This window comes from Scardinius erythrophthalmus (assembly GCF_964197995.2).
Source record: "Scardinius erythrophthalmus genome assembly, chromosome: 11".
Taxonomy (NCBI): domain Eukaryota; kingdom Metazoa; phylum Chordata; class Actinopteri; order Cypriniformes; family Leuciscidae; genus Scardinius; species Scardinius erythrophthalmus.
The window spans coordinates 13,785,487-13,929,665 of NC_138231.1; the positions used below are offsets into that span (position 1 = coordinate 13,785,487).

At 38.4% G+C, this 144,179-nt stretch overlaps 3 protein-coding genes across 9 annotated transcripts; 1 reads left to right on the plus strand and 2 right to left on the minus strand.

Moving 5' to 3' along the window:
* Positions 1-22,003: 22,003 nt before the first annotated feature.
* On the minus strand, positions 22,004-28,966 carry ppil6 (peptidylprolyl isomerase (cyclophilin)-like 6; the record flags this gene model as incomplete). The annotated part of the gene is made up of 8 exons (XM_081378372.1): positions 27,920-28,966; positions 27,714-27,809; positions 27,431-27,619; positions 27,210-27,272; positions 26,963-27,110; positions 24,921-24,980; positions 22,249-22,384; positions 22,004-22,115 (listed from the first exon to the last, which is right to left on the minus strand). The coding sequence occupies exons 1-8, from the start codon at positions 27,995-27,997 to the stop codon at positions 22,004-22,006; spliced, it is 882 nt and encodes a 293-aa protein (XP_081234498.1). The 5' UTR covers positions 27,998-28,966.
* Positions 28,967-34,350: 5,384 nt separating this feature from the next.
* Positions 34,351-51,710, minus strand: ak9 (adenylate kinase 9; the record flags this gene model as incomplete). The annotated part of the gene is made up of 34 exons (XM_081378960.1): positions 34,351-35,279; positions 35,381-35,495; positions 35,605-35,707; positions 36,278-36,376; positions 36,572-36,741; positions 36,822-37,018; positions 37,151-37,368; positions 38,133-38,279; positions 38,368-38,569; positions 38,897-39,110; positions 39,229-39,447; positions 39,605-39,820; positions 39,920-40,012; positions 40,154-40,373; positions 42,994-43,115; positions 43,194-43,499; positions 43,805-44,008; positions 44,810-44,937; positions 45,050-45,244; positions 45,381-45,428; positions 45,580-45,659; positions 46,015-46,132; positions 46,304-46,454; positions 46,535-46,665; positions 48,152-48,683; positions 48,765-48,866; positions 49,217-49,291; positions 49,371-49,493; positions 50,448-50,615; positions 50,822-50,934; positions 51,039-51,135; positions 51,234-51,286; positions 51,373-51,436; positions 51,591-51,710. 34 exons carry the CDS (start codon positions 51,708-51,710, stop codon positions 35,056-35,058), a joined length of 5,367 nt encoding a protein of 1,788 aa, XP_081235086.1. The 3' UTR covers positions 34,351-35,055.
* A 7,392-nt stretch (positions 51,711-59,102) lies between these two features.
* Positions 59,103-116,781, plus strand: rock2b (rho-associated, coiled-coil containing protein kinase 2b). Of its 7 annotated transcripts, none has more exons than XM_081378740.1 (34): positions 59,103-59,466; positions 63,782-63,863; positions 66,823-66,923; positions 67,398-67,535; positions 68,509-68,769; positions 70,890-71,034; positions 71,134-71,272; positions 72,720-72,811; positions 74,499-74,661; positions 75,642-75,726; positions 76,067-76,155; positions 76,642-76,690; positions 76,797-76,932; positions 77,342-77,433; positions 78,243-78,489; positions 79,603-79,709; positions 82,991-83,150; positions 83,551-83,711; positions 98,222-98,406; positions 99,065-99,134; positions 99,254-99,357; positions 99,626-99,812; positions 99,934-100,027; positions 100,132-100,226; positions 100,377-100,559; positions 100,676-100,847; positions 105,806-106,006; positions 109,457-109,524; positions 109,608-109,696; positions 112,427-112,505; positions 112,600-112,864; positions 113,538-113,814; positions 115,554-115,649; positions 116,049-116,186. In XM_081378740.1, the coding sequence occupies exons 1-33, from the start codon at positions 59,326-59,328 to the stop codon at positions 115,630-115,632; spliced, it is 4,536 nt and encodes a 1,511-aa protein (XP_081234866.1). In that variant the 5' UTR covers positions 59,103-59,325; the 3' UTR covers positions 115,633-115,649; positions 116,049-116,186. The 7 variants fall into 7 exon arrangements, with proteins under 7 accessions (XP_081234866.1, XP_081234869.1, XP_081234864.1 ...); XM_081378738.1 differs by having other exon boundaries at positions 59,201-59,466; positions 115,554-115,635; positions 116,049-116,183; XM_081378739.1 differs by having other exon boundaries at positions 59,201-59,466; positions 115,554-115,673; positions 116,049-116,066.
* Positions 116,782-144,179: the final 27,398 nt, after the last annotated feature.

The following is a 144,179-nucleotide window of genomic DNA, read 5'->3' on the forward strand; positions in this document are numbered from 1 at the left end:
ATTTCCTATGGTAAACTGCCTGTATTGGCTGTAAATGGTCTTTTCCATCTCTGATCATATAATTTTCATATCATAATGTTCAAAACTAGTGCAATACAATTCTCTGGACTCACTAGATCAATAATTGTCAGAAAAAGTTGAACTACTTCATTTGGATAGCTATAATAGGTTCACTTCAAAATCTGGCCTTTACCAAGTGTCCCCGAAAGCCTATATCTCTTTAATCAATGCTCAGACCTTCTTAAAAACAAGTCAGAACGTGTGAAATATCACCCTGAACAAGCATGAAAATTTTCAGACAGATCGGACAAAATTTGCCTCTATAACAGTTAAAAAGGTGAAAATGATATGAATTAATGGCATGTTAAGCCAATAAGTGGTATTTTACTGCCCCCTGCTGTTTAAAATAGTCATTTTCTCATATTGGTATTGGTATCAGCCATGGTAAATCATGATAAATGATGGTGTGTGTGTGTGTGTGTGTGTGTGTGTATGTGTGTGTGTGTGTGTGTGTGTGTGTGTGTGTGTGTGTGTGTGGTACAAATATAACAAAGGTTTTATTTTCCAACATGAAAACAAACATAACAGAGTGCTAGTGCACAAACAATAACCGACAATGATAATGGATGAGAGGGGAACTTAAATACACAGATCAAGACAAGGACAACAGGTGACGGTTATGATGATGAGGAGCAGGTGATGATGAGGAGGGTGATGAGGAGCAGGTGCAGGTGATGACGACAGATGGTGAATGTGATGAAGACAGAAGGTGAATGTGATGAAGGTGAATGTGACACCAATATCACTGAAACATTTGTGTGTGTGTGTGTGTGTGTGTAGCATTATTGTGTGTAGCATATGTAGCAAGTATGCATTATTGAGTTAACATGGAAACACTGGTTTGCTTTAGTGCAGAAAACTGGTCAAAATCATGAGGTTTAAAGTGAAAGTGAGCCAATAAGTGGTCTTCTACTGCCCTCTGCTGGCCATTCTACTTATTAATTAAATTTTTCCACATGTGCTTGCATTTATACTTGAATACACACTAAAAATCACTTATATAGCAATAACTATTATAACATAATCATATTTTGTCAGTGTTAATCACTTTATTTGCACTGACACTTCAAATAATTGCTAGTAATGTGGTAAATCATGGTAAATCATGGTTAACTATGCTGTGTGTGTGTGTGTGTGTGTGTGTGTGTGTGTGTGTGTGTGTGTGTGTGTGTGTGTGTGTGTGTGTGTGTGTGTGTAAGCATGCATTGAGTTAACATGGATAAACTGGTTTGCTTTAGTGCAGAAAACTGGTTTAAAGTGAAAGTGAGCCAATAAGTGGTCTTCTACTGCCCTCTGCTGGCCATTCTACTTATTAATGAAATATTTCAACATGTGCTTGCATTCATACTTGAATACACACTAAAAAAATCACTTATATAGCAATAACTATTATAACACAATCATATTTTGTCAGTGTTAACCACTTTATTTGCACTGACACTTCAAAAAATTGCTAGTAATGTGATAAATCAGGCTAGAAACATGGTAAATCAAAGTAAATAATCCTAGATTGTCGTTTATCTCTTGGTAAATAATACTAGAACGTGGTATATCATGGTAAATCATGGTTAACTATGCTGTGTGTGTATGTGTGTGTGTGTGTGTGTGTGTGTGTGTGTGTGTGTGTGTGTGTGTGTGTGTGTGTGTGTGTGTGTGTGTGTGTGTTTGTGTGTGTGTGTGTGTGTGTGTGTGTGTGTGTGTGTAAGCATGCATTGAGTTAACATGGAAAAACTGGTTTGCTTTAGTGCAGAAAACTGGTTTAAAGTGAAAGTGAGCCAATAAGTGGTCTTCTACTGCCCTCTGCTGGCCATTCTACTTAATAATGAAATTTTTTACATGTGCTTTTGCATTCATACTTGGACACACACTAAAAATCACGTATATAACTAACTATTATAACACAATAATATTTTGTCAGTGTTCATCACCTCATTTGCACTGACACTTCACATATTTGCTAGTAATGTGGTTAATCATGCTAGAAACATTGTAAATCATAGTAAATAATACTGAAATGAGGTGTATCAAGGTAAATCATGCTAGAATCCTAATAAATCATTCTGGAACATGGTATATGATAGTAAATCATGCTAGAATCATATTAAATAATTCTAGAATGTGGCAAATCGTTGTGGGAGGAGCCTATTTTACTCAAATGGCTATAACTCAAGAAGTAAATGAGATATCTTCACCAAACTCAGTACACATGTGTATGGGTTCAATTTGAGGTCACAGTAAACAATTCTATGGAGATCGGAGCATAGGTGGCGCTATAACTGTTAAAAAGCTTTAAAACCATATATATCCCATGGCAAATTGCCTGTATTGGCTGTAAATGGTCTTTTCCATCTATTATGTCAGTGGTTACATGCTTGCTAAATAAATCTTAATAACTTTTGATGCTTTTGTGCTTAAATGCCTTAAGGTGAGACACTACAGGTGAATAGGGTAAAATTTTTAAATAATAGATATCACCATGAAACTTCCTCAGTTGATTACTTACACAAGTATATAAAAAAAATGTATTACAAGTTTTAGAAATTTTTATGTTTAATTATGCAAATTAGGCATTCTCTCATTAAATATGCACAATTTTGCATATATTTTCGGTAGATAGATCTGAACATATGATAAAGCCAGGTGCAAAATTCTTTTTTCATTTTGTTTACACACAAGATGAAAATAAAAACTCAGAGGGATTTCAGGATATATGCTTTCATTACCTAGGGAATCAAAATATACTGTCCATAGCCATAAAAAATAGATTTTCGCCATATTTTTTTGATTAAAATGTTACATAAATCAGGCCAGGAATGATTTATTAACAAATCCCTCTGAAAATATCTTCAGAATACTCTTAAGTGTATAAGTGGAAAGTTTGGTGTACATAAGTGCTACATAGGCTGAGATGTTTCTACTGGAGAATGACAAAAAACTCATTTTGAGAAAACGGCAGTTAAAGATTTAAACAGCTCTAAATGAGAAATCGGCGTTAGCTTTAAATCCCCCTTTGGACATTCACGATTGGTTACTGATAGAAAGGAAATGCCCATATTTGGGTTACATAGCGTTGTGCAGGAGACTCAGAGCTTCACAGCGATACCGGTCATGACAGACTTCAGTAAACAGACGGAGCTCGGCGTGTCGCGTTGTAACGCTTACTTCCTGGTAAATTCGGGAGAAACTTACTGCCGCAAGTAAACAAAATGTAATAAAATAAACATCTTAATGTATATTTTCAACATTTTCTTTATAGCAGCTTGAAAGAACACATATTGAAGGAGTAAACTAGCCCAAAATCTCAAAACTGACCACTGCATGAAAATCGATGTTTTTGCCTGCCGTGTCTCGCCTTAAAGGCCTTAACTGCTTGAACCCCGATAAATGCTGCTTGCAGCTTTAATTAGGGGTTCAAGCACGAAGTGCTGAAACCCTATTGTAATTGTGCTGATTTTTATTATTATTATTATTATTATTATTCTGCCGTAAAACGCATCGTGCAGCCCAAACCGTAAGGGCTAGAGCTTTGAAACTTTGCCATATGGTAGTACAAAAATCGAGGAGAGGTTATCAAATTATGACCCCGATTGGCCCATAGGTGGCGCTATAGCAACCAAAAGCGCGAAACTGCTCATAACTCCTAGACCGTAAGTCATAGACTCAAGTGTCTTATATCATTGGAAAGCTGGACGCCTGACGAACAAAACGTATATCTCCGATTTTATTTCCGCCATGATAGATTTTCCGCCATTTTGAATTTTGTCGAAAATCTACTTTTGCGAACTAGTCCCTGGTTTTTTGCCCGATCGGAACCAAACCAGTGCAGAATTGTTCTCTGGAGTCTGAATATCAATAATTATCAAAAAAAAGTTGAAATTTCGATTCACGGTCGCTAGGGGGTGCAAAATTAACGTTGTGGGAGGAGCCTATTTTACTAAAATGGCTATAACTCCAGAAGTAAAAGAGGTATTTTAACCAAACCTGGTACACATGTGTAAGACGTCAATATGAGGTCACGGTAAAAAAATCGCGGCGATTGGTCACATGGTGGCGCTATAACATGAAAAAAACATAAAACAGGCTATAACCACCTGACCGTTAGTCCGATTGACTTGAAAATTGGTATGCAGTGTCTTGGTCCAAGGTGCCATGTATGTCTATGAGGACATTGGTGTATCTCAAAAAACATGGCCGCCATCGGCCAATGAAGTTTGAGCACCTATTAGACAAGGTTAACGGAGGCCTATCGGAACGAAACTCGGTGGGCATGTTCGACTCATGGCCCTAGAGGTCTGTAAGAATTTTAAAAGAAATCGGCCACTAGTTGGCGCTAACGAGTTTTATGGCTCTGTAATCACGTGGTGTTACACTTATTGTCACAAAATGCATACCATTTGATAGATCTCCTCTTGTTGAACAACTTTGCCTCAAGAACCATTGCTGTCAATCAAACCGTTCATTAAATATTCGTAATTATGTTAAAAACCTACTTTTGCGAACTAGTCCTAGGTTTTTCGCCCGATCAGAACCAAACGAGTCTAGGACAATTCTATGGACTCTCAAGATCAATAATTATCAAAAAAAAGTTGAACTTTTGCATTTTTCGCATGGGTATATTGGGTCATAAAGAAAATGGGCGTGGCAAAATGCACTCAAAAGCCTATAAATCCTAAACGAAAACTCAGAACTTCACGAAAATTGGTGAGCTTATGTGCCATAACATCATTAACAAGCATGCAAAATTTCATGGAGATCGGACTATAGATGGTGCTATAACTGTTAAAAAGCTTTAAAAAACACATATTTCCTATGGTAAATTGCCTGTATTGGCTGTAAATGGACTTTTCCATCTATTATTTCAGTGGTTAAAAGCTTTCTAAATAAATCTTAATGTCTTAAATGCTTATGTGCCTAAAGGCCTTAAATGCTTGAACCCCGATAAATGCTGCTTGCAGCTTTAATTAGGGGTTCAAGCACGAAGTGCTGAAACCCTATTGTAATTGTACTGATTTTTATTAGGGGTTCAAGCACGAAGTGCTGAAACCCTATTGTAATTGTACTGATTTTTATTATTAGGGGTTCAAGCACGAAGTGCTGAAACCCTATTGTAATTGTGCTGATTTTTATTATTATTATTATTATTATTATTCTGCCGTAAAACGCATCGTGCAGCCCAAACCGTAAGGGCTAGAGCTTTGAAACTTTGCCATATGGTAGTACAAAAATCGAGGAGAGGTTATCAAATTATGACCCCGATTGGCCCATAGGTGGCGCTATAGCAACCAAAAGCGCAAAACTTCTCATAACTCCTAGACCGTAAGTCATAGACTCAAGTGTCTTATATCATTGGAAAGCTGGACGCCTGACGAACAAAACGTATATCTCCGATTTTATTTCCGCCATGATAGATTTTCCGCCATTTTGAATTTTGTCAAAAATCTACTTTTGCGAACTAGTCCCTGGTTTTTTGCCCGATCGGAACCAAACCAGTGCAGAATTGTTCTCTGGAGTCTGAATATCAATAATTATCAAAAAAAAGTTGAAATTTCGATTCACGGTCGCTAGGGGGTGCAAAATTAACGTTGTGGGAGGAGCCTATTTTACTAAAATGGCTATAACTCCAGAAGTAAAAGAGGTATTTTCACCAAACTTGGTACACATGTGTAAGAGGTCAATCTGAGGTCACGGTAAAAAAATCGCGGAGATTGGCCACATGGTGGCGCTATAACATGAAAAAAACATAAAACAGGCTATAACCACCTGACCGTTAGTCCGATTGACTTGAAAATTGGTATGCAGTGTCTTGGTCCAAGGTGCCATGTATGTCTATGAGGACATTGGCGTATCTCAAAAAACATGGCCGCCATCGGCCAATGAAGTTTTAGCACCGATTAGACAAGGTTAACGGAGGCCGATCGGAACGAAACTCGATGGGCATGTTCGTCTTATGGCCCTAGAGGTCTGTAAGAATTTTGAAACAAATCGGCCACTAGTTGGCGCTAACGAGTTTTATGGCTCTGTAATCACGTGGTGTTACACTCATCCACACAATATGCATATCATTTGATAGATCTGCTCATGCTGAACAACTTTGCCTCAAGAACCATTGCTGTCAATCAAACCGTTCATTAAATATTCACGAATATGTCTAAAACCTACTTTTGCGAACTAGTCCTAGGTTTTTCACCCGATCGGAACCAGACCAGTCTAGGACAATTCTCTGGACTCTCTAGATCAATAATTATCAAAAAAAAGTTGAACTTTTGCATTTGGATGGCTGTAATAGGGTCATTTATAAAATGGGCGTGGCAAAATACAGTCAAAAGCCTATAAATCATAAATGAAAATGCAGAACTTCACAAAAATTGGTCAGCGTATGTGACATAACATCTTTAACAAGCATGCAAAATTTTATGGAGATCGGACGATAGGTGGCGCTGTAACTGTTAAAAAGCTTTAAAACCATATATTTCCTATGGTAAACTGCCTGTATTGGCTGTAAATGGTCTTTTCCATCTCTGATCATATAATTTTCATATCATAATGTTCAAAACTAGTGCAATACAATTATTTGGACTCACTAGATCAATAATTGTCAGAAAAAGTTGAACTACTTCATTTGGATAGCTATAATAGGTTCACTTCATAATGTAGCCTTTACCAAGTGTCCCCGAAAGCCTATATCTCTTTAATGAATTACTCAGACCTTCTTAAAAACAAGTCAGAACATGTGAAATATCACTCTAAACATGCATGAAAATTTTCAGACAGATCGGACAAAATTTGCCTCTATAACAGTTAAAAAGGTGAATATAATGGCATGTTAAGCCAATAAGTGGTATTTTACTGCCCCCTGCTGTTTAAAATAGGAATTTTGTCATATTGTTCTATAATTTATATTTAGACTTTATAAAATCCCTATTTTAACATTTACAATTACATTTAGTCAAAATCTATCTGTTAAAGTATTAGTACTGACAGTTTGATCACATCATATAGTTCAAATGTCTGTATCTACAACATAATGTGTGTGTGTAGTCTTAGGTTTCTGAATAAATTCTGAATCGTCTGATTAATAGCTTACAAAGACTTTGTGAAATGTTTATTGACCATTCAAATATATTTTCATAATGACATATCCCAATAGCATTGAAAAAACAACAACAACAACATTTGTCTTTGTGTGTGTGTGTGTGTGTGTGTGTGTGTGTGTGTGTGTGTGTGTGTGTGTAAGCATGCATTAAGTTAAAATGGTAAAACTGGTTTGCTTTTGTCACAGTTGTGTTCTGTCTGAGTATTGTTGTCTCTGATCACATGTCTTCCTTTGTTCTGTTTTCCCGCCACTCCTTGGTTTCCACGGTAACTGTCATTTAGTGCATCTGTCACACCTGTTTCCTCGTTAGTCTTGTCAGCTGTGTCTTGTTTCCCTGATCAGTTCTCCCATGTATTTAAGCCCTGAGTGTTGCCTTGTTCTTTGTCAGTTCTATGCTGTAATTAGAGTGTGTTGCTGCCTGTTCCGATATCCTGAGTTTAATTCCTATTAAACCTGCATCTTGTATGTTCATCCTTGTCTCCGCGTGCCTTCCTGCAACCATTCCGTGTTTAGCTTTAGTGGAGAAAACTGGTGAAAATAATGAAATTTAAAGTGAAACTGAGCCAATAAGTGGTCTTCTAGTGCCCTCTGCTGGCCATTCTACTTATTAATGAAGTCTTTTCACAGGTGATTTTGCGTCACTCTAGACACTTATAAAATCACTTATATAACAATAACTATTATAACAAAATCATATTTTGTCAGTGTTTATCACTTCATTTGCACTGACACTTCACGTGTTGTAAATCATGGTAAATCACGCTAGAAACATGGTAAATCATAGTAAATAAATCTAAAATGTGGTGTATCAAGGTAAATCATGCTAGAATCCTGATAAATCATTCTAGAACGTGGTATATTATGGTAAATCATGCTAGAACAGGGTAAATAATGGTAAACCATGGTAAATCATGCTAGAATGTGGTATATCATGGTAAATCATGCTAGAACATGGTAAATCAAGGTAAACTAAGATAAATTCATGGTAAACTATGCTAGAACAGGGTAAATCATGGTAAACCATGGTAAATCATGGTAAACCATGGTAAATCATGATAAACTATGGTAAATCATGCTACAGTGTGGTATATCATGGTAAATCATGCTAGAATATGGTAAATCAAGGTAAACTAAGATAAATTCATGGTCAACTATGCTAGAACAGGGTAAATCATGGTAAATCATGGTAAATCATGCTAAAACATGGTATTTTCCATCTATGATGTCAGTGGTTACCTGCTTGCTAAATAAAACTTGATGTCTTTTGATGTTTTTGTGCTTAAAGGCCTTAAAGGCCTTAACTGCTTGAACCCCGATAAATGCTGCTTGCAGCTTTAATTATTATTATTATTATTATTCTGCCGTAAAACGCATCGTGCAGCCCAAACCGTAAGGGCTAGAGCTTTGAAACTTTGCCAGATGGTAGTACAAAAATCGAGGAGAGGTTATCAAATTATGACCTCGATTGGCCCATAGGTGGCGCTATAACAACCAAAAGCGCGAAAGTGGTCATAACTCCTGGACCGTATGTCGTAGACACAAGTGTCTTATATCATTGGAAAGCTGGTCGTCTGACAAACAAAACGTATATCTCCGATTTCATTTCCGTCATGATAGATTTTCCGCCATTTTGAATTTTGTCGAAAACCTACTTTTGCGAACTAGTCCCTGGTTTTTTGCTCGATCGGAACCAAACCAGTGCAGAATTGTTCTCTGGAGACTGAAGATCAATAATTATCGAAAAAAAGTTGAAATTTCGATTCAGGGTCGCTAGGGGGCGCAAAATTAACGTTGTGGGCGGAGCCTATTTTACTAAAATGGCTATAACTCCAGAAGTAAATGAGGTATTTTCAACAAACTTGGTACACATATGTAAGAGGTCAATCTGAGGACACGGTAAAAAAATCGCGGCGATTGGCCACATGGTGGCGCTATAACATGAAAAAAACATAAAACAGGCTATAACCACCTGACCGTTAGTCCGATTGACTTGAAAATTGGTATGCAGTGTCTTGGTCCAAGGTGCCATGTATGTCTATGAGGACATTGGTGTATCTCAAAAAACATGGCCGCCATTGGCCAATGAAGTTGAGCACCTATTAGACAAGGTTAACGGAGGCCGATCGGAACGAAACTCGGTGGGCATGTTCGACTCATGGCCCTAGAGGTCTGTAAGAATTTTGAAAGAAATCGGCCACTAGTTGGCGCTAACGAGTTTTATGGCTCTGTAATCACGTGGTGTTAGATATATTGTCACAAAATGCATATCATTTAATAGATCTGCTCATGCTGAACAACTTTGCCTCTAGAACCATTGCTGTCAATCAAACCGTTCATTAAATATTCATGAATATGTTAAAAACCTACTTTTGCGAACTAGTCCCTGGTTTTTTGCCCGATCGGAACCAGACCAGTCTAGGACAATTCTATGGACTCTCTAGATCAATAATTATCAAAAAAAAGTTGAACTTTTGTATTTGTATGGCTGTAATAGGGTCATTTATAAAATGGGTGTGGCAAAATACACTCAAAAGCCTATAAATCCTAAATGAAAACTCAGAACTTCACAAAAATTGGTGAGCATATGTGTCATAACATCACAAACAAGCTTGCAAAATTTTATGGAGATTGGACAATAGTTGGCGCTATAACTGTTAAAAAGCTTTAAAACCATATATTTCCTATGGTAAACTGCCTGTATTGGCTGTAAATGGTCTTTTCCATGTCTGATCATATAATTTTCATATCATAATGTTCAAAACTAGTGCAATACAATTCTCTGGACTCACTAGATCAATAATTGTCAGAAAAAGTTGAACTACTTCATTTGGATAGCTATAATAGGTTCACTTCAAAATCTGGCCTTTACCAAGTGTCCCCGAAAGCCTATATCTCTTTAATCAATGCTCAGACCTTCTTAAAAACAAGTCAGAACGTGTGAAATATCACCCTGAACAAGCATGAAAATTTTCAGACAGATCGGACAAAATTTGCCTCTATAACAGTTAAAAAGGTGAAAATGATATGATTTAATGGCATGTTAAGCCAATAAGTGGTATTTTACTGCCCCCTGCTGTTTAAAATAGTCATTTTCTCATATTGGTATTGGTATCAGCCATGGTAAATCATGATAAATGATGGTGTGTGTGTGTGTGTGTGTGTGTGTGTGTGTGTGTGTGTGTGTGTGTGTGTGTGTGTGTGTGGTACAAATATAACAAAGGTTTTATTTTCCAACATGAAAACAAACATAACAGAGTGCTAGTGCACAAACAATAACCGACAATGATAATGGATGAGAGGGGAACTTAAATACACAGATCAAGACAAGGACAACAGGTGACGGTTATGATGATGAGGAGCAGGTGATGATGAGGAGGGTGATGAGGAGCAGGTGCAGGTGATGACGACAGATGGTGAATGTGATGAAGACAGAAGGTGAATGTGATGAAGGTGAATGTGACACCAATATCACTGAAACATTTGTGTGTGTGTGTGTGTGTGTGTGTGTGTGTGTGTGTGTGTGTGTGTGTGTGTGTGTGTGTGTGTAGCATTATTGTGTGTAGCATATGTAGCAATTATGCATTATTGAGTTAACATGGAAACACTGGTTTGCTTTAGTGCAGAAAACTGGTCAAAATCATGAGGTTTAAAGTGAAAGTGAGCCAATAAGTGGTCTTCTACTGCCCTCTGCTGGCCATTCTACTTATTAATTAAATTTTTCCACATGTGCTTGCATTTATACTTGAATACACACTAAAAATCACTTATATAGCAATAACTATTATAACACAATCATATTTTGTCAGTGTTAATCACTTTATTTGCACTGACACTTCAAATAATTGCTAGTAATGTGGTAAATCATGGTAAATCATGGTTAACTATGCTCTGTGTGTGTGTGTGTGTGTGTGTGTGTGTGTGTGTGTGTGTGTGTGTGTGTGTGTGTGTGTGTGTGTGTGTGTGTGTGTGTGTGTGTGTAAGCATGCATTGAGTTAACATAGATAAACTGGTTTGCTTTAGTGCAGAAAACTGGTTTAAAGTGAAAGTGAGCCAATAAGTGGTCTTCTACTGCCCTCTGCTGGCCATTCTACTTATTAATGAAATATTTCAACATGTGCTTGCATTCATACTTGAATACACACAAAAAAAATCACTTATATAGCAATAACTATTATAACACAATCATATTTTGTCAGTGTTAATCACTTTATTTGCACTGACACTTCAAATAATTGCTAGTAATGTGATAAATCAGGCTAGAAACATGGTAAATCAAAGTAAATAATACTAGATTGTCGTTTATCTCCTGGTAAATAATACTAGAACGTGGTATATCATGGTAAATCACGGTTAACTATGCTGTGTGTGTATGTGTGTGTGTGTGTGTGTGTGTTTGTGTGTGTGTGTGTGTGTGTGTGTGTGTGTTTGTGTGTGTGTGTGTGTGTGTGTGTGTGTGTGTGTGTGTGTGTGTGTGTGTGTAAGCATGCATTGAGTTAACATGGAAAAACTGGTTTGCTTTAGTGCAGAAAACTGGTTTAAAGTGAAAGTGAGCCAATAAGTGGTCTTCTACTGCCCTCTGCTGGCCATTCTACTTAATAATGAAATATTTTACATGTGCTTTTGCATTCATACTTGGACACACACTAAAAATCACGTATATAACTAACTATTATAACACAATAATATATTGTCAGTGTTCATCACCTCATTTGCACTGACACTTCACATATTTGCTAGTAATGTGGTTAATCATGCTAGAAACATTGTAAATCATAGTAAATAATACTGAAATGAGGTGTATCAAGGTAAATCATGCTAGAATCCTAATAAATCATTCTGGAACATGGTATATGATAGTAAATCATGCTAGAATCATATTAAATAATTCTAGAATGTGGCAAATCGTTGTGGGAGGAGCCTATTTTACTCAAATGGCTATAACTCAAGAAGTAAATGAGATATCTTCACCAAACTCAGTACACATGTGTATGGGTTCAATTTGAGGTCACAGTAAACAATTCTATGGAGATCGGAGCATAGGTGGCGCTATAACTGTTAAAAAGCTTTAAAACCATATATATCCCATGGCAAATTGCCTGTATTGGCTGTAAATGGTCTTTTCCATCTATTATGTCAGTGGTTACATGCTTGCTAAATAAATCTTAATAACTTTTGATGCTTTTGTGCTTAAATGCCTTAAAGGCCTTAACTGCTTGAACCCCGATAAATGCTGCTTGCAGCTTTAATTATTATTATTATTATTATTATTCTGCCGTAAAACGCATCGTGCAGCCCAAACCGTAAGGGCTAGAGCATTGAAACTTTGCCAGATGGTAGTACAAAAATCGAGGAGAGGTTCAGAGATTATGACCCCGATTGGCCCATAGGTGGCGCTATAGCAACCAAAAGCGCGAAACTGCTCATAACTCCTAGACCGTATGTCGCAGACTCAAGTGTCTTATATCATTGGAAAGCTGGACGCCTGACGAACAAAACGTATATCTCCGATTTCATTTCCGTCATGATAGATTTTCCGCCATTTTGAATTTTGTCGAAAATCTACTTTTGCGAACTAGTCCCTGGTTTTTTGCCCGATCGGAGCCAAACCAGTGCAGAAATGTTCTCTGGAGTCTGAAGATCAATAATTATCGAAAAAATGTTGAAATTTCGATTCATGGACGCTAGGGGGCGCAAAATAATCGTTGTGGGAGGAGCCTATTTTACTAAAATGGCTATAACTTAAAAAGTAAATAAGATAGCTTCACCAAACTCGGTACACATGTGTATGGGTTCATTCTGGGGTCACAGTAAAAAAATCGCGACGATTGAACACTAGGTGGCGCTATAACATGAAAAAAACATGAAAAGGGCTATAACCACCTGACCATTAGTCCGATTGACTTGAAAATTGGTATGCAGTGTCTTGGTCCAAGGTGCCATGTATGTCTATGAGGACATTGGCGTATCTCAAAAAACATGGCCGCCATTGGCCAATGAAGTTGAGCACCTATTAGACAAGGTTAACGGAGGCCGATCGGAACGAAACTCGATGGGCATGTTCGACTCATGGCCCTAGAGGTCTGTAAGAATTTTGAAAGAAATCGGCCACTAGTTGGCGCTAACGAGTTTTTTGGCTCTGTAATCACGTGGTGTTACACTTATCGTCACAAAAAGCATATCATTTGATATATCTGCTCATGCTGAACAACTTTGCCTCAAGAACCATTTCTGTCAATCAAACAGTTAATTAAATATTCATGAATATGTTAAAAACCTACTTTTGCGAACTAGTCCCTGGTTTTTCGCCCGATCGGAACCAAACCAGTCTAGGACAATTCTCTGGACTCTCTAGATCAATAATTATCAAAAAAAGTTGAACTTTTGCATTTGGATGGCTGTAATAGGGTCATTTATAAAATGGGCGGGGCAAAATAAATAAAAAAGCCTATAAATCATAAATAAAAACTCAGAACTTCACAAAAATTGGTGAACATATGTGAAATAACATCATTAACAAGCATGCCAAATTTTATGGAGATCGGACCAAAGGTGGCGCTATAACTGTTAAAAGCTTTAAAACCATATATTTCCTATGGTAAATGGTCTTTTTCATCTATTATGTCAGTAGTTACATGCTTGCTAAATAAATCTTAATAACTTTTGATGCTTTTATGCTTAAAGGCCTTAAAGGCCTTAATTGCTTGAACCCCGATAAACGCTGCTTGCAGCTTTAATTATTATTATTATTCTGCCGTAAAACGCATCGTGCAGCCCAAACCGTAAGGGCTAGAGCTTTGAAACTTTGCCATATGGTAGTACAAAAATCGAGGAGAGGTTATCAAATTATGACCCCGATTGGCCCATAGGTGGCGCTATAGCAACCAAAAGCGCGAAACTGCTCATAACTCCTAGACCGTAAGTCATAGACTCAAGTGTCTTATATCATTGGAAAGCTGGACGCCTTACGAACAAAACGTATATCTCCGATTTTATTTCCGCCATGATAGATTTTCCGCCATTTTGAATTTTGTCGAAAATCTACTTTTGCGAACTAGTCCCTGGTTTTTTGCCCGATCGGAACCAAACCAGTGCAGAATTGTTCTCTGGAGTCTGAATATCAATAATTATCAAAAAAAAGTTGAAATTTCGATTCCTGGTCGCTAGGGGGTGCAAAATTAACGTTGTGGGAGGAGCCTATTTTACTAAAATGGCTATAACTCCAGAAGTAAAAGAGGTATTTTAACCAAACCTGGTACACATGTGTAAGACGTCAATATGAGGTCACGGTAAAAAAAACGCGGCGATTGGTCACATGGTGGCGCTATAACATGAAAAAAACATAAAACAGGCTATAACCACCTGACCGTTAGTCCGATTGACTTGAAAATTGGTATGCAGTGTCTTGGTCCAAGGTGCCATGTATGTCTATGAGGACATTGGTGTATCTCAAAAAACATGGCCGCCATCGGCCAATGAAGTTTGAGCACCTATTAGACAAGGTTAACGGAGGCCTATCGGAACGAAACTCGGTGGGCATGTTCGACTCATGGCCCTAGAGGTCTGTAAGAATTTTAAAAGAAATCGGCCACTAGTTGGCGCTAACGAGTTTTATGGCTCTGTAATCACGTGGTGTTACACTTATTGTCACAAAATGCATACCATTTGATAGATCTCCTCTTGTTGAACAACTTTGCCTCAAGAACCATTGCTGTCAATCAAACCGTTCATTAAATATTCGTAATTATGTTAAAAACCTACTTTTGCGAACTAGTCCTAGGTTTTTCGCCCGATCAGAACCAAACGAGTCTAGGACAATTCTATGGACTCTCAAGATCAATAATTATCAAAAAAAAGTTGAACTTTTGCATTTTTCGCATGGGTATATTGGGTCATAAAGAAAATGGGCGTGGCAAAATGCACTCAAAAGCCTATAAATCCTAAACAAAAACTCAGAACTTCACGAAAATTGGTGAGCTTATGTGCCATAACATCATTAACAAGCATGCAAAATTTCATGGAGATCGGACTATAGATGGTGCTATAACTGTTAAAAAGCTTTAAAAAACACATATTTCCTATGGTAAATTGCCTGTATTGGCTGTAAATGGACTTTTCCATCTATTATTTCAGTGGTTAAAAGCTTTCTAAATAAATCTTAATGTCTTAAATGCTTATGTGCCTAAAGGCCTTAAATGCTTGAACCCCGATAAATGCTGCTTGCAGCTTTAATTATTATTATTCTTCTCCGCTAAAACGCATCGTGCAGCCCAAACCGTAAGTGCTGGAGACTTGAAACTTTGTCAGATGGTAGTACAAAAATCGAGGAAAGGTTCAGAGAGTATGACCCCGATTGGCCTATAGGTGGCGCTATAGCAACCAAAAGCGCGAAACTGCTCATAACTCCTAGACCGTATGTCGTAGACTCAAGTGTCTTATATCATTGGAAAGCTGGACGCCTGACGAACAAAACGTATATCTCCGATTTCATTTCCGTCATGATAGATTTTCCGCCATTTTGAATTTTGTCAAAAATCTACTTTTGCGAACTAGTCCGTGGTTTTTCGTCCGATCGGAACCAAACCAGTGCAGAAATGTTCTCTGGAGTCTGAAGATCAATAATTATCGAAATAACGTCGATATTTCGATTCAAAGTCGCTAGGGGGCTCAAAATGAACGTTGTGGGAGGAGCCTATTTTACTAAAATGGCTATAACTCAAAAAGTAAATGAGATAGCTTCACCAAACTGGGTACACATATGTAGGATTTCAATCTGGGGTCACAGTAACAAAATAGCGACGATTGAACACTAGGTGGCGCTATAACATGAAAAAAACATGAAAAGGGCTATAACCACCTGACCGTTAGTCTGATTGACTTGAAAATTGGTATGCAGTGTCTTGGTCCAAGGTGCCATGTATGTCTATGAGGACATTGACCTTTCTCAAAAAACATGGCCGCCATTGGCCAATGAAGTCGAGCACCTATTAGACAAGGTTAACGGAGGCCGATCGGAACGAAACTCGATGGGCATGTTCGACTCATGGCCCTAGAGGTCTGTAAAAATTTTGAAAGAAATCGGCCACTAGTTGGCGCTAACAAGTTTTATGGCTCTGTAATCACATGGTGTTACACTTATTGTCACAAAATGCATATCATTTGATAGATCTGCTCATGCTGAACAACTTTGCCTCTATAACCATTGCTGTCAATCAAACCGTTCATTAAATATTCGCAAACATGTTAAAAACCTACTTTTGCGAACTAGTCCTAGGTTTTTCGCCCGATCTGAACCAGACCAGTCTAGGACAATTCTCTGGACTCTCTAGATCAATAATTATCAAAAAAAGTTGAACTTTTGCATTTGAGTGGCTGTAATAGGGTCATTTATAAAATGGGCGTTGCAAAATACACTCAAAAGCCTATAAATCCTAAATGAAAACTCAGAACTTCACAAAAATTGGTGAGCATATGTGACATATCATCATTAACAAGCATGCAAAATTTTTTGGAGATCGGACCAAATGTGGCGCTATAACAGTTAAAAGGCTTTAAAACCATATGTTTCCTATGGTAAACTGCCTGTATTGGCTGTAAATGGTCTGATCTGTAAAATGGTCTGTAAATCTCTGATCATATAATTTTCATATCATAATGTTCAAAACTAGTGCAATACAATTCTCTGTACTCACTAGATCAATAATTGTCAGAAAAAGTTGAACTACTTCATTTGGTTAGCTATAATAGGTTCACTTCAAAATGTGGCCTTTACCAAGTGTCCCCGAAAGCCTATATCTCTTTAATAAAAACAAGTCAGAACTTAAGAAGTTCTGCTCTTAAGAAGCATGAAAAATTTCAGACAGATCGGACAAAATTTGCCTCTATAACAGTTAAAAAGGTAAAAATGATATAACATGGCATATTAAGTCAATAAGTGGTATTGTACTGCCCCCTGCTGTCATTTCATCATACTACTCCCTAATATTGTTATATAATTCATATTTAGACTTTATAAAATCATTATTTTAACATTTACAATCACATTTTGTCAAAACTCATCTATTGAAGTATTACTATTGACAATTCTGTCAAATTAAGGAATGGAATCCTGAAACGAAAGTAAAAACGGAGGCCGCCATTTAGGCCACGCCCCCCCAGTACAAATTCACTCATAACTCGAAAACGGAAAGACGCTGCACGCTCAAATTTTGATGGTAAGGACCTCTCTTGATCGAAACGTATCGTCGCGGGCCTCGGGCCTTCCAGAGATAAAAGCCCTGAAATATATGCCTTTGAACGATCAGAACTCCCGGTCCCAATCGCCCAAAAACACCGCGATGGTCTCATTCAACAAGACTCCTCAAGCACTATCTATGCTCTGAGTTTCAGAATTTTTCGCCTTTTGGTTCCGGAGATATAAGTGATAAACCAAATTCCCATTCATTCATTCATTAATTCAATCAATCACTTCAACTGTTGCACCACTAGAAACACACCACTGTTGTCCACTGGAGGGAGCAGCAGGATTACACATGATCTTTTTATTCGCTTTCAGTATTGGGAAACAAACAAATGCTTTAAAAAGCAATCTTTTTTATTATGATGTTTTTTATTTTATTATGATATTTGTATATATTTTATTTTTAAATTTTTTATTATGATTATTATGAAGTTTTATATTATTAGATAAAGAAATGCCTATAGACAATTAAATATTATTATTATTATTATTATTACGGACTGGTAATACAGATCACAAAGAAATATGTGAAATGGTTAGACCATTAAAATATATTTTCACAATATCACATCCTAAAAACATGGAAAACATATTTATCTTTGTGTGTGTGTGTGTGTGTGTGTGTGTGTGTGTGTGTGTGTGTGTGTGTGTGTGGATGTGTGTGTGGATGTGTTTGTGTTTGTGTGTGTCTGTGTGTGTAAGCATGCTTAATGGAAAGAACATGGAGAAACTGCTTTGTTTTACTGGTGGATAAAAAAGTCTTTCAAATGAAAGTGAGTCAATTAGTGGTCTTCTACTGCCCTCTGCAGGACATTCTACTTAATAAAATATTTTCACCTGTGCTTTTGCATTAATTTTTGTAAAAAGTATATAATTACTTGCATGAAAATCACCTATTATAACACAATCATGTTTTGTCAAAGTTTATCACTTCATTTGTACTGAGCTCTCAGTTTGAACAATTCTGCCCCTCAATCTGAAAATGGTGTTATACAGAGGAGATTTGCAATTATCATTTTGTTACCTATCTTTTATTTTAAATATCTACATCTACAACAAAATGTGTGTGCATGTGTGTGTTCAAGCATGGTTAGTGTATTAAGTATTATTGTTTAAGTATTATTGTTTTCATTTACATATTAACCACCAGATGAAGACCACTCATTGGTTCATTCTGCTCACTAAAATATTATTTTTCATTTTTTTTCCATTTGAAATATTGTTTAAACTTAATAAAATCATTAAAATAACATTTCAAATCATATTTTGTCTGTTTATAAATCCCACAGACTCACATTGGCTGCAATACTAATGTTTTTGTAAGACACAGACCTGATAGTCTAATCTGTGTGTATTGTGCATATATTATTGATATTATTACTATTGCAAATCATGTTATTGTAACTCATATCTTAATAGAATATTATTTGTAATTTTAATTCTTTATTTCTTAATTGATTTTTTTTATGATTACTACAGATATTATCACCAAAGATATCAACTACACCTTCACTTTTAGTATTGATACGCTGCACACACAGCACAATCACACACTCACTAATGCATTCAAATAAATGTAATCTTAATGTGCTACTTTATTTGTACATGATTAGAGTGAACAGAAATCTAAGACTATTTTTCTTCTTTTGTTAAAGCCATTTCAGACTACAAGTAAGCATTATATTACTAATCATCTATTTTAAAGGTGCCATACAATTGAAAACTGTATTTATCTTGGCATAGTTGAATGATAAGAGTTCTGGACATGGAACTGACATACCGTGAGCCTCAAACACCATTGTTTCCTCCTTCATGTGTAAATCTCCTGTTTGCAAAAGACCGCTGAAAAATGAGTGAATCCCAGCATAACACTGACTGTGACGTTGGAGTCAGGATCATTAATATTTATACCCCCCAAATTTGCATATACCAGCCCATGTTCTAGGCCAGGCAGTGTTAACGTGGACCTGCACAGCTGAATCATCAGAAGATCTGCAGGTATTGTGAAGAAGCAAGCAAGGACAATAGTGAAAATGGCAGATCATGGATATAAATGTTATGTTCGAGGCTGTGCTGCAGATTTGAGAACTTTTCATTCCCTTCCCACAAAACTGTCAACAGGCATGGTTGATGTTTACAACAGGATACCTCACCATTTTAATTCAAAGCTGTTAGTTTGCTCTGCCCATTTTACCACAGACAGTTTTTCTAACCTGGGAGTGGGACAATATCAAGCAGGTTTCGCTCATTGTTTGATACTGAAGAAGGGGGCAGTTCCAACTAATGTTATATTTCCATTACAACCCCTACCGCAAGCAGAAAGTAACATTAGTGATTTTATCCACTACTTGACTGTTGAAGACATTTCTGTTTCAGAGATATCAGAGAACAATTTAAAATATATCAATGCATTCTACAGCACCTTTAAAATAATTATTTAAAATGGAGATCAGGCCATATAATCACAAAAACAGGAAAAGGGCTATAACCACCTGACCATTAGTTCGATTGACTTTAAAATTGGCATGCAGTGTCTTGGTCCAAGGTGCCATGTATGTCTATGCCGCCATCGGTTTTTAGCCCGATCGGAAATATACCAGTGCAGTACAATTTTCTGGAAGCTCTAGATCAATAATTATATAAAAAACTTAAACTTTACCCATTGGGTAGCCATAACAGGATCATTTAGAAAATGGTTATGGCAAAAAACACTCAAAAGCCTGTAAATCCTTAACAAAAACTCAGACAACTCACTAAACTGCCTTATGTGCTTAAAGACCCTAAATGCTTGAACCCCGCTAAATGCTGCTTGCAGCTTTAATTCTTTTTGTGTTTTAATTATTTGGTTTGGTCTGGCTAAATTTTTATTCTCAGTCAGTCAGACATGTTTTGGTTTGTGTAGTCAGCTCTAAGACCAATTGGCCAAAGATGTTTCTTTCTGGCATCAGCTCTTGGTAGTTCAGGGCTTTGTAAGCGGGCAGGTAACACTTTATAATAACGTTCAGTTGTAAGTAATTTATAAGTGATTAGTTAATGATGAACTAATCATTTACAAAACATTCATAAATGAGTAGCAAGTGACATACTAACATTTTATGTATGTTTTGTAAATTGTGTTACAAGTCATTTACAATTGATTAGTTAATGATTAACTAATCATTTAAAAAACATGACTAATCATTCATAAATGATTAATTAGTGATATGTTCATTATATGTTTTGTAGATTCAGTTATAAGTCATTTACAATTGATTAGTTAATGATTAACTAATAATTTACTAAACATGACTGTGTTTCATAAATGTTTAATAAATGATGTTACATTTTTTTTGTATGTTTTGCTCACATCAGGTGCACAGTGGTTAAAGACTCCATGTGTTTCAGAGAAGCTGTCTATACCCTCACCAGTCAGCACTTACACTGCAGTACACACTACAGTGTTCAACACCTGTTATAGATGTGTAAACGCATGAATAAATCATTTACAACACTTTCTGCATCCCTTAATCTAATTACTTAATCCCTAATTACTAAAACCCTAATTACTTATAACTGAATCTACAAAACATACATACAATAATTAACATATCACTTATTAATCATTTATGAACGCTTAGTCATGTTTCGAAAATAATTAGTTAATCATTAACTAATCACATGTAAATGACTTGTAACGGAATTTACAAAACATACATAAAATGTTAGTATATCACTTGCTACTCATTTATGAATGTTCTGTAAATGACTAGTTCATCATTAACTAACCACTTATAAATGACTTACAATTGAGTTTTTGCACTGTACTCATTGCAGGTTTTTGCATTGTTCGGTCTGAAGAGTCTCTATTGGGTGTTTGTCCCATTTAATAAACTCTTGGTTTGTGAGTGGACCCCAGACGTCAAACATGTAGAGCGCCATGGGGTCTATTACTGATTTTAATATTTTTAGCCAGATTCTGATTGGGATTTCAATTTGGATAGTTCTCTTAATATCATAAAAAGCTCTCTGTGCCTTATCTCTGAGGTCGTTGACAGCTTTTTTAAAATTTCCTGTGTTGCTAATATTTATGCCACGGTAAGTGTAGTTCTGCGTGTGTTCGAGGAGCATGTTGTCTAATTTAAAGCTATGATGTTGGTCTTGGTGGTTGGATCTTTTTCGGAATATATCATTATTTTAGTCTTTTTGGGTTTAACTGACAGGGACTCTCTCTCTCTCTCTCAAGTAAATAAATCTGTTTTACAGCAATGCACACTCAACGTGGTTGTTTCTCAGCAGCACTTCAACAGACTCTTTTGCCAAGCTCACGATAATGTGCACGTCACTGCAGATCACTGCTTTTTGGAACAACTGCGGTTAGTTGCCATGGGCAAAGGAAGAAAAGCACCATAGAAATAAGTCAAACTGAATATTTAAATCATATAAAGAGAGGTTTTTAATTTTAGGTCAGTTTATTTGTTGAATGTTTATGCTGAAATATTGGCAATATGGCAAAAATATTGGGTCGACCATTAAAAAACACATGGTGCACACCTGTCCACATACATCACAAATGGTTATTAAAAATGCTTCTCCTTTTGTATTGCTTTCTTGATCTATAGGCCACATGTGAAAACTCAGGGCTCAAATATTCCACATGCTGCTATTTTGCAGTCCTGTTTGGGCCGTTCGTTGTAGGTGGGCACTGCCTCTATTCTCTTTAGAACCGCAGTGCCTTCAATGAGTTGCCTGGGAGAGAGGGAAAAAGTTGTGATGGAGACTTTGGATTTTGTAAGAGTGTTAAGTAGCAAAGGTAACTGAGTATGATGTCTGCATTAATAATGCAAAGCCAAATATCAAGACAATTTATTAGGGTCATTACCCAAAAGCCACATATTTGTAGTCCATCCAGGACGCTGGCTGTAGTGTGATGTAGAACTGAGAGCCGTTGCTATGAGCACCTTGGTTAGCCATTCCCAGGATGCCACGCTTGTTGTGGGATATGACAAAACTCTCATCTAGAGGAGAGAACAGCCTAGTGCTTTTTATATGCATGAATCAATATGTTATGGAAGGCATTTTCTGCCAAATTTAAATAAATAAATTAAATGATTAAAATGAAAATTAAAACCAGATTAACAATTTCATTACAGAAAACAGTACGCAAAAAATGTGACAAAATTGAGAATGAAATTAAATGATTTCATTTTCACAACATCCCTGTCAAATTGAAAAATAAAATGCAATTGGTGATTTCACATTTCATTTCCACTACAGTCTCGAGGCAAGACTGCCAATATTAAAATGAAAAGCCAAACGTGAAAAAGGAACTACAAATACAGTTTTTACAATGCTCTTTGGTAACGCTCACGCAATAATAGTGACACAATTCAAATACAAATGTAAATTTTCGTTTTCATTTTAATTCCTCTTTTATCTCACAGTTTTCATTTTCGTTTTCATTTTCAAAGACAACCTGCATGCAAATAATATGTTAATGAGTGGGTGTGGCTTATTCTAGTAACGGCGCTGAGACACCCTTCTACAGCGTAGAGGCATCGGCGTAGGTCCGACGCAGAAGTATGAAACAGGCTTAAGTCATCGTCCCGTGTGCATGAGTTGAATGTGTGAAACGAAATTATTTAAATGTGATTATATTGTAATCGAGACGACGAGATATGGCGAAATCTGTTAGTGAGCTTTTGCGGGAAGCTGCCGCAGCATTAGAACATGGAAACAACCAGCCTGACCATGTTAGTTATAGTGTTAGACTCAGACTAGACCATAATCGACGATGAGGTTCATTCATGTATTAGGCTGTTTTAGAAATTCAACTATTTGGGTGTACAGAAGTCTTAGTAACACAATTTCTACAACAATTATAGCCAGACATTAATACCCAATGGCTTTAACCGAGAACCTCGGCCAATGTTTCATACGCGTCGCGCCTAACAACGCCCTTCAGCCGTGACTTATTCAGATACAGTATCAGGACAGCCTGTATCTGTCCGCTGTTTAACTGTTACGTGTCTTTTGGTTATTTTAAGTTTGTGTACAAAAAGAATCACAATGCTGGTTTTCATTTCCAGTAACAACTTCTGGATGAGATCGAGAAAACGAGTGTAGACCACCTGCATTTACAGTAGGCTAGATATAGCATTTTCCTTCAGGTCAATCCTGTATTCATAATAAAAAATCTGTTTGAATGTCCTGTGTGATATCTTGTACTTTTAACAGTTAATAGGGGTTGTCCGTGCCTGTAGTCATGTCAGTTGTGTGCGTCTTTCTTCTCCGTGATCACAAGTTTGTGTCATTTCAAAAGTCTTCTCTGACTGACTCACTCATTAAGACAGTCTTTGTCTCCATCTAATGGAGAACTGATGTAATTTCTTCTGTTGCTTTATGGTCAGGGACTATTTTTTTCTTCTCCAGCGGATGGAATTGGCTTTTAGTGATTCATTTTACTTCATGAAAGTTGCATAGATACATATGTTTCGGGATTAATATTTGTATTGCGTGGTAACCGTTTTATAAAAACAATAAGGTACTCTAGTGCTGCTAGGTACTCTAGCTAGTGCTGTATCATCTGAATAAGTCACGGCTGAAGGGCGTTGTTAGGCGCGACGCGTATGAAACATTGGCCGAGGTTCTCGGTTAAAGCCATTGGGTATTAATGTCTGGCTATAATTGTTGTAGAAATTGTTACTAAGACTTCTGTACACCCAAATAGTTGAATTTCCAAAACAGCCTAATACATGAACCTCATCGTCGATTATGGTCTAGTCTGAGTCTGTCTAACACTATAACTAACATGGTCAGGCTGGTTGTTTCCATGTTCTAATGCTGCGGCAGCTTCCCGCAAAAGCTCACTAACAGATTTCGCCATATCTCGTCGTCTCGATTACAATATAATCACTTTTAAATAATTTTGTTTCACACATTTAACTCATGCACACGGGACGATGACTTAGCTTTACAGAAGGCGTGTCTCAGCGCCGTTACTAGAATAAGCCACACCCACTCATTAACATATAATTTGCATGCAGGTTGTCTTTGAAAATGAAAACGAAAATGAAAACTGTGAGATAAGAGGAATTAAAATGAAAACGAAAATTTACATTTGTATTTGAATTGTGTCACTATTATTGCGTGAGCGTTACCAAAGAGCATTGTAAAAACTGTATTTGTAGTTTCTTTTTCACGTTTGGCTTTTCATTTTAATATTGGCAGTCTTGCCTTGAGACTGTAGTGGAAATGAAATGTGAAATCACCAATTGCATTTTATTTTTCAATTTGACAGGGATAATGCTGTGAAAATGAAATCATTTAATTTCATTCTCAATTTTGTCACATTTTTTGCGTACTGTTTTCTGTAATGAAATTGTTAATCTGGTTTTAATTTTCATTTTAATCATTTAATTTATTTATTTAAATGTGGCAGAAAATGCCTTCCATAATATGTAGCCTAAATCATACATTTAAGCAAGTATTGTGTTAAAGTATGAATAACACACACAATTTGTGTGCCACATAAATTTGTTAATAAGCATATACCCTCAAATGTTGGACCATATATAGAGTCTCCCCCAGTGCCTTTCCTTTCAGGTGAAATATCTGTAATTAAAAACATAAACATTTTTATACAGTCATACCCCCCCCCCCCCCGGAATAAAAAAAAACTATTAAATGGCATTTTCTGGAGAGGTTTGTGCAAAGAAATTGAGAAATTGAGTCTTACATGATATGTGAAAAACTGCAAGGTTAAGAGCATATTTGCATTGTTGTAGTATCAACAGGTATTAGGACATTTAGCATTTACATTACTGTTAATCAGAAGTGGTGGAATGTAACGAAGTACAAATACTTTGTTTCTGTAGGCCTACTTTACTTAAGTAGAATCAATAGTGCATACTTTTGACTTTTACTTTGTTACATTTTGCAGCAATTATTATACTTTCTACTCCACTACATTTCTACAACGTTTCGTTACATTTTCTGATCAGTTTTTCCCCTGCCAAAACAGGGCTTGAAAAAAATGTCCTGTTTTCGGTGCTGATGCGGTGGTGACGTGTTCATGTAAGGGTGGCGCTGCCAATAAAGCACCTAAAAGCTGTCACAAAGAACCGGCAAAAGTAATTATTATGAATATGTAAAATATAGCAAGGACACATTTTAATTGTTTATTAATAAACAAGTGTTTTCTGTGTCAGTGCCCTGCATAGATGAAGTTGACGATGATATCCTCGCAATCTTCGCAGTAGTGAACTCGCCAGAGAGAAATGCACATTTCATACGGATTACACAAGCAGCGGTCTGTTTTCTTTCGTTTTGAATTGTTCTGTTTAAAAAAAGACCTTCCAAGCTTTCTATAGATATATTTATCAGGTCTGTCAGGCAAGTAGGCTCCCTTATACGCTGAGTTTCGGTTCATTTATGAGACGAGAGTCCAGTTCACTCGCCGGCGCGTCCGTGCCGTGATTATCTATTGTTTATATACTATTTACTTCTTATTTATTAAATCCAGGCAATTGGTTGATGAAACATTGATTAAAATTAAGATACAATTAATACAAAACGAAATTCATTTTAAAGAAAGGCTTTGTGCTTTCTGTTTGAGGTCTCAGTGAAAGTTTTAAACAGTCTTTTAGTGCCGCTTTCAGAGCGGTCACGTCCGTAACATTGTTTTTTCCTCATAAATGCTAACATGAAAAATAAAATAAAATGAATATGTTATGTTCTGTGGAGAGCCAACCCTTCTTCATCCGGTGGGTAGTATTACTTTGGTTTGCAGTGTAATTCACAGAATTACAAAAAGATATTTTGCCACCTAAAAGTTAAAGATTTTTTGTGTCACGTCCACGGAATGTGTAGCCTATTTCCCTCATATTACATATAAAACGCTTGATTACACATTGTATTACCTTGTTATGATAGTGACCCATACAATGTGCCAAACATTTTTTCCTTACCTTGTCATTCAAGGCCAGGGCACTTTTTGTACAACCAACGTTGTGCTGAACTTGACAAAATTGATCTGTTGCTGCAGCGGCGGCCAGCAGCTCGTTTTTTTTTTTTTCAAGGCAGTAGATCGAAGGTTATGGAACTTTTGCGCGCTTCCACATCCCACGCAACTACGGATCTCCCAGGAACATTCATTATTGCTGCGTACATTTATCCATGTCGGAGTTCTGAGTAGTAGCCTAGATGCGCATGGCATGCGCGAGTGGTGCGCGATCATGGTCGACTGACAACGAGATTAAGCAGCCGAACAAGAATACGTCCATGTCCCGATTGTTCTCATCTCAGCTCCGCCGAGACAAAATAGACATGCCATTTCAAAATTTTTAATTTATAATCAGAAATATGTTTTCAAAAGCATCACTTTCATAAAATTTTATGTGACATAGTTTCCAGTAGGCAACTGACCCCCGGAGAGCCCCGGCCCAATTTAACCACTGGTCATAACTGTATTAGCTACTGGTATTGTGTGTGTACATAAATGTATAACTGTATAAAATGGATGTATAATTCAATTTTTCACATTTATGAAATGTATTAAATTATCATGAATGTGTAAACGCTTTACTGCTTCTTACCTCCACCCTGCAGCCAGCCATTTGGCACAACTCTGTGGAAAATTGAGGCCTTGTAGCTCAACTCAAGGTTACTCTTGGACAAACCTGCCTCTCCAGTGCACAGGGCCTTGAAGTTCCTGCACGTCTTTGGACACACGTCTGAGAACAGCTGGCAGGTTACATTTTAAACTTTCAGAGTAGAGAAGAATGGTACGGAAATACATTTTCACTGTAACTTACCTCATCAAGAAGCAGAAGATTTCCTTACCTCAAACAACAGCCTGCCAAATACCTCTCCACCGCTTTCAATATCCATATAAACAAAAATGTGCTGTGAGAAAGAGAGAGCAGATGTTGCACACCTTGGAGGTATTATGAGAAATGTTAAATGGTTGTAGTCGCATACAAATGAAGTATGTTTATTTATGTATTTCTCTGGGTTTGTATTATTAGTTATGTCTCGCTCCGTTGTTTGTCGTGTTTATTTACAGCTGTGCTTCGCAGATAGCTGGTGTAATACTCCTCAGCCAGGGCCATATAAAGCGCCTGTGGTCGATGAAAAGAAAACTTCCACTCTTTCTCTGCCCAGGTGGACAGTTTCCTCTCATCACCGAGCAACTGACCGTTTGCAAAGGACATTAGACATCCAGTGTACTGCCAAACCTCTCCTCTCAGCTCCTTGAGAAGAAAACGTACGTAGGCTATTTGATTTGTTCCGCAGATATACTGTAGTGTTGAAAAGAAGCGAGCAGTAAAATAACAAGTGCCATACCTTCTTTTTGTTAGCTAAATAGTCATGCCAGTCACATTCAAGAAGCGGGCGAATTGTTGGATCATCAAATGACTCCGGGAATTTATTTTTCAAACCCTGTAAATGCAGCAGACGTTATAGCTTTTGTGAACAGGTGTGCAGTCAGCATCTTTATTAGTTAGCCACGCCAAAATGCAAAGTGGTCAAGCATCTTAAAAAAACTTTACCTCCGCAATGCTTTTGGCTCTTTGAAAATTGTGTTTGCTTAACAGACCGACGATCTCTAAATGTACAGGGGATGCCATGTTGTGTAAAGTTACGAGTCTCGTTGCCAGGGTAACCCATAGATATAAGCATAGACATAATATACATAGACGCCCTATTGGCCGCTGGATCGTACGTCAACGGCGCCGCCATACTGCGGAGGGCAACTTTCCCATACCTCTCATAACGAGAATTGAGAAAAATGCCTATTTCTTGTGCTGCTTGGGGCTTTACAAATCGCCACACAATTGAAAACAGGTCTCAGGGAATTACCTTTCTCAAGCAAAACTGAAAATTTGTTTCTGGTTGCATTTCATTTACTATTTTTATTATCAGAGGAGAAAGGCCACGAAATTTAAAAATACTACTGTTATTGTGTCACGAAATGTAGTTTTAAGAGTTTTTCAGTCGACAATGTAGTTGTTTAAAGCTCAAATCTGTGGTTTATTTATAAAGATAGCGCCTTTTTAAAAATGTTATCTGACGGTTTCGGAGTTGTGAGATCCAGCGATCCCCGCGGGCGTTCAGCGCTCATGTACCCCGCCGAGAACAGCCTTGCCTCGGCTATAGTGCATGTCGTACACCGCTTCTGAGTTCTGACGTTCGTCGCTGTCAGTCTAGTGAGAATAATTCGTCTTGTGTTTATCTAACGGGCGATCTTTGGTTTCATTAATCTATAATTTGTTCCTTGGCAGATTGTTTTGGCTGAGGGCAAAGTGAAGTTTCATAACTTAATATATTTAGGCTATTATAACAGTGTAGCCTGCTGTATGTTTGACTGGATCGTTTACTTTATTTCTTGATTTGTATAGCTTCTTATACCTTTTAAAAACTGAAATTTAACAAAAAGAGACAGGGTTGCGTCATTTTATTTTATATAGCCTATGTAATAATATTTTAAAATGTATAAATTTACATTATTTATTATTGTTATTATAATAATATACCACTTACAATTATCAATCTATTATAGTTATGCTGTCAAATTATTTTACTATTCATAGTAACTATTTAACCTATTATTTTTTATTGTCTATATTCTGTAATTGATATTTCATATTCTACTGCTATTATTATAGTATACATAAACTATATGCTATTATCAATATATTATTATTATTATTATATTAGTACTTATGATATTATATAATTATACTTTTCATTACTATTTTATTTACTGTATACTGTTTGTTTATTTTATTGACTAAACTATTTACTATTAGCCTACCTCTCACTTTATCTTATATTTACTATTTGCATTGCACTGTAGTTGTACCATATCATATTACCATAAATGATCCATCAGTTATCTTTGTTATTGCTAAAATCGGGTCAATGACAGAATATGCTTTTCCCACAATAAGAAAACTTTATTTAATTTAATGTGAAAATTAAATTATATCTCAGTATGGGGGTGTTCACAATTCTTATCCAAGAATGAAAAGCTAAATACATGACAAGCCAGAGCTTTCGCCATTCCTTATTAAAAAAATATATATATATATAAGTCTATCTATCGAGAGTTTAACTAACTACAGATGGAACTTTTTTTGTACACCACATACAAACCACCGAAATCGGTTGATAAATGTAATTTTTTTTGGTTTTTATACAGAAAAACCGCAGCTCAGCAGTTTACTTGCATTTGATTACAGCGCAGTCTTGCCCTCCACAAAATGGCGGACGCGTTGACGTATCGCAGCAACGTTCCAAAGCGGCCAATAGGGCGTCTATGTATATTATGTCTATGGATATAAGGGTAACCGATGCGAGTGGCGCACAACGATGACGAACCGTTCCGTATATCTCGTTTTATTTATTCATACATTTTATTTTTCTTAAAGTTTATATATCGCTATATATTTATCTATATTTATATTGCGCTGGGACCTAACGTTATGCTTTAGCTTCAATTTTGATTAAATTATTCTCTAATCGTTTGCATATTATGTCGTGGATATAGCCCTCGAATGCATACTGCAGTCTTGCTCTCTCATATTTTCACCTGTTCGCCAAAAATGACTAATTATCTCCTTAGGAATGTCTGAAACCAGTGCATGTAATACATGGATTTCTCGGCGACGTCATCACTGCTTGCGCACGCTTTTTTTATTTTACGCTGTTTTATCTGCTCATTTAAATTATACATGTTGCAAGTAATTCCAAATCTAGGCAAATGGAAGAGTGGGACAGAAGGAGGAAGTTGTATGTTATATTCTTTCTATTCATAATTTGACTAACTGCACATAGCACGTAGTTGTATGCATCAAGGGATTTGTACGCTCTAATCATTTTTCTTGTATACACACTTGCTTGAATAAGATAATAAGGGATCTCCCAGTCACGTGACCTCTAGCCGCGTGTCAGCCATTTTGACGGAATACTTCAGCGCACCTACATACATGAGAATGCGGATTATCACATGTTTTATGACTGCGAATTGATTAAAATAATATAATAGTATATAATGGTCACTGTATTAATTATCTTGAGCCTGCTGTAATGTTCCTATAAATATATTTTCTTTCCAACTGTGCATTCTGAATAATAAATAGGCTAAATATATTTATCCACTAAGCTGCAGCAGTCATATGCTCGTCAGTTTTTTTCTTCTTCTCTTTCTGACATTTCTTACCTGTTGGGTTTACATTTTTTAATTAAATTGACTATAAAGATTGCTTGTGTGTGCTGGTGTTTATTCCAGTCTTTTAAAATAGTTGAATGAATGCTCGCGATCGTGCCTAGTAACGATGTTAAATAGGCTAACGTTAGGCTATTTAATCAATAACGTTAATGTACACAGGATAGAGGAGAATGACAGTCAACTACTTTGAATATTATAGCATTTTGGGCATAAACATGTAAATAATGAAAAGATTGACATTGAAAATGACACAGAATGATTAAAATTTAAATTTTTTATTAAAATAAATAAATGTTCGTGGTTCACACTGATGTTATTCATTTGTTCTCACGCACTTCAGCGACGAACATTGACCATTATCTATTATTAGCACAGCGGCCGTCAGCTAACTCTTCACGTCATATGTCATCACAAAAAGAAATATACAAGAGGAAGATAAAGGAATTAGTAATCATAGATCCTTATGAAGCACCACAAGTTCTTTTTACAGACATTAAATGTGCAGAAAAACTTCCTGACATTGAGTTCGGTGACATTTACAGCTAAGTTACCTTATTCACTTCCCATCACGCTACACCGGAGCTTCATTAAAAGCATACACAAGCTTAGCAGGCTATCGGTATCACAGCATCGCTCGGGCATGATAGAAAAATAGGTGAATACAGAGCCATATTAGACATTCTCTGGTGAATATTTCACGACGACCTGTATTATGACCAGCGGTTTAGGATTTTCTATACCGTCAAAATGGCTGCTCCAAATGGCGTGACGTCACGCGGGACATCCATAGACAGTATATAAACTGGACACAGCGACCCCATAGGTTTCAACGGAGAGAAGTTGAAGCACATAAGGAGCAGTCATTTCCTGATTGCCAAGCGTACTGCGCAGACTCAAACTGAGCTTGACGACGGGGATGTGACGTGAGCAGCCCGCCTGACAGTTGTAAGTTTTCTAGCAGCTGTGCCAGACGAAATCGGAACCATTCCCTTCCGAATCTTGCAGAGACGGAGAGTGTGAGAAGGAGCTGTCCATGAGCTAGGAGCAGGAGCAACGTCATGACTCTCTATGGGCTTCTCCTTTGACTTTATCGGACTTTATGCCTCCGCGTCCCCCAAATTGCCCGCGAGCTTCTCTTCCTGTCTCTACGGTAATTTCCAGAGAGTCGCATGGTTTTGACGCAATCGTTAGCCTACTTTTACAAAAACTGCTTCTACGGGGCCATAACGTAAGATACAAGGTAATGGAGCCTTTTATACATTGTCGTGTTTCTTTAGAAATAAATAATGGACAAATGGAGTCTTTAAACGCCTCAGATGTAAAGTTATTCGCTGTCAAAGTGACGCCAAAATGAATGGAAGTCAATGGGATGCTAACAGCAGGTGAAGGCTTGTTAGCCAATGGCGGCTCCCGGGGGTACCTTCAAACTAATACGAAACGCTTACCCACTGGGGACATCCCAGGAGTCACGTGCCGACTTGGGTTGATTTGGGCGGGGTCTGAGCCTGTCGGCCATGATGGAAGGAGACGCTATCGGTTGCCAGGGGCAACGCCTTCAGAACTACACAGAAGCGCGACTAAACATTCCAGAGCTCTTTCATTTTTGCGCATTTATTAGGCTATTATTATTAGGCTATTTATTATTTCAGCGGGACACAGACTGATCTACGAATACGAAAAAGAAAAGGAAGAAAGTAAAGCAATGCAAAAAGATAAAGCGAAAGAAAAGGGACCTTACAGGAACAAGCTCACACCAAGCGCAAAACAGCGGTATTTAGAGAAGATAACATATAATTCGTCTTGTGTTGACCTAACGGGCGATCTTTGGTCTTGTGAATCTTGTTCCCTGGCCAAACTGAGGGCTAAGTGAAATTTCATAACTTTATATTTAGGCTATTTAACTTTACCGTTGTTGTAATATTAGACTAGAGCGCTGACTTTGTATGTTTAACTGAATCGTTTGCTTTATTTCTTATTGTATAGCTTCTTGTACTTTTTACTTATAGGCTACTTACTTTTATAATGGCTATTATTGATAAAACTGAAATTCAACAAAAAGAGACAGGGTTTAGTTTTTTTTTTTTTTTTTTTTTTTTATTACAGTGATGATCAGAGTACAAATGCACATTATATATTGCCTGAACCATATTAATAAGTTTAATATTTTTAAAATTTAAACGGAAAGAACAATTTAAATATAACAATTTAAAAAAAAAAAGTTTTGTTATAAATATGCTAACGTTACATGTAGTGAATATAATAAATATGCGTTGCCTGAACCACATTTGTGTAATGTTTAAGATTTCTTTAAATGAAAACGAAAAGAGGCAGTGTAGTGTTTTATAACATATTTCGTTTTATTGTTGCCTAAAATGTACATACAGAGTGAGATAACCGGAGTAGCAGAGCGAGCTGAGTGACGCGCGTCCTCGGGAGTCATTCTCCTGAGCTGCACTTGACATTGAAGTCCGAACTTTGCGTACTTGCTATTGAGAAATGCCTAATGTCGGCGCTTGGCTTCTTGTGACAAACACTGGAGCAGTTTTTACTTCCAGGCATGGTAAAACAGTGCGGAATTGCGAAAACCTCCTCTACTACCGAGTTAACAGCACACGTAAACAATGATGTTTTGCCGCTGGAATCCTGCCAACATGGCGGATCGAGGGGAGGGGCTCTATACCGTGACGACAACTCCTCACTCTCAATACAATTGCTGGCCACTTCTTGTCATCCACAATCCAAAGATCGCCATGAATTGCGTAGGGATCCGGCAAGATCTCACCATTGCTGAGAGTAAGTTTTATTTATTCTTTTTGCCGCGTAGTTTTTCACCTATATTTAACAGCGCTTCGTCAGAAGTACAAATACAACAGCCGTTTTTTAAATACTATCCAATGGTTGAAAGGAAAGGAGTAAACACGGTCACTAGTAGGTTGTGACGGCTGTCAATCAAAATGTGGAGCGGTGTATTCGTTCCATGTGTTTCCTGTCAGAAAACAAATAGATAATTTGGCACATTTAAATTTAACAGAATTTATCAACTTGTTGCCTGCTGTGGTTGTTTTAATTCACATCCTTTCTACAAAATATGAACGTTTTTGGTTTATTCTTAATATATAAGACTGTCAATGATCTAATTTCATGTTTTATATTTTATTTGTTCATTGTTTATTTTGTTGGGTTTTAGTTGGAGTTGGTCAGAACTGTTTAAAAAAATAAAATAATAATAATAATAAATTAAATAATCGTCCCACATTTGGTTTGTTTGATGGTGGTCACCCTAATTACATTACTAACTTAAGGCCCGTTCACACCAAGCACGATAACTATAAAGATAACTATATATGCGTCCACACCAACGAACGATAACGGTCTTTTTATTCTAAGCACGCGCGCGCGCCCCATTTTAAATGCGCGAGACCTTTAAATTAGAATGGATTCTGATTGACTGTCAGTGTTTTATCGTTTGACAGCTGAAAAAAAATCGTTCTGAAAGTGATCCCAACGATATCGTTCCTCATATCTTTATCGTTATAGTTGTGGTGTGAACTCTGTTATTCTTTAATATGGAGAACGATTTTTAGAATTATATCTTTATCGTTATCTTTATAGTTATCGTCCTTGGTGTGAACGGGCCTTTAGTCTAACATGATAATTCATACATACATCACAGTATGTCCGGATTTTGATTCGTAAACAGTTGGACGTTTTACATAATGTTATATTAATATGAAACACAAACAAACAGATCCAATTCTGAAATTGCAGTTTATTATTGAGTCAACAAGAAATTACAAACAATGCGAAATCTACGTTAATTACAATGTTCTTTTACAGAACTCGGCATAACAGCTAGCGGTTTTCTGCCTCCTGGATGCGCGCGCATCCGGTATTGTTTGTATACAAGAAACCCGTGTATAGACGTGCCAGGCGCAAAAGCTTGACAGGCGTAGCAACAGTAACTAAGGAGGGCGGGGCTTAGCAAAGGGTCAATTGGAATATGTCTGTAAAAAAACACACCAAGGCCTGCAGAGGTTTCACAAACGGGGCTTAGATTAAACCAGGATTAGGCCTTAGCTCAATTAGGACATTTAAGTAGCTTTTATAAACGTACCCTAGTAAAAAAACATTACTGGTGTTCATATTGAGGCAAAACAATGGCACAGACATTTTAAGATGTGTCAGTACAAGTTGCTTTCGGTTAAAAATAGCTAAAACATGCATTTTAGTTTGGGACTAGGTTTAAGCCTGTTCTGTGAAACCAAGGGTATATGTTGAAAACAAATACACTTAACAAAATAGATTAAAACATATTTATTAGACTCATTCATTTAATTGTCAGTTGAACAGAACACATTAACAAAGTGCTTGCAAAATGTATTCATGCAAATGTCAACCAACACTGATCAAATACTGTGATGTGCTGACTCAAGTTTTTTATTATTTGAAGTAGTTTCAACTGCCCCCGAGCTGTATCAGACCTGAGGCTGTTTTGGTGGACTTCTCAAGGGCTAGAAACCTGTCCAGCTTCTGTGCAAAATCTGGGGGCAGGTTGTGAGGGGATCTGTATGTCTTCATGTCGGTACCCAGGTATGAGATGAGCTCACAGCCTTCTTCAAACTTTTGAAGTTTGTTTTTGTACTTCTGTCGAATATAGTCTGGATTCCTGGTGTTGAATGCTGTGAGGGTGGAGGGGTAGAAAGTTATTAAAATATATTATCTAGACCATTTTCATCCCCAGCTATTCATAAGTAAGCCAAAATAAGAAAATCAAGGCCACCTTTCAGATGAAAGGCCAGGTACAATAAAGCAGATCTCTTCACACTGAGAAAGGGGAACTTTGGCTTGAGTTGACCAACAGCAGTCATGGCTTTGATTATGGGTACTGCCACACTCTACAAAAATACATACATAAAAAATATACAATTACAATAATTACAATCTGACCATTTTGCAGCAGATTAACAGACTGAAGTGAGTGTCTGTGTTTCAGTGTTTTCTTACTTGTTCCAAATAGCCCATGATCGGTAAAGAGGTTAGTAAGACCGGATCTTCCAATGGAGGTAGTTTATGTGGAAGTTTCTGGTCCCAGTAAATCTCAGGTGACCTGGGGACAGTTCTTTGTTGCTGTATTACAAATAGCCTGTTGCTATGGCTATTATTAATATGATCATTAGTTAAGATAATATATAAATGGCAGTTATGTTAATTAATTATTAATGTATATGGCTGAATTATTTGATCAAAAATACAGTATGAACAAGTAATATTTTGATATTTTTTTAATATGTAATTTATTCCTTTGATGGCAAAGCTGAATTTTCAGCAGCATTACTCATTACTCGCATGATCCCCATGATTATCACATTATCCTTCAGAAATTGTTCTTTCTAACATGTTGATTCAGAGCTTAAGAAGCATTTCTTATTATTATCAATGCTGAAAACAGTTGCTGTTTTATATTTTTGTGGAAACTATGATACATTTTTTCAGATACTTTGATAATAGAAAGAACACAAGAACAGCATTTATTTGAAATAGAATATTTCTGAAACAATGTAAAAGTCTATACTGTCACTTTTGATCAATTTAATGCATCCTTGCTGTATTAACAAATTTATTTCTTTAAACAAAAAAAAATCCTACTACTACCAAATTAAACCAAATTACTACTCACTGGAGAAATTGCTCTTGTTTCTTCTCACTCTCAAATATATAGATCCTATTTCGATACTCAACAGCATACTCCATATTCCCACGCACCAAGGCCTCATACCTACAGATGAAGAGAAAAACATGGTAGAACTGCACTGTGAATCATTTACATTTACTTAAGGCCTAATGCTTTTAAATGACAATGTGTCTTTTACTTTAAATAGAGTGTGTGTGAAAAGGTAGCTTATTAATGATGAAGTATGTAGTAAAAATTAGAAAGTACTATAAAAGTATTATAGAGTTCTCTTGGCTGTACCTCTGTTGACCATCTAGATAAGTGACGGGGCAGAACCCCTTCATCTCCACTTTTTGAGGGAACCTGCTCTTCACCTGGCCTGCATTGAGCTTATGAGGCAGGAGTGGAGGAGGGGGTAATGGGTAAGGGCAACATGGAACCACAAACTGCTCCGGGGAATCTAAAAATCTCTTTTAAGAAGCATATAAAGAGAGGTAGTGAGTTCGCAAAACTTTCTGTAAACATGTTTCTGGATCATCTGACACTTTACCTCTAGAGACTCCTTGCTGGCCATTTTGTAGAAGTGGCCCCTGAACTCTGCAGCCAATTCAAGTGAGGTGTTATGTGAACAGTCCACCAGATGGCGATGGAGAGCTAAGCTAACTGGGCAGTACTGGCCAAACTCGCCCAGCCGAGACTGCAGCTCTCTTGGGGTAATGCACAATCTGTTTATACAGGCTGCCTTGCCTGCGGGGATGGCAGAAAGCTGTCACAAAACTACATATATTGATGCTTTAATGCAAATGTAATGCTTAATACATGGATGGATATTACTAGTGCTTCTTGTTTGACAAATGTGCATCATTTGCATGCTCTCACCTTTGTGAATTCTTTCCAGGTAAGCATGGATGTGTCTTATGCTTATGCGAACTTCATCTAAAACTCGCTCCCATACCCACCACTTGCTCTTGTGAGCATCAATGGGAGTCCAGTTGTGATACTGCTGGTGGAAGTGTTGCCTAAGAGCTTCAGCTTCCTGTCTGAAGCAAGAGTTTCGAATGTTTAGGACCTGGGGGCTGTCATTCATTGGGTAAGGCCTGTTGGACAGAGTTGCCATAATCTTACAAATTGTGGTTATTTGCATCTATATACATATTATGCCAGACCATATTACCACAACATTTGTAACACTGTCAACGTTAAAATAAAATAAAAAATCTACTTGATACAAGCAACATTTAGCTTTATGCTTTAATATTGAACTTTATTCTCATAACATTGCGTCTTATAATTTTTTTCTGACTTTATTCTCGTAAAAGGTCTATTATGACATTTTTCTCAAAACCATATGACTTTATTGTCCTAATGTTATGACTAGTCTTAAATCTAAAAAAAGTATATATATACTGTATATTTTAAGGCATTAAAATGGTGAAGTTTTTGGCAGTGATGTTGATTTATGTTTAGGTCAGTGTTATTTTTATAAAACTATTTCAATCGTTTTCCTCAACTGAAAGCTGAAATAAAACAAAATATAAATATTAGATGAAACTTAATAAAAAAAACAAAAAACTTGGAACTGTTGCCTTGGCAACTAACTAATAAAACATTCATTTGTATCACATTTATTTGTATAGCGCTTTTCTCGATAGATATTGTTTCAAAGCAGCTTTACAGAAAATACATGCCTACATTACAATTTACGAATTTAGAGTGATCTGTTATCAGAGGTGACTGTGTCCAAGCAATGAAAAAGCAATTAGCATACAAGCTAATTCAAAATATTAATAAATACAATAATAGTATAATACAAAAAAAAAACAAAACACAGAAGGTGTGTGAGTATTTGTGCTGGTCTGACCTGTTGTTTTTTTCCCTGTCTCTCAGGCCTCTCCTCAGCACTTCAGCCATGTCCAATTGCAGTTCAATCACTAGCATAGGAATAATGCTGCAGGATTGCAGTAATTCAGCCTGATGTTTGGTCACAGGGAAGCCATCCAACACAAACCTGAGGATCAAACACATGTACTGTATAACTGTTATTTTTTCTTGCAGAAGTACATTTCTTTGATTGGAAAAAATGTGGTCCTCCTCACCCACGAGTGCTGCAGACCAGGCTCATTACTGCCACCTCCAGGCACTGGATGGCTAGTTCATCAGGAACGGTCAGGCCCTGGTTCAAATGTGTCTGCACCTGATAAGCCAATTCAGTTTTGGACTGGCTGTTGAGCACCATACGTATTGCATCCCCAATTGAGAGTCGAGCGAGACCGTACTCGCGTGCAAACACTCGGGCCACTGAGTGCACACACAGTTAAAAGCTACTTATTATGAAATCTATAAAAACACTTGCTTTTAAGTTAAGGTCTGATTTCACAAACAGGGCTTAGATTAAGCCAGGATTAGGCCTTAGTTAAATTAGGTCATTTAAATAGCTTTTAAATTTTAAAAAGCTTATTTTTTTTTTACTGGTGTTCATATTGAGACCAAACAATAGCACTGACATAGCCTATTTTAAACATGCATTTTAGTCTGGGACTAGGCTTAAGCCTCTTCTGTGAAATCGGGCATCAGTATTTTTATGAGCATCTATAATGACGTGTATTTTATTTCCAGAAATCTGACCTGTGGTTTTGCCTACTTTTGGTGGGCCAATGATAACCAGTTTGATTGGAAGGGAAGGGTTGGGCTTTGGTTGACGGATATATTTGATTGGGTTGAGGATGAAGGTGTTGCGTGTCTCCCTGGAGGCAAAGAAGTAGATGAACTGATGTAGGATGACAGGGAATGTGGTGTTGAAAGGGCCTTGTGGAGGCTGGATCAAATCTCCTTCTGTGTACTACAGAACACAACGGCAAACAGACCTTTTTGTTTTATACTCTGTTAAGGCTTTTTTTTTTTGGCTTATATTATTCAATTCATTTTCAATAATGTTGTACAGGTATATCTGCTTTTACCTTAATAGGATCCCAGCACCCGAAGGCACTGGGATATTTAAAGGAACAGTACAGGAGTCTTCTGGCGAGACTGTAGCTGGTTGGCTGACACATCTGAAAGAGTGAGTTTCTGTTTACCATCAGAGGTTTGATTCCCTGTAGGAGCTGATACCTCACAATCCGAGGCAAAATGCCTGCGTTTATAACCAGACAGGGGATTTGGTTGTCTGTTAGAAAGTCCTATGAAAAAAACAATGTATTATCTGCAGAATTTCTAGAATTGAACAAGAGTTATAATGTTAAATTAAATTATAATGTTAAACAAGAGTTACATTTCCGTAGGACTTAAATTGCATTATACATTTGTTTATAATATAAGCTTTCAGCTTCTCCTTACTGTCATACTGGTGAGGTTGTTTTCATCCCTCTCAAACCTCTGACTGATCTCCGTCTCCAGCCTCTCTTCTGCAGTAGTTTCTGTTTCTTCATCCTCTGCCTCCTCCTCCTCCTCCTCCACAGGAGGAAACTCCTCCAGCAGTATGGCCTCCATTTCCTCCCATTCCTGCTCTTCTTTGTCGGTCGCCTCTGCTTCTTCTTGCACCTCTTCGTCATCCTCAACCTCATCCTCATCCTTCTGATGAAGCAACAGAATGTCCAGTCAGAATCTGTCAGTCACTCACCAATGCAAGACACAATGACATCGATCAATGACCTGTTCTTTGAGGGGCTTCAGAGTGAGTGGGCTTGGTTTTTTGGTTTCATGTTCAGCCATAAGCTCAGCTCTTCTCTGGGTGATGGCCCGCTCCTGCAGTTTGACACAGACCAATGCATATTTACTCCAAAAACCTTGTTTCACCTGCTTTACGGTAAATGCCAGGTGTTTATTTTGCTTATTTGGATTTTTATATCCTTTTATCAGAGCTGAAATTTTCACTTAAACACTCACCCTGAGTTCACTCCGCAGCTTAACGACCAGCCGCTTTTGTTCTTGCCTGCGCTTTTGTCTCTCTCTCCAACGCGTGAGCCGCGAAGGCAGGAGACGCCGCACCACCTCAGACACCTCTACCGACATCACTGCCACCACATCTGGAAACAAGTGACGCTCCACCATGAAGGACACCTCCTCTTGGCTTTGGGGAAATCCCTCCAAAATAAACCCTGTGGATCTGAGAGAAAAGTTAAGGAATATTTTGCAAAAAAAGAAAAAGAAAAGACAATTGTGTCTTTCATACACTATATATTCACCCTCCTACATTCAAACACATATGCTTATTTTTCCCTTGGAAAATAGCATGCAAGTCATATGGACTACTTGGCTTTTATATTAGAGATTGACTATTTCTGCCTTTTTATGACCGATACAATACAGATCTGGTAATAAAAAAATAATTCAGAATCAATTTTTAACTGTTTTATTATTTGTATATTTTTGACACAATAATACATGATACCAATAAAAACATGCATTATGATTATTTTACTACTACTAATAATTATTTATAATAATAAATTATTATATTACTATTATTTTTATTTGTGCCATTATATTTATGCAAAGTTTTGTAATCTAAATGGTCTCAAATAAGTGTTATTGTTAAAAGTATAAAAAATAAAAAAATATAAATATTAGATAAAAAAAACAAGTAATAAAAACTCAGTGAGTGTTTTAGCGCAATTTTCTCACGTCATGGGATCACAACACTAAGAGATAGTAAATCTTTTCCTGGATTTTTTTTGTGCGTTCCCGAAATTAGACCTTCCTTAACATAATGCCGAAAACCCGAAGTCTCTAGGTGGTCTGGTTGAGGAGTAGATAGAAGTGCAAGATTGGTGCGCACAGACAGAACAGAAATCATGAGTTAACAATCGCAATTTTGTCCGGTGGAAAATTGCGCTAAAAACTAAGACAACAAACTGAAATTAAAGCTGCAAGCAGCGATGAAAAGGGCCCTCGCACCCCTGCCACCGCAACCCGGTAACTTTAGGAAAGGCCTTAAGATTACACTCACCAAATTTGAAGAGGATCAGATCAAAACTGTAGGAAGAGTTCGTTAAAGTACAACGTCTGGAAATGGCAAAAACTGCACAAAATCTGAGAGGAAGTTCAAAATAGCTGACTTCCTGTTGTGTTTAGGGCTACGCTCCAAGAGACTTTTTTGTAGGTATTGGGTCATTAGATGTATGTACCAAATTTCATACCTGTATGTGAAACGTAGAGCCGGGGCAAAATGTAGCGGCAACAATTAAGCCATTTTGCCCCACCCAATTTTGAAAACCATATCACACGTAAATTTTCACCACTTCTGAAGCGTGTGCAAAGTTTCATGATTTTTCGAGCATGTTTTGTATTTGCCACACTTCCTGCTACCAGCAGGTGGCGCTATTGCTATAACCAAATATGAGCATGGTCATGTGTTCAGTACAGGACTCTTATCAAACATGTGAAGTTTGGGACAGATTGGACATCGTATGCCTGAGTTACTGCAGGCTGTCTGTGGTTGCCTAGCAACATCGGAACTGCAAGCAATATTGACCGAGAACTTATCTGATCATGCATATATCACCAAAAGGCCGAAATTGTGTGTACATTTGTCAGGCCGCCGAGGGCACACCCTTTGACGAAAACTCAAGATCTTCACAATTTAACGTCGCAAAGGTCTTAAGATTACACTCACCAAATTTGAACAGGATCAGATCAAAATTGTAGGAGGAGTTCGTTAAAGTACAACATCAGGAAATGGCAAAAACTGCCCAAAATCTGAGAGGAAGTTCAAAATAGCTGACTTCCTGTTGTGTTTAGGGCTATGCTCCAAGAGACTTTTTTGTAGGTATTGGGTCTTTACATGTATGTACCAAATTTCATAACTGTACGTGAAACGTAGAGCCGGGGCAAAATGTGGGGGCAATAATTTACAGAATTTTCCCCACCCAATTTTGAAAACCATATCACACGTAAATTTTCACCACTTCTGAAGCGTGTGCAAAGTTTCATGAGTTTTCGAGCATGTTTAGGCCCTCTAAAAAGCGATTCACTTTGGAGAAGAAGAAGAAGCGGAAGAAGAATAATAATAAACGGAGCAAAAACAATAGGGTCCTCTCACCATCGGTGCTCGGGCCCTAATAATAATAAACGGAGCAGAAACAATTGGGTCCTCTCACCATCGGTGCTCGGGCCCTAATAATAATAAACGGAGCAGAAACAATTGGGTCCTCTCACCATCGGTGCTCGGGCCCTAATAAGTACTAAAATTACTAAAACAAAACTGTTATAAAATAAATTTAAGCTATATAAAAAGTATTTACAAAAAGAAATAAAAATGACAAAAGCACATAAAATTACGAAAATTATTATATAAAAATGAAATTGAATTCAAAATATTAATAAATACTATAATAGTAAATAAATAATATTAAAATAACTCAAATTAATTTTTATCTGTTTTTGGCTGTGTAATTAAGCTACACTTTAAAAAGTTATTTAAAAAGTATATAGATATTAAATAATGATATCAGTTTAAAAGTGTGAGTATCACCCAAACTGATAATGAGTTCATTATCATTATCTAGCTGTCAAACCTTAACTGCCATTGTATGAAAGAGGTTTTCTTCTCTCTTTTTTTGTGCAGGTTTGGAATGATGTGAGGGTGAATAAATAATGACCAAATTTACATTTTGAGGTGGAATATTTGATGATTTAAAGTTTCAGCTATATCTGCAAGTGTTGTTGTTGTTGTTTTTTTGGATTGTTTTATGAGGTAGCATGTGTGTGAATTAGTTTATTTTTACTTGTAGGGTTCCTGGTCCCACCACTGTAATAAAACCATTTCCAGTATCTCCAGAGGGAGAGGATCACCATCCTGGAGGTATGCCTTTATGGCCTCCTCATCATCAGTCAATGCTGGTTCTTCCTACAAACACACCAATGCATTCAATTCAAACAAAATTCAAGCAAAAATTCAAACGTCTTGCCTTTACAGTCCCCTTACATTTGTGTCAGGATTATCAGATGCAGTATACTCATGACTGGTCTTGTCGTCCTGGTCTGGAGGGGATTCAGTGCTCTGACCCTGGGCCTGAGCCTCTAGCAGGCCCTGCAGCTCCTCTGGAGGTTCCTCAGGGGGTTCAGAATCATCTGCATATGACACATGTTTCTGGGTCTTCCGTAGGATCAGCTCCTGTAGCTGCTCTCGGAACTGGATGTTGAAAACTCCCAGCTGCTCTGCAAGCCACTTCCCATGGGTGGTCTTTCCAGAGCCCCTCACTCCAAGCATGAAGACACGCAGCGCAGGTGGCTGGTTGCATACAAGCAGAGCTTTGTGTTATATGTACATAGTTTGCCACATAGTGTACATATTTGTCATTTTCTATTTGTTTTCACAGATGCAGAAGATGTTTTGTTGTCACTTTCCAACGTGTGTTTTTATAATTTATCCTGATATATAAATATATGTGATGAATTTATCCTGTAAAAATATATATGACACCTGAGTAAGGTCTGTTGACTGAATCACTATAATGACTGTGTATTAAAGGTTTATATTTAAAACACAATAAAAAGTTTTTAATTACATTTTTTTTTTTTTATCATAAAAAATACCTTTAATGGTTGTGTGTTAGATATGTAGAGTTCAGGGTTCTGCAGGAACTTTTCTTGTGCCTCCGTGCTGGAGAAATAATAGACTTTGTCTCTGTACTTGGCAGCATATTCGTCCAGACAAGGTTGTAGCGTACCCCTCTCCTTCAGCACCACTGGACAAAAATGCTTGGTGTCTCCCAGCTGCCTCTTAAAGCTGACTTCCTCCTGAGACCATCATAAACAAAAGAGTGGTATGATATTCTAAGAATCAGTAACAGGTTGTTCACACAGAGTAAGTGTTCTTACATTGATCTGCTCTATTTTTTTTTTATAAGTCAGGGTTTCCCAAATTGGGGTTTAGATAATATTTAATTAAATTACAAACTGTACAAACTGAATTCCGTGATGAGCCATGCTGGTAGAATCCGTGTTGTGACATCGCCACTCAGGATTGGCTGGCTATTTACATCTCATACAGTTTGGAAATTGTATGAGTTACCAAAGCAATGACTAATGCATTTGTATTACATTCCAAAGAGCTTTGCCATCAGCCTCACGGTTGAAAATGAAACCACATCCATACCGGCTGGGCCGGATCGGCACGGAATGGGAATGGTTAAGCAACGAGAAAGGTTTGGCCCAACGGTGGAGAAGCAGCTAAAGACATTTCGGAAGTAAATATGCTCTGTATAGATGTCTCTGACTGCTGCAATTTGTCTTACAACATGAGTTTCATGTTTGAGACACCTGTTTTCAATTTTATTCCATTCTATTCAGCAATTCTGCACCTAGTTGTTTTTGAATGCTGTGTGAACAGCTCCTAATGCTGTAATCAACATGAAATGATATTCACAAACCATTTTACTGCTGCAATATGTATATTTCTAAGTGCAACAGGATATTCAATGATAAAAATTGTTTTGATACATTTACAATAAGACTAGAAATGTGTATTAAGAAAGTAAATGGGTTCAGTTTTGATTTCATGCTTCATTCGTGTTCAGTGCTGGATTATTGATGTGTAACCTCTGATTCTTGTTCCTCCTCTTCATCAACATCATCTTGTTTCCCAACCTGTGCCAGCGCATTCATAGCCTCTTCCTCCTCCTTCAGGTCTGCACTAGATATCCTCCAAGCTGTGTACTTAAATGGCTCTAAGGGAGAAATTTAGAGAGGGAAAGACAGAACAAAAAGGATATAGTGAATGAGAGGGTGTGACCGCTAATTTAGAGAGCATGAAACAGACAGACAGTCTACTCCACGTACTCTCCATATGGTAAATCATCTCTTGGAGGATGTCCTGAGGTGTTTTGTTGGTAATGTCCAGTATTACATAGCTGCAGGTGATGGTATGCTCCATGCTTTCCCAATCTGCCACAAACTGCTTCAGCTGAACACTAAAGGCATCCATCTCTGGGCCATCAGGATAACCATTTTCCCACACCGTTGGAAGTACCACCTCTGTACACCCAGACATATGCAGATATACAAAAATATATAACTTGCAGAAGAAGTCATGAAACCATTACTGACACTCAAGTAAAGGGAAAATAAGAGTTGAAGGAAAAATATTCAGATATATAATAAGACTACAAACCTTCATCATTTAAACTTTTGACTTCATCATCAGACTTATCAGAACTCTCTGTAAATACATATAAATTATTTATCAAAACATATTTTAACACATAGAATTCATACCTTTAAGACCTAAGACCACTGGCTATACTGTAAGGTTGAGCAGAGTTCAACATTATGTTAATACACAGCAATGCAATGATGTGAAAGAGTACTACCTGACTCCTCAATCAATGTCTCAAGTTTTGGTTGGGTGTCAATAGGCTGTGAATCTTTCTTTGAGACTTCAGTAGGTTTCCTACAGCAACAAAAAACAAAACAAAAAAATAATCGAATCACACCTCCATTTTGAAATACGTAAACCACCACTTTCCAACATGAAACCATGAAAATCAACAATGTGTTTGATTTTTCTCCACAGGTTTTAGAGATCTTTTTAGATGCAAGATCCAAACATCTGACATTTGGGAGTCTCAATTCTCAATTTCATGTACACTAACGTTCAATAGTTTAGGGTCAGTAAGATTCAAAGTATGCTGATAATATAATTTTTTAATTAAAAGCAAAATAGAAGCATTTTCTCTAGAGGTTTCAAACTTTGAATTCCCACTTTATATTTTCTGAAACTGGGCCCTTATATTAGCTGCACTTACAGTGTCTCATGATTGTCTTGTGTCTTATGCAGTTTCCTATCTTTCTTTAGGCGAGCCAGCACAGCTCGATCCACCTCTTCTTTATTCTGTTCATACATCCTGGTTAGTACAGTCCTTCCTTCAATAAACAACAACAAGTGACCAGTGACCATCACAATCAATTGGACTTCATGGCCTAAACAAGTATAGGCTGTATCATTTGATGTCAAAATCAGGACTAAAAAATTACTCTTTACTCTTTAAAAGTTTGGTTATTTAGTATACATGCCAATACATGTCTTTTTCTCACCCTCTCCACCATTGTCTTGCAGACAGAATAGGACTTCAGGTGTTATAGCACCATGTAGTTCCTCAATGGTGATCAGCTGTGATCTACTGCTGGGAATGTTGTCCAGTATCCATCCTCTTTTATATTCAGCATCCACATCTTCAGCCTCAATCTGACAACCCACAGGCACTCTTAAAACACAAATAATGTTGTTCTATGTATGAGAGCTGAGGGTGGCAGCACAGCAGTTACCTCTCTGATGTGCTTCTCCAGGGCCTCCAAATAAAGCTCCCGTGAAGCTGTGACTGGAGACTCTGCTGCTTCCTTCATAGCTTCCTCCACAAGAGCTTGAACATCTGGATGATCTTCTGTCACCGCTATTGCTGTAAAATGACACATTACACATTCAGTGTTATTTTAGTATTATTTATATACTATTAAAGTATTTATTCATATTTTGGATTGGCTTTTGTTTTTATATTTTCAGTTTTCATTTCAATAGTTTGGCTATTATTGCTTTTGTTATTTTTATTATTTTTTGATTTTTTTTTTATATATTTCTATTTAGCTTTATTTTTTATTTCCGTTTGAATAATTTGTACTTCAGCTTAAACGTAATTTATTTCTGTTAGTTGCAATGGCAACTTTTTTGCGTAGACTGTCAATGGAGGGACAGAAATCTCTCAGATTTCAGTAAAAATATCTTTTTGTGACCCTGCACCACAAAACCAGTCACATGGGTCAATTTTTTTAAATTGAGATTTGAAGCTGAATAAATAAGATTCCCATTGATGTATGGTTTGTTATGATAGGACAATATTTGGCCGAGATACAACTATTTGAACATCTGGAATCTGAGGGTGCTAAAAAATAGAAACATTGAGAAAATAGCCTTTAAAGTTGTCAATTTTTTTTCACGATTGTGCTGCATTCACTCACAAAAATAAATGTTTTATATATTTACGGTAGGAAATTTACAAAATATCTTCATGGAACATGATCTTTACTTAATATCCTAATGATTTTTGGCATAAAAGAAAAATCTATCATTTTGACCCATACAATGTATTGCTGACAGAGCCCCTAAAGGGACATGGTGGTGGAAAAAAATATAAGATGGGAGAAAAAATAAAAAGTCTATGCTTTTGCGTTCTCTTGCAAATGTTTTGCATTCTTCTGAGAAACTTTGCAAATGCTTACAAAACGTTTTGCGAAATTCAAAAGTTTTTGCGAGGGAACCAGACTGTCAAATTAGGAAGGAACGCAAAGTTTCCTGGATGAACGCAAAATTGTTGCGAGAGAACGCAAAAGCATTGACAACTAAATTTCCTCCATCTCATGATATCTCTTTTAATTCCTTTTATAACTGTTTTAATTTTCCTTGCTTTTATTTTGTGAGTATTTTAATTCCTTTTTGTTTAAAGCACTTTGAATTACCATATTGTATTTAATGTGCTGTATAAATATACTTGCCTACTTTTTTTTCTCTTCACCATATCCCTCCATACCTTTAACACTCTCTGTAACCACTGAATTACTATTTAACTTTGTACCATTTTCATTTATTTCATGTGTGTATATAAAATGATGTGAACGATAACAGTTAACGAAAAATGTTAAAGCACAGAACATACATTGTTATCAGTGAAACTGAGGGGGGTTTAAAGTCCATGTTTGTGGATTGACCTCACCTGAGTAAGTTTCATCAGACTCTCCCTCATTGGTTGTCACATTACCTACAAAAATTGAGAAAAAACATCTCAAAGGTGTCCCAGAATGCTTTAAAAGTTAATTCTATCATGCCATGGAGCTTACTGTTTGGTAGGTTTACCAAGTTGGCATCCTCATAACCTTTCAAACCTGATGCATCTGTAGCCTCATGCTGCATCTTGGCTCTGACCTTCTCCAGGCCTGCGAGGGTGGCGTCGTGACGGGCTTTGTCCAACATGTCTTGTGTGAACATACTCCGTGTACGCTCCATCAGTGCCTCAACATCTACAACTACAGCCCCACAATACTCTGCTAGCAGTGCACAAATTGTGCTCTTTCCTGTGCATCGTGGGCCGATCACGGACACCCTGCAAGGCAAATGCGGCATGGGTGGCAGCAGGTAGCAACGAGGGTTCGCCGTGAACTTCTGCAGAGCATTTTGAGATGAAAGGATGTAGATCTTATCCATGAAGCTGATGGGGAGAAAAGAGAGAAAATGTGGCCCCTCACATTTAAGTATTTTAATGTATAATAAATTTGTTTTCACTAACCCAACAGTGAACTCTGGTATGCCCTTGACCATCCTGCCCTCTTTGAGTGCCACCGGGCAGTTCAAGGACCATCGACTCCTTCGCCAATGAAAGCCTGGTGCGACATTCCTACAGGAAGACAGAGTCCGAAACAGCTCCTCCTACAAAAACAGGCATGGTGAAGAGGCATGTAAAATGTAGGCTAGGTCACTTTATAGAGGTGTGTGTTTGCAGTATCTGACCATGTCCATCTGATCAGCAAGCTCTGGGTCCTCTGTCGGCATCAAACGCACAGGCACAGCTGGACACCTCACAGCCATGGACTCCAAACGAGACATTACTGACTGTGCACAGGCAATTGGAAAGTTCAGTATTATTACATTATACAGGTATATCATGTCACTATAACGATCTGTTTATTATAAGCAGCAATTATTTCGTAGCTGTGGCTTTAGATGTTCAAGGTCTTTAAAGAAGGATGAATTCTGATTGGCTGTCAATGTTTTTATCATTCATCAGCTGGAAAAAAATTATTCCAACGATATTGTTGCCCTGTATTATTATTGTTATAGTGGTGGTGTGAACTACATTATTCTAATAGAATTATAGCAGTTATTAAAACCTAATAATTATCATAATAGTTATCCCTGTTGTGAGCTTGTGAACAGTGAACAGCTTGTTGGAGGGCACCCACCTCAAAGAGCTCCTCTGGATCCTTGTTTCCATCCAGCTCAAATAAATATGGGGGATTATGGTCTGCCATGTAATCCTACACATCAAGCATAAGCATAACTGCTCTTTGTTTCAATTATAGTGTGTATTCAGGTGTGTGCAATAGGTGCCATTACCTCTAGAGGCCTGAGGATGGTGTCCTTATAGCGCATGATCCTGCTCTTGGCATTCTCTGGGTAATTCTCGATCACTCTTACTAGTTGTGTGATCATGTCTTTCTGTAGCTCTATCTCTTCCATCTTAAACACATTTTTTTAAATTGCATTTAGCCGTTTGTGCACAGGCTTTCAAAACTGGTCAATTCTGAATGCATCCATGAAATATGAAGTAGTAACTTTTGAAACAACTTACTATAAATATAATTTAAACAGTGCTTTGATAAAGTGTCTTGGAAATAAATAACGGAAATAATATACTGAACTCAATTTCCACTTTTGTTATTCCTGTCACTTTTGGCAGTGGTTCTCAATCAGGGGGCTGTAGCAAATTTACAAAAACAAATAGGGCCGCCCGATAACTTAAAATTATAAATAAAATAATATTTAAATCTATTTAATGATTTATGATTATGTAATAAAATAATCTAACTTCATAAATGCTAAATTTTTGTAAATGTATTCAAAAACTGCAATGATATTTCTTTTTTTAATTTCCTTTATTTCCTGTTGTTTTTATTGCAGAACATAGGGTTCTTGAAACTTCTGGAATCACAACATTAATTGTGGTTGGTTATTTTAATGAATATACCAGTTTTTGTTAATAAACAATCTGAAATACTGGAAGAAATATTTTAGCCTATATGAGGGGTCTTCGAGTTAAACAGATTGAGAACCGCTGGTCTAAAGGTGCATCCCAGTTTACATACTTATGCACTATTCTATGCCATTTTTAGCATTTAAATAGTGCGAGTAGTGTGCTTACCCTGAAAATTCCAAAAAGAAAAAGTGCATTTTAAATACTTGGAAGCACCTAATTAACCAAAAAAAGAAAAGAAAGAAAAAAACATGGAATGTTGGACACTTCAAGCACTGCTGTGCATGACTTCATGCACTTCATCCACAACTGTCACATCTTTCCTTATGCAGACTCCATCAGACTCCGAAGTTGAATGACAAAATAACCATATAAAATCCATACACTATGGTAAGTGCATAGTGTACAGTACGTCATTTAGGACACTGCTTAAGTATTACCTCTTCCTCCAGACCGTCTGTTTCTTCCTCTTCCTCATCTTCTATGCTGCTGCTTTTTATGACTGATTCTTTCTTCACAGGGTCCCACTTCTCCTTCTGGAACACACGGCCTGTCTCCGGATGTTGACGCTCACCTGATAGCTTGTGGATCAGGTCTCTGTCTGCACACTGCACTCATACATTCAATGTCAATCACTTCACATTTATGTGTTTATACAGAAGTGAATATAACCGCACAATATCAGCATTGCAAAAACATGGCAAAACAGCACAACAAAAACAATATAATTAAATTGTATGGCTGCTAATGTATGAAATATAGTGTTTATCTTAAAATTCTGAGTAATATAGATAGTATTAAGATTATGAAAAACCTTGATGTTGATGATGAAGTCTGGTGGCATTCCGAGGCTTTTAATCAGCTCTATTTGCTCCTGTATCTTTAGGTAATCCTCTGAAATTGATGGCAAACAGGCCAGGACATAACCTGCTCAACCATCATTCAAACAAGTCATTACAAATATATATCTTAACAGATTTTAAAACAATTATTTATTAAATTATGTTATTTTAGTTGTTTCATATCCTTACCGTAGTGTTCTACATCAGGTGACTTTAGCCGGTCAACAATTACCTGGATCATCATCTCTTCTGGAACAGCTTTCCCTTCAGCCAGAATCTTAAAGAGCTGAAACACATTGTTTTTTGACACCGCTAGAATTGTTTGCAGGGACTCAATTATTTCTAGTGTGATCAAATAAATAAATAAACAATAGTGATACACACCTGTATACCTTGTTCAGTCTCATTATTGATGTGGCTGTTGAGAAGATCTGTATCTAAAAGGGTGAAGAAATACAAATATTCAGAAAGTCCATTTGTAGCAATGGCATGGATGCATTAAATGAGGCACTTGATCATTTACCATCAATGAGGATACAATTCCAAGTCTTGGCTAATTTTCTGGCTAGAGTAGATTTGCCAACACCCTGAAAAAATAAAAATAAAAAAAAAAATCACACAATGTAACACAAAATATTTAAATTAAATACTGTTATCATATGTTTAAACACTGTTATTTCTTTTGACTGAGAAATATTTACTTTCATGACTGAGAAATAATTATGCATGTTGGAAACTCACTGGTTTTCCAATGATGATAAAACATGTTGGCTTAGAGAGTAGAATCTCTCTCTCTGCTTCATCATCGATAAGTTTATCCACTAACGGGTAGTTAGACGCATTCGAGACAGTGGATGACATGGTATGTTACTGTAAAGCAGAAATACAGAAGTATAATTTTGCTTCAGTTTGGTCAAACTATCGACTTCACTATCAAATCATCATTAATTATCATCCGACATTTAGATTTTATGTTTTGAGCATCAATCAAAAAATTTCAATAAACATTCGTGCTTCTGTAATCCTATATGCTTCGATATGTTAAATAATCATCATATTCTATTTGTTCAATGATTTTACTCACTTTATAATAGTGACTGTAGCTCCTTCTCTGCCCGCACTTCATGTGTTGAACGGTGTCATGACAACCAGCCCAAAACAAAACAAAACAAAACAAAACAAAACAAAACAAAACAGAGAAACTAGATTTCATTTGACGAGCTTTTTATTTAAGTGGACGTGGGCTTACCAAAAACTGTACAATTTCTCCAGAAATTATATGATGACTGATACGTGTTTTAACAATAAATTTGCTAGTAGCGTTTTCATATTTGCTTAACCCTCTGGGCTTCTTAGCTTCCTCCCGCCCGAAAACGGGCGAAGCCTTAAAATCTTACTTTACTTTTTCCCAGGATAACCAATCAAATATATTTTTGTTCTATAATGTTTTCTGATTATTATTTAGAATTTTTGGAATTTCTTATGATATTTTGCATTAATTATATAATTTTTATGAGCTATTTTTTCCATTAGAATTAATATATTATTTTTTATTATTTTTTATTTTTCAATAAATGCAACATTTCACATCAAAATAGAGTGCAGGCCTTAAAAAAAAAAATTCAACTGAGAAGAGCGCCATCTAGTGGCTTAAAAATGTATTAATTTGTGTCATGTCCTATAACCGCCTATAGGCGGCCTATAGCTTTTTTATTTATTTATTTGATTTATTCCCATTCGGAAAGAAAAAAAAATATTACTAAGCAACCACTGAATGGAACAACACAAAATATATATCATTTTAAAGCTTAGGATCTCAGCTTTTTAATGCATCTAATTACATTTATTAACTCCTAACGAGTGCTGAGTAATCCCTCTAAAACCGAGTGTACCGCCAGCAGGCGCCACCTAGCTGCGAAAATATTCTTTACCATATTTTTAAAAAATCTTGCCTTGATTAACACAAAGTTGATGTCATTTGAAAGCTTAGAGTCTGAACTTTACAGTGAATGTATTCACTTTGAAAAACTCTTAAGTATTGCTGAGTTATTTGCTGATAAATAGAATTTCTTTTTTTCATAATCTATAAAATAATGTACTGCAGTGTGTCAAAAACATCATACAGCTCATGAAACATTCTCAGATAATTGAAAATGGCACTTCATTTTTTACAGCATATTATTACAATTAAAATTAGCCCAAAATTAACATAATCTATTGCTTTTATGACAAGATATTCTTCATGAAGAAAAAATTGCCCATGAGGGGGTGTCAAAGACTGTACAAAAAGGCTATCTCTTTTCCAAATGCTGTAACTTTTGATTCCTTTGTCCAAAAATTATTATTTTTTTATCCAGATGCAGCTAACATGTAGGGGGACTTCACTAAAAAAGAATTTTCCTCCTACCTTATTTCCTTCCTGAGTTATTCCATGACAAATAAGAAAGATATGCAAAATCATAATAAAAATTATATATATATATTGTCTTTTATCCGCTGTTTCTTGGCAGGACAATGTCCAAATGTAATGTAATTTATATTTTCAAAAAATTTAAAAAGAGTTCTTTCAAACGATACCTACCTTTTGACTCTCCTTGCTATAGTTTTGGAGTTATTATGATTATATCATTTTTATATAGTTTGGGGCAAAATTTGCTGTTTCAGTCTTACCAGTTCATTTCTCTCTGTGTGTGTGTGTGTGTGTGTTTGTGTGTGTAGGTGTGTGTGTGTGGGGGGGAGGGTGTCTTATTTGCACTCTTGATGTTCTAGAGTGTCACCAGTGCTCGAATTGAGTCAAGTCTCATGGGCGGGGGGTTGGTTAGTCTCGCAATATACACTTTATACAAAATATACAATATATTTGATCATAATATGCATAAATATATACTATTTATTAAAAACGCTTGATAAATAATTCATATATATTATTTTTCATATATATATATATATATATATATATATATATATATATGTATATTCCGTGCTGAATAAAAGTATTAATTCCTTTCCCAACATTTCTTTTTTATAAATTCTTACTAACCGCAAGCTTTTGAATGGTAGTGTATAATGCTACAAAAGTTTATATTTCAGATAAACTTTCTATTCATCAAACTAAAAAAAAAAAAAAAAAAAATACTGTAAATAACTGTTTTCAACATTGATATTAATCACAAATGTTTGTTGAGCATCAAATCATCATATTAGAAGGATTTCTGAAGGATCGTGTGATGAACACTGGAGTAACGATGGTGAAAATTTTGCTTTGATCACAGAAATAAATTATATGTTCTTGTATTATTATTTTACATTGTAATAATATTTCATAATATTACTGTTTTAACTGTATTTTGGATCAAATCAATGCAGGCTTGGTGAACAGAAGAGACTCTTGAACTTTTGAACAGTAGTGTACATCCAACAGAATGATTCTAGCTTTATTTACCAATGTAGTATTTACCCTAAAAACAACTGATTGATGATTGATGTGACACTGTGATAATGTTTGTTCCAAAAGACTTGATTAAATGCATGAAACTTGTTTATTATAAATTGTGACAAAACAGGCTTTCAGCCTGTGTGTTGGTAGGGACTATTTCAGCACATACGATTTTTACATAGTTACGTCCAGAAGGTGGCGGCAAAGCACTGTCATGAGTGAGTGAGTCAGCAGACTATTCAACCATTGCAGTGAAAAAGGCTGCTTTATTCATAAACAAACAATACTATGGCAATCAAAATAAATCATTGCTATTTCAAGAGTGAATCCCGCATAAATGCGTATGTAATTCCCAAAACTTTGCAGTGTTTACGCAGCCATTGGTCCTAGCAGCATGAAAAACAAGTTACAGTAACTTATATACAAAGAAATACAAATTCTGAATGGATATTAGAAAGCATAGAAAGCGCACAACGAGCGCTCCCTTTATAATTACTAAAAAGCTGTTATCCATCTTCATCGAGATCTCTAGCACTCCTGTAGAACCAGGACTATTAATTATGAAAAAATGTAATGTTTCCAATTTATAAAAGCCCCAACATGGAGTGGATAGATATAAAGTAGAAAGATATAGCGAGAGACTATTACCTCAAAAAAGTCAGTAAGAAGCTTTCTCTTCCCGACTGCGAGTGGAGGTTTATTTTTCTCCATTTTTTAAAAGCTAAAATTAGCTTCACCGGAGCGGCGCCAAACAAACAGTCCTGTCAGTCGACGATGTCATGCGCGCGCACAGCGCTCTTTAGGCGGGGCGTTTACATTTTAAAGAGACATGACAACTAGCCTATAAACAAACTTAATCAATTCACGAAATTTACCGTATTCATTGCATGCATTTATTTTGATTTGCCATTATTATTTTTACTAAAATAAAAATATCCGAGGGACCCCCCTAATTCTATTTTTTACTTCTTATGGGGGGTCCCTAATACCTTATGGGGGGTCCTGGATCCCCCCAGCCCCCCCTCAATTCGAGCACTGAGTGTCACCCCTTCATTGCTGTACACTTTTTTTCAGCACAGTGGCTGATCTGTAGCTTGTACCACCAAAAGTTTCTCTGAGTTTTCCTATTTTTTCGGATTTCCCATTCATTTCCTATGTCGCCCGTTTTCGGGCGGGAGGAAGCTAAGTGTGACTTTTTTTTTTACGACCCTTTAACATATCAGAATCATCTCCTTGATTTTTTTGTGTGTTCATATAGGTAATAAAACAAAAGTCACCAAGTTTCACCCCCATCCGATGAAGCAAAAAAAAAAATTAAACAATTCGAAACGTTCAAGTTTTCAGAGGGTTAAATATGAACTCATTCAATATGACCACCAGATGCCAGTGTCGAGCGTTCGCGGCTTCCCCGCACCCGCACCCCCACCCGCACCCGCACCCGCACCCCCACCCGCACCCGCACCCGCAATTACCAAAACTATAGCCTACTACAATGTCAGTCTATACACTTTCTTTAACCCTTTGATGCGCACACTATGGATACCCCTTCTAATGCACAACATGGGTCTAAAAAGACCCGTATTCATTTCCTATGTTATTTCATGCATGGCTTGGCTTTTTTTTTTTTTTTTCACCTTTTGAAATCACTTTATTTGAGCATTTACTATTTCATGATCTATTAATTTCATGATTTATGAATATAATTTTTTTTTTTTTATGATCACAAATTCATATTTTAATATATTTTTATAAGTTTTGTGTTAAAACATCAAGTTTACACACATGGGTCTAAAATGACTCATCTATGCAAGCGTTATAAAACAAAAGAATAAAGAAAACTTTTTGTCAAAATAACCAATGTCACAGTTGTTTAGATCCACACATTTACTGTAACACTTGAAATATGTTTATTGGCCACTTTGTCACACATAACACGCATATATGCCTAACCGATAACACTGAAATTGAACTGTAGTGTAGTGCAACTGTAGGAGGATCTCCTCAACCACCACCAATGTGCAGTATCCACCTGGATGATGCGACAGCAGCCATAGTGCACCAGAACGCCACCACACACCGGCTTATGTGACCGATAGCATTGATTTATGACCACAAATAAAAATGAATAACGGTACAAGGTTTCTGCCCAACAGCGACAATATATACACTTGTATATATAACTTTCTATTGCAAATTTAATTTTATTGACCTAGCTAACATTAGATAAAATAGAATGTCGACGCAAGCTAGCTAATGGTATTGGACATGTTTCTCTTTCACGGTTTTCAAGGTCAAGGTAACCTTAGCCTACGAGGCTATATCTATATTTTTCTGTAACAAAAAAATGTTTTAAATAAAACTTACATGCATGAAAAATACAAAAGCAGCTGTGTTGAATTGTGAAATGTGTGGCAGGTGAATAGTTTTCTGCAGTAAATATATTTATACATATCAAAGGTTCCTATACGGGTCATTTTTGACCCATGTGTGTAAAATGGATGTAGAAATACAAAAAACGTGTTTGTTTATAAAGTAAGAAAGGAAAAATAAACATAATGATTTTTGAAAATCAAAAACAAGATATTTAATGAATACCTGGATTAATAAATGATAAAATAAATTTATTTCAAAGATTCAGCAAAGAAACATGAATACGGGTCTTTTTAGACCCATGTTGCGCATTAGAGGGGTAGTGACACAAAAACAATTTTTTTTCGAAAAGTAAGAAAGGAAAAATTTAAATATTGATTTGTAATGATCTAAAACAAGTTAATTGAGGAATACCTGGAATACTGAATGATTAAATAAATTTCTTGCAAAGATATAGAAAATGAAAACTCAGTCGGGTCTTTTTAGACCCATGTTGTGCATCAAAGGGTTAAGACAGTTAATGCTTGATTATGGCAGTGCTCTAGTGCTCTCTAGTCCATGGAAATTAATTAAGCAAGCTAAACCCTGGGGACACTTTTTCTGAGACAGGCTACACCAATATACTTCCTCATTCCATCCTCACATTAAGACTCTGTGCATATTCAGTCATAATTAATTATTTACATGAACAAAACAAGATACATTTTACCACGTATGTAGGTTACTAGAGACTTAGATAGTTACATGCATGACAAAATAACCCTTCAGTCTCAGACTGATTTTGAATCGGAGTATTTTTTTTCTTTATCAGAATAATCAACGGCTGTTGGCTGATAAACATCATGTGTCTATGATCTTCTGCTGTGTCAGTCCGTGTCAGCTGTTTTCCATTGACACAACACGACAATGAATGTGTCCAGTCCCCGTAGACATAGTATTAATAAGGCTAATAGCCTACAGAGAGTAACAAGTTAATACAATATTAGCAAACATGTCAATAGGGGCCCGCCCCGCATGGGTTTTAATATGTGTCATAGCCTACACAGATTTTATTTAGGGCGGCCTCTATATAGCTACTTTCACTCATGGTTTTAACAGTCATGAGTGAGAAATGATTGAGAATGGATTCAGTTTAAGGCTATTTGACATCAGTGGATGACATTTTATATGGTTAAAAGAATGGCTCTAAAAACGAATTAGATAGGGTAGTTTCCCTTAATATAATAGTTAACAAAGAGGATGACTTAAAAAAATAGTTTTACATAAAAAAAAGATTTAAATAGCCCATGATGGGTCACTGCTGTTTTGACATCAGTATAGGCTACCGCTACACATAACACTTCTTGAAAAAGTGTTGCAAATATCCCCTATACAAATGATTGATTGTAATATTTTTACAGAATGCCTATATTGCAGTCTCTGGGCCCACAAAACCTGCACTCCAGGGTTACCGGCATGAATTTGTCAGCACTGTGACTCTGATTAAGAAGACACACACACACACACACACACACACACACACACACACACACACACACACACACACACACACACACACACAGAGAGAGATATTGTTTTTTGTTAGAAATTATAGTATGTTTATTATCAAGTATACTGTTAAATAAGTTCGTTCAAGTAGACACATTTACATATATACACACAAACACAAGTTAATCAGACAGTCTGTTCCAGAGAGGGAGTGAGACATTGATCTTTTATGTCAATAAACCTGTTTTTGAAGCATATCTTATAGTGTGGCATCCATTTTTGCTTCTTTTGTGTAATTGTTACAACTTACCCCAGCATGTGTTACAACCTACCCCGGTATTGTTTGTAACAAAGGTAGGCTACACCATGTATTGGACACCAACTCACGAGGTATAGGTGATATTCTTGTAGAGGATTGAATTGGTGCCATTTGTAGTGAACACATGTGGGTACTTTGTATACAATTTTGAGAACTCTAGCTACAAAATTCAGTGAGTTACTGAAGCAAAAAGTGTTACAACCATACCCGGTCTCCTACATTTACATATACACATGAAAGACGTCTAATATAAGCTCACTTTTACGCATGGCGTCAAAAATACATGTAACCGTCTAAATATATCTAGTGTAGGCTAGTATATCGGGTCGTATTTAGAGAGTGACGTTTGGCTGGTAAAAGCGATGGCTGAGATAAGATCCAAAGAATTCCAGTGACCGCAGGGGAGGGACACGCGCTGCGACAAAGAAAAACGCCATTCAGATTTACATCTGCATGGGCTACATGTTCTCATTACTCCCCTCTGCTTAAAATACTACTACTACTAATAATAATAATAGAGTCAGGAATATCAAGTGTGTGATTTTAAACCATATACTGCAAAAAACACAGACCGTAGACGGAAGGGTTTTCCCCCTGAACCGGAGCGGGAGAAACATATTGCTTCCTGAACGCTTGGGTCTAACCTTTGATTTCATATGCTGGCAGTAGCACGCGGAACGCCACTGTCATTTATGATCCTAGGAAAGGACACACGACAACTGTTTTCAGAATATTTATGCAATGTATGGAGTCGTTGGCTAAAGAACTCATTCATCCAGAACCGGTGAGCTTTCATAAAGCGTCGCGTTGAGGTACGGCAGGTACTGACAAGTTTGATTCGGACGTTTGAAGTCCGCAATCTGATGTCTACCGGGACCTTCATTAGCCTACACCGAACTGCCGCAATGTCGACCGGAGCAGGAAAGAGACTAGAAACTCGGGTGAGAAAACTGGAGTCAATCATCAAGGACCAACGATCAGCGTTGAATTTGGAGAGTTTGCTGGTAAGGTTATAGAATAATGGGATGCTATACAAAAGCAAAAGTTTTTTTTATACACATTGTAACTGACATACCTACATAAGGCATGGGAGGTTTTGCTGTTCTGTTGAAGTGTAATGACATTGCGTTTACAAACTGTGATATCTTAATTTGGTCATATTCTGATTCTACAAACACATTTTAATTGCATAACATACTGTTGTTTATAAAAAACAAAACAAAAACAAACAAAAACAACAAATGAGACTGCTGCTGACATTTGGATCATGTAAACACCTTTTTAAGAATAATTATTCACAGGCCGTATCCAGGCCCCAGTGCAGGTTGTCGAAATCACGTCCCTGGTCCCCCCTCGGCTGAAATCGTGCGCCCCCCGAAAGCAGGGAATCATCACCACCTTTCTCCAGCTACGGCCCTGACTGAGTATAATATCCACCCAAAACAAAAGTAATTCTGGATAATATTAGGTAAATATAGTAAAAAAAGCAGATTTTTAAGAAAAACACTTTTGCAGTGAGAAGTAAAGTTTTTATTTTATTTTAGTTTTTTATTAGAATTTTACAAACATTGTAAACATCTTGGCCTACATTTTTCTTATGAAATTTTTGTCAATAATAATAAGTTGATTCAATTCAATCCAAAATGACTAAAATGTACAGTAATAGCAAGAGCTGGTATCTCCAGTATTTCTAGAATGCAATTGCATGTTTGTTCAGAATATAATGATTACATGTGTACATGAATTTTTAAAAGAGCTGTGGAGCAGAATCTTAATTTTAGAATAAAGACTTTACCAGAATATCAAGCTTAATTTTAATATTACATTTTTGGTATTTAAATTACATATATGGGCCACATTGGCTATTACAAATAATGTTTATAAAAGTTTACTTGTATTTTGTTCATTATTACAATATATTACAAAACAATGTTAATATTACATACTCTTTAATATATCACCCAGCAAGATATTGAAGAGACCGGAAAGCTCTTCATACACATATAGGTTGTACAACACTATAAACAAAAGTGCACTACATGTTGAGGGTGTAAACAAATAAGTGGATGTTTGTCCCAGAGGATTGTGGTAATGTTCCTGTGTCTTATCTCTGATCAGTATGTTATCAACACGACCACAGCAATGTTGCTGTCTTTTGACGATAATATTTTCTCCAAATATAGCAGCTAAAGTATCAGGCTTCACTTGTTTTCAATTATACACACATATCATTAGAGAGCAGGAAGAAACTTTATGAAATGTGAAGACACCATGCATGTGTAATCAATGACTGGGTTAGGGTGAAATGTGAGGACTTGTCGAGCAAGCTTTACAGAGTGAGAATGACTAGAATGTGTGCTCCTATTGTCAATTTCCATCAAAGAGTGAATTCTCTCACCTTATTGCCCAGCATTCTCCTCTGCAGAAGAAAACCCTCATTCCAGACAAGCACTGCATTTTTGAGCAAGATTGAAAGTTGGCACACCCTGCTTTCACTGGATAATTCTTTACAGTGCAGCACTATCAAAATCTTACAGTGCATTTATTACAAGGAAGCTGTCTTAATAAGCCCCCTGTTATTGGACACTTCATCTCACTGAAGCACACTTGTTCAATGCCATCAGTACCTAAAACCTTTTGTTGACTAATGCTGCATCCACACCACTAGGTGTCAGCATGAGTTCATGACATCTTACTGTATCAGCCAGTGTGCGTGCAAATTAATTAAAATTATTAATTAAAATAAACTTGGCGCTTACATATTCATGCATACATATTTAAACACACACAAACCCTTATAAATCTCTGGTTAGGTAGCAACTGTTTTATTAATGGAAAATGATAGCTATCTTTGAACAAGCACTAGAGGTTATTGGGTGTATTTTTGGTGTATGTGTGTGTGTGTGTGTGTGTGTGTGTGTGCATCATTCTCTGGCTATGGGAGGCCCAGGGAAAGACCTAACTAAATCCCAGATCGTCGTTCTACAGCACGTTTACTTAAATACATCCACTCACCACCTCATCTGCTTGTTATATCCTATCTTCCATCCCTTCCAAGTCATGGTTGTCAGACAAAGCAGCTCCATTTTAGTTTTGTGATGTCATTGTGAATATCACTAACTCATTCTGACACTGAAGTCATTTAACACTATGGGCCCTATTTTAACGATCTGAAACGCAAGTGTCAAAGCGCAAAGCGCAAGTAACTTTGTGGGCGGGTCTTGGCGCTGTTGCTATTTTCCCGGCGGGATAAATGACTCTTGCGCCAGGCGCAAATCTAAAATGGGTTGGTCTGAAGTAGCTTCATTATTCATAGGTGTGGTTTGGGCGTAACGTGAAATAAACCAATCAGAGCGTCATCTCACATTCCCTTTAAGAGCAGGCGCGTTTGTTCTAAAGCGGATTCCTATTGTAACGGTGGATTTGCCAGGCGCGCACCAGGAGCGGTTCACAGCCAAGGAGACCGACGTTCTCGTCAGGGACGTTGGGGATGGAGAAACACACCCAAATTAACTTCGGTTAAAAAGGCGTATGATAATTTGGGTAAATGTGTAAGCTAGATGTATGCTTTTATAATAAAGTGTCTATCTATCTATCTATCTATCTATCTATCTATCTGTCTATCTGTCTATCTGTCTATCTATCTATCGTAATAATGTATGATTTGCCAAAATGAAAACTGCTGCTTCTGTGTAGATGAGAGAATCAAAGTGCATTCACGTTGTGCACACGCTACATTGATTATGGCCAAGCATGCGCCCTAAAATAGCTTATGAATAACATGCGCAACGCGCCACTGACTTTAAACTATTTTTTCCTGGTTAGTGGCGCAATGGTTTTCTAAACCTGCAAAATAGCATGAAGGAACGTTTGCGCTGGAACACGCCTCCTCTTTGCGCTGAACCGCCCCGGGGAGCGCAAGTGTATTTCTTAATTAACCGACGTGCTTCTGTGGAGGGAAAAGCGCGCTTTGCGCGGGTGCAAAATAGGAATGATACATGCGTCGGTGTACAAAGTCAATTGCGCTGGGTGCAAGATAGGGCCCTATGTGTTCTACTTTCATTGTAATATTTGTGATGCAACTGAACTATGAGCACTTTTTTTAATGACTAATGATCTAAATTGGATACAGACTCATTGTCCTGCTGTGTTGCTACCAGGGGAAATGTCATACAGGAAGCTGAGGTCACATCCTTCAGTTGAGGAGAGAGATAGCTGGCTCCAGCTTCCTTTGAGTGTGTGTTTGCACTTTTGAACACTATTGTGGACTGACTCGTGGTACAGGGAAAACAGGATTCTGTCATTGTTAATTGTGCATGCATGTGTTTTTGGTTTGTATGTGAGTGTGCTGATTTTTGTTACGGAAGGAGAATTCATGTAATACATAATTAATGAAATAATGTTTTCAATGTATATAACGTACACTACCGTTCAAAGGTTTGGGGTCGGTAAGATTTTTTTATTTTTTTTTGGAAAAAGCCTCTTGCGCTTACCGACGCAGCAATAATAATTAATGAATAATTAATATATAATTAATATAAATATTTAATTATATGAAATGAAATAATAAATGCCTTTACTCTCACTTTTGATCAATTTAATGTATCCTAGCTAAATGAAAGCATTAATTTCTTTCAAAAAATAAAGTCTTACTGACCCCAGACATTGAAAGCTTGTGTATGTACATGGTGAACGAATGTAAGATGCAGTGATATAACGCAGTTCCGTCGACTGGCCTGAAACTCTCACATTAGCCCCGTGCGATTGAACTGTTCTTTCTGTTGAGCCCTGGATTAGCTGTTTTTCTTTTTCCAGCTGCAGCAATACACCCTTATTAACCTTTTATGTTGGGCCAACTTGTTTATGATGTTGGCTCGAGCAAATGGAAGTGTTTGGGTGGGGAATGTTTGGGGGATGGTGGTTTGTGTGTGTCTTTGTATTTTTAGCTTTTTGCAGTGTCATTTTGTGTGTTTGGAGGGATATGTAGGGTCATTTCCAGGATCATTCAGTATATCATTCACATCATTAATTTCCTAAAGTAATTTATAAGAATATAGTTACTTAATTCTAACTGTAAAGGTGGCTATACAGGCCTAAAATGTTTGGATTTCGATCCAAAGAAAAATGACACAACAGTACTGTCTGTCAGAGTGAGCTTAGTTCAGGGATTAAAGGAGAGTTATGAACTCGCTCAAAGAGTGGATTTTTAGCTGTGTGAATAAAGAGGAAAGCCCATAGTAGCAACAGAAATTGGTGTGTATATGAGTTAAATAAGAACTATATATCTTAAGTGTTTTTTTTTTGTCTTCTCTTCTGCAGGATTCAGTAACTGCCCTGGCCCTTGATCTGAACCATCCCGCACTGAGAAAGAACAAAAACATAGATGCCTTCTTAAACCGATGTAAGTCTCTTTAGAACAAATGCAAGTCTCTTTAATTATAACTTTATTTTTATATAAAAATAAAATAAAAATAACTTATTACTTAATATTTTTTCTGGCATATTATTTTTTATAGATCAGCCTGTGTATCTATATATATTGGTATAGCAATACATGGAAATGTCAATACATATCCAAACGCTACTGACAGTCTTGTCAACACGCAATAGATGCCTTTCATTTGCATTTAGTTATTTAGAGTAAATATTGTATAAAATTAGTTCTTTAATTGTTTTTTAGTTCACTCAATTTCAGAAAGCAATATGCATCATTATTACAGTGTGTGTATATGTATAGATATTTATATATATCATGTATACAGTATATGAAGACTTAAGATGCAAAGGCCTCTAAGTGCCATCTGAAATAATTACATGTATAATAATAATAATTATTTCTTCTAGAATGATCATTTTTATCAAGCTTGTATGTTTATGTTCAGTTATTTCACTTTAATGGCAATGAAAATTACCTATTAATTGTCATTAAAGTGAAATTACTGAACCTAAATATATGAGCTTGATAAAAATGCTCATTTTAGAAGAAAATTTCAGATGGCACTTAGAGGCTTTTGCATCTGAAGTCTTCATATACATTTATATATATGTATAGTACATATAAAATAGCATATATTAGAATGTATAGTATATATATTATATTACAAGTAAAAATATAGCTGCGAGCAGCGATTACGGGCCCCAGCCGGTAGCACCGCAACCCCAGTGCCTTTAGTTACTTAAAGGCACTGGGGTGGCGGTGCCGCCGGCTTTGGCCCTTCATATATATATATATATATATATATATATATATATATATATATATATATATATATATATATATATATATATATATATATATATTATATATATATATATTTATATATATATATATACACAGTATATATAAAAGACATAAAATATTACTTTACTTACCTTATTCTGATTTTATGATACACTCAAAATATCCCACAACAAATCCTTTAAATTTAATTTAAAATAAAAACGAAGGTCAGCAGTGTTGCGCTCATGTAATCCTCTCATTAAAATCAAAATGTTTCAACATTTGTGATGTATTTGGATGCTAAACTATTCTTTATTATAGGATTTGTACTTTACTCGTGTTCCTTAGGAGGAGTAGGTAAAAACTCAGAGTCTGAAATATCCAAAAAATCCACATTCAGACCTAAATATCTGACTTCCTGTTGGTCGGAGCTAATGACTGTAAATTAGAAAGTTGTCCGGCTTGATGAGAACAATATAGGTACTGATTTTTGTAACTGTTGGTAAAAGTAACCCCCCCACTTTTGAAAAACATTTTGAAAGTGACACACTTCCTGCTGCCAGTTGGTGGCGCTATAACTTTGACTCACAATAGTTACATCCATCTGATCAGCCTCTTACCACGAACACACTGCTGAAGTTTCATCAAGATCAGTTAATGTGTGCAGAAGTTATACCACTTCGTGTTTCTCTTTTCTCGCCATAAATTCGTGTCCTCGCCACGGCCAAACCGTTCGAGATATCAAAAATTCGTCCGCAATTTAGCATCCTCAATGTCTTGACTTCATGCACACCGAGTTTGGAGGTGATTGGATGAATTCTCTAGGAGGAGTACATCAAATTCCACAGCATGCGTTTTTCAAACAACCCATAATAGCCGACTTCCTGTTGGGCGGAGCTAATAACTTAGAGTGCGGAAGTTGTTCGGCCTGATGAGATCTATATGTGTACCGAGTTTCATATTAATTCAGGCAAGCGTGTTTGATATATGGACCAAGTTTTCAGACCCCGTTCAAGGGGGCGCTGTTGAGCCCCCCTGCCACGCCCAGGTACCAGCTTCAGCCCGGCCCTGATGGCCGCAGGTTCTGACCTGTGTGCAAAGTTTCAAGAGTTTTCGAGCACGTTAAGGGCCCCAAAAGACCCTGAAACCTTGAAAAACAATTATAAAAGCAACTTTCTCCTAACAGACAAATCCCCCACACCCCCCCCACACACACAGAGACACAGATACAGAGAGAGAGAGAGAGAGAGAATTCTCCAGAAAAATCACATTCAAACCAAAATATCTGACTTCCTTTTGGTCGGAGCTAATAACTCTAAATTAGAAAGTTGTCCGGCTCGATAAGAACAATATACATACCGATTTTTGTGATTCTAGGAAAAACTAAGCCCCCATTTTTGACTAAAGGTGGCGCTACTGAGCCATTCCACCACGCCCGTTTCTAAAACTTTGCACATGTCTACTGTATAATAAATGTGATGTGTCTGTCGAGTTTCATGCATTTTCAAGCATGTGAAGAGTCTCAAAAGCATCCGAAAAGAATATTAAAGTTTGATGCGTTGCCACGGCAACAGTATCTAAGATAGGTTCTGACCTGTGTGCAAAGTTTCAAGAGTTTTTGAGCATGTTAAGGGCCCCAAAAGTGGCAAAAAGGCAAAAAAAAAAAATAATGATGAAAAAAAAATAAAAAATTAAAATAATAATCCTTACGAAAACAATAGGGCCTTCGCCCTTTCAGGGCTTGGGCCCTAATAATATATAAACTTTTATCAGCCTTTGGCCACTGTGCTTTCTACCATTAAAAAACAATCTATTAAATTCACTAGTCAAGCAGAATCAGACATTATAATTTTATCAAGGGGCATCATTTGACCCCTGGAAATTAGTTTGAGAGAAATTGTTTTCTTAATGCCTAAAAGTGCATTATACAATTATATTATGATATGATCAAACTATCAGGAATGTTTGGAAATAATTATTTTAATCAAATATTTTTTTTATTTAAATTTAATTGATAAATTAAAACATTTAATTAAATAATTGGGGGATTTTTTTTTTTTTTTTTACCCTGGTATAATGTTTTTTTTATAATTAAATGATAAACATCATTCATATAATATGTGTCGTCTAATATCTCTAGATGAAAAGGCTGTGTGCTGCATTAGGGAACTACAGGTGAAGCTGGATGATTTCGAAAGAGTCAAACTGATTGGTCGTGGAGCGTTTGGCGCAGTGCAGCTGGTTAGTGAGTGTGTTTCAGAAAGTTGTGTGGGTGTGTGTTTATGTGAGAGTCTGCCCCTGTTATCTGCTGTTTGTTTTCAGGCATAGCCTTTTGTCTGTGTGTGTGTATGGTAATGCCTGTGAGGCTTGTACGCACATGTTCTGCCTGATTCTACTTACCTACAACAACACAGAGCATGCATGCTTTTGTGTCCTTGGCATAGGCACAACATATTTTATTATTTTAGGAAGCTGATAGTTTCACACTTGTCAGTGAAAAGAGTGTCAGAGTCAGTCTTTTTAAATGTTTATCAATGATAGAGCATAATGTGTTGCTTATGCATGCATTGAAAAAATTAAGTGTTCAGTTACACATCACAGTGAGATACATAAAATACTTTTTAAATATGCGTTAAACAGCATATTGCAGAATGCACATTGCTTGCAAGGATTTATATAAATGTTTATGTTGATAATGAACATATGTGCCTATAGGTACGACACAAGGCTTCTCAAGAAGTGTATGCCATGAAGCAACTCAGCAAGTTTGAGATGGTCAAGCGCTCTGACTCTGCCTTCTTCTGGGAGGAGCGTGACATCATGGCATTCTCCAAGAGTCCTTGGATAGTTCAGGTGGGATTCACATTTTTTGTATTGTGTAATTCAGAATGGTTAGTTAGGTTGTTTAATATCTTTATCTGAAAACTCAACAAACTGAAAAACGATAGTGCATACCATGAGTGTAAGAACACTAAAATATTAAAGTAAATAATCACCTTTAGGGATGTCAAAATTACCAGCAAAGCTAAGTTCATAATAAACTGCAAAAATGCAAAGCAAGTGCTATCTGACTGACAGGTGGCTGTTTTTGAATGCTTGCCCCTCACAGGATGCACTTGTGTATGTTGTAGTCCTATAAAGACGGTCAGTTATGTCCTAATATAAATAGGCAAGAGAAACGCAAGAAACGAAGAAAGATAAATGTAAGATCTGTTCATTAGACCTTGAAGCCTTATAGAATAGCTGCTGTTTTGTTGATATGCTGGTAATATTAAAGGACAAATCAAGTGAAAAATGAACCTAGGGGTAATTAACACATGGTTACCGAGTCGATCGTTCTCTGCGATGCGTTTTCATGAAAATCGAATGGAAAGAGTTTTATTTATAAAAACAGATTAGCTCATAACACTAGTAACGATCGACTCGGTAACCATGTGTTAATTAGCCCTAGGTTCATTTTTCACTTGATTTGTCCTTTAATAAAAAAAATGTGTTCTTTATTATGGATTGTTTATCAAGAATTTATACTTGAAGACTACATGTACCTCTTTATTTATTTTATATTTATAATATTTATTTAATCATGTATACATTTAAATATTTACTTAAATGTAGTTAATATTAATATTAAAATATATTATTCCCAATTGTGATTACTTATTATTATATTATTATTAACGCAATTATTATTAAATAAAGGACTGTGTTCAGTAGCTTATTAGTTGCTATTTAATATCGCTATCGTATATATTTCACAATTGGTACCAACTTTTGAAATGTTGGTATTATGACACCTCTGTTCACCTCACTCTTTATGTCCACATAGCTGTGCTGTGCGTTCCAAGATGAGAAGTACCTCTATTTGGTGATGGAGTTTATGCCCGGTGGTGACCTGGTGACTCTGACCAGTAACTATGACATCCCAGAGGAGTGGGCTCGGTTCTACACAGCAGAAGTGGTGCTGGCACTAGACGCTATTCATTCTCTGGGCTTTATCCACAGAGACATTAAACCAGACAACATGCTGCTTGACCGTAACGGACACCTTAAACTCGCTGACTTTGGAACATGCATGAAGATGGACTCGGTGTGTCCTGGCTTGTGATAAGTGTATCTGATGTGTGTTTATGTAATTGAGTGTGCAGGAGAGAGAAAGAGAGGGTCTGCGTTTCAAATCGTGTAGTATGCAGGATTGTAGTGTGCATTGACAATTTTAAAGGGATAGTTCACTTTGAAATAAAATGTTGGTATGTTTTAGCTTACCTCAAGGGCATCCAAGATGTAGGTGTCTTTTTTTCCGCAGTAGTTTCAATTTTGATATTTTTAGGTCAAACTGTTCTTGTCTGTCAGTCATTTAATGCAGGTCTGTGGTCACTGTCTCAAAGAGCATGCACAGAGTCCAAATTAAAACAATTCCCCATCGTCCAAATTAAACAATTCCCCATCGTAAGTACACATTGATGGCCTAAGAAACGAAACGAGCGGTTTGTGTGAGAAAACGAACAGTATTTATATCGTTTTTACCTCTTATACACAGCCACGTCCAAGTGATCTGAGGGCGCGCGCGCATCCTGGTGTGTGACGTGTACGCAGACTGGTGCATAGATATATACACTAGATGTCGTCTTGTCTACGGCAGTTCATTGGAACGAATGCCTTTAAGGCGACATCTAGTGTATATATCTATACCAGGATGCGCGCGCGCCCTCAGATCACTTGGACGTGGCTGTCTACAGTATAAGAGGTAAAAACGATATAAATACTGTTCGTTTTCTCACACAAACCGCTCGTTTCGTGTCTTAGGCCATCAATGTGTACTTATGATGGGGAATTGTTTTAATTTGGACTCTGTGCATGCTCTTTGAGACAGTGACCACAGACCTGCATTAAATGACTGACGGACAAGAACGGTTTGACCTAAAAATATCAAAATTGCGGAAAAAAAGACACCTACATCTTGGATGCCCTTGAGGTAAGCTAAAACATACCAACATTTTATTTCAAAGTGAACTATCCCTTTAAGACAAAGCTGTTCAGGAAACCTGTTTAAAACGATCTTGGATTTACTCTGCAGAAATCCCCCATGCTGTTAGAATTATGTCAGTGCTGCCATCTTGTGGAGAGATCATATAGTGTATTCTGTATGTGTATAGTGCAGCCATAATTATGATAACATTGTCAGTAGATTAGCAGTGCTGGGGAGTAACTGTTTATATGCAATCTAGATTTTGTAATCAGATTCCAAAAATGAAATGCTTGTAATTAGATTATATTACATTTTAAAATACACTCTAAAAAATGCTGGGTTGTTTCAACCCAACTTTGGGTCAAATATGGACAAACCCAGCCGTTGGGTTAATTTTTTAATACATTTTTTAACCCAACATTTGGGTTTGTCCATATTTGACCCAAAAATGGGTTGAAACAACCCATCATATTTCAGAGTGTACTAATAATCAGACTACAGTTACTTTTTATTGATTACGTGATTCATGAATCTCAAAATTGTTGCATAGCAAAACCTTTTTCTAATTTATTGATTCTCCTTCATTTTTCTTTTTCATCTATCTAAAAAGCCTATTGCATATATATGTTTGGGAAGTTTCCACTTTTAGGGAATTGCACACACATACCAGTCACTAGTTGCGTGGCTATAATTACATGGTAATTTGAGAGGCCACAGCATTTGACTACTGGATTTTCAGATCATATTCACTTCTATGGCGCGTTTTCTCAACTTTGCAACACTGCATATCTTATCAACTTCCGCCAAACACATTTTAATTATTGTTTGAATTATAAAAGCAATAGTTTGGGAATCTCTGGTGTAATATTTAATGCACTCGTTGTTGATTACAATTTTTTTTATATTTTCTTTCTTTCTGTATATTAATATGATACAAGATATCTTATTCAAATCGATGTGAAAAACAACTTTGGTCAAAAGTAATCCAAAAGTAGGCAGATTATATTACCTAAAAGGTGTAATGTAATCGATTCTGTAATTTGTATTTAGTAACGGAATACAATTTGTAAGCAATCTTCCCAGCACTGTTTATAAGGTGGTTTTAAAGCAGAAATTTGTATATTTTTAATTGTTAAAATACTTATTATATTTCAGCTTAATATGCACAGACAACACAGAAACTTTATCTTAACCAATCTATATAATGTAATTATTATATATGTATCTGTATGTGTGTTTAGACTGGTATGGTCCGCTGTGACACTGCTGTCGGGACTCCTGATTACATTTCACCAGAGGTTTTGATGTCACAAGGAGGGACGGGTTACTATGGCCGCGAGTGTGACTGGTGGTCTGTTGGCGTTTTCATTTATGAGCTGCTAGTGGGTGAGTAGCACCAACTTCATCTGTATCTTCCTGTCTGCTGTAATCTCATCTCACTATTCTTACCATCCTACATATTCATTCTTCTGTTGACTTGGGCAGGTGACACACCATTTTATGCTGAATCCCTAGTGGGAACCTATGGAAAGATCATGGATCATAAAAACCGCTTAACTTTCCCAGATGATATGGAATTGTCAAAGGAAGCCAAGAACCTCATCTGTGCCTTTCTGACTGACAGGTGAGAGAGAAGGTTTGGATGGAGTCACCTTTATTAAACATTAGTCCCTTATTATCCTTAGCTGTAATGTCAAAATAAACATGGAAAAATATTAATTCATTTCTAGAGCTTGGCTGATAGTGGATTTTGATAATGATAAATACATTGTGAACATCAGTAATATGAATAAAAACTATATATTCAATTTAAAATAGGGCTGAACTTTATTGCAAAATAGAAAATAATGACTTAACCATGATGTTTTGTAATTAAGTAAATACAATTTTTATTGTCATATGAAATCTTACCGTGGGGTACGTCTTTTTTGTTGTTGAAGAAATTAATACTCAGCAAGGACACCTTAAAAGTGACAACAAAGACATTTATAATGTTGCTAAATTATTTCAAATAAATGATGTTCTTTTGAACTTTTTATTCATCAAAGAATCCTGAGGGAATAAATGTATCACAGTTTCCACAAAAATATTAAGCAGCATAACTGTTTTCAATATTGATTAATATTGAATAATAAGAAATGTTTCTTGAGCAGCAAATCAGCATATTAGAATGATTTCTGAAGGATCATGTGACACTGAAGACTAGAGTAAAGATGCTGAGAACTCAGCTCTGCCATTACAGGAATAAATTACATTTTAAAATATATTAACAAAAATAGAGCACAGTTAATTTAAACTGTAATAATTTTTCACAATATTATTAACATTTGTACTGTATTTTTGATCAAATAAATGCAGCCTTGAAGAGCATAAGATATATATATATATATATATATATATATATATATATATAAAGAATCATACAAACAGCAAACTTTTGAATGGTAGAGTATAAAATATATAAAATAAAATCAACTAAAGTCTTGACTTTTTTAAAGATGATATAACAGTCTACCTTTTCATTTTATGCATTTAAGAGCCAGTCACTGGTAAAACATCAACTTCATGTCTTCATCTTTATACCTGGTCACTCTTTCAGCCTGACAACTTCAAACTGTTTTCCTATAACTCCATTTTTCCTCTCTCTTTCTCCTCCCTCTCACATGCGCACACATACGTGCATTCCTGATCAAATATCCAGAGAGGGGCTTTATGATTTCTTCTCCTTGTGTTCATGTAAAGCATAACACACACCCCTCCCTTTGCATTCTGGGCTGCAGGAATGTCCCACATGTGGCAGTCCAAACTGCTGCACCCCTTTGAATCCAGATGCAAAGAAAGGGAGGGGAATTACTGTTCCTTATTTTTGGATGTTGCAGTTTGTGCTTATTTTTGGATGTTGCAGTTTGTGTCGCTTTCATTCCTCATCTCATCCATGCTCTGCCATTTCCCATCAGCCAGTCGCTGTTGGATGTTCCAGTCTCACACACACACACACATCACTTAGCGGATTAGTGAGTGTGGTTGTGGTTCTCCGTTTGGTTTGCTGACCAGTGTTTTGATATGTTCAGGGAGGTGAGGCTTGGCCGGACTGGAGTGGATGAAATAAAATGTCACCCCTTCTTCAAGAACGATCAGTGGACCTTCGACACCATACGAGACAGTAAGCCTCTGAGTGTGAGTGTGGCTGATCTGTGATCATAACTTGATAGTCACATTTATTCATTAAAATAACAACTAATCACTATTTATGAGTCAGTATTATTTACTACAACATTATGCATGTAGTGGTTGATAAAAATCAAAGAAATTTAGAATATACTCAAGTCTTGGATTGGATATTTCATTTGTGAGTGAGGAGTTTTGAACTGAGTCATTCATACAGTATCTGTTCAAATTATAGATATGTGATTTTGATTTTGAGTTTTTTTTTAATTTCCTGAAATTCCTCCTTTTTATTTTTCTCCACACACATGCAAACATTCACCTCACACCCTCATGTTATGCTATATATATAAAGTAATTTCAGTCATGCATACCAGTGTTGAGTTAGTTATTTAAAAAAAAGTAATTAATTACTAGCTACTAATTACTTCTTCAACAGTGTAATTAGATTACTCTACTAATTACTAAAGCCTGCATTGCATGAATTATTCTTGAACTGACCAAAGTATTTAAAGGGAGAAAGCTACATTAACAACATACATTTTAACATTAGATTTCTGCTGTTTTAAATTTTTTTATGTTAAATCCACTATTTTTTTGTATAGAATTGTTCTTAAGTCTATACAGTATTTGTAATTACATCAGAAGTAACTGTTATTAAATTACAGAAAATTTAAGAGTAATCCTTTTTTCAAAGGAAAACTAATTCAATTACAGTAATTGATTACTTAGTAATGCATTACATGTTGTAACTTTTGCTCCTTTCGTGGGGCGGGGCATGGTGCTCGGGACAGAGTTAAAGAGGTATTGGGTTGGTTTTAGTAAGGGTGGAACCCAACATGTGGCCCTTACACAGTTACTAACGAGAGAAGAGCCTCAAAACCACAGAGTTAAACTTGTTTTCCCCTCTTCTCTCTGTCCCTTGCTCCTGTGATGCCCAAATGCACACATTTCCTTTCTATCTAGCGTACTCTCTGCCTACACAGTAGTCTGTTATTAATGCATTGAGCATTCTGGGAATCTGAGCAACTGCGTCCATATATCTGCATGGTGCGGTATTGCCATATGGCAACATATACTTTTCTTGGTTTTCGGAATAAAATACAACAAATTGTGTTGTTGGAAAGAAACCAATTATATTTTCACTCCAAGACTGTTTTTCTTCCCATTCAGAGAAGGCACATTCTGACATGCTTTTTTATCTTCTTCTTTGCTACATCTTTGATAAGTTGTCTAAAGTGGCTGTAAAGTAAATTGAGAAAATATGAGTGTTTCCATTGTGGTACAGAGAAAGGCTACTCTGTACTACAATGGAATTACAGTAATTAATTCAGCCTCATTCCCATTAGATGTTTGACACATGTTCTCTCAGCGTGCTCAGTGTGTTAGCTCCAGAACCAGGGAGTGTTTTGGATTTGTAAGTGAGCGTGAGTGTGTGTATGCACAGTAGGTAGTGAGTAAGCACCGGCCAGCTTGGCAAATCATACGTGCCACTCCTCCCTTCAGTACAGTGTCTGCTTTGTGTGCTACACACACTGAGCCTTTCACTGTGAGACTCACTCACTCGCTCACACACACATACACTCAAACTCAAACAGGAGACACTATTTTTGCTCAAATCTTTTACAATATTCTCTCACACACTCCAACCCCCCCTCCCCCTCCTGTTTCTCTCTGTCTCTCAGCCATGGCTCCAGTGGTGCCGGAGCTGAGGAGCGATATTGACACCAGTAACTTTGATGATGATATAAAGGATGATCCTGGAGGAAACGAGACCTTCCCCCCTCCCCGTGCCTTTGCAGGAAATCAGCTACCGTTTGTGGGTTTCACCTATTTCAGGGAGGACCAGTAAGTGTGAAAATGTGTGCATTTTGTGTTTGTTTGTGACTAGATGGATTCTGATGGATTCTTTAAAAAATATATATATATTACATAATTTGTTTGTTGCATACTATAGTCATGTAAAATAACTAATGGTTGTGGAAAAAGGATTCAAAGAGTCCCAAAAGTGTTCCCACTCTTTTTGGCCAATGAATTTCCATGACTTTTTCTGCTGTTTCTGATTACTGGATAAAGATTTTAGAGATTTGCTCTTACAAAGAACAGTTTCTAGCCTGTGAATTATTTTTGAGCTGAACATAACTAGAAAGTAATATATTCAGCATAAAAAATTCTGATTATGCCAGGCCTGGATATAATAATAAAAAAAAGAGTTTCCGTGACTGTGAAAAGAAAAACGAAAAAGAAAAAATCTGAATTCATTTTTTACATATACTGTAAAAAGAGATAAATGAAATCTGTGACTGAAAAAAATTAAATCCCACATTTTAAACACTGTAGCGCTGTTTGACTTTTACACAGGTATCTTGTTCTCGCTCACTCACAGATGAACACTAAAAAGCTGTAAAACAAGCTCCTGTTATGGATTGATAGAGACAGGATGTACAGTATTTTTGCATGGTTATGGTAGCCGTGAATGAGTGCTGCATTTGTTCCATCACAATTCCCTCCTTTTTCCCTTATCCTTTCACTGTTTCCTCCCTGGCTCTCTCAGTTTCTCCAGTGTGGCTGAGTGAAGCCACATGGGCCGCTGTCAGAGCTGAGGAGATTGAAAAGTTGCTTTAAGATTTTAAAACCTTATGAAACCTTAAAGTGTGTTGCTGCTGAGTAATTAAGAACGACGCTAGCAGGTGATGAGTGGAACATTTTCCATAACACTAACTCACACACTCTCTCTCTCTCTCTCTCTCTCTCTCTCTCTCTCTCTCTCTCTCTCTCTCTCTCTCTCTCTCTCTCTCTCTCTCTCTCTCTCTCTCTCTCTCTCTCAGGTTGTTAACCTCAAAAAATAACTGTTCAGATGAGGACTCAAGTGCTAATAGTCTCATTGAGGATCATGGTTTAAACCATGCAGAGGTGCATATATATATTTTTTCATTTTTCTTTTAAATAATATTATAATAATAATGATTTATGTTAAATGATAGCCACTATAATCTTTTTGTTTTATGTCAATGAAGGGGTACTTGAGCCTTACTGTGGCACAAACTTAGCACTTAGATTACTAAAATAGCTCATGTGACTTATTCTGCAGCAGAATTTACCACAACCATTTTGTTTGGTGCCGTTACTCAACATAATTGGAGTGTTTCTCCACATTCTTTAGATAAGTGCTGCTTTTAATAGAATTGAAAACAACAACTTTGCATCAGTTGTTTGTTGATTCTTCAAATGTGTTTTTTTTGCATGTCCCTAGTCCAGTGACCTGCAGAAGAGGCTGAAAAGGTTGGAAGAAAAAGTCAAACATGAAATGCAAGCAAAGGAGGAACTGGAAAATAAATGCCGGTACAAATACTCGTAAACATAATGTGTAAATATAAAATGTTGAAATACATATTTTTTGTATTTTTGCATAAAAAAAAATTCTTTACAAATAACTTTTTAAAAAGAATATTATCAGCATAACAATTTAAGTGGGAATTTGAATTCTCTATCTCTCTCTCTCTACACACACACACACACACACATATATATATATATATATATATATATATATATATATATATATATATATATATATATATATATATATATATATATATATATATATATATATATACACATGTATACATAGAGTGTGTGTGTGTGTGTGTGTGTGTGTGTGTGTGTGTGTGTGTGTGTGTATGCATGTATATGTTGTAATTGTTGTATAGTGAATAATGAATGTTTAAATTCCTCAGAGATCCAGATTTTTGTTATTTGTGTCACAAAAAATAAAAAAACTCACTATCTTCACTTACAACAGATGTAAACTATGTTGTATCTTAACAGGACGGCAAATCAGCGGCTGGATAAGTTGTCCAAAGAGCTTGAAGAAGAAGTAAGACACATCTTTAAATTGCATTCACCCAACAAAGGCACTTGATATGAAACCATTCAGAAACAAAGTGCAACGAGTTCCTCTAACTGTTTGTTTCTTGTTGTAGGTGAATGCGAGACAAATGGTAGAAGACTCTCTGAGGGCACTGGAGAGAGAGAAAGCTTTACTGAAGCACCAGCGTTCTGAAAGCATAAGAAAGGCTGGCCAAGAGACAGACAGAAAGCGTCTTCTTGAGAATGAGGGTGAGAACAGCAGACAGAAACACACTCCATTGACCCTCAACATTGACAATGAATGCTGATTCATTTGAACAGTGACCAAACTGAGTATTTACTAGGGGTGGGAAAAAATCTATTCACCGATGCAATAATACTGGATCAATCTACAAAAAAATCATGATCATACATGCTTTTTAACTGGTGCATCTTTAACCATCTTAACCTACAACATTACTGAATATGCTGCTTTAGCTTCTCTGCCGCTTTTGCATGTTTAATATTGACGCTCATTCTTGATTCACTTAGGCACTGGTCCAAAGTTTCTACAAGATTTGCTCAGTACTAACCTCTGACATTCTCCCATCTAGAAACTATAAGTTCTGCTTTGCTGATGTTATGATGCTAACATATTTGGCATTTCTCTGTCCTGCAGTGGGCAGCCTGAGAGATCAGATAGCTGAACTGAAGAAGAAGAACCAGGACTCTCATCTCTCTGCTGAGAAGAACATTCACCTGGAGAGACAGGTTGGTCCCTCAGCAAAACTTTCCCAAACCTTTAACCTCAGAACAATAACTACTATTCAACAAATAGCCAGAGGCAAGGACATTTAAAAAAGTTTTTAAACATTTAGAAAACATCAAAAAATGGCTATAAGAAAAATAAAAGAGTAAACCTACTGAGGTTTGTGCTTGATACTAACGTAATTTGCCAGTGTTAAAATAATTTCTCCTATCCCAGCTAAAATATTTTAAAATATTGAAAAATAAACTTTTTAAAAGTTAAATAAATAAATAATAAATGTTTGAGGTTTGTTCTTAAATGTTCTTAGACAATTTCTAATGCAATAAAATACTGTTATATTCAAATGTGCTTATATTCTTATACATTTCTGAAGCCCTTATATCAGTTTGGCTTCTTATAAACAAAAGTTTGGGGTCAATAAGTTATTATAGCAAAACGATAGTAAAGACATTTATAATGTTAAAAAAGATTTCTATGTTGGATTCAAAGAAAAATTAAGCAGAACTGTTTTTTGAGCACCAGATTATCATAATATAATGATTTCTGAGGGATCATGTGACACTGAAGACTGGAGTAATTGCCATCACCGGAATAAATTACCTGTAAAATATATAAAAATAGAAATTATCTCTTTAAATTATTTCGCAATATTACTTGATCAAATAAATTCAGCCTTGTTGAGCATGAGATTTCTTTCAAAATCCCCTAAACTTTTAAACAGTAGTGTAAATTATATTTTGTTTTAAGGATATATAGATGTTCAGTATTATGGAATAAAAGGGATTCTGATAGTAAATTAATATGTCCTTAGTTGGAGGAGGTGAATGCTAAGCTTCAGGCTGAGGTGGAGGAGTCTGAGAGGCTGAAGAAGGCCCAGGGCGAGGTGTTGAGACAGTCCCAGCAGCTGGAGGTCTCTCTCAGGGAGCTCCAGGAGCGTCTGGCCCAGCTGGAGAGCGGCAGGCTGGGTCTGGAACAGGAGAAACTGAGTCTGCAAACCTCACTGCAGGAGGAGAAGCGAGAGAGAAGCCTTGGCTCAGAGACCATCAATGAACTACAGGGTGGGTGCATGTGGGTCTGTGCCAGTTTGTGTTCGTCAGACAGAAGTAGCTGTGAATCAACATCTACCGAGCTTCCTAGAAGGAGATTGCGTTACATTCTAGGGATCACACTTGTGTGCCGATCTATGTGAGCGAGTGAAAGCTGATTTTATGTTTGAGCGTGTAGTGGTCAGCTCTTGCTGAAAGACACACTGGGCTCTTGTCTGCTGGGCAGTGTTGTTGTGTTGGGGTGGAGCTGCTCTCAGCGAATGTAAACATCAGTAGTGCGTTATTTTAAGTTCAGAGGCTGATATTATGTGGCTAGACAGGGACAAATGGGCAAACAAGAAATATCTCTTATTTTCGGTCATATTTTCAATTTTGTCTATTAAATTTAAAGGATTTGTTTCTGCAGACTCTTTAATGTCCCGGTAGATCGTTACGTGGTTTAAATAAACAGATTTCAATTAAGGAAGGTCACTTTAAAACTTTTGACCATGCCTTTATTCATTTTTGCTACATTTCAGATGCCTTTTACGTTTAGATTTCATTGATTTTTACCCCAGACCAAGACTTTAATCTTAAAATATGAAAATTCATTATAAAAATATACTGTAATCACATATCTATCTAAACAAATTGTGAAATAAACAAATCATGAACCACACAAAATGTATTGTGTGAAAATAATTCATATCTGTTTTTATTTTTACTCAAATTCTGACTGTCCCTCAGACTTTAGATTTTGCCACAAGTTTTATCAAAAATTAGTTTATTATTATGTTTGATGTAAAATATGAGGTTTGATATGTGAAGAAAACAGTGCAAAATCACTTCTAAATTTGATCAGACATATTGATCAGAGTCATTTCTGATTAATATGTAATTTTGTTAAAGTATTAATTTAAAAAATAATATTTTAGTATTATTGTCAAAATATTTAATTAATTGTATCCATATTTATTCTGATAATGTTTAAAATATCATTCCTATCACCATCATTTCCGCTAGTCAGAGTGTAAAGTGTGTTGTAAGAGGTTTTATTTTCTAAAGGTCCATACTCAGGCCTAAAAGTGTCCATAGTTGAACAAGTTGTTTTTTTTATATGCATTTCTATCTTTCTTTCATTCTCAGGTCATGTCTCCGGACTGGAGGACGAGTTAAAACACATAAAGAGTTCTCTATCAAAGGCTGAAGTAGAGAAAAGACAGTTACAGGAGGATCTTACTGCCCTGGAAAAGGTGCTTGTGTGTTTTAGCAAGTGATTGAATGATTTACAATTTCAGCACATGATGTTTGTGTGGTTGTTACGACCTTTGGTGGAAAGTTATTGTCTAGGAGTTTTAAAAGAAGTAACATTGAGATGACCAATAGAAAAGGCTTAAGTGTGTGGCAAGAGATACACAAGACCAAAGTATCACCGCAAAAGATTTATTGCTCCCAAGACCATAAACATTTACAAACAATTAAGAAAACAAAAATAATTAACAATAAGAAATATATATAACCAAGACAAACGAGAGAGGGAACTGAAAGTAGCGCTAACAAATCAAAGAAATAAATATAACAAAAAGAGCCCCAACTGTCTCCTCCCGGTCCTCTAAATAAGAAAACAAAAATATGAAAAGAAAAGTCTTCAGCGCAAATGAACTAATAAACACAAAAGTACATATTTAGCGCACATCACTAAACTAGTGTATCTAATACATAGAAACTCCTACGTGCAAGGTATGTATGTCACGTGACTTACTAAGCTTGTTCCACGTCTCCGTCGTCTGAAAGACAGCAGTTAGTGTGGAGTTTCAGCAGCTAGAAGTGGCAAAGGCACTCGTTCAGCAAGAACACAGATGTCACTAATGACAACCATTACACAGCTCATTCCATCAACTCTCATGGAAATCTCGTAAGCGTTTAAAGTAGTAGCATAACACAGACAAGCAACACAAACAGTGACACGCCAAGTCAAAACCATAGACATAATATACATAGACGCCCTATTGGCCGCTTTGGAACGTTGCTGCGATACGTCAACGCGTCCGCCATTTTGTGGAGGGCAAGACTGCGCTGTAATCAAATGCAAGTAAACTGCTGAGCTGCGGTTTTTCTGTATAAAAACCAAAAAAAATTACATTTATCAACCGATTTCAGTGGTTTGTATGTGGTGTACAAAAAGTTCCATCTGTAGTTAGTTAAACTCTCGATAGTTAGACTTATATATTATTTTATTTTTTTTTAATAAGGAATGGCCAAAGCTCTGGCTTGTCATGTATTTAGCTTTTCATTCTTGGATAAGAATTGTGAACACCCCCATACTGAGATATAATTTAATTTTCACATTAAATTAAATAAAGTTTTCTTATTGTGGGAAAAGCATATTCTGTCATTGACCCGATTTTAGCAATAACAAAGATAACTGATGGATCCTTTATGGTAATATGATATGGTACAACTACAGTGCAATGCAAATAGTAAATATAAGATAAAGTGAGAGGTAGGCTAATAGTAAATAGTTTAGTCAATAAAATAAACAAACAGTATACAGTAAATAAAATAGTAATAATAATAATAATAATATATTGATAATAGCATATAGTTTATGTATACTAATAGCAGTAGAATATGAAATATCAATTACAGAATATAGACAATAAAAAATAATAGGTTAAATAGTTACTATGAATAGTAAAATAATTTAACAGCATAACTATAATAGATTGATTATTGCAAGTGGTATATTATTATAATAACAATAATAAATAATGTAAATTTATACATTAAAATATTATTACATAGGCTATATAAAATAAAATGACGCAACCCTGTCTCTTTTTGTTAAATTTCAGTTTTTAAAAGGTATAAGAAGCTATACAAATCAAGAAATAAAGTAAACGATCCAGTCAAACATACAGCAGGCTACACTGTTATAATAGCCTAAATATATTAAGTTATGAAACTTCACTTTGCCCTCAGCCAAAACAATCTGCCAAGGAACAAATTATAGATTAATGAAACCAAAGATCGCCCGTTAGATAAACACAAGACGAATTATTCTCACTAGACTGACATCGACGAACGTCAGAACTCAGAAGCGGTGTACGACAGGCACTATAGCCGAGGCAAGGCTGTTCTCGGCGGGGTACATGAGCGCTGAGCGCCCGCGGGGATCGCTGGATCTCACAACTCCGAAACCGTCAGATAACATTTTTAAAAAGGCGCTATCTTTATAAATAAACCACAGATTTGAGCTTTAAACAACTACATTGTCGACTGAAAAACTCTTAAAACTACATTTCGTGACACAATAACAGTAGTATTTTTAAATTTCGTGGCCTTTCTCCTCTGAAAATAAAAATAGTAAATGAAATGCAACCAGAAACAAATTTTCAGTTTTGCTTGAGAAAGGTAATTCCCTGAGACGTTTTCAATTGTGTGGCGATTTGTAAAGCCCCAAGCAGCACAAGAAATAGGCATTTTTCTCAATTCTCGTTATGAGAGGTATGGGAAAGTTGCCCTCCGCAGTATGGCGGCGCCGTTGACGTACGATCCAGCGGCCAATAGGGCGTCTATGTATATTATGTCTATGGTCAAAACAGCCGCCAACTCTTCCAGCTGCCGCTTTCGTTTTAAATGCGTCGGAGCCAATAGAGCTGGTAAGTCCCGCCCCTTCCGTAAAACCCCGCTGGACCTCAAAGTTGAAAAACCGTCAATGCAAGTGAATGGGAGAAAATAATTATTTTCTGATCCCGTTTGAATTGTGCCATGAATTGAACATATGTTGTCTGTGAATTTTTTATATAACTCTCCATGCTACGAGTTTGACAGTATATGGTATGATTCTTCAGCTAGCAGTTGTGGAAAAGACATAACGAGAAAGACTACATGTCGCCTATGTGACGTCACCCCATAAAGTTGACTTACCCGTGTTTTTCGCCAACCTCAACGATTTTGTCCTCTCCCTGAAAGAAGGCGGTGAAGTGCACCCAAGACACAGCCATGTTTAGCGGGATCCGTGAGCTAGTCCGTGTGCTAGTGGTGTTGACGTTTCAAACGCGTCGAGAGTTGTAGTCCACAAAGTGCTCTCACACAAAGTCTAACCGTATCAAACTTCTACCCGCTAAATTGTATCATTCTTTACACGAAAAGTTATATAAAAAATTCACAGACAACATATGTTCACATTCATGGCACAATTCAAACGGGACCAGAAAATAATTATTTTCTCCCATTCACTTGCATTGACGGTTTTTCAACTTTGAGGTCCAGCGGGGTTTTGCGGAAGGGGCGGGACTTACCAGCTCTATGGTGTCTGGCGGAGATCCCGCGACGTCACAGTCGACCAATGATGATTGACAGGCACATCCACCAACAGCGTTCCGAAAGTAGGCGGTACCTAGAAGTGCTAAAAATGACAAACAATAGAAAAACAAAAGAACATACACAAGAAGAAAAACAGTGTATGGTTCGTAACAGTGGTTATGTGTATTTTTGTGAAACCCCATTAATGTTGTCCCTTCACCCACAGGAGAAGAACAAGCAAGAGATCGATCACTCCTTTAAACTCAAAGCAGTTCAACAGAGTCTGGAGCAGGAGGAGGCGGAGCATAAAGCTACTAAAGCCAGATTGGCCGACAACAACAAAATCAACCAATCCATCGAGGAGGCCAAGTCTGAGACCCTGAAAGGTAAAATTAGACAGTAGCCTCTAATTTAAAAACTCTTAAAATGTGTATATCTGTTCAGATTTTCACTACAAATTTTAAAAATGTTGTTATGGGGAGCACAGTTTAGATTGATGGAAAACAAATTCTGGTTACCTTAGTACTACTTCCCTAAAGGTATTTGAGACATAATTTGGACTCACAACAAAATACAAAATAAGGCTTGACTTGGACATTAGAAACTTTCTCGCCAAGATTTACTTGATTCCTCTAGACATGCCTTGCATTTCTGATCTCTGCCTCTGTATAAAACCGAAAATATCCTTTCTGCATTCTGTTCTAGATGAGTAAATCTTTCTGAAGTCTGTAGTACAAGTACAAGGAGTTGTGTGTTTGTGTGATGTTGTGTGTGTTTTTGTGACAGTTATGGAACATAAGCTGCTGGAAGAACGATCTGCAAAGCAACAGTTGGAAAATAGACTGATGCAGCTGGAGAAGGAAAACTCAGGATTAGACTGTGATTACAAACAAGCCAAACACGAGCTTCAGGAGCTCCGCTCACTCAAAGAAAAACTCACTGAGGAGGTATACCTGTCTGTCTGTCTGTCTGTCTGTCTGTCTGTCTGTCTGTTTTTCTTGCTTGGCTGTAGCTGTCTGTCTGCCTCATGATTTTAGTTATATCATACTTACTGCTCTGGGATGTTAATGTAGTGTCTTCTGTCCATATTTTCAACACTCTTTTACATAATTTAAAAAATATATAAAAGTAAATATATATTTTATAAATATTATATACATATAAATATGTATTTAAAGTATTGTTTTTTTTTTATATAATTGAAGTCTTTATTTATTTTTAACATTTTTAACAAAACAAAACCAAACACCCAAAAAAAAAAAAAAAAAAAAAGACAGCTTCCAAACACACGATTAATTCACATTTGCATTTTGGGCCCATTATCAATAACTATTACAGACAGACACACACAAAAAAAGATACAATAAAATCAAATTATAAAGTGCCTATACATGTAACAACACAAAGATAAAGACTTAACAAAAGAGAAGCGCACTAAAAAAATAAAAATTCCATCAATCTCAGTCAAAAACCCGTCCCCAAGATTTGTCACAACCCTCCATATCATCATTAATCCTGGCCAAGAATTTTTCATATGACACAATTTTCAGCATATTTTCTTTCCACCTGTTAAACTCTGGAGGAGATGGATCCGTCCACACACTGAGAATCACTCGGGCAGCGGTAATCACCCCCACCTTTATAACCACAAAATCATATTTCAAAACTCCCAGTAACACAGACTGATCCCCTAATAAGCACAATCTTGGTGACATGGGTATTGTCAAGCCAATCCACCTTCCTATACTGTCCATTACTCTTTGCCAAAAGGGGTAAACTGTCACACATTCCCAAATAGCATGCAGAAATGTCCCTGGATCTGAGCTGCATTTCCAGCATATATTATTGGGCATAATTCCCATTCTGTGAAGTTTAGAATGAGTAAGTACCACCTATGTATTAATTTGTACTGGGTAAATTTACCCCTGACCTCTCTTATATATTTATTGGAGTGTGACAGAACTTTGCAGCAATCTTCTTTACCAATGACACAACTCAGATCTCTCTGCCAGATGGTCCTCAAATTTTCACATATCTCTTTTTTTAAATTGTTAAATAATTTGTAGAAAACAGCTGCTCTATGTGCTGAACCAGACAATTCTAAAAATTCCACCACTGCATTTGTGCTTTGAGTAAATTTTCCTTTGGTAATACAATCCCTTGTTTGTAAATACTTCCAAAAATTTGTTTTCCTAGTCAGACCATATTTTTGGGTTATTTCAACAAAGGACATAAACACTCCCTCTGAATAAAGATCACTTATGCTGTGTATACTTTTGACAAGCCATTCATTCCAATATACAGTTTTTTTTCCCAATCCGTGCAGCAGAGTTGTTCCATAACGAGGCATAAGGTTGTCTTAAATGAGATGCTCCACAAATCTTATGTACCTCTACCCAGACAGCTTTAGAATACATGAGTACCGGGTTTTGATGAAAGTCTTGTCCATTATTAGCTGATCCCTGTGAGAGAACATCCAAGGGTGTAAAAGGGCTCACTAGTTCCTGTTCAATCTTGATCCAGCTCAGTTCAGAGTCCAACCCTGTCCAGTGTTTGACCAGTCTTGACATTTCAAATGCTAAATTATACAGTTTCACATTTGGAAGAGCCATTCCCCCAATGTCTCTAGAGGCCCACATTTTCTGTATATTAACTCTTGGCTTCTTCTTGTTCCACAGAAAATCTTTAATCATCTTCTCAAATTGACTAAATATATGTAAAGGGATTCTTACAGGTAACATCATGGAAACATAATTGAACTGTGGGGCCACCACCATTTTAATCACATTAATTTTACCCCATAACGTAAGATTCAATTTTCCCCATTTATCCAAATTTGTTTTTATTTTTAAGAGGAGAGGTTCCATATTTGAAAGCATAATGTCCTCTAGGTTTGGATTTAATAATATTCCTAAATACTTCATACCCGAAGGTAAACACTTGAAATTTAATGTAGTTATGTATCTAGAATGGCATGATGCTGAAAGCGGCTTCCGATTTGTACCAATTTATTTTATAACCTGACAACCTTGAATATGACTCAACACATGTGAGCAATGCCGGTAGAGATTGCATGGGATCAGTTAACGCTGCTAAGATGTCGTCGGCATACAGAAACAGCTTGTGTTCCGTACCCCCTGCGTGAACACCTCTGATATCTGTATTAGCGCGAATAGCTAGAGCCAGTGGTTCCAGAAATATCGTGAAGAGCAGTGGGGACAAAGAACACCCCTGACGGGTCCCTCGTGAGAGATGGAAAAAGTCTGACACCAATCCATTTGTCAAAACTGCTGCCCTCGGACTGGAATATATAGTTTTCACCCAGCTACAAAATCCAGGCCCAATCCCGAACCTTAAAAGGGCTGCCATAAGAAAGCCCCATTCTACCCGGTCAAAGGCCTTTTGCGCATCAAGCGAGAAGGCCGCCACCGGGTCTAGACTAGATTTACTTTTGTGTATAAGATGAATAAGTCTTCTCATGTTATCACCCGAACACCTATTCTTAATAAAACCAACTTGATCACCATTGATAATATCTGGCAATATCTTATCCAAGCGGGAGGCTAAAACCTTTGTCAAAATCTTACAATCAACTCCTAAAAGGCTTACTGGTCGGTAATTCGCTGGATCTGAAATATCCCTATCCTTTTTAGGAATAAGGGAGATTAGTGCATCATTAAATGTACCCGGTAAGGAGCCTATTTCTAGTGCCTCAAGATAAACTTTATGCAAGACTGGAGCCAGAATATCAATATATTTCTTATAATATTCAATAGGGAAGCCATCCAAACCTGGCGACTTCCCATTTTTCATTGATAAAATAGCAGCTCTGACCTCTTCTTCCGTTATAGGTGCATCCAGCCTTGTTTTTTGTTCACTGGAAAGAGTTGGTAATTGTAAACCTGAGAAAAATGTCTCCAACTCCTCCTCATTAAGCGCACCAGCAGAAGTATACAAATCTTGATAGAATGATTTGAAAATTTAGTTTATTTCCTTTGATGAGGTTACCACTTGGTTATCTTTTTTAATCATTGATATATTGTTTAGATTATCTTGCTGCTTCAGTTGTCTCGCTAATAATCTACCATTCTTTTCACCACCTTCATAAAATTTTGTTCTAAGCCTAAATAAGGCATATTCAGCCTTTTTATTATAAACATCATTTAACTGATATTTTAATTTACAAATAGTCTGGTATTTATCATTTGAATATTGTCTCGCCAAATCCTTCTCCTATTCATGTATTTCTTTTTCCAAAGTTTTTTCTCTTTCTAAATTACTTTTTTTTAACTTTTGTCGCATATGCAATTATCTTTCCTCTTATATTTGCTTTGGACGCTTCCCAGACTGTGGCTACTTTATCTGTGGAACCCATATTGATTTCAAAGAAAAATTTCAGATCCTTTGTTAACTCCTCACTAAACATTTTATTTTGTACATAGTATTTTGTAACATAGTGTTGAGCCTCCAGCGACCCCTCTTTGTTTTATCCGTATTCAAATCGATTTGCAACTCTACTGTGGCATGATCACTAATGGCAATGGTACCAATCTCACAACCTACAACTGCATCTACCAAAGACTTTGATATTAAAACGAAATCTATCCTTGAATACGTTTTATGACAATTAGAATAAAATGTATATTCCCTTGAACTAGGATTAACCAACCTCCAGATGTCTACCAGACTAAGGTCCTCCGCCAGCAAATGAATAGCCTCTCTGTCCCTAGGTGAAGACCTACCCCTTGGTTTGCTCTTGTCAATTATCCCATCCATCACCTGGTTGAAATCTCCGGCCAATATAACCTGCCCCTCACGATCCCCTATTATCTTGTTAATTCCATGAAAAAATTCTGGCTCCTCTTTATTAGGTGCATAAATATTACACAACATTGTTCGAACCCTGTTAATTAAAGCTTCCAAACATATAATGCGCCCTTCCTTATCATTATATTTTTTCAGCATCACAAAGCTTAAATTTTTATTAATAAGGATCAAAACACCATTTTGTTTGCTTGAATATGAACTATGAAAGATGGTGCCCACCCAATCTCTTTTAAACTTTTTTGCCTCTTCCTCTCCTACAATGTGAGATTCTTGGATAAATGCTATATCTGTATTTTTAGATTTTAAATGTTAGAACCTTCCTCCTTTTAACTGGGTTCCCACATCCTTTTATGTTCCATGATATTATTTTAATATACCTATTCATCTTTATCTAAAAAAAAAAAAAAAGAAAAGAAAAAAAAAATAGAAAAAAAAAAAAGGTGGAGGAACATTCCCTGTGCGCTTTACAACCCTGGCCAAAGCCAAAAACATTAGACTACACAATTCAAATATATATATATAAGCACTCAATATTACAAAACACATCTGGCCCATTCAAACTAGCTGTCTTAGAAAAATCAAACATGAACAAAATGAATACCCTTCTTTGCATAGCAACCCAGAACAACGTTGCTAAGCGACCCTCACCTCCCCTCCTTCCCATCCTACCCAGCCCGAACTCACTATAGCTTGAGTCACTAAACTTTACTTGGTCCGTGAGACACATTAGATGCCCGACTGCAGCACAACCCATGCAGCCCCATTATACCCATTGTTTGTTACCTTGTAGTTTTCAGTTGACAAACCCTTCTCCATATCTTACATTAAGTCCCGCACTCTTCTAAGTCGACTCCTGCAGAAATTTCTCAGCCTTCTTTCCATCTTTGAACGTTTTCTTTTGTCCGTTCCACATAAACATAAGTGTTGCAGGATAAGCCAGCCTATGCTTCACTTGTAGCTCTCGAAGACGCTTTTTCGCCGGATTGAACGCTTTTCTCTTCTCCGCCAACTCCCTCGTAACATCTTCAAAGAAGGAAAGTTTAGCGCCTTCCCAGTCGATACCCCGTTTCTCTCTGGCCACGCGTAGTACTTTCTCACTGGCAGACGAACAAGTCAAGTCAATTCATCTTCATTTATATAGCGCTTTTAACAATGTAGATTGTTTCAAAGCAGCTTTACAGAGATAAACGTATAATTTATGGTAACAGAGATTGTTTTGGCTTTATAGCGGTTCTTTAGTAAAGTTATTTTCCAGCTAAGGTTAGTTATGATTGATTCGCTTCCGTCGCAACAATCATTTGTTTTTAAATTAGGGGCAGCTAAGACGACACCATTCTCTCTACATAGACTTTAAACGTGAACCTGTGAGAAACGCTGATGGCGTTCACATGCGCATTAAGAATTGGTTCTATAGTTATGTGCGTTTGAATATATGTACGCAGGTTTGTAATTCCCTACAAACCAAGCCTAAACAAAGTACTGGTGTTTCCTTATAATTTTTGATACAGAATTTTATTTTATTTGATCAATTCGGGGTAGGTACGCGAATTGAGTTTCCCGACAACGCTTTATCTGTAGAGTGGTAAAGGGATCCTCCATAGGGAGAGACTAGTTGGCACTTCAGCACTGCGTTGTCATCGGGTCCAGGCGCAGGTCCTTCATCAGATCTGGATACGGCCTGGATCCGGCAGGCCGCGGGAAAACCTCGGGATAAACAAAGACACTAAAATTAGCGTAGATGCCATTCTTCTTATGATGTAACAAGTACATCAGGATTTATGGGAATTGTTCCCGGTTCCAGCTGACCTAATCTATGCAGCCTAACATTGAATTATAGAAGTCTATAATGTATTATGTGAAAGCTAGGTCAAAGAGATGTGTTTTTAGTCTAGCTTTGAACTGACAGAGTGTGTCTGCTTCCCGGACAATGGTAGGAAGGCTGTTCCAAAGTTTTGGTGCTAAATAGGAGAAGGATCTACCGCCAGCAGTCGATTTTGATATTCTAGGTATTATCAACTGGCCGGAATTTTGAGATCGCAATAGACGTGAAGGACTATAATGCGTTAAGAGCTCGCTCAAGTACTGCGGAGCTAAACCATTTAGTGCTTTGTAAGTGATCAGCAATATTTTAAAATTGATGCGATGTTTAATAGGGAGCCAGTGCAGTTTTGACAGAACCGGGCTAATATGGTCATACTTCCTGGTTCTGGTAAGAACTGGAGCTGCTGCGTTTTGGACTAGCTGTAGTTTGTTTATTAAGCGTGCAGGGCAACCTCCCAGTAGAGCATTACAATAATCTAGCCTTGAGGTCATGAACGCATGAACTAATTGTTCCGCATTTGTCAATGAGAGCATATGACGTAATTTAGATATATTTTTAAGATGGAAAAATGCAGTTTTACAGATACTGGACACGTGACTTTCAAATGAAAGATTGGTATCAAAGAGCACACCCAGGTTCCTAACCGACGACGAAGACTTAACAGAGCAGCCATCAAGTGTTAGACAGTATTCTAGGTTATTACGTGAGGAAGTTTTTTGTCCAATAATTAGAAACTCTGTTTTTTCAGAATTTAGAAGTAGGAAATTACGAGTCATCCAATTTTTTATATCAGCTATGCATTCCGTTAATTTTGTGAATTGGTAAGTTTCGTTAGGTTTTGAAGAAATATAGAGCTGAGTATCGTCGGCATAACAGTGAAAGCTAATGCCATGTTTCCTAATGATATCTCCTAATGGTAGCATGTACAGAGTGAACAGCAGCGGTCCTAGTACTGAGCCTTGTGGTACGCCATACTGAACTTGTGATCGATGAGACATCTCTTCATTTACTGCTACAAACTGATAACGGTCAGATAAGTATGATTTAAACCATGCTAGTGCAATTCCACTAATGCCAACATAATTTTCGAGTCTATTTAAAAGAATGTTGTGGTCGATAGTTTCAAATGCAGCACTAAGATCGAGTAACACTAATAGAGAGACACAACCACGATTGGATGATAAGAGCAAATCATTTGTGACTCTTACGAGAGCAGTCTAAGTACTATGGTACGGTCTAAATCCTGACTGGAAATCCTCGCAGATATCATTTCTTTCAAGAAAGGAACACAGTTGTGATGATATTGCTTTTTCTAATATCTTTGACAGAAAAGGTAGATTCGAGATCGGCCTGTAATTGACTAATTCTGTAGGATTATGTTGTGGTTTTTTAACAAGCGGTTTAATCATAGCCAGCTTAAAAGTTTTTGGTACGTATCCTAGTGTTGTAAAGTTTTCTTTCTTCAAAGCAGAGACCAGTGAGACAGTCGGGATCGCGTTCAACTGAAGTTATTCTTTATTGAGAACTCCTCTGTACGCGGCTGTAGAAACTTCCAACATGATCTGATCTAACATAACTTTACATGTTATCTTATAGGCATTTTAGGAGGAGGGACTTTTGGGGGTGGAGACAAATTCAAACAAAGCATGTAAATGAGTATACAGGTTAAGGTAACAAAAGGTGAGATTCTCAGTGAATCATTCGTGTGCTAATCCCATCAGTCTGAGTGAAACTGGGGCTCAAAGAGCCATTAAAGAAAACAGGAATTGCAACTTTGCTGAGATCTTAACCTTAAAAGCTAAAATCAGTATTCTTCACTGTGATGTTATGTAAGGAAGCATATCTGAAATAGATTCTTAAATTTTAACCCTTCAGTCCCCTCTTTGAGAGTTCTTAAAAAAACTCTCACAAAATACAAATTTAAACACTTAAAAGTTAATTCTTGTAACTTGAAAAAGTTACAGGCACGTATAACTTATTCTGTGTTGTGTCCTTGATTTACATGAGTGTCATAGTTCTTCTCAAAACCATAACTGTTGACACCTGCGACGCAGGGTGTAAAATGTCACATGATTACACAGAAAACCATGTAGCATAAGAGTGGAAGTCTTGAAAGTCCATGGCGCCTGAATAGCTGTGAAGTCTGTTTCCTGTAGAATCCATTTGTCACGTAGAGTCGCTCTGATGACTCGTCCCTCATGAGGTTTGTTCATGGAAATCTGAGGTGATGTTTTATACCAGGATGCAGCTTGTGAAGACATCATGGCATACACACATACCTGTAACACAATAAAACAAAGGAACGGCAGACCAGCAGTATTCATGCATGGACTTCATTCTTCCATAAGTCGCACATGTTCTGTGTTGATTTTCTGTAATTGCATGTTGACACAGAAACGAACATGCGATTAGGGTCTGTGATGTCTCTGCATTGTGTATTTTTCTTCTGTGTTGGTTGGCTCGGCAGTGGGTCTAGTTGTTTTCTTGAGGTTGTGGCTTCATATGCAGGTGAGGAGGTCTTTGCATATGGGTCTCAGGAGAGCCATCAAGTGTTCATCTGCACAGAGGAAGAAAGAAAACAAAAGACGACAGAGCAGTATTTGTCCAAACACTAGGGTTGTAGCAGTATTTGTTTAAATACGGGTTGTATCTTTTTCAGAGTCTGCTGTTGTTGTTTCATTCTTTCCCTATTTCTTAATTTATTTGACACCTATGGACCAGTGAGGTAAGGATGGACTAAATAATGGGGAAGGCCTATGAGGTTGTCTTCACCCTGGATTGGCCCCCGACGCCTGTTGCGTTCAGTTCTTTCCAGGCCCTCACTGAACCGTGTGTCCTATCCTGTTCCTGTAGAACGGAGAAACAACTGTACAGTGTGTGAGAAAATTGGCACTTCCCATTCTCCAGTGAAACATCAGTCTTAATAGACATCATATAGAGCATGGGGATCTGACTGGAATATTTCTGTGGTATAAACATTTAAGGCTGTGAGTATACTGAATGTCCCCCAAACAAAGGCTGTGACAGTCACTTTCCTTTTGTTCTATTAAACAAAAATAAGTCTTTCATCTTTGTTGTGAGTTACTGGGGAGATTAAGCAATCACAGCCTAAATGGTTAACACCGTATCAAGTTGCCCCACGAGTTTAACGAGGAGGGGAGGGGCTGCTTCAGAATATCAAGCAGGCTAAGCAGAAGCTGGTTAACCTTGTTAACTTGTCTTAAGTTATTTTTGTTTTTTCTACATTCTTTTCCCAAATGTCAGTGCTTGCCACAGTAAGAACAACTGGCTTCTCTAGGACTTTTGCGTTTCTGTTTCTCTGAACTGACCTTAAAGGATGCTGCTGCAATTTTTACTCTTGCCTTGACATCAGAGTCTCTTTCCCAAATAGCTAAACTGTCTAAGTTGTCTTGCAGGGTTCTACTGGATCATGTTAATTCTAAGTAAGGCAATGCATTTTTATGTTCTGACAGAAGACCCTGAAACCATGCGCGAACTAGGGGACCATTATCACCTAGCACTTTTTCTGGAGTATCTACAATTCCACTGTACACTGCAGCTACCTGACAGAACCTCTCAGTATATTCACTCACAGTTTCTTCTTTCTCTTGTACACAATTGGTAATTTTCGACCAGTCCACTTTCGGTCCAACAATGTTCTTTAAAATTTTCAAAACACCTTCTCTCAAATCGCCTTTACTGACATGTTGCAGTTCGGAAGTAACAGCAGACTCAAAATTGTTGAATTCAGATTCAGTTAGAATTTGTGACATCAGCTGTGTGACTTCCGGCAACGACATGTCGTAAAGATGCATTTTACTGAACAATGCTCTCCTAAACTCAGAAAACTTTCTTTGCACTGATGGCAAACTGTCAATATCTTTCGGACCTAAAGATCTTTTGACTGCTTGTGTTTGGACAACAGAAGAGTTCGGAGTAACACTTTTAGTTCCCTGAGATCTTCTCCTAGCCCCACAAACCTGCACTGAATCTACAGGCTGATCAGTTACTGATTGGATGGCTACATTTGTTTCAAATAAAGCTTTTAAGTCAGGATAATTGTTATCAGGCTGACTAACTTCTTCCACATCAGTTTTTTCTGCATCTTTGTTGCGGTTTACTTTCTTAGTCAACGAAGATATTCTAGCACGGAGCTCTTTGATCTGTTTCTCTAGCTCGGAGTTGCGCTTAGACTGTTCTGTAGCTAGGGTTAAACCGAATTCTCTGTGACAACAGATAAAACTTTTCACACTGTTCTTGCGAATACTTTCTCCTAGTACCTTCTTACAATCTTCGATTGACCGAACTTTGCCTGGATCAATGCCAATTTTTTTGTTAAATTCAATCTGACTTCCTCAGTCACGATTGAGTCCATGTGCTCTGATAACAAAGACTTGAATTCACTATCTGTCCAAAAAGGTGTAATCTGTCTAGTACTTTTCCTAAACATTTTGTGAATTTTTGTTACCACAAACAAACACTAAAAAAACTTCTCTCTACTGTCTTGCAAACAGAGGGTACAATCTTATTAGCACATGAGGCTAAATCTAATTCTAAAGCTAATTCTCTAGCTTACAGATAGGTCTTCTCTAGCAAGAGCATACACACAATATTAACATGTAACTGTTAATCTTCCCTGCAAACAACAGAGGGTAAATTTCATCTCTAAAAGAAAAACTTTTTAGAGGCTTATCTTTAGTTAACCAAACTCTACAGCTGTTTGTTAACTACTTCTCTGAGCGGCACAGAGGAAAACATTTGTACTGGTCTGCATTGGTTCTTTTAATGGAGTGAAACTCACTGAGTCTTTCATTTGTAGAGAAAGATTCCGTCTGGAAAAATTCAGTCTTTGAGATCTTTTTGGAGCTTGAAGTTTTCAATCTGGATTCAGAAGATTCAGTCTGGAACTCAGTCAGCTTTGTTGAGATCTTTGAGCTTGAAGTTTCAAGATGCAGTTCTTTGAGCTTAAAATTCTTTGAATTTCCTTTTTCTCCATCCGGGTCACGGCACCATCTGTTGTAAAGTTTTCTTTCTTCAAAGCAGAGACCAGTGAGACAGTCGGGATCGCGTTCAACGGAAGTTATTCTTTATTGTGAACTCCGCCGTACGTTGCTGTAGAAACTTCCAACATGATCTGATCTAACATAACTTTACATGTTATCTTATAGGCATTTTAGGAGGAGGGACTTTTGGGGGTGGAGACAAATTCAAACAAAGCATGTAAATGAGTATACAGGTTAAGGTAACAAAAGGTGAGATTCTCAGTGAATCATTCGTGTGCTAATCCCATCAGTCTGAGTGAAACTGGGGCTCGAAGAGCCATTAAAGAAAACAGGAATTGCAACTTTGCTGAGATCTTAACCTTAAAAGCTAAAATCAGTATTCTTCACTGTGATGTTATGTAAGGAAGCATATCTGAAATAGATTCTTAAATTTTAACCCTTCACTAGAGACAAAGATGAATTAATGATATTAAGAAGAGGATCTATGACCTCTGGAAGTATTTCTTTCAGTAGCTTAGTCGGTATATGGTCTAACATACATGTTGTAGATTTAGATGATTTAACGAGTTTAGTAAATTCTTCCTCTTCTATAGCAACGAACAAATCAAAATTTTCCTCCGGGAGACTACAATGCACTGCCTGATGCGATACTGTAGTAGACGGTTGCATAGTTATAATTTTCTCCCTGATATTATCAATCTTATAAGTGAAGAAGTTCATAAAGTCATTACTGTTGTGTTGCTTGGAAACTTCGGTGCTTGAATCTTTCTTTTTCGTTAGTTTAGCCACCGCTTCAAATAAATACCTAGGATTGTTTATTTTCTTCTAATAGGTTTGAAAAATAAGCAGATCTAGCAGCTTTTAAGGCCTCTCTGTAAGCAATCGAGCTCTCTTTCCATTAAATGCGAAATACCTCCAGTTTTGTTTTCTTCCAGTTGCGCTCCATTTTTCTGGCTGCTCTCTTAAGGGCCTGAGTGTGCTCGTTGTACCACGGCGTTTCTTTAATCTTCTTTAAGCGCAACGGAGCAACTGTGTCTAAAGTGCTGGAAAAGAGAGAGTTAAAAGTTTATGTTGCAATATCGAGTTCTTCTAAGCTATCTGGGATGCTGAGATGGTGAAACTGATTAGGAAGATTAGATGAAGAATTTCAACGGCATCAACATCTATTCCATGTGATAATATTAGATCTAGAGTATGATTACGACGATGAGTAGGTCCTGACACGTGTTGTCTAACTCCAATTGAGTTTACAATGTCTTTAAATGCCAATCCCAATGCATCTTTTTCATTATCGATGTGTATATTAAAATCACCAACAATTAGTACTTTATCTGCAGTCAATATTAATTCTGATAGAAAGTCCGCAAATTCTTTGATAAAATCTTTATGGTGCCCTGGTGACCTGTATACAGTAGCCAGCACAAATCTCAAACGTGATTTATCATTTATACTATATATTTTTACATTAAGTACTAACACTTCAAAATAATTATATTTAAAACTTGATTTCTTAGTGGTTTTGAAAATATTATTATAGATTACAGCAACTCCTCCCCCTTTGCGTTTCAGACGAGGCTCATGTTTATAACAGTAATCTTGCGGGGTGGACTCATTTAAAGTAATGTAATCGTTTGGTTTTAGCCAGGTTTCTGTCAAACACAGCACATCTAGGTTATTATCTGAAATCATATCATTAACAATGAGTGTTTTTGAAGTAAGCGATCGAATATTCAGCAACCCAAGCTTTAGCATTTGCTCATCTGTATTATAGCTGTTTTTTATTTGTTGAACATCAATTAAATTTTTAACCTTAGATGGGTTAAAACGTTTTTTGGATTTCCAAATTCGGGGAACAGACACAGTCTCTATATGATGATAGTTAGGTGAAAGAGGCTCTATGTGATGGGATTTATCTGACCTTGGTGACGCGAGGCCGCTAGCAGACAGTCGGTTTAGCCAGTCTGTCTGCTTACTGACCTGAGCCCCAGATTGTCATGTTTGAGCTCTAAGACTATGTGCCATATTACTAGAGAGAAGAGCAGCACCATCCCAGGAGGGATGAATACCATCTCTTTTCAACAGGTCAGGTTTGCCCCAAAAACTTTTCCAATTGTCTATAAATCCTATATTATGTTGCGGACACCACTTAGACAGCCTACCGTTAAGCGAACACAATCTACTAACTATCTCATCACTCCTGCGAACAGGAAGGGGGCCAGAGCAAATTACAGAGCTTGACATCGTACACAGTTCACACACCTCTTTAATATTAATTTTGGTGATCTCCGACTGGCATAGTCGAACATCATTAGTGCCGACGTGAATAATGATCTTAGAGAATTTACGATTAGCGTTAGCCAGCACTTTTAAATTTGCTTTGATGTCAGGCGCTCTGGTTCCCGGCAAACATGTGACTATGGTGGTTGGTGTCTCTATTTTCACGTTCCGTGTAATAGAATCGCCAATAACTAGGGCACAATCATTCTCAGTGGGTGTTTCACTGAGCGGGGTAAATCGATTTGTTATGGTAATCGGAACGGAAGAGTGTTTTTTTGATACACGACTAGAGCGATTCCTCACTGTCACCCATTTGCCCGGCTGCGCAGGCACTAATTCAGCTGGAACCGCATCATGTAAAGAGTTCACTATGCTAGGCGCATCCAAAATAGTATCTGAAGCTCTAGCACTCTTACTATCCTCAATTAAAGTTTGGATGCGTGTTTCTAGTTCTGAAATCTTCTCTGTCAGCCTAACTGTCTCCTTGCATTTATCACATATAAATCCTACATTGCCAACAGAGAAGGCTATGCTAAACATGTGACATGAAGTGCAGGCTACAATAACAGGACAAGACATTACTCACTGTGTTTGTTGAGTGATTCTTACTCACCTGAGCTTTTATGAACTCAAAGGCGCGAGAGAAAAATAAATAAATAAAAATAGCTGAGCGCACGGGTGGCGTTAACAGGCTAGCGAATTACTAGCGTGTTGTGCTAGTAGTAACGGAAGCTAGCGATGTCAGGTTAATCTGAGATGTTGGGTAAGCTGTATTTAGTAGTAGTATAAACAACTAGAAATTGTAGTAAATGATGGTTCAAAACAAGGAAATACGAGGCTAAGACGGAGCTTACAGCACCGAAGCAAACACACTCACTTGCAGACAGGAGCAATCGATCAGACCTGTCTGATATACGCTGTTCCGCCTCTCCCAGCCTCACTTTTATATCTTCCACTGAGTCTTTTAGTTCTTTTGTTGTGTCTTTTATAGTGTTGACATCTTTTGCCACCGCCTGAAGAGTAGCATTCATTTTCTTTATTTCTTCTAAAACGTCCTTTTTGCTGTCGCTCCACGTGCTCTCCTCCGTTGCCACTGGTCAGTCTCCTCATCAGTCGCAGGTGTGTTTTCAGGCGGCTCTAGCTCCGGGGTCTGGGCCGGGGCGAGGCTAATGCTAGCTTGTTTCTTCCTTGTGGTAGCTCCCTTGAAAAAGTTTGCTTTGTTATTACTTGTCATTTTTCCGAAGGCTGCAGTCTTTAAGAAACCTCAAAGTCGACAAAGGGTGTCAAAATTATGACCACAATTGAAGTGTATGTCTCCAAATTCAGAACATTAATCAACGGGCTTTAGGAGCTCCTCTAGCGTGCGGCCTTCTTCCTCGGCGGTCCCACGTGACTCTTCATGTATTTAAAGTATTAAAAACACAATTAAAAATTACATTTATGCATCACATAGTTCATGGGAAGTCCAAGATATTTGATTGAATCCAGTCTGTGTGTGTGTGTGTGTCTGTGTGCGCGTGTGTGTCAGGTGGAGGTGCTAAATGTGCGTGTGCATCAGGAGACTCAGAGGAAGACTCTGTGTCAGAATGATCTCAAAGTTCAGAGGGAGGAGATCAGCACCCTACGCTCCTCGGAGAAACAGCTCAAACAAGAACTCAATCATCTGCTGGAGCTCAAACTCAGCCTGGAAAAACTAAATCAGGAACTGCGCAGGTGAATGACTTAGTGATCCACAATTTTTTCAATGCTGATACTAGTGTTTAGTGAGTAGTGATATCTATCTATCTATCTATCTATTGATAGATAAGATGTACATAAGAATAAGATAATAAAATGTACAGCAAAATTCTGATATTAAATGAACATAGTGGAACACTCCATCATTGTGCATTATCCCAATAGCAAAGTTCCAACAGAGTTGCGTGTTAGTGCATATTCACACCTATAACAATAAATATATTAGCACCTACACCATATGATAACATTCATTATATTTTATTTTTTGCAGTTATGTCATAGCTGCTGCTCAAGTTCTTTTAAGTCGGGTGGTTTCTAATTGGCTGTCAGTGTTTTTATCATTCATCAGCTGGAAACAAAATCGTTCTGAAAGTGATTACAATGATATTGTTCCTCTGTGTTATCATTGTAGTTGTTGTGTGGATGTCCCTATTCTCATAGAATTAGAATGATTATTATAAATGTATAGTTATATTTATCATTATAGTTATCGTTCTTTGTCTGAACAGGCCTTTAGCCTGTTTGCTGAACTTACAAAGCGATACACTAATAAGCATAATTCATAGTACACACAAATATTATTCACTGAGGATCAGCATGCTATAAAAAGTCTCTTTTCTCTGTGTCCAACCAGGGAAAGAGAAGAAGCTGACATACAGTTGAAAGAGCTGAAGGACCAGTTGGAGGCAGAGCAGTACTTCACAGTATGTCTGCCAGCTTTATCATGTTTTGCCAGTGAATATGTGGAGGGATGTATTTGTATTGGTTTGTGTATCTGTGTGCTCATATTTGTTTTTAAATTAAAATTTTTCCTTGATTCCAGAAACTGTATAAAACTCAGATTCGAGAGCTGAAAGAGGAGAATGATGAAAAGGCTAAACTCTACAAAGATATTCAGCAGAGACTAGCGGATCTGCTAGAAGAGAGGTGTGTGTGTGTGTGTGTGTGTGTGTGTGTGTGTGTGTGTGTGTGTGTGTGTGTGTGTGTGTGTGTTTTGCTATTAAAAAAGGATGTCTGGACATATCAAAGGGCTTATCATTTTTTTTTAAAAGGTGAAACCATATCAATTAGAGAAAGGTTAGATGAAAAGTAAGATAATTAGATGCAATTAGTTAAGGATGAATTAACAGATAACAATTTATACAATATGCTGAACTCTCGTTCAATACAAACTGTTTTGTGTGTGTTTATATAGGGACTCGTTAGCAACGCAACTAGAGGCGAGCCTTACGAAGGCAGATTCTGAACAGTTGGCGCGCTCCATTGCTGAGGAGCAGTACTCAGACCTGGAGAAAGAAAAGATCATGAAGGAGCTGGAGATCAAAGATATGATTGCCAGACATCGGCAGGAACTCTGCGAAAAGGACAATACCATCAGCTCGGTGAGAATACAAGAGAGTATAAGAATGGATATATATGTGTGTTTATGTGTGTGAATGTGTGCGTGTGTCCACACAACATAAACATTCATTCATTTTAATTTAATCTTCTACATAATGTAAGCTGGAGGAATCAAACCGCACACTCACTGCGGATGTGGCCAACTTGGCTAGTGAGAAAGAGGAGCTCAACAATAAGTTCAAACACCTACAGCAAAGTGAGTATGTTGCCGAAGTTAATATAAAATATGAATGGATTGATGTTATAATGTCCATATATGTTAATATATGTGCTTTAACATTTATAAATGTATATACACAGAGCTGGAGATGGTCAAAGAAGAAGAGAAACAGATTAAATCTTTGACACTGTCCCTAGAGAAGCAGATACAGTCTGAGAAAACCCTCAAGATTCAGGTGTGTTTTGGAGAAACACCTAACTTAAGGTTTATTGAATTTTAATCAAGGGTTTGTAACTATAAATGTTACTCCATTATTTTCATAGTTTAAAATAGGTGTTACTAGCATGTCTCAGGTAAATTATAGCATCAGAGGTCTGTATTGTAGGCTATAAACAAGCTGGCAGAGGTTATGAAGAAAACTGATGTCAGGCCACAGCAAGGTAACAACAGTGACATCCGAAGGAAGGAGAAGGAGAACAGACAGCTCCAGCTGCAGCTCCGCACCGAGAAAGAAAAACTCAACAACACCATCTTCAAATACCAGAAAGAAATGAATGATATGCAGGCTGTAAGTGACATTAAATATAAATGCAAAAGAAACGTAACCACTAGAAAACCTATTCACCGGTCTATGTACAATACTTAAATAAACAAAGCACAGAAGAAGTGTTGTTCTCTTTGCAGATGATAGCAGAGGATTCTCAGGTCCGACTGGAGATGCAGATGGCCCTGGACAGTAAAGACAGTGATATTGAGCGTCTGCGCTGTCAGATCACTTCTCTGAGCATCCATTCTTTGGACACCACCAGCATCAGTAGCACGGGAAACGACCTGGAGGGTGAAGATGCTTATCCAGGTAACTATCCAGGTTACGTCCCATCAAGCACAGGACTGCCTAATGTGTTTATTATCATTCATGTGCCATAATTGGTGCTATGGTGAGCTTAAGCCCCAAATGCTTTTAGTAAAGCCCTGAATAGTAATTTTTGTCTTTCATGTAATACATTTAGAACCATAAAATATATTGTTATTACAAACCAGACAATATAAATGTATAATTTTAGTATATAATGACTTAAAACTTCACTGTTTTTTTTAGAAGCACCCACTGTAACTTCAAAACAAACTTCAAAACACCCGGCAAATCAATTGTCATTTATTTATTAATCCTTTCATTTCGGTAGGGTTCTTTTCTGGGCAAGAACTCCCTGCGCATCCATGCAGCCTAGCATGGATAAGAGCAGCAATAACCTCCCTTAGAGTAACCTGAACAGAACCAACATGAATGTATTGCAGATATATAATTAATTCAGTATTTTAATGTACAACATAATTCAAGAATTTAGTCTGATTCAAAGAGGAATGCCAAATCGTGACTGGACGAGTGTCACGATACACACACACAGGGAAATAGGCAAGTTCCAAGAGCAGTATTTATTGGGTAATCCGTACTCACAACTAGTCCAGGCAAGGGTCAAATATCCAGTAAGGCAATCCAAAACACAAGAAACAAACAAGAACAGGGCAGATGCAAACGTCAGAAGTGCTGTGACATAAAACAAGGACTCCATGACAAACACTGAAACAGACAGGGTATAAATAGACAGATACAAACAAGGTAATGGGGAACAGCTGAGTGCAATAATCAAATGAGTCCAGGTAGGCATTATGGGATATGTAGTTCATGACGCAAGGATGACAGAATAGGGAAGAGAGACCTCTAGGGGAAAACCAGGGAACACCAACCAGACACTGTGACATAACCCCCCCTCTACGGAGCGGCTACCAGACGCACCAAGACCCGAAAAAAAAAACAAAAAAACAAAACAAAGAGTTCAGGAGGGAGGTGAAACAACGAAGGATCAGGGGGAGGGACGGGGGGCCAGGTCCATGGAGGGGAACAGGAAAAGAGGGTGATGGCTTAGCCGGCAGCCAGGGCGAAGCAGACGACCCCTCGGACAGCCATGGCGGAGACGAACCGTCGGGCGGCCAAAGCGAAACAGGCTGTGCAGATGGCCCAGCCAGAAACATCAGTCCATCGGGTGGCCAGGGCAGAGACTTTTCCTCGGGCGGCCAGGGCGGAGACTTTCCCTCGGGCGGCCACGGCGGAGACTTTCCCTCGGGCGGCCAGGGCGGAGACTCTCCCTCGGGCGGCCAGGGCGGAGACTCTCCCTCGGGCGGCCAGGGCGGAGACTCTCCCTCGGGCGGCCAGGGCGGAGACTCTCCCTCGGGCGGCCAGGGCGGAGACTCTCCCTCGGGCGGCCAGGGCGGAGACTCTCCCTCGGGCGGCCAGGGCGGAGACTTTCCCTCGGGCGGCCAGGGCGGAGACGACCCCTCGGGCGGCCAGGGCGGAGACTTTCCCTCGGGCGGCCAGGGCGGAGACGACCCCTCGGGCGGCCAGGGCGGAGACGACCCCTCGGGCGGCCAGGGTGGAGACGACCCCTCGGGCGGCCAGGGCGGAGACGACCCCTCGGGCGGCCAGGGCGGAGACGATCCCTCGGGCGGCCACGGCGGAGAAGACCCCTCGGGTGGCCAAGGCTCAGGAACTGGAACAGACACCACCAGTTCAGGAACTGGAACTGGCACCACCGGAGCTGGCACTGGAACTGGCACCACCGGCTCAGGCACTGGAACTGGCACCACCGGAACTGGCACTGGAACTTGCACCACAGACTCAGGCACTGGAACTGGCACCACCGACTCAGGCACTGGAACTGGCACCACCGACTCAGGCACTGGAACTGGCACCACCGGAACTGGCACTGGAACTGGAACTGGCACTGGAACTGGCACCACCGGCTCAGGCACCACCGGCTCAGGCACTGGAACTGGCACCACCGGAACTGGCACTGGAACTGGCACCACTGGCACCGGAACTGGCACCACCGGCTCAGGCACTGGAACTGGCACCACCGGCTCAGGCACTGGAACTGGCACCACCGGCTCAGGCACCACCGGCTCAGGCACTGGAACTGGCACCACCGGCACCACCGGAACTGGCACCGGAACTGGCACCACCGGCTCAGGCACTGGAACTGGCACCACCGGCTCAGGCACTGGAACTGGCACCACCGGCTCAGGCACCACCGGCTCAGGCACTGGAACTGGCACCACCGGCACCACCGGAACTGGCACTGGAACTGGCACCACCGGAACTGGAACTGGCACTGGAACTGGCACCACCGGAACTGGCACTGGCTCGGGCACTGGAACTGGCATCACCGGCTCAGGCACTGGAACAGACACCACCGGCTCGGGCACTGGAACTGGCACCACCGGCTCGGGAACTGGCACCACCGGTTCAGGAACAGACACCACCGGTTCAAGTGTGTGCGTAGCCCACACACACCACATGGCTGTGGTCATAATGGCCAGTGTAGCGGTCACTGAGGGCTCAGGAACAGACACCACCGACTCAGAAACAGACACAGAAACAGACACAAGCACAGGCACAGACTCAGGAACAGACACTGGCTCCGGAACTGGAACAGACACAGACACAGGCTCCGGAACTGGAACAGACACAGACACAGGAACAGGCTCCGGCTCCGGCTCAGGAACAGACACCGGCTCCGGCTCAGGAACAGACACCGGCTCCGGCTCAGGAACAGACACCGGCTCCGGCTCAGGAACAGACACCGGCTCCGGCTCAGGAACAGACACCGGCTCCGGCTCAGGAACAGACACCGGCTCCGGCTCAGGAACAGACACCGGCTCCGGCTCAGGAACAGACACCGGCTCGACGGCGGCCATCTTGTCAGGGGACACAGGCTCGGCAGACGTGACGTGAACAGGCTCGGCGGCGGCCTTCTTGTCCGAAGACACAGGCTCGGCAGGCGTGACGTGAACAGGCTCGGCGGCGGCCATCTTGTCCGAAGACACAGGCTCGGCAGGCGTGACGTGAACAGGCTCGGCGGCGGCCATCTTGTCCGAAGACAAAGGCTCGGCAGGGGTGACGTGAACAGGCTCGGCGGCGGCCATCTTGTCCGAAGACACAGGCTCAGCAGGCGTGGCGTGAACAGGCTCGGCGGGCTGTTCGGGCACGGCCTCCAGGATGACAGCGTGCTGTTCGGGAACGGCTTCTGGTACATTGGGGAGGCAGGAAGTCCTCCTTCTCCTCCGCCTTCTTTGATGGCGAATAGCAGGCTCTGGGCTGAACAGAACCTGTGGTGAAGGGAGCTCTGGGTTGGGCATCATCAGCCCAGGGTCGAAGAGAGACTGAAGTGGAGAGTGGTGCCGGGGCTCACATCTAGCACCTCCCCTCCCACGACCTCCACGGGTCCCAGAAAACCTGGCCAGACGAGTTCCCTCAAATGATTGTCCGTGTCTGATGGAAGGGGATTCGGGGGAATTGACTGTCATGGCCTCCTCAGTCTGACTGGCCCAAAGCGCGAAACACTGAAAAATGTTCAAACGCGGTTCCGTCTCTCCGGCTCGAGAAACTCCACCATGCTGGGTTCCTCTCCTCCCAGTAGGGGGAAGGATACGGAAACCCGTACTGCTGGATCTTGACATTTGGATGGAGTCCTTCTGTCACGATACACACACACAGGGAAATAGGCAAGTTCCAAGAGCAGTATTTATTGGGTAATCCGTACTCACAACTAGTCCAGGCAAGGGTCAAATATCCAGTAAGGCAATCCAAAACACAAGAAACAAACAAGAACAGGGCAGATGCAAACGTCAGAAGTGCTGTGACATAAAACAAGGACTCCATGACAAACACTGAAACAGACAGGGTATAAATAGACAGATACAAACAAGGTAATGGGGAACAGCTGAGTGCAATAATCAAATGAGTCCAGGTAGGCATTATGGGATATGTAGTTCATGACGCAAGGATGACAGAATAGGGAAGAGAGACCTCTAGGGGAAAACCAGGGAACACCAACCAGACACTGTGACAACGAGAGGAGCTGGGGATGGAGGAGGGTAATTAGCTCTTGAGCAATGCGATAGCTGTTGATAATACTGAAAGTATGGAAGTTTATATGGATGCAGTGATAGGCGTCGTATTTCCATAGGTAGACGTGGATCAGCTGAGAGTCAGCTGATGCGAACTTGATTAAAATGACCTGCCAGAACTGATGCTACACTTGATTTAATTAATTAACTATTTATTTCTAAACAAACTTTAAAACACTTGGTGAATCAATCAAAAAATTGTCATTCATTTTATTTATTTATCTATTTATACATTCTTTGATTCATTTCATTCATTATCTTTATTTAAGCTTATTTGAATTGTTTTATTTAGGCTGTTCCTATACAAATTTACAGAGGTAAAGATAATTAATTTCATAAATTAACTTTATTTACTTCAAAACACCTGGCGAATAAATCACAAAAGATTCTCATCACTGGCCATTTATCTATCTATCTATCTATCTATCTATCTATCTATCTATCTATCTATCTATCTATCTATCTATCTATCTATCTATCTATCTATCTATCTATCTATCTATCTATCTATCTATCGATCTATCTATCGATCTATCTATCGATCTATCGATCTATCTAAGGATATATATATATCCTTTCTTTCATTTATTTCATTAATTAACTTAATTTAAATTGAATTTAATGTCTTATTAAGGTTGTCCCCATACAAATTCACACAGGTCTGATTTCATATCCACAAATATCCACTGAACCTAGAACACATAACATAATCAATACACATAACTCCTTGGTTTTCTTCTTTTTCCTGTTTTCCTTTTCACTCTGTTTCACTTCTAAATTGATGCATCCTTTTGCTTCTTTACCTCATTCTTCTTTCATTCCTTCCCACTCACCTTGATGCCGGTGTAGTGCGCATCACACACTCACACACCTCGGAGTCTATGTCCTTCACGTACCAACGGAGCTCCAAGTCAGTGTGTATTGATACCCGGCCATGCCAGATCACTTCTTGCTTCCCCTCCGACTCAGAGGAAGAGGAGGATGAGGAAGACGAGTGGAGGCAAAGGCCTGCCCTGACATATGAGAAGCCTATTAAGCAAGAGACTGCAGGTGACCCTGCATGGAAACAAATTAGCACGCATACTGCCTCTTGCTCTCGTTCACTTTTATGCAGTGTGGAGTTTGAATACTAAACACCTAGACAGCATTTTTGCATCAACGCTGACTTGGTTGGCAGCTCACTGGGTCAGTGATTTCCAACCAGGTATACACATACTCCAAGCAGGTTTCTAGAAGTACTTGGAAATATTTCTCTTTTGCTTTATTTAACCTATAATTGCTTTGTTCAACCTATATAAAATGACTTAAAAATTATTAGGTATGTCAAAAAATGCAAATACTTAACAACAATATTTATTTATTGATTAATTTATGTATTTAATGGCATAACATGCTGAGCAATTTAAAGAGGACCTATTATGCTTTTTTGTATTTTCGACTTTCTTCAGTGTGTAATGTTGTCGTTTAAATATGAAAAAGGTCTGCAAAGTTACAAAGCACAAAGTTACTCCAAAGGGAGTTATTCTCTATATCAGAAAGCACTGTTCCTGAACTCCCTGAAACCCCTCAGTTGTAGTCTTGAGTTTTCTTCTGGGAAAGAACGTCACAATATTCCTCAATAAAATAATTCCCACCCAAGGCATAAAAAATAAAAGGGGCAAGGCCTGGTTGACACGTTAGTAGTGTGTTGAAACTTGCTGTTGTGTAAGGGGCGTGGCAGTCACAACACACTGGTCCAGCCGACCAATTAGAGCACTTTGTGCTTTTCGGAAGAAGGGGCTTCATAGAGACTGGAACTAAATAGAGCGTTACTGACAGGCTGCAAATTAAAAGAGCTTGCTGTAAAATTTGTGAAAAAGAATGTGTTTTTCAACAATCAAACATTATTACTTATTCTAGTAGACCCCACAAAACCAATTTAAGTCTTTGAAAAAGGGCATAATAGATCTTACTATAAGGTTAGGGTTAAGAAAAGGGTTAGTTTAGCATTAGCATAATTTACTGTTATTTCTACAGTAAGTACATGTAACATATGTAACAAGAACACAGATTTGGCAAATTAGTCCGGTGAAATAGGACTGCATGCATCGCAACAGATTTTTTAAAGGGCACCTAATATGCAAAATTCACTTTTACATGGTGTTTGAACATAAATGTGTGTTGGCAGTGTGTGAGAAAAACCACCATAGAATGATAAATATCCACCCAGTGTTTTTTTTACAATCTCAATAAATCATAAGTACTGTCTCAGAATGAGCTGTTCTCAGATTCGGTGCAATGTGACGTAGAATTGCACAAGCCCCCCCACGACTGTTGATTGACACTTCAGTTTGAGCATAGACCCGCCCTGAGTGAGCTGGACACAGAGTCCGCCATTGTTCGACGCTTGAGCAGCTGTAGACAAGAATGTCTCCTAAGCGATTGCGGTGTGTTGTTGTTAGATGTAAGAATGAACATAGCAGTCTTCATTTACTTTGTTGTTACTCGAGGATGGATCAGTAGGCCTACAACTGTTTGTGATCCAGCTTCAGTCTCCGGAGCGACAGGCCTAACGTTACTGATCACGGTAGAAATGAAAGTGAGAGCGCGCTCTTTATCACAACTCATCGAGTCGTTTTACGGATATAAGGTTTACCAGTTTATTAAGCACCCACTGAAAAGGTGTGTTTATATTTGTTTACTGTTAGTTGTGTTTTGTGTACTTCGCGCTGTGTATGTAGATGATAATGAAAGGGAGAGAGAGTGAGTTTATGGATAAGAATTTAATGCTCACATCTTATACTGTGTTTATTCAGCTCTTACTGTGATTCTCTGGAGTAAAACTAATGCTCATCTTTTGTGTGATGTACAATAAACTTCACTGAACTCAGTATATTTTGGTCATTATTCGGACGGGGTTTGCTACAGCAGGCTTATACAGCATATATTCTCTGGCTCTGTGGGCATTATTGTCCGACTCCGAGTCGAAATGAACACCGCAACTGAGAGTTTCTGTTGAGATTGTCCTTCTGGTTCTTCTGAGCGCGAGCTCGTGAGGCTCCGCCCCCTGGGCCGTGTAGCAGCAGTTAATTTGCATTTAAAGGGATACACACTAAAACAGCACGTTTTTCTGAGCCCCCAAAAATTACAATTTAAACATGCTGTAAAAAATGATCTGTTGGGTATTTTGAGCTAAAACTTCACATACATACTCTGGGGACATCAGAGACTTATTTTACATCTTGTGAAAAGTCATAATAGGTGCCCTTTAAAATGGTGGTTGAAATGAAATGCTGCGTGGAGTCAACCAATCAAAATGCGGCATGAACTCAACCAATCAGCATGTTCAGCACCCAACTCCCACCCCTGAAAGTTCCTGAACTTAGAAAAAGTTCTACCTCGCAAGCAGGGACTTTCTGATGGGGAATTTTTACCCGGAACTTAATTTAGACCCTGGTTCCTGCGGTCGAAACACACCGAGGACCACCCCAAAGAACCTAGTTTCTAGGGAAAGTTCCTGTGGTGGAAACGCGGCTTAAGACAGAGGTTGGGAACCACTGCACTATGTTTTGAACCACAGCCACACTTTCCAACATGGTGTGATGCTCATTAGTTGAAATTATTTTGCACATAATCACACTACTCACCTTGCGTGTTTTAAAACAGTCCATTAAAGGTGCAGTCAGCGATTTCTGAGAAACAGTGTTGATATCTGAAATCAACCCAAACAAATACACCACGTCCTTCATTGCTCCACCCCCAAAATGCATAAACACGCAATGCAAGAGTGGATGTCTCTATCAAATAAGGCTTCGCGGAAAATAAAGCGAAGATAACTAACGAACTACAAAGAAAGAATAAAAATTGAACATACAGTACACAAGAGTATATACAAGTAAGAGTTTGTTGTTAGTCGCCAGCGGCACACCAGCTCCAGACAATGAGACTCAACACTGTCCTGTTTCTACAGCTAACATTACAGCAACATATCTTGATTCTGTGAAACACAGTAAAACCAATGTTACTCAGGTATGGAGCAGAAACAATGCAATCTCTGCATCTGTTTTCAGGCCTTCCCGCTTAGGTCTCTCCAGCTTTGGAAAGCTTTTCTAATATTAACGCTGGTAAAAAAAGCCTATGACTGATCATAGCCCTTCATAGCCCAGTGATATTCCTCTGACCTTTTCTCTTTGGTAATGTCTCTCAGCCATCTCTTTTTTTAAGTCTTTCTTCAAATCTCCCTCTTGCTCACTCTCTCCTCCCCCAGTGTGTTGTGGTGCACTTTCCGATCCACTTTCAACAGCATTTCTCAGAAATCACATACTGCACTTTTAACACACGGAAAGCAAAACCTTTTTATTCCAAGAGACTTCTAGTACAGGTTGCATTCTGCACCTGTGAAATATGTTTCTGAAGGTTCTGAAATTGCTTTAAGAAAAATTTGCTCTGCTTGTCATATTCAGACCTGTGTGGTTCTCTAATGTATAAAATACTCTTCTGTTGTTGTTTTTTAAACCACAGATTCTAGTCTTGAGGGATGGCTCTCAATGCCTACCAAAAACACCAAACGGTTTGGATGGGAAAAGAAGGTAAAGGTTTAAACATACACACTCACATCACATCAACAAACCCTGTCTGATCATCTTTGCATGTATCTCTGTGTAAATTGCAGTATGTGGTGGTCAGCAGCAAGAAGATCCTGTTTTATGACTCAGAGCAAGAGAGAGAGCAGGCCAGCCCCTTCATGATTCTGGACATAGAGTGAGTTTGGAAAATGCTACTCGCAATCAAAAAATATCTTGGCCTAAATTTACGATTTATGTATTTAAATTGCATAAAAAATTGCATATTTATCAGTCATCAATGAAACGAGCAAGATATCTACACTCAAAAAAGGCATATTTGGCTTATTAACAATTTGCATCTATTTGATGATATTTAAAATATCGATATATCAATATGATATATTGATATTTAAATCATATTTTCAAACTGCATTTGTTCAAACGAATCAGCTTAAAACTGTTCAAAACAATAACATTTATTGAGTTAAAAAGTATGAACATGGTTAAAATATGGCTAGCTGTGGAACAAGCAATATTCAGTTAGTAAAAATGTATGAGATTGAAAGTAATTGAATTGATTTAATGATAAATATATAAACTTGGTTATTGTGTATTTAAATCAAGTGATAGTCAAATAAACACAACTTTTTAGATGAGTTTACCTGTTTGGCATGATGATGTTTAACATCCCCGACAATCTCTGTTGTCCCATTTAGCCACTTGTTAGCAACTGCCTTTTACAAGACAAGTAAAGGCTTTAAAAAAATCTCAAGAGGGTATTACTGATGTATGTCATATTGTAGAATAAAACGTGAAAATATCTTGAGCTCGTGTTCTCCTCAGTCCTTATTTAAAGCATTTAAAGGGTAACTAAACCCTAAACCAACTTTTTTTAGTTAATGATCTGTAAGAATGGGGCTTTATTAGTGCTGTTCATTGATTCGAGTAACTTTTTTGACATTTGGGTATAAAGTGTTTTAATTTTACAATATATGGTGTAAAAACGTCTGAGTGCTGCCCTCTTAAGGTTGAACGGTGGCTACTGCAGTTGAATTTTCCTATTGGATGTTGCGGTGGCAAGTGACGTAAGCGGTGGCAGGTGACGTAAGCAGGTTCCAGCTCACCACGCCCCTGGTACGAGCTCACCACGCCCTTGGTACGAGCTAGCGTAGATTTATCTGTATTGTATAGTGGGCAGGAGGGTACTTAGGTGTAGTGTTGCTGGTTGCAACAGGACTGCTGGACTGCATAGCTTTCCAGCAGACTTGTAAATTAGGCGCCAGTGTTTGCATGCACTTGGGCTGAAAGACTGTGAGTGTGAAACCTGCATTTCACGCGGGATTGCTTCTCCAACGCAATAGAGGTGGAAATGGGCTTCTCCACACAGCTCGCTCTGAAAAGCGACGCAGTGCAAAACGCTGCTACTCCTGCTTGGACTCCACCACCGCAGCGGCACCTTGATGTGAGTGATGATATATATTTTAATCACAATTTATGGTTAGGCTAAAGTTAATCCTCTGGGGTCGACAAACGCGTCGGCGCATTTTTCTGGATTTTTTCACATAGCGGCAAAATATGAAAATGCCTAGAGAGCGCGCGCTATTGACATCAACTCGATAAAACTCATCAGATGCATGTACTTTACGTCGTCTTGCGACCCTGTGAGCAAACTCTCCATTTTAGAGAGTCTGACAGCAGGTCTCAGGTGCACGCCCCCCCGCTCACGGTTCGTCCCCTCTATCTCCGCTGGGGTCTGCCCACTTTTCTAGCATTTTTCAAATATTGCCAGTGGGTGGAGTCAGGCTCTGACCAGGGGTTTAGTTACCCTTTAACCAAAAACCCATTCAAAAATCCTATTGACTTCAGGATGAAGTTTTCAGGTTTTGGCCTACAAAAATACATCATCCCTGCACCACTCTAATAGTTTGTTTATGTGAAAATCTGTTGTTTATATATGTTAAAGTCTGTGTAATCCAAATGGATGGAAATTTTGTTCGTGATTCAATTACATACAGTGCTATGCATAAGTTTAGACACCCATACTAAAGTTGACTAAAAAGAGGAATAAAAAATCATCTTTTGGAAACTGAACTTAATGCCTTAATTTAAAAAATTAGGAAAAATCCAACCTTTAAGGACACCAATTTTCTTTGTGAATGAACAATGTATCGTAAATAAATAAATATTCTTCCTTAAAATACAGGGTGCATAAGTTTGGACACCCCTATGTTAAATTCCCATAGAGGCAGGCAGATTTTTATTTTTAAAGGCCAGTTACTTCATGGAGCCAGGATACTATGCATCCTGATAAAGTTCCCTTGGCCTCTGGAATTAAAATAGCCGCACATCATCACATAGCCTTCACCATACCTAGAGATTGGCATGGTTTTATTTCAGTTAGCCTAATAGCTGGTTTGATTTGCATTGAGAGATGATCTTATGGAAAGTACTCCATGCCAATCTCTAGGTATGGTGAAGGCTATGTGATGATGTGGGGCTATTTTAATTCCAAAGGCCAAGAGAACTTTATCAGGATGCATAGTATCCTGGATCCATGAAGTAACTGGCCTTTAAAAATAAAAATCTGCCTGCCTCAATGGGAATTTAACATAGGGGTGTCCAAACTTATGCACCCTGTATTTTAAAGAAGAATATTTATTTATTTATGATACATTATTCATTCACAAAGAAAATTGGTGTCCTTAAAGGTTGGATTTTTCCTAATTTTTTAAATTAAGGCATTAAGTTCAATTTCCAAAAGATGATTTTTTATTCCTCTTTTTAGTCAACTTTAGCATGGGTGTCTAAACTTATGCATAGCACTGTAAATATTAAATTTAGGCCTAAATATTTTTGAGTACACACATTTACTGCTCTCTTGCACACCATAAGCCTTTATTTTTAATGTCTCCTTTTCCCCTCTTAGCAAACTCTTCCATGTGAGACCTGTCACTCAGACAGACGTGTACCGTGCAGATCCCAGAGAAATCCCACGCATCTTCCAGGTAACATGATTAATTTGTCCTACAAGAAATGTTGTAGCATGATTTGATAATAACCTTATTAAACCTCAGTTTTCATCTTCTGTTCTGTCTGTAGATATTATATGCTAATGAGGGGGAGAGCAAGAAAGAGGAGCTTGCTGTGGAACCCTTATTAGCAGCTGAAAGGACGTCCTATATCCCACACAAAGGTCACGAGTTCGTGCTCACGCTTTACCACTTCCCCTCTAGCTGTGAAGCATGTCCAAGGCCTCTGTGGCACGTCTTCAAACCCCCACCAGCCCTGGAGTGCAGGCGCTGCCGAGTTAAATGCCATAAAGACCACATAGATCGCAAGGAAGAGGTCCTTGCTCCTTGCAGAGGTCAGGAGGTCACACTCACACTCACTGTAGCTTTTTAAACATTAGAAAATGTAATAATTTGCTCTGCTATATAATAATTATAATAAATTTTTTTTTTTTCATATTATATTTGTAATTTTTCAATGTTATACTATATACATATACTGTATATATTATAACTGCATTATAAATAAAGATTATGGCTATAAAATATTTTTTATACTATTTATTCAATTTTTTTTATTCTTATTGTTTATGTATTTATTTATTTATTTACTCTATCATTCAAAAGTAAGATTTAGTAGATGAGTAGAAGTCTATTATGCTCACCAAGGCTGCATTTATTTGATCAAAAATACAGTAAAAACTGTAATATTCACTGAAAATGTTATTGAAATAAACTACAATTGTTGTTTACTATTTTTAATATATTTTGTTGTAAATGTAATTTATTCTTATGATGGCAAAAAAAATCAGCATCATTACTCCAGTCTTCAGTGTCACATGATCCTTCAGAAATCATTCTAATATGCTGATTTGGTGCTTAAGAAACATTTCTTATTATTGTCAATGTTGAAAACAATTGGGCTGCTTAATAATTTTGTAGAAAGTTTTTTTTTTTTTTTTTTGTACATCCCCATTGTGTACTTTGGGTTGAAACTAACCTGTTTTGTTTGGCCTTTTTTCTCTCCAGTGAACTATGATATGTCCACTGCGAAAGAGCTGCTGCTGCTGGCCAACTCCACAGAAGAGCAGCAGAAATGGGTCAACCGATTACTCAAGCGGGTCCCGCGTAAACCTATAGCCCACTCCTCAAGCATAGCTATAGCCTCTCCCGCCCCTGAGGCGTCACCAACTGGCCTGTCCCCTGTGCCCTCTCCTCCTCTGTCCTCCCATTCATCTCCCAGGCTTTCACACAGAGGAGCCGTCAAAGTGCATTCCACCAGACAGCAGCCCTCAACCAAGACCAGGTGAGAACCACTTGACAGATCAACAGGTTCATTAAAAGGAGCTTGAGGCAGAGTTCTGTTACATGAAGGTACACTATCATGTAACATATGATACAGTTCTGTTAATATGATATAATGTAGGGGCCAAATTCATGCCATTATTTAAACAACAATTTTGTCTGAATAGGCTGATCTTTTATCAGTGTTTGATGACGCAGCTCTTCCATTAATATCTGAATGCATAATTCATAACCATTTATACAAAGGCTTTTTCTATAATCTTTAAAATCTGCTTTACTGTTTCCTACTTACACTTCTGTATTAGCTTGAACTCTTCTGCTCATCTTTTCAAAATGTGTATTTCAGCATTGCTAATGATGTTGCTTCTTATAATGAATCACTTATATTTGTATAGTTCCTTATTTTTGCTTTATATATCAGCATTTGCTAAATTAGTGAAAAAGTATACCCAAAAATGAACTGAATGAGTAGACTACTTGCAGTAATCTTATGGCGTTTTTTTGTCCATTTTTATTGTTATAATTATCGTCTAAGGACAGTAAATATAATGATAACGATAAATATGTAGTTCTAAAAATTGTTCTAAAGGAAAAAGAATAGCAGAGTACAACTATAACGTTAGAACACACAGAAAAACAATTGGTATCACTTTCAGAAGTATTTTTTCCAGCTGATGAACGATAAGAACATTAACAGCCAGTCAGAATCCTTCTGCTTTAAGAGTTTGAGCATTTAAAGTGTCAGACAGCAAACCTGCAGTGCGTACTTAGAACAGTCAGTCTGCTGGAGTGGACACTCATTTAATTATTGTTATCTTTATAGTTATTGTTCTTGGTGTGAACAGGCCTTTAGAGCTTGGCAGTTGTGGTTACTTAGAAACAAAGCAGCGTAAAATTCTTTAAAAATATATATATATATTGTTACAATGGGGACAAAATAACATACCAGTCTGGAACAAAAAGAGAGTGAGTAAATAATGGCAGCATTTTCATTTTTGGGTGAACTACTGCTTTAATCGAGGTAAATGTAGATTCTGCTGTTTTTAGTGCTGTTATATGTTGACCTAGTTTAGACTTGGCTATGAAGTTGTGCAGGTTCTCAATTGCTTACATTATACTGCTAAACTTTTATAGCCCTGGCCCCATGCTCCGTATCATTCTTCACTGACCTGTTCACATTTGACATTTCACCTTCCCCACTTGTGCATATGTGTGGACAGTAAGTACACTGCATCACTGCTTATCGACCAGGTTTTCTGCTTGCCTGTGCAGCTCTAAAACCTCGCCTTCAGATGTGTGGCTGTCTGTACTCTTCTCTATATGTATCTGAAACAGAAATCCTCTTTGCTTGAGTGTCAACACATAAAAAAACATCCACTAACTAACGATGCAATCTCTCTTTTAATTCAATAATATTGGAATATTATTCTAACTGAACTGTGACATTTTCAACCCAATATCCTATACTTTTCCAATAAGAAAAAAACTAATATCATGAGGGTTTTTTTGGGGAAAATATATGCCAAATATTGCCATGGTAAAATTTGATTTTACATTACAATAATCTGTATATGAAGGGCAGCATCTGTCACCCCCACTCTTTTTAGAGCTTAAAGAAAACACTTAAAATGCTTAAAAACGATTTTCTTCCAGTTAAACATGGGTGGCCATCATTTTTTTTAATGTTGACTTCTTTAATGATATTTGTACATGAGGCCGAATGACTCCTCTTTGTTCCAGATTGCTTGAGTTGGGCCTGAAGGACTGGGGTTGGTCTTTTGATGTTGAAATGGATGATGACGATGTATTAGACTTCTGAGGAGTTGAGTTTGTGGGGTAACCGCAGTGAAGCCTTAGCATGTATTTTTGTCTGTGTGTTGTTCATGCTATTGCTTAAAAGTATTTTTTTTAAGTTTGGTATTTATATAGTGTGTTTTGTTCCCCCTTGAGGGACTATAACTAGGGAAAGTTTTTCGATATTGCCAATGTGTTTGATGTACTTATCTGTGTAGGCATGTTTGTGTGTACATGTTTGGCTCAATTAAAAACATCTTGCTTACTTTGAACAAGGTGGATTTGAAAACTGCTGGTGTTGTGGCAATGTCAACTGTTGCTTGTGGTTGAAAAGAAAATGGGATGCAATACTGTATGTCTGCCATATTTGATTTTGGATTTTTTTTAATATATTTTTTTTCTACTCAGTGCTCTCTCTCTCTCTCTCTCCTTTCTCTTCAGCTAACATTGGTGAAGGCTGGATAGATGATGATCAATCTGGGAACTTTGAAAGCAGAGAATGTCATTGTGTTGTGTTTTTTTTTTTTTTTTTTTTTGTTTTTTGCAAATCGCAGGACTTCCAAGTGCCAAACTCCACAAGTATAAATGACTGGGTAGGTCTAATATTAATACAGTTAAAACCATAAATTCTCTAAAGGGTGTAGTTTCAATTTTAAGTCAATTTTAGTGTTTCATGTCTATGTAGATTTATACAATTCTTAAAAAATAAAAATAAACGTTTTTTAAAGTAAAAGCATTTTAAATTTAAGAGGTTATTTTTATCTCCTTCCTTACAAGGTTGTCAGTAAGTGTGTCTGTTTGGCTTTGTGTGTTTGTAACAGAACATGTACTTAGGTTCTGCAGTTATATGATCATCTGAATTTATATACTCAAGTATTATATCTATTTTTTGTTAGGAAAAAGACATTTAGTGGAACAGATTATATTTTTGATCAGGCATTATATGAAAGGACACTGCTTTTCAAGGTGCATTACTTATTGTCAGAACTATCTGCTCAAAATATATGCATTATTGAAGACATGATGCAAAGATGCTATTTGTAGTTCATTTTATTAAATGCTGTAACAAAAATTAGACACAACTGTATGCATAGTGGAACATGATGACCTCCGGTCCAAACATTTTTCTGTCAAACTGTTGAGAAATTGTTAATAAAAAAGCTTTATTTGATGGAAAACCTCTGACTCTCTGTGTGTGATGATCCAAAATCATCTGTAATATTTATATAGAACTATAAACACGTGTTTCTAGAATACAAAATTATGCAGACATCACCACTGGAGTGGACTAGGCTGTGCATGTCCCCACAGAAATGTTAAAAGTTAGGATAAGGGATTAACTATGTTAAAATAAACATTGCATTAATGTCTTCATTTAGCATAATTGTCATTACTTGTTCATAAGAACTTAAAGGGGTCATCGGATGCAAAATTCACTTTTATATGGTGTTTGCATTTAAATGTGTCTTTGCAGTGTGTGGACACAACCACCATACAATGAAAAAATCCATTCACTCCATTTTTTTATCCTCAAAAAGCCTAAACACTCTCAATAATTAAGCCGTTTGAATTTTCTGAGCAGTATGATGTCATATTGCTCATGCTCCACCAACAACCACTGTTGGACTGTCCCGTAGTAGCATATTTCCTCCCTCAGCCATTTGTATACTGTCCACCAAGGCAGCACTTTATGTGTCTTGTGTCAATACACCCAATGGAAGAGAGGGTGGGGTGAGCAGTTGCACATTATCATTTATAGAGACATGCACCGAAACGGGTCGCTGTGAACAGAGCTGTTTTTGAGGAGGTAAAAAGGGTGTTGTTGACCATTGAGGAATTTTAACCAAAGTATGTTACAAACATTACATTAAGACCCTAAATAATCATACCAACTTGTGGAAAATAGGCATCCGATTACCCATTTAAAGCAATTATACATTAATTTATTTATACAGGTCATTTACTAAGGGGTAAAAAAAGCATGCTTTTTGTTGTAAATGAGTCACAAGAATTGATTAATAAAAGTCCACTGTTGAACAAGAGTTTGTACCAGATGTGGACTTGGAAAATCCTTGTTTGCATGTTGACAAATGTAAAATGTGATCATTCAGGTTATAAAAGGAGAACCAATTCTGCATGACAAATAAGTTCTACCAGGATTCTTATTTCTGCTGCGTCTTGTCATAGATATGAACAGCTATTATTTTCTAACAGTTGCAGGGATACTGAGCTGCTTTGCTGGTAGTGGTGTTTTGCACCCAGGAAAATGCAGACGTGTCTTAAGATCCGATGAGGTCATGTCTTTACATTAACTTCACGCAGTAACTCAGTAAGGCCTTCCCAGGTAACACTACTGTAGCGTATACGACTCTGGGTAAATATGAATTAGCTCAAGAATATGGGGAATTTTGGGAATATTCATATTTATGACTCATGGTCATAATTCATAAGTCGCATGTACATTTATTTTATCAATTATCGAGATTACCTTGTTCTGTAACTGGTCTGACCAACATTTAATTCGTCCAGCGAAACAAATGTAAAATCATTACAGTTAAGAAGAGGTATTCACAAACTTCGAGAGAGTTTATGTTCTGGCCACGGACATCAAACTCTCTGAGTTTATTAATTAAAACTACTGAATGTAGTCTAATATTGTCACGGAGCGCTCAGCTACGCCCCCCTCTGGTCTCATCCGCTCCCTCTCACCGGAGTATTAGAACTGCACTTCCCATCTCTCCCTCTTGCCATTATCACTCTCCAGCCCTGCCTGGTTTCCCTGATTATCCTCATCACCACCTGTTCTCCATCATCTCCCCTTTATCTGGACTGTCTCTCCCATTGTTCCCTTGCGAAGTCTTGTTTTGCATTGCGGACATTACCAAGCGTTTCCCTGTATTATTATCTGTGTTTCTCTGGACCTTTGATCTCTGCCTGGACTTTGGACTCTGTGATCCTTATCTGCCTGCCCCGACTTCAGCCTGTGTTTCACTACGAGTACTGGATATTCCCTTTGATTCTTGCCTGTCTCTTTATCTGTCTGCTTACCTGTGTATCATTACATGTGTCAATAAATTCTGCAAATGGATCCAACCGCCTCAGCTTCAGCATTACAGAAGACTTCGCCGTCTCAGGATCCAGCAGATTTTCTCCGCCTAGCCAACGAGGTTTCTTCGCAAGCATCGGAGTTGATCACACATCGTGAGCAGCTGGTTAAACTGACTAATCTCACTGAGGAACTGGTGAGATCTGTGCAGGCACTCACCCCGCCGATCGCGGCCGCTGATCAGGCTCAAGCACACGCTGCACCTGCTCCTCCACAGCCTGTTGTGAGTACCTCTTCCAGCCATCCCAAAATGTCACTCCCCGAGAAATTCAATGGATCACCTATCACTTGTAAAGGTTTTCTGATGCAGTGTGAGATTTATTTTAACCAGTCCCGGGAGCACACCACCGACGATAGCCGCATCTCCTTTGTGTGCTCGCTTCTCACTGGAAAAGCGTTGGAGTGGGCAACGGCGATGTGGTCAGGAGGTCGGCTTTCTACTTTCACTTATGATAGGTTTGTTACTCACTTCAGAGAGGTGTTCGAACACCCTGGGGATGGAAAGGATCCTGGGGAACTTCTTCTTTCATTACGTCAGGGAAACGCTACAGCGGCAGATTACACTCTCACTTCTCGGACGCTCGCTGCACAGACTGGTTGGGCAGAGGAACCTCTCAAGCTCTTATACCGAAAGGGTCTCATCTCGGATCTTCAAGGAGAGCTAGCTTGCCGCGATGATGGAAAGACTTTAAATCAGATCATGGATCTCGCTATTCGTCTCGACCATCTCATCCGAGCTCGTCGCTCATCTTACAAGACTAACTTCTTTGTTAATCCCTCTGTCAGCTCAGAACCAGAACCAATGCAGATCGGCGTTACCCACATCACTGTGGCCGAGCGTGAGAGAAGAAAACAGAATAATCTATGCATGTATTGCGCTCAACCTGGTCACGTGAGAGCTTCCTGTCCTGTGAGACCCCCGGCGAGATTCACATCTACTGATTCCATTGCGGTGAGTCCTAACGTTCCTTCTAAGTCTTTCATTTTGAAGATTTCTTTACATTTTAATGGGGAGATTGTTGAAACACAAGCATTAATTGACTCAGGAGCTGCTGGGAATTTAATGGATTTTACGTTTGCCAAAACTCATGGTTTGTCTCTTGTCTCTTGTGAGTCTCATGTGGCAGTCGCTGCATTAGATGGGCGCCCCCTGGGGACGGGAGAAGTACAGTACATCACACAACCTCTTACTCTCAACATTGGAGCACAGCACACAGAGATTATACAATTTCTCACGATCAACTCGCCTCTTCATCCAGTAATATTGGGATTTCCTTGGTTGGAGAGTCACAACCCACAAATTTCCTGGTCTGAGAGGAGGATTTTCCAGTGGTCTCACTTCTGCCAGAACAACTGCATACCCGCTGTCCAAAGTCCAGAAACGAATCATGCAACAGCTATGGAACCGAATCTTCAAGACTTACCTGCAGTTTATCATGATTTAGCCCTGGCATTCAGTGAGAGTGAAGCTTCTCAATTACCACCACATCGTGCGGGCGACTGTGCTATTGAACTTCTCCCTGGGGCGGTGCCACCGCGCGGAAGAGTTTACCCTCTATCTCAACCCGAAACTGAATCCATGAAGGCATACATCGACGAACAGCTCGCCAAGGGGTTCATCACCACCTCTACCTCCCCGGCTTCTGCTGGATTCTTTTTCGTTAAGAAGAAGGACGGTGGTCTCCGGCCATGCATTGATTTTCGAGGTCTAAATGAAGTGACTGTCAAGTATCGATACCCTTTGCCATTAGTCCCTGCTGCTCTGGAAATGCTCCGCACGGCCCGATATTTCACTAAGCTGGACTTACGGAATGCTTACAACCTCATCCGTATACGCCAAGGTGACGAGTGGAAGACGGCCTTTTCCACGACTTCCGGCCACTATGAGTATCGGGTAATGCCTTTCGGACTGTCCAATAGTCCCTCCGTGTTCCAGGCTTTCGTCAATGAGATTTTCCGAGACATGCTCAATCGAGCAGTCATAGTCTATATCGATGACATCTTGATTTATTCTGAAACCCTCGAGGCGCACGTCAGGGATGTTCGAGCTGTTCTCCAGCGCTTAATCGAAAACCAGCTATATGCCAAGATCCAGAAGTGCGAGTTTCATCAGACCCGAATCGCTTTCCTGGGCTACATTATCAGCGCAGAGGGGGTTTTTATGGATGACAGCAAGGTCAGAGCGGTGATTGACTGGCCTCAACCTTCATCAGTAAAGGAGTTACAGCGCTTTTTGGGGTTTGCGAACTTCTACCGCAGATTTATACGGAATTTCAGTATTATCGTGGCCCCTCTCACATCCCTTCTCCGGGGGGGGGGGGGGGGGGGGAGCGGTTCAGATGGTCTCCTGAGTGCACCTCGGCTTTTGAACGGTTGAAGGAGCGGTTTACCACCGCGCCCATCCTTCATCACCCCGATCCTGAGAGGGAGTTTATCGTTAAGGTGGATGCTTCAAGCACAGGAGTGGGTGCGATTCTCTCTCAACGCCACGGCAGTCCGGCAAAGATGTTCCCCTGTGCATTCCATTCCCGTAAACTCAATTCGGCTGAACGTAATTATGATGTGGGCGACCGTGAGCTCCTGGCCATGAAGGCAGCCTTTGAAGAGTGGAGACACTGGTTGGAGGGCGCGCGTCAGCCCTTCACTGTCCTCACAGATCATAAAAATCTGGAGTACATCAGATCCGCCAAGCGTTTGAACGCTCGCCAAGCTCGCTGGTCTCTATTTTTCTCCAGATTTAACTTCAAGATCACTTACAGACCGGGATCTATGAACGGGAAGGCTGACGCTCTGTCCCGTCAGTTTGATAGTCCTAATGAGCCCTCCAAGCCAGAGTCCATTCTTCCCCATACGATTATTGTAGCACCCGTGCAGTGGGACATAATCACTGAGGTCACTGCTTCACACCAAGAACACCCTGCTCCACCTGAATGCCCTGCGGACCGCCTCTTTGTCCCTCTCGAACTCCGTAACCGTGTTCTTCAATGGGTTCACTGCACCCCCAGCGCTGGACATCCTGGTATCTCTGCTACCTACCAACTAGTCTCCAACCGCTTCTGGTGGCCGTCTCTGAAATCTGACATCATCACTTTCATCCACCAATGTGTCATCTGCAACACAGTCAAGTCATCTCACCTGAAGCCTGCCGGTCTACTACAACCTCTGCCCGTTCCTCAGCGTCCCTGGTCCCATATCGCAGTGGATTTCGTCACTGATCTGCCACCATCCCAGGGTTTCACCACCATTCTCTCAGTGGTCGACCGGTTCTCCAAATCCTGCCGTTTCATCCCTCTGGCTGGGTTGCCCACAGCTCTGCAAACTGCTGAAGCTCTCTTGAACCACGTGTTCCGCCTTTTCGGACTTCCCGAGGACATCGTTACTGACCGTGGACCTCAGTTCACATCTCGAGTCTGGAGGGAACTTTGCTCTAAGTTACATATCAATGTGAGCCTCACCTCAGGTTACCATCCACAGGCCAACGGTCAGGTAGAATGCCTCAATCAGGACCTCATCCGTTTTCTACGCACTTACTGTCACCAGAACCAACACGACTGGAGCCGCTTCCTGGTCTGGGCAGAGTACGCTCAGAATTCACTGTTAAAACCAGCCACTGGTCTAACACCGTTTCAATGTGTTTTAGGATTCCAACCTCCCCTTTTCCCGTGGGCTAGAGAACCCACTGATCTCCCTGCTGTGGACACGTGGTTACGGCGCAGTGAGGCTACCTGGGACTCTGCCCACGTCCATTTCAGCGTGCCATCCATCACTTTCAGCGGCATGCAGATCGGAGAAGGCGCGGTGGACCTCAATACAGACCTGGCCAGTGGGTGTGGCTCTCCACCCGGGACTTCCGTCTTAGGCTCCCTTGCAAAAAACTCTCCCCTCGTTTCATCGGTCCATTCAAGATTCTCCGTCAAATCACCCCAGTCTCTTTTCGTTTGGCACTTCCAGCCCATTACCGTATCTCACCTACTTTCCATGTGTCTCTTTTCAGACCCGCTACGGCTCCCAGGAGAGAGGTGGACCAGGAGGAGATCGCTCCCGCGCAGGCTCCCCCCATTGAGGTTGGCGGCGCAGAGGCGTACCGGGTACGAGGGGTCCTGGATTCCAGACGCCGCGGCGGGGTATTACAGTATCTCATTGACTGGGAAGGATACGGCCCTGAGGAACGGTCCTGGTTCAGATCTCAGGATATCTTAGATCCCTCATTGCTCTCTACGTTCCATCGTGACCACCCAGATCGACCCGCACCAAGACCCCGTGGAAGACCCCGTCGTCGGCCAGGCCCTCGCTTCCGGAGCCGCTCGCAGGGGGGGGGCTCTGTCACGGAGCGCTCAGCTACGCCCCCCTCTGGTCTCATCCGCTCCCTCTCACCGGAGTATTAGAACTGCACTTCCCATCTCTCCCTCTTGCCATTATCACTCTCCAGCCCTGCCTGGTTTCCCTGATTATCCTCATCACCACCACCTGTTCTCCATCATCTCCCCTTTATCTGGACTGTCTCTCCCATTGTTCCCTTGCGAAGTCTTGTTTTGCATTGCGGACATTACCAAGCGTTTCCCTGTATTATTCTCTGTGTTTCTCTGGACCTTTGATCTCTGCCTGGACTTTGGACTCTGTGATCCTTATCTGCCTGCCCCGACTTCAGCCTGTGTTTCACTACGAGTACTGGATATTCCCTTTGATTTTTGCCTGTCTCTTTATCTGTCTGCTTACCTGTGTATCATTGCATGTGTCAATAAATTCTGCAAATGGATCCAACCGCCTCAGCTTCAGCATTACAAATATCGAGCTTGTAGCTTAGATCTTTTAGATTCATTGACTTATAAGGTGGATTTTTCAAACACAGAGACAGTGAAAAGTATTTATGAATTTTAATAAATGCAAAAACTAGAGATTATATGAGCTACGAATATAAACGTACGTAAAAATGCAAACAATAAACAAACAAACATATAACCAAACAATAACATAAGTGATCAGAATGAAACGAAATGAAAGAAAGAAAGAGAAGTAGAGAGAAGGGAAAATTAGTAATTATTACATACAGAAACCTAAGTTCGCGAGACACCTGGAACAGCTTTTATCAGATAAATATACTTGCGAGTTTGTCTTCTGTTTGGTTGATGCTGAGAGTCAGGAAAGCGCGGACGATGTCCTGTTTCGACTGCGTCTTCTGGTGTCGCGGGAAGTTTGAAAAGGCTCACTGAATGTAATATTACCGGAAAATAAGATTCATCTCCCGGGATGGGAGAGGTTTAAAGTCTTGGTTGCAAAGACGGCAGGCTTTTACATGATGCGGGCCATGTGTCCCAGAGGCCAAGGCAAGGCCTGTCCAGCTGGAGCAGCGCTGCACGTGAAGGAGGAGGAGGTCAGGGACCGGAGAAGCGAGGAAGTGGGATCAGCGGGATCGATGAGAGAAGAGAGAGAGAAGTGGGGGTCTCTTCCTTTAACAGACAATCTGTTTACGCCTTGTTTTGTGACAGAGCGAATCAAAACTTCTGATCTGTAGCGGGAAGAAGTCTTCTTTGTGTGAAGAACAACACGCCCCCTTTTACCATATGTCTTATGAGGGAAAGGATTCATACTTAGAAATATGATATTTCCTGGAACAAATGCATATTATTGTACTTTGCAGTCAAGATTCGTCTCCGTGAGATGGAGAGGATTACAGAGATATCAATTATGACAGGTAAAGATTGGGGAAACATAACGTTACATTTATATGCATAATTACACACAAATAAAGTTTGATTAAACCCACAATAAAGTTGTCAGTGTTTCCGTTATGGCAAGTGACGACACTTTGAGAAACATAGGAATACATATCAACATTCAGTGGCTTGTTGAGTGGGGGAATATCTGTTTCAAAGTCCAGAGTGTGTGTTCTGGAATGTCTGCTTTCCTGGGTCGTAAAGTTTTATGGTCTGAGGTAGGGTTACCACAAGACACTATTGAGTAACTTCTTTCAGTGAACATTTAGAATTAAAGATTTTACTCTTCGCAACCCACACTTCTATTATAAAGCAAAGCTAATCACACACATACATATCGGAAGGTATACACTCAAGAGCCATATTTCTACATGAAATTGTACTCAAAGGAGGTTTTGTGTGTGTGGGTGTGTGTGTGTGTGTGTGTGTGTGTGTGTGTGTGTGTGGTGGGGGGGGGGGGTGGGTCATGAGGTTGTAAAGTCACAGGAAGTCCATGCTGAACTAGGGGGGTTTTACAAGGGATTCTTAAAACAGGGTCCTCTTTACGGCTCAAATGTCCCTCTGGGGAAATTATTAACCAGCAAGGACATTTGACGATGGGTTTTGACGTCACATGATTCCTTAATTTGAAAAGCAGATGCCATTGTCACTACATAACATACCCGCTTCAGCAATTTAAGCTAATTAACATCTGATGACCTGAAGAGTTTCTCCCAACTGAGGCAGCTCAGTCTGATAAGAAACCAGCTGCGTACATTGTCTGCGGACCTGCTTAAAGGATTAGTTCACCTCAAAATGAAAATTTCCTGATAATTTACTCACCCCAATGCCATCCAAGATGTCCATGTCTTTCTTTCTTCAGTGGAAAAGAAAGTAAGTTTTTTGGAAAAGTTATTTCCAAGGGGGTAATGTTTCAGAAAAAAATTAAGCTTCACCGGGGGCTGCCATTGATTAGCAGACTCTCACCTGCTGTTACCATTCCATTGACTCCCATTCATTTTGGCGTCACTTTGACAGCTAATAACATTACATCTGAGGCGTTTAAAGACTCCATTTGTCCATTATTTATTTCTAAAGAAACACGAAAATGTATAAAAGGCTCCATTACCTTGTATCTTACGTTATGGCCCCGTAGAAGCAGTTTTTGTAAAAATAGGCTAACGATTGCGTCATAACCACGCGACTCTCTGTCGCACAGTAGAGAAATTACCGAATGGACAGGAGGAGAAGCTCACGGGCAATCGGGGGGACGTGGAGGCAAAATGACAAAATAATTAATCAGAATACTTAGCAAACGTTTCTCCTGCTCCTAGCTCATGTACACCTCATACTCACACTCTCCGTCTCTGCAAGTTTTGGAAGGGAATGATTCAGGTTTTTTATTGGCACAGCTACTAGAAGACAGACAGGTTGCTCAGGTCACATCTACGTCGTCAAGCTCAGTTTGAGTCTGCGCAGTACGCTTAGCCATCGGGAAGTGAGAGCTTCTAATTTACTTCACTTTTCTCCGTTGAATCCAATGGGGTCGCTGTTTCCATTTCTTTTACTGTCTATGGTTATTTCCAGTAGGGGTTCAGCGAAAAAATCAGCAGCTGGCAGCAGGAAGTAGCTGCCAATCACATGTAACTGGAAGTCAAGCGACAGCGGCCAATGGTCAATGGTGGCGCCGGCGATAACCATAAAACATGGTAAATCATGTTAAACCATACTAGAACATTTTAAAACTTTTTCAAACTTTCTGGCTAGGCTTTTTCAAGCCAACTTAAAGTTTGTCTACGAACTTTACCATCTAGTTCAGGATTGTGGTCTATCATTCTGATTTCAGAACAACAAATACAAAGCCTGTTTCAACAGTTACAGCTGCTTTTTTTTTTAAATGAAAAACCTTTAAATAGGCTACATTAGCTACAATATTTATAATTTAATTAAGATAGGGCCTATTTGGAATTTTGCCTTTGCCTGTTCTCATTATTTAAGTTTAATAAATGGGTATGTATATTTAATAAATATACAAATATGATTACAGGCAATTCTTTCTGTATGTGTAGATTTCATTATTTAACAAACATGTACACTCATTCATATATTATATTTATACACGTACAGGCTATGTCTATGATCTTCGTTATTTGATTTATATTTGATAAACCTTTTTTTCATCAAATAATATAAAATAATTACTAATAGAAGTATTTTATTTAAATAAGTACAAAAAAATTATATTGATAATAACTGGCTAAAAGCGGCATCCACCTCCGACTTCCGGTTATTGACGTCAGCTGCCAGTGGCAGCTACTTCCTGCTGCCAGCTGACGATTTTTCGCTGAATCCCCTCTCGTTATTTGTCTGTGTACTCCGGTTCAAAAAGGTAGGGAAGAGCGAAAAATTCCATCTTATTTTCTCTTCCAACTTCAAAATCGTCCGACATTTTTGGTTTAATTTATTATTATTATTTTCTTCTTTTTTTTTCGTGACCTTTCCAACGTGATGACGTAATACGTGGCGCGTCGCAGACCAGCACAAGACGAACAATTGTGGTTAAAAAGTATATACATTTTTAGAAAACGACCGCTCGTTTCGCCAGATAAGACCCTTATTTCTCGACTGGGATCAGAGCCCTTTGAAACTGCATTGATTTGGACTTCAGCGTGTTGGTTGCCATTGAACTCCGTTTTGTGTAGAAAAATCCTGAAATGTTTTCCTCAAAAAACTTAATTTCTTTTCCACTGAAGAAAGCAAGACATGGACATCTTGGATGGCATTGGAGTGAGTAAATTATCAGGAAATTTTCATTTTGAGGTGAACTAATCCTTTAAGGAATAAGGAAAAATCCAAAAGCCTGGATTCGAACCAGGTTGCCCAAAATGCAACAAGTCAAGTCATCTTCATTTATATAGCGCTTTTAACAATGTAGATTGTTTCAAAGCAGCTTTACAGAGATAAACGTATAATTTAAGGTAACAGAGATTGTTTTGGCTTTATAGCGGTTCTCTAATAAAGTTATTTTCCAGGTAAAGTTAGTTTTGATTGATTCGCTTCCGTCGCAACAATCATTTGTTATTAAATTAGGGGCCGCTAATACGACACCATTCTCTCTACACAGACTTTAAACGCGAACCTGTGAGAAACGCTGATGGCGTTCACATGCGCATTAAGAATTGGTTCTTTAGTTATGTGTGTTTGAATATATGTACGCAGGTTTGTAATTCCCTACAAACCAAGCCTAAACAAAGTACTGGTGTTTCCTTATAATTTTTGATACAGAATTTTATTTTATTTTATCAATTCGGGGTAGATACGCGAATTGAGTTTCCCGACGACGCTTTATCTGTGGAGTGGTAAAGGGATCCTCCATAGGGAGAGACTAGTTGGCACTTCAGCACTGCGTTGTCATCGGGTCCAGGCGCAGGTCCTTCATCAGATCTGGATACGGCCTGGATCCTGCAGGCTGCGGGAAAACCTCGGGATAAACAAAAGACACTAAAATTAGCGTAGATGCCATTCTTCTTATGATGTAACGAGTACATCAGGATTTATGGGAAGTGTTCCCGGTTCCAGCTGACCTAATCTATGCAGCCTAACACTGAATTATTGAAGTCTATAATGTATTATGTGAATGCTAGGTCAAAGAGATGTGTCTTTAGTCTTGCTTTGAACTGACAGAGTGTGTCTGCTTCCCGGACAATGTTAGGTAGACTGTTCCAAAGTTTTGGTCTAAATAGGAGAAGGATCTACCACCAGCAGTTGATTTTGATATTCTAGGTATTATCAACTGGCCGGAATTTTGAGATCGCAATAGACGTGAAGGACTATAATGCGTTAAGAGCTCACTCAAGTACTGCTGAGCTAAACCATTTAGTGCTTTATAAGTGATCAGCAATATTTTAAAATTGATGCGATGTTTAATATGGAGCCAGTGCAGTTTTGACAGAACCGGGCTAATATGGTCATACTTCCTGGTTCTGGTAAGAACTGGAGCTGCTGCGTTTTGGACTAGCTGTAGTTTGTTTATTAAGCGTGCAGGGTAACCACCCAGTAGAGCATTACAATAATCTAGCCTTGAGGTCATGAACGCATTAACTAATTGTTCCGCATTTGTCACTGAGAGCATATGGCGTAATTTAGATATATTTTTAAGATGGAAAAATGCAGTTTTACAGATACTAGACACGTGACTTTCAAATGAAAGATTGGTATCAAAGAGCACACCCAGGTTCCTAACCGACGACGAAGACTTAACAGAGCAGCCATCAAGTGTTTGACAGTATTCTAGGTTATTAGGTGAGAGTTTTTTGTCAGAATTTAGAAGTAGGAAATTACGAGTCATCCAATTTTTTATATCAGCTATGCATTCTGTTAGTTTTGTGAATTGGTAAGTTTCGTTAGGTTTTGAAGAAATATAGAGCTGAGTATCGTCGGCATAACAGTGAAAGCTAATGCCATGCTTCCTAATGATATCTGCTAATGGTAGCATGTACAGAGTGAACAGCAGCGGTCCTAGTACTGAGCCTTGTGGTACGCCATACTGAACTTGTGATCGATGAGACATCTCTTCATTTACTGCTACAAACTGATAACGGTAGTGCTGGGCGGTTTACCGGTTCATACCGAATACCGGTGTTTATTTTTGTTACGATATGAATTTTTAATATACCGCAATACCGGTGTATGTCGCTTTAATCGGAACGCGGCGCTGCGCGACACAGTCTCACCCCTCATTTACAACACACGTCTGCGGCGCATTACAGCTGCGACAAGGTTTTATTCCGTCCTCCACGCGGTGCGTCAAAATAGACTAGGCGCCTATATTTAGCGAAGCGGCGCGGAGAGCCGCTTCTGGGAAGCTTCGATCTGAAACACAAGCATTGACTAGAATGGGCACGAGACGTGTGGGGGTGAGAGTGTCTTTTTTCTCGCGGAGCGCGTGTTTTTATACTGTATTAACGTATCTGAACTGATCTGACGGTCTTTAGAAAAGTTTCTTTGTTATTACGATTGAATCTTTCTTTATCTTTCCTGATAAAGCAGTGTTTATGAGCGTTGCTGCTTTGTGTACAGCCGTTACCGGGGAAACCACTGTTTCTGCCGCTCCTAAAGCGCGTCCTGCTGGCACCTCTTTGTAAACAGCCTTGCAAACCTGTATTATTAATATTAGTGTGGATTTTTTCTATAATATTCACTCATGACAATAAAATAGGGCATTATAAGTAAATCTACTGCAGTATTTCCTCTCTCACTCAGTAGAAAATGTGGTTAACACCCATCATGCTTGGGAAAAAAAAAAAAACCGGTTAAAACCGTGAAACCGGTATAATTTAGAAAAAAACCGTGATGTTGATTTTTGGTCAAACCGCCCAGCACTAGATAACGGTCAGATAAGTATGATTTAAACCATGCTAGTGCAATTCCACTAATGCCAACATAATTTTCGAGTCTATTTAAAAGAATGTTGTGGTCGATAGTGTCAAATGCAGCACTAAGATCGAGTAACACTAATAGAGAGACACAACCACGATCGGATGATAAGAGCAAATCATTTGTGACTCTGATGAGAGCTGTCTCGGTACTATGGTACGGTCTAAATCCGGACTGGAAATCCTCGCAGATATTATTTCTTTCAAGAAAGGAACACAGTTGTGAAGACACTGCTTTTTCTAATATCTTTGACAGATAAGGTAGATTCGAGATTGGCCTGTAATTGACTAATTCTGTAGGATCAAGTTGCGTTTTTTTAACAAGCGGTTTAATCATAGCCAGCTTAAAGTTTTTTTGGTACGTATCCTAGAGACAAAGATGAATTAATGATATTAAGAAGAGGATCTATGACATCTGGAAGTATTTCTTTCAGTAGCTTAGTCGGTATAGGGTCTAACATACATGTTGTAGATTTAGATGATTTAACGAGTTTAGTAAATTCTTCCTCTTCTATAGCAACGAATGAATCAAATTTTTCCTCAGGGAGACTACAATGCACTCCCTGATGCGATACTGTAGTAGACGGTTGCATAGTTATAATTTTCTCCCTGATATTATCAATCTTATAAGTGAAGAAGTTCATAAAGTCATTACTGCTGTGTTGCTTGGAAACTTCGGTGCTTGAAGCTTTCTTTTTCGTTAGTTTAGCCACCGTTTCAAATAAATACCTAGGATTATGTTTATTTTCTTCTAATAGGTTTGAAAAATAAGCAGATCTAGCAACTTTTAAGGCCTCTCTGTAAGCAATCAAGCTCTCTTTCCATGAAATGCGGAATACCTCTAATTTTGTTTTCTTCCAGTTGCGCTCCATTTTTCTGGCTGCTCTCTTAAGGGCCCGAGTGTGCTCGTTGTACCACGGCGTTGGACTATTTTCTTTAATCTTCTTTAAGCGCAACGGAGCAACTGTGTCTAAAGTGCTGGAAAAGAGAGAGTTAAAAGTTTCTGTTGCAATATCAAGTTCTTCTAAGCTATCCGGGATGCTGAAATGATTAAACTGATTAGGAAGATTATTAATAAAGCAATCTTTAGTAGCAAAAGTAATAGGTCTAACATATTTGAAACACATAGTCGGCTTTGCAGCCTTGGCTAAATGGAGTTTACACAAGACTCGATAATGATCTGAGATGTCATCGCTCTGCTGCAGAATTTTAACGGCATCAACATTTATTCCATGTGATAATATTAGATCTAGAGTATGATTACGACAATGAGTAGGTCCTGACACGTGTTGTCTAACTCCAATTGAGTTTACAATGTCTTTAAATGCCAAACCCAATGCATCTTTTTCATTATCAATGTGTATATTAAAATCACCAACAATTAGTACTTTATCTGCAGTCAATATTAATTCTGATAGAAAGTCCGCAAATTCTTTGATAAAATCTTTATGGTGCCCTGGTGGCCTGTATACAGTAGCCAGCACAAATCTCAAATGTGATTTATCATTTATACTATATATTTTTACATTAATTACTAACACTTCAAAATAATTATATTTAAAACTTGATTTCTTAGTGGTTTTGAAAATATTACTATAAATTACAGCAACTCCTCCCCCTTTGCGTTTCAGACGAGGCTCATGTTTATAACAGTAATCTTGTGGGGTGGACTCATTTAAAGTAATGTAATCGTTTGGTTTTAGCCAGGTTTCTGTCAAACACAGCACATCTAGGTTATTATCTGAAATCATATCATTAACAACGATTGCTTTTGAAGTAAGCGATCGAATATTCAGCAACCCAAGCTTTAGCATTTGCTCATCTGTATTATAGCTGTTTTTTATTTGTTGAATATCAATTAAATTTTTAACCTTAGATGGGTTTAAACGGTTTTTGGATTTCCAAATTCTGGGAACAGACACAGTCTCTATATCAAGGGCGAAATTGCCAATCACACATTGGGGGGGACAGCTGAGGGACTTTTTGTGTTGGCGCATGCACACATTTTTTTAATCAAAATAAAATAAAAGTCAGAGTCCGAACACTTAACAGCATACAACAGTCATGCTGTTAAGTGTACTTGGTACCTCTAGGGGGGTCTGGGGGCATGCTCCCCCGGAAGAAAATTTTGTACATTTTAAAGGTAAGTTCATTAATCTGGTGCACTTTGAGTCACCCGAATCCACTGTTAAAAATAAATAATCCACCCGCAAACCACCCAAACCTATGATATTCTCTGATTTAGATATATGCATCTGATCATCACATTACAATTATTCAAATTCTTAGTGTTAAGTAGGGCTAGGTATCGTTCAAAAAATTTCCATACCAATACCGATACCGATACCTTGATTTCGATACCGGTTCCTGAACGATACTTTTTTCGATAGCAATTTTTTTTTTAAATCCATTTTAACAAGATTACATAACACATTACCTCAGAAAAACTTTGGTTTTATTTTTTCAGTTTGACTCATGCTCCTTTTAGTCAGTGCACAAAGGAACAAAAAAAGCACAAAGGAACAAAATATTCCTTATACATATACATAAGGAACAAAATATTTTTTTATAAAGAGCTCATGCTCACCAAAGCTGAATTTGTTAAAAAAATACAGTAAAACTTGTAATATTGTGGAATAGTATTACAATTTAAAATCTTATTTGAATATATTTCAAAATGTAATTTTTTCCTGTGTTGTCAAAGCTGAATTTTCAAAATCATTACTTCAGTGTCACATGATCCTTCAGAAATATGAAAACAGTTTTTGGAAACTATGATACATTTTTTCATGATTCTTTGATGAATATACATTTCAAAAGAACAGCATTTATTTGAAACAGAAATCTTTTGTAACATTACACATGTTTTAAGGTCATTTTTGATCACTTTAATGCATCCTTACTGAAAAAACATTCTGACCAACACATTTTTGAACGGCAGTGTACATTCAGTAAATTGAACATCGCGCGCTGTTGGCATCGAGCCTGGAGAAATGTAGCCACACTTTTGATCGACTTTTCCACATCTTTAGGGTATTGTGAGTGTGTGTGCTCGCGTCTCATTGAGTATGTGCGCGAGTTTGTGTGTGTGTGTGCTCGCGTCTCATATGAGAATGTGCGTGGACAGTTTGTGTGCGCGCGCACGTCTCATATGAGTAGGCTATGTGCGCAGAGAGTTCCGCGCGTCTCGTGTGTGTAGAGTTTGTGCTTTGTGTACAGCCGTTACCGGGGAAACCACTGTTTCTGCCGCTCCTAAAGCGCGTCCTGCTGGCACCTCTTTGTAAACAGCCTTGCAAACCTGTATTATTAATATTAGTGTGGATTTTTTCTATAATATTCACTCATGACAATAAAATAGGGCATTATAAGTAAATCTACTGCAGTATTTCCTCTCTCACTCAGTAGAAAATGTGGTTAACACCCATCATGCTTGGGAAAAAAAAAAAAAACGGTTAAAACCGTGAAACCGGTATAATTTAGAAAAAAACCGTGATGTTGATTTTTGGTCAAACCGCCCAGCACTAGATAACGGTCAGATAAGTATGATTTAAACCATGCTAGTGCAATTCCACTAATGCCAACATAATTTTCGAGTCTATTTAAAAGAATGTTGTGGTCGATAGTGTCAAATGCAGCACTAAGATCGAGTAACACTAATAGAGAGACACAACCACGATCGGATGATAAGAGCAAATCATTTGTGACTCTGATGAGAGCTGTCTCGGTACTATGGTACGGTCTAAATCCGGACTGGAAATCCTCGCAGATATTATTTCTTTCAAGAAAGGAACACAGTTGTGAAGACACTGCTTTTTCTAATATCTTTGACAGATAAGGTAGATTCGAGATTGGCCTGTAATTGACTAATTCTGTAGGATCAAGTTGCGTTTTTTTAACAAGCGGTTTAATCATAGCCAGCTTAAAGTTTTTTTGGTACGTATCCTAGAGACAAAGATGAATTAATGATATTAAGAAGAGGATCTATGACATCTGGAAGTATTTCTTTCAGTAGCTTAGTCGGTATAGGGTCTAACATACATGTTGTAGATTTAGATGATTTAACGAGTTTAGTAAATTCTTCCTCTTCTATAGCAACGAATGAATCAAATTTTTCCTCAGGGAGACTACAATGCACTCCCTGATGCGATACTGTAGTAGACGGTTGCATAGTTATAATTTTCTCCCTGATATTATCAATCTTATAAGTGAAGAAGTTCATAAAGTCATTACTGCTGTGTTGCTTGGAAACTTCGGTGCTTGAAGCTTTCTTTTTCGTTAGTTTAGCCACCGTTTCAAATAAATACCTAGGATTATGTTTATTTTCTTCTAATAGGTTTGAAAAATAAGCAGATCTAGCAACTTTTAAGGCCTCTCTGTAAGCAATCAAGCTCTCTTTCCATGAAATGCGGAATACCTCTAATTTTGTTTTCTTCCAGTTGCGCTCCATTTTTCTGGCTGCTCTCTTAAGGGCCCGAGTGTGCTCGTTGTACCACGGCGTTGGACTATTTTCTTTAATCTTCTTTAAGCGCAACGGAGCAACTGTGTCTAAAGTGCTGGAAAAGAGAGAGTTAAAAGTTTCTGTTGCAATATCAAGTTCTTCTAAGCTATCCGGGATGCTGAAATGATTAAACTGATTAGGAAGATTATTAATAAAGCAATCTTTAGTAGCAAAAGTAATAGGTCTAACATATTTGAAACACATAGTCGGCTTTGCAGCCTTGGCTAAATGGAGTTTACACAAGACTCGATAATGATCTGAGATGTCATCGCTCTGCTGCAGAATTTTAACGGCATCAACATTTATTCCATGTGATAATATTAGATCTAGAGTATGATTACGACAATGAGTAGGTCCTGACACGTGTTGTCTAACTCCAATTGAGTTTACAATGTCTTTAAATGCCAAACCCAATGCATCTTTTTCATTATCAATGTGTATATTAAAATCACCAACAATTAGTACTTTATCTGCAGTCAATATTAATTCTGATAGAAAGTCCGCAAATTCTTTGATAAAATCTTTATGGTGCCCTGGTGGCCTGTATACAGTAGCCAGCACAAATCTCAAATGTGATTTATCATTTATACTATATATTTTTACATTAATTACTAACACTTCAAAATAATTATATTTAAAACTTGATTTCTTAGTGGTTTTGAAAATATTACTATAAATTACAGCAACTCCTCCCCCTTTGCGTTTCAGACGAGGCTCATGTTTATAACAGTAATCTTGTGGGGTGGACTCATTTAAAGTAATGTAATCGTTTGGTTTTAGCCAGGTTTCTGTCAAACACAGCACATCTAGGTTATTATCTGAAATCATATCATTAACAACGATTGCTTTTGAAGTAAGCGATCGAATATTCAGCAACCCAAGCTTTAGCATTTGCTCATCTGTATTATAGCTGTTTTTTATTTGTTGAATATCAATTAAATTTTTAACCTTAGATGGGTTTAAACGGTTTTTGGATTTCCAAATTCTGGGAACAGACACAGTCTCTATATCAAGGGCGAAATTGCCAATCACACATTGGGGGGGACAGCTGAGGGACTTTTTGTGTTGGCGCATGCACACATTTTTTTAATCAAAATAAAATAAAAGTCAGAGTCCGAACACTTAACAGCATACAACAGTCATGCTGTTAAGTGTACTTGGTACCTCTAGGGGGGTCTGGGGGCATGCTCCCCCGGAAGAAAATTTTGTACATTTTAAAGGTAAGTTCATTAATCTGGTGCACTTTGAGTCACCCGAATCCACTGTTAAAAATAAATAATCCACCCGCAAACCACCCAAACCTATGATATTCTCTGATTTAGATATATGCATCTGATCATCACATTACAATTATTCAAATTCTTAGTGTTAAGTAGGGCTAGGTATCGTTCAAAAAATTTCCATACCAATACCGATACCGATACCTTGATTTCGATACCGGTTCCTGAACGATACTTTTTTCGATAGCAATTTTTTTTTTAAATCCATTTTAACAAGATTACATAACACATTACCTCAGAAAAACTTTGGTTTTATTTTTTCAGTTTGACTCATGCTCCTTTTAGTCAGTGCACAAAGGAACAAAAAAAGCACAAAGGAACAAAATATTCCTTATACATATACATAAGGAACAAAATATTTTTTTATAAAGAGCTCATGCTCACCAAAGCTGAATTTGTTAAAAAAATACAGTAAAACTTGTAATATTGTGGAATAGTATTACAATTTAAAATCTTATTTGAATATATTTCAAAATGTAATTTTTTCCTGTGTTGTCAAAGCTGAATTTTCAAAATCATTACTTCAGTGTCACATGATCCTTCAGAAATATGAAAACAGTTTTTGGAAACTATGATACATTTTTTCATGATTCTTTGATGAATATACATTTCAAAAGAACAGCATTTATTTGAAACAGAAATCTTTTGTAACATTACACATGTTTTAAGGTCATTTTTGATCACTTTAATGCATCCTTACTGAAAAAACATTCTGACCAACACATTTTTGAACGGCAGTGTACATTCAGTAAATTGAACATCGCGCGCTGTTGGCATCGAGCCTGGAGAAATGTAGCCACACTTTTGATCGACTTTTCCACATCTTTAGGGTATTGTGAGTGTGTGTGCTCGCGTCTCATTGAGTATGTGCGCGAGTTTGTGTGTGTGTGTGCTCGCGTCTCATATGAGAATGTGCGTGGACAGTTTGTGTGCGCGCGCACGTCTCATATGAGTAGGCTATGTGCGCAGAGAGTTCCGCGCGTCTCGTGTGTGTAGAGTTTGCGTGTATGTGCGTGAGCGACTTTAGGCGTGTCGTTGTGCATTTCATATGTATTTGTTTGAGCACTGACATTGACGAGTTAACCCCTTAGGTATCGAAATCTGGTACCGAAAAACAAGTCATTTTCCTATACTCGATAGTATCGAGGCAATTCGGTCGGTACCTAAAAAGTATCGAACTCGGTACCCAGCCCTAGTGTTAAGCATGATAATATGGTAACATATCACACTGACATAGGCTGAAATGAACATTTATTTAAAATAAAAGTTCTTCTTTTGCCAAAATTATATTTCCTTAATAGCCTAAACAGAGGCTTTACTCAGTTTGAGCCATGCAAATTATGGGAGTTTCCCGGGAGAAATAACAAACCGGGAGGGGTCCGGGAGATAGGGCTAAAAAACGGGAGAAACCCGGGAAAAACGGGAGTGTTGACAGGTATGGCCAAATGTCTGTCAGATTTCGCACTCCTAAGTCTTCTTCTGTTTGTTTTTTCCTAACTCACTGACGGTGCACGAGCTACTAAAGGTATAGGGAAAACATGACATGGATTTCAGGAGAAATAGGTTTTGTTAATGTATAGTGTAAGGCCAGTCGAATGGATTTGGGAAATGGACCGGCCGGGATTTTATATTTTTGGAGCTGGAAAGAAAGACGTATTTGCAATCACATCGATATTGCCCGCATAATCATACAGTATGATCAAATATTGGGGGGGACAAATTGACCTTCTTTGAATATTGGGGGGGACGTGTCCCCCTGTCCCCCCATAGAATTACGCCTATGCTCTATATGATGATAGCTAGGTGAAAGAGGCTCTATGTGATGGGATTTATCTGACCTGGGTGACGCGAGGCCGCTAGCAGACGGTCGATTAAGCCAGTCTGTCTGCTTCCTGACCTGAGCCCCAGATTGTCATGTTTGAGCTTTAAGACTATGTGCCATATTACTAGAGAGAAGAGCAGCACCATCCCAGGAGGGATGAATACCATCTCTTTTCAACAGGTCAGGTTTGCCCCAAAAACTTCCAATTGTCTATAAATTCTATGTTATTAAGCGGACACCACTTAGACAGCCAACCGTTAAGCGAACACAATCTACTAACTATCTCATCACTCCTGCGAACAGGAAGGGGGCCAGAGCAAATTACAGTGCTTGACATCGTACTTGCGAGTTCACACACCTCTTTAATATTAATTTTGGTGATCTCCGACTAGCGGAGTCGAACATCATTTGTGCCAACGTGGATAATGATCTTAGAGAATTTACGATTAGCATTAGCCAGCACTTTTAAATTTGCTTTGATGTCAGGCGCTCTGGCTCCCGGCAAACATGTGACTATGGTGGCTGGTGTCTCTATTTTCACGTTCCGTGTAATAGAATCGCCAATAACTAGGGCACAATTCTCAGTGGGTGTTTCACTGAGCAGGGCAAATCGATTTGTTATGGTAATCGGAACGGAAGAGTGTTTTTTTGATATACGACTAGAGCGATCCCTCACTGTCACCCATTTGCCCGGCTGCGCAGGCACTAATTCAGCTGGAACCGAATCATGTAAAGAGTTCACTATGCTAGGCGCATCCAAAGCATCTATAGCTCTAGCACTCTTACTATCCTCAATTAAAGTTTGGATGCGTGTTTCTAGTTCTGAAATCTTCTCCGTTAGCCTAACTGTCTCCTTGCATTTATCACATATAAATCCTATATTGCCAACAGAGAAGGCTATGCTAAACATGTGACATGAAGTACAGGTGAACTTTTTATGAACTCAAAGGCACGGGTGCAATGTGTGCAACTGTGCAATGCGCTGGCCACAAGGCTATCGGCACCAACTAGCCAGCATTACTTTTGTAAATATTAAAACCTCATTTTGTAAGAAACATGGGGAGAACAGAATCCGACAGCAAACAGCCCAGTTGTTGAAATCCGTTCCCCCACCCCCATGACAGAGATGTTGATGAAGTGGCTTAAAAGATGCTTATTCTATTCTGTGCGTGGATGGAGATTAACCAGCATCAGTTTGATAAATATTAGATCCTCATTGTGTAAGAAACAAGGGGGAACAGATTCTGACTGCAAACAATCTAGCTGTCGGAATCCGTTCCCCCACTCAAATGATGAGAGATGTTGATGTAGTGGCTTAACAGATGCTGATTCTTTTCTGTGTGTGGATAGAGCTGAACCAGTATCAGTTTAAATATTTACAGTGGGGAGAACAAGTATTTGATACACTGCTGATTTTGCAGGTTTTCCCACTTACAAAGCATGTAGAAGTTCGTAATTTTTATCATAGGTACTCTCCAACTGTGAGTGACGGAATCTAAAACAAAAATCCAGAAAATCACATTGTATGATTTTTAAGTAATTAATTTGCATTTTATTGCATGACATAAGTATTTGATACATCAGAAAAGCAGAACTTAATATTTGGTACAGAAACCTTTGTTTGCAATTACAGAGATAAGGGGCCCTATTTTAACGATCTGAAACGCAAGTGTCAAAGCGCAAAGCGCAAGTAACTTTGTGGGCGGGTCTTGGCGCTGTTGCTATTTTCCCGGCGGGATAAATGACTCTTGCGCCCGGCGCAAATCTAAAAGGGGTTGGTCTGAAGTAGCTTCATTATTCATAGGTGTGGTTTGGGCCTAACGTGAAATAAACCAATCAGAGCGTCATCTCACATTCCCTTTAAGAGCAGACGCGCTTTTTCCTTGACTTATTGCTATTATAACGGCGGATTTGCCAGGCGCGCGCCAGGAGCGGTTCACAGCCGAGGAGAGCAACGCTCTCGTCACGGCCGTAAAAGAGAGAGAAGTGACATTGGGGATGGAGAAACACACCCAAATTAGCTTCGGTTAAACAGGCATATAATAATGTGGGTAAATGTGTAAGCTAGATGTATGCTTTTATAATAAATTATCTATCTATCTATCTATCTCTCTATCTATCTCTCTATCTATCATCTATCTATCTATCTATCTATCTATCTATCTATCTATCTATCTATCTATCTATCTATCTATCTATCGTTTGTAATAATATGATTTGCAAAAATGAAAACTACTGCTTCTGTGTATATTAGAGAATAAAAGTGTATGCACATTGTGCACGCTATACATTATGGTCAAGCATGCGCCCTTAAAATAGCATAATGAACAACGCGCAACGCGCCACTGACTTTAGACTAGTTTTTTTCTGGCCAGTGGCGCAATTGTTTTTTGGAACAGTAAAATAGCACCAGGGAACGTTTGCACCGGAACACGCCTCCTTTTTTGCGCTGAACCGCCCAGGGAGCGCAAGTTCATTCCCTAGTTTAGCGACGTGCTTCTGTGGAGGGAAAAGCGCGCTTTGCGCGGTTGCAAAATCGGAATGAAACATGCGTGTGTACAAAGTCAATTGCGCTGGGTGCAAGATAGGGCCCCATATGTTTCCTGTAGTTCTTGACCAGGTTTGCACACACTGCAGCAGGGATTTTGGCCCACTCCTCCATATAGACCTTCTCCAGATCCTTCATGTTTCGGGGCTGTCGATACGGACTTTCAGCTCCCTCCAAAGATTTTCTATTGGGTTCAGGTCTGGAGACTGGCTAGACCACTCCAGGACCTTGAGATGCTTCTTACGGAGCCACTCCTTAGTTGCCCTGGCTGTGTGTTTCGGGTCGTTGTCATGCTGGAAGACCCAGCCACGACCCATCTTCAATGCTCTTACTGAGGGAAGGAGGTTGTTGGCCAGGATCTCGCGATACATGGCCCCATCCATCCTCCCCTCATTACGGTGCAGCTGTCCTGTCCCCTTTGCAGAAAAGCATCCCCAAAGAATGATGTTTCCACCTCCATGCTTCACGGTTGGGATGGTGTTCTTGGGTTGTACTCATCCTTCTTCTTCCTCCAAACACAGCGAGTGGAGTTTAGACCAAAAAGCTCTATTTTTGTCTCATCAGACCACATGACCTCTCTTCAGGTCATTGGCCAGGTCCTGCCGTGTAGTTCTGGGCTGATCCCTCACCTTCCTCATGATCATTGATGCCCCACAAGGTGAGATCTTACATGGTGCCCCAGACCGAGGGAGATTGACCATCATCTTGAACTTCTTCCATTTTCTAATAATTGCGCCAACAGTTGTTGCCTTCTCACCAAGCTGCTTGCCTATTGTCCTGTAGCCCATCCCAGCCTTGTGCAGGTGTACAGTTTTATTCCTGATATCCTTACACAGCTCTCTGGTCTTGGCCATTGTGGAGAGGTTGGAGTCTGTTTGATTGAGTGTGTGGACAGGTGTCTTTTATACAGGTAATGGGTTCAAACAGGTGCATTTAGAGCTGCAGTAGGTAACTTTTGTAAAAATGTATTTTTTACATATTTGTTAAAACTGTCATTATGTCCTGACAGTAGAATATGAGACAGATACTGTAATCTGTGAAAAAATCAAGCTCCTCTGGCTCCTCCCAGTGGTCCTATTGCCATTTGCAGAAATACACCGCTCCCGGTCAGAAACAACCAATCAGAGCCAGGAGGAATGTCTTAGCAGTGTCAATCAAGCTCGTGTATGCGCTGATCACACCCCTCTCTTTCACAGCGCGTACCGTCCATCGTTCAAAATCAAGATTGCCGGTGTGCCGCAGCTGTGCTAATGGCGGACAAACAACCAAAACTGCCAATTTCTCGAGTGGCACCTGCTCATACAACAAAGACAGGTAAACGGAAAAAGACAGATGACGATAAACAAGCCCGTCGGAGCCCATTGACTCAGTGTCAAAACTCTAGCCGCATAACATACAGATAAAATGTCATGCACTGTGCAAAGCAAAAATTGAAACCTGCTAATTAACTGGCTTGTCATGTTGCTGAAATAATGTACTTGCAAACCTTATGTAGCATTACATATCACTAGAATAATTACTCACATACTGTAACGTTAGTTACCGTTATATTATCTTACTAGCTATTTATAACTTATAGAAAGAGTGCAACGTTATAAAGTTACATTACATGTTTTGCAAAATACGTAATGATTTGAGGACCAAGTTTGTAGTCAAAGTATGGGCAGGCCATAGTCAATGTAAAGCATATTATTGATGTTTCGTCCCTACCAGTGAATGTGCCATAACTGTTTATCCGCCATCATCGGTGGCCCTGCTTACTAGCCTGCGCGTTCACGGCAGGCTCCGTTGTGGGGGAGGAGCTGTGGAGGGAGGGCTGTAGTGCAGGGGGAGTGACCTGTAAGTTGTGCTTGTTCAAATTTTCAGGCTAAGTCAGTGTTTTCTAAAAACTCCCTACTGCAGCTTTAATACAGGTAATGAGTGGAGAACAGGAGGGCTTCTTAAAGAAAAACTAACAGGTCTGTGAGAGCCGGAATTCTTACTGGTTGGCAGGTGATCAAATACTTATGTCATGCAATAAAATGCAAATGAATTATTTAAAAATCATACAATGTGATTTTCTGGATTTTTGTTTTAGATCCCGTCTCTCACAGTTGAAGTGTACCTATGATAAAATTACAAACCTCTACATGCTTGTGCGTGCTACGTGCTACATGCCTGTTGGACTGTTTTCCAAGATGGCGCCAGTGTGTGTGGCAGGCCGTCTGTTGTCTTTAGCCTTAACTGTGTTTGTGTTGTTTTTACTAACTACTTTTAACAATGTGGACTCTCTACTGGTGTATGATCGCCAGATACTGCTGAACATTAGATCAAATATGGAAAATATGATAATTTATAATTCTGGTGGATCGAAAACCTTACTTCACCTGCACGAGGTACCTGCGTATCTCTGCCAAACGCCGCTTCCTGCTCAGAAGAAAAAGCGACATAAACGTCGGGGGAAACGTGGCGGCCTGCTGATAAAAATTAAATCCCGTCTGGCAGTTTCCTGCAATCTCCGTAGAACATTTGCGGAGTATCAGATAGACGACTGCAACTATATTTCCATGCGTTCTTTGGATACTGTTTACACCTGGCTGGTACCGGTGGTCGACGCCGACAAGGAGTCCAGGGCTCCCCGTTCCATGTCCCCCCGCTTTCGGAGAGGTGGAGTCAACACATCGTGTCTACGGGTGTTGGATCGTGAGCCCCGGATAGCAAATAACCCTTCTCCGGCCAGGATTACCCTGGTAAATGCCAGGTCGCTGGAAAACAAAACTTTTATCTTAAATGATTTTTATACCTCAAATAACTTGGATCTACTATGACTGAAACCTGGATGAACGAGGGTGAGTTAAGCCCCTTTTCGGAGATTTTACCCTCAAACTGTGACTTTTTTAACTCTCCACGACTTAAAGGACGGGGTGGAGGAATTGCGATTATTTTCAAGGAAAAATTAAACTGTCGGCGTGTGATGTGCAACTTCTACTCAAGGTTTGAGCTGATTGTATTTGAGCTGAATCAACCTGACCCAGTGCTATGCGCTGAGATTTATCGTCCTCCCAAATACCATAAAGACTTCATAAACGACTTTTCCGATTTTCTGGCTGAAATCATGCCGAAGTATGACAGAGTTTTAATTGTTGGAGATTTTAACATCCATATCTGTTGTCCCTCCAAGCCATTGGTTAAAGACTTCTTAAATCTCACGGAGTCGTTTAACTTGATGCAGTTTGTGGCTAGCTCTACACATGAGCACGGACACACATTAGACCTGGTTTTATCGTTTGGTCTACCTGTTAACAATATTAATGTTTGTGATGCTACTTTTTCTGAGCACATGCCTGTGTTATTCGAGATTTCTTGTTTCTGTAGTCCTAAACCATGTGCTCCTGCTCGTCGCTGTCGCTCATTTAACTCTTTAACTGCAGAACGGTTTACTGATGTTTTTAATAGCACAAACATGGCCTTCTCAGTGTCCACTCAGCATTATAATACTGATGAGTTAACATCATTGTTTTATACTTCTTGTCAGAATGCACTGGACATTGTTGCCCCTTTCAGGACTATTCGTGCTAAGCCAAAATCTGAACCGTGGCTAAATGACATTACCCGTGCTGCTAGGCACGAGTGCAGGAGAGCGGAACGCCAGTGGAAAAAAGATAGGCTACGGGTTTCGTCTGAGATCTTGAAAGACAGCTTGTTTAAATATAAAAAAACTGTAAAAATGGAAAAGTCAAGGTATTTCTCAAATATCATCGCAAATTATTCTCACAAACCTCGTGTTCTGTTCAACACTATTAATTCTGTTTTAAAAACATCTCAACAAATGACTTTGGAATTTTCCAAAGAAACATGTGAAAACTTTTTGCAGTTTTTTTAATGACAAGATTGTGACTGTTAGAGCTAATATTGTTCACCCTTCTGCTGATATGTCTTCTTTCTCTGTATGTTCCTTTGTTTTTAATCAGTTTGAACCAGTGTCTCTTGCTTGTTTAAAAGACATCATTGACTAAATGAATCCATCTGTTTGTCCCACAGACATTATTTCCCCAGATTTCCTAAAAAAGGTTTTTGAAACCCTTGGCCCTACAATATTATTGATTGTAAATAGTAGTCTCATTTATGGAGTTGTACCCCTACATTTTAAACACGCAATAGTGGAACCACTGATGAAAAAAACAAACCTGGATTCATCGGTTCTTGCTAAT

Coding starts and splice junctions, on each gene's coding strand:
- rock2b (XM_081378740.1), top strand. CDS start 59,326: ATGTCTACCGGGACCTTCATTAGCCTACACCGAACTGCCGCAATGTCG. Junction 78,490..79,602: donor GACCATCAATGAACTACAGG/GTGGGTGCATGT, acceptor TTTCATTCTCAG/GTCATGTCTCCGGACTGGAG. Junction 109,697..112,426: donor TTCATGATTCTGGACATAGA/GTGAGTTTGGAA, acceptor TTCCCCTCTTAG/CAAACTCTTCCATGTGAGAC.